General features: G+C 47.7%; 1 protein-coding gene across 1 annotated transcript; it reads left to right on the forward strand.

Annotated features, from left to right (window-relative positions):
* The first annotated feature begins 26,000 nt into the window (after positions 1 to 26,000).
* On the forward strand, positions 26,001 to 90,245 carry drd3 (dopamine receptor D3). Its single transcript, XM_086007382.1, has 7 exons — positions 26,001 to 26,290; positions 43,474 to 43,583; positions 55,748 to 55,884; positions 60,553 to 60,770; positions 75,192 to 75,513; positions 84,754 to 84,757; positions 87,982 to 90,245. Exons 1-7 carry the CDS (start codon positions 26,018 to 26,020, stop codon positions 88,217 to 88,219), a joined length of 1,302 nt encoding a protein of 433 aa, XP_085863508.1. The 5' UTR covers positions 26,001 to 26,017; the 3' UTR covers positions 88,220 to 90,245.
* Positions 90,246 to 144,179: the final 53,934 nt, after the last annotated feature.

Here is a 144,179-nt window from a genome sequence, read left to right on the forward strand (position 1 = left end):
ACGGCAAGGAAACACCAAACATGGACCTATATGTATTGCCAGATGGAGGACCACCACTACTAGGACGTGAATGGATCCGGAAGATACAGCTAGATTGGCATTCCATACAAGCACTGACTGTAGATGCCAAAAAGGATGACGACGTCACACCTGGACGACTGTCAAAAATGCCAACTGATGCACAAGAAGTGTTCCAGGAGGGACTCTGAACACTAAAAGGCATAACAGCGACAATCAAAATAGAGGAAAATGCAAGCCCAAAGTTTTTTAAGGCCAGACCGGTACCTTATGTGATCCGCCCAGCCGTCGAAGCAGAGCTGGAAGGTTTGGAACGTTCAGGAGCACTGTCCAAAGTTGACTGGAGCGAGTGGGCTACACCCATCATTCCTGTAATGAAGAGGTCGTTGAGTAATACGCCTGGGGAACCAAAGAAGGTTCGCATCTGTGGGGACTTTAAGGTGACAGTGAACCCAGTCCTTCACACTGTACAATATCCGCTTCCGCGGATTGAAGATATTTTCGCCTCGCTATCTGGAGGGAAACGCTTCACTAAGATTGATCTGGCCCAGGCGTACCTGCAAATGGAGGTAGAAGAAGCCTCGAAACAGTACCTCACGATCAACGCTCATAAAGGTCTCTACCAATACAATCGGCTGGTGTTCGGGGTAGCATCAGCTCCGGCTATTTGGCAAAGGGCAATGGAACAAGTCCTGCAAGGGATTCCAGGGACCCAGTGTTATTTGGACGACATCCTGGTCACGGGCGAAAATGACAGTGACCACCTCGCCAACCTGGAGAAGGTGCTCACTAGATTGAAGGAATATGGGCTCCGAGCTAATCGCCACAAATGCGAGTTTTTCCAGAAGCAGATCTCGTATTGTGGCCACGTTATTGATGAAGAGGGGTTACATAAGTCCCCTGAAAAGATTGAGGCAGTAGTCAAGGCTCCAGCACCGGAAAATGTGTCACAACTGAGGTCGTTCCTCGGGCTGGTGAACTACTACCATAAGTTCTTGCCGAATTTGTCTACAGTACTACACCCACTGAACACCCTACTGCAAACGGGGGTACCATGGAAGTGGAATGACGAATGTAAATGAGCTTTCCAGAAGTGCAAAGAATTGATCACATCAAAAGAGGTGTTGGCTCATTTCAACCCAGCACTACCAATTCGGTTGGCGTGTGATGCATCACCCTATGGCATTGGAGCGATGCTGTCGCACAAATTCCCGGACGGCTCGGAGAGGCCAGTAGCTTTTGCGTCTCGGTCACTAACCTCAGCCGAGTGTAACTACACCCAGATTGACAGGGAGGCCCTCAGCCTAGTGTGGGGAGTGAAAAAGTTCAACCACTATCTGCACGGGCAGAAGTTCACCTTGCTGACTGACCACCAACCACTTGTCTCCATCTTTAATCCAAAGAAGGGCGTTCCGGTGATGACTGCACAACGGCTGCAAAGATGGTCCCTTTTTCTAGGGGCGAACCAATATGAAATCGAGTATAAGGGCATGAAACAGCCCATCAGCGTTTCCATGCTATCACGTCTGCCACTGCCTACTGCGGAGGAAGCACCAGCAGTGGACCCTGTCGAAATATTTTATTCGACTATAATGGAACGCTGATATAGAGAAGGAGACTCGAAATGACCCGACATTGTCTCGGGTATATGACTTGACTGTGAAGGGATGGCCAACACATGGCGACTCACTGTTGCCAGCATTCTCATCCAGAAGAGAACAGCTATCAGTATGCCAGGGGACCTTGATGTGTGGATCCCGAGTGGTAATTCCACCCAAGTTAAGGGAGAGAGTGCTCAATGAGCTTCATGAAGGCCATCTGGGAGGGGTGAAAATGAAAAGCCTTGCTAGGACTTATGTGTGGTGGCCGGGGATCGATCAGCAAATCGAGGACCTGACAAAGAGCTGCTCAGGATGCCAGAAGGTCCAAAATGCACCACCACATGCCCCTCTACACCCATGGGAGTGGCCCTCATCTCCATGGCAACGGGTGCATATTGATTTTGCTGGTCCATTCATGGACTCAATGTTTTTAATAGCCGTGGATGCGCACTCGAAATGGCCTGAGGTGATCAAAATGTCCTCCACCACCACGGAGAAAACTATTGCAGTCCTACGGACCATATTTGCCAGGAACGGCTTGCCAGAGCATATTTGCTCTGATAACGGACCACAGTTTGTGTCCGAAGAGTTTTGAAGATTTATGAAAAGGAGTGGGGTAAGGCATTATACATCCGCCCCGTATCATCCAGCCACAAATGGATTGGCTGAGAGGTTCGTAGAAACCTTTAAAAAAGCAGTAAGGGCCATGTGTGATGACGACATTCCACTGCAGCATAAGGTGGACAATTTCCTGTTAGCCTACAGAAATGCGACACATGCAGTCACCAACCAGACCCCGGCCATGATGTTCTTTTACAGAAGGTTGAGATCTCGTCTGGATTTGCTCAGACCAAATGTACGAAGAGATGTTGAGAATAAGCAATTCCAGCACATCAAGGAGAAGCCGACAAGGAGCTTCAATGTAGGGCAACCAGTCTTGGCCTGCGACTACCGAACAGAGAAATGGCAACGAGGAACAATATGCACACGGCAGGGGCCACTAATGTACACAGTGGATGTTGGGGAGAACATTGTGAGATGCCATGTTGACCAGATCCTAGAGTCACAGGAACGAGTCAACCCCATGTCTCGCGTACCTGGTGATGAACCCGACATATAGGTAGCATCTACCCCAGAAACAGTAGCATCGGAAGCTGATGAACCAACCGACGACAGGGGGCCAGAATCGCCTCCGCACCAAGAGCAAGACACTCAGGAAAGGCGCTATCCAGAAAGGATCAGGAAGCCTCCCCAAAGACTGAATTTATAAATAGACTATTTTCAGTTAATGTTGCATGTTAAAAGTGTTAATTGTAATTAGTTGATATTTAATTGTTAAATGAATGTTATGGTATTGTTAATCTAAAAGGGGAGGAATTGTAGTGTATGTACCTTTTTAAGGGGAGAACTACTTTTTACAGCTCCTGTATCCTGTAGTACCGGCAGTGGCCACACCTGTATATAAACCCTGAGTAGGGATCTGTACAGTTAGTTTTAGAGTAACCCTCATCCAGTAAACACCTGTTTATTGTTCTCTGCAGTCTCTTGTCTAGTTATTGAAGGACACACAACATCAAGATACACGGATTTAACAGCCATCACTGCCAAGTTCTCCTCCAAGTCACTTACTATCCTGACTTGGACATATAGCGAAGTTCCCTCAAAGTTTCTGGGTCAATATTCTCTACCTTCTCTTCTTAGGCAGTCCCTCGGAACCGAGGATGACTTGCTTCCGCATTAACAATGAGTTCTCAGGTGACTGATGAGTCCAATGCGGGACCTACAGTCTCTGTCACAGGTTGGGGCAGACGGTGGTTGAAGGGGCGGGTGGGTGGGGTGCTTGGGTTGACGTGCGCTCCTTGCGCTGCCTGCGCTTGGCTTCCGCTTGCTCCCGGCGAAGAGACTCGAGGTGTTCGGCACCTTCCCGGATGCTTCTCCTCCACTTTGTGCGGTCTTGGGCCAGGGACTCCCAGGTGTCGGTGGGGATGTTGAACTTTTTCAAGGAGGCTTTGAGGGTGTCCTTGAAGCGTTTCCTCTGCCCACTTGGGGCTCTCTTGCCGTGTCGGAGCTCCGAGTAGAGCGCTTGTTTCGGGAGTCTCGTACCTAATACCATTGTGAGAGCACCATTACCACTAGGACTGTAGTAGTTCAAGTGAAGACCCACCACCTTCTCGGGGCAACTAGGGATGGGTAATAAATGTGGAGTTTCCAGGATTGCCCACAACCTGGAAATGAGCATTTCTGAGGGTACTTTGCACAACAAAATGATTGGCAAACTAAATTTGGAGGCATTCAACCAAGTCTGTGGACAAATGATAGACGGTGTAATACCCAAGCCCTGTTTGATGGCCAGCAAAGTGGAAATTTCCTGTATCAGGTTGCCCTGGAGGGTTGCCCTGTTTTCACTGTGGGCACCGTACCCAGAGGATGGCATTACAACATGCTTAGCAGGAGGTCGTGGCTAGGCTTAATGTTGCATACAGTACCTGCAGAACGCACAACAGATACGGGAGGAAATGTCACAATTTAGCGAATCTGGCAAGATATGACCACCTGATAATTACATGCCACAAAGTGTGACCTGTCAACCTGTTCCATATTGACTACTCATTCATGCTAAGCCATAATGCAACCTCACAGCGGTTTCGTAGCACTGCATGCATACCCGTACTCCAGCAAGGCACACTTTCAAGCTGCAACTTACAGTGAATTCCTTGCCACAGCAACCTCTTACAGGGACTTTAAGATCTGGGGGGGAAAATTATGTTGCTTTGCGCTTCCCGTTAGCGCCCTAATGGGGCGCAAAGCAACTAGCGCCCAGGTGCGGTGATGTTTGCGCCGCTTGTAAAATTGACCAGAGTTTTTGCGGCGGCGCTGAACTCTATCACCACGATCTCCTGCGCCGGCAGATTGTGATGTCAGTCGAGCGTGCAACGCCCCGGACCGGATATTGAGTGGCGCCCCCTTCCTTTCCGCCTGCCACAAGCAACGACAGGGAGAGTGGAACGTATTCCAGTTGGTGAGGGGCTGGGGGGGCGGGGGGCGCTATTTAAAGGCGCCCTCTTCCTGCCTTTTTTGTGGGAGACATTTTTGCACCGCTCATTCTGAGAGAGCGAGAGAGAGAGAGAGAGAGAGAGAGGGAGAGAGAGAGAGAGAGAGAGAGAGAGAGGGAGAGAGAGAGAGACTGCTGCAGAGGGTCAACACTGTGTGAAGTAGTTTTGGCTACTGAGCAGCACTTTGCAGTTTCTTTTCAATTTGACCTTCATTGCTTTGATTGTCAAGAGACTATGGGGGCTGCAATGATTCGGGGTGTCCTTCTACACCTGTAGAATCGTAGGAATCAGAGAGAGAGTGGCAATCATGGCCAGAGGGAGGAGGGCCAACAGGCCTCTGCACAGGAGACCTTACCCTCCCAGGGTATTCTGGGAACAATTCTCCTACATTCATTTGTCTGAGGAGCAGTGTTTGCGCAGGCTGCGCGTCAGCAAGGAGGTGGTCACTGAGCTCTGCCACCTGCTGCAGCCAGACCTGCAGCCTCTACTGAGGACCAGGACGTCTCTGTCGGTGGCCGTGAAGGTCACAGTCGCACTGAATTTTTATGCCACTGGCTTCTTTCAAGCAGCTACTGGGGACATCACCAATATCTCCCAGTTCACGGTCCATTGCTGTATCCGGCAGGTCACAAATGCCCTCTATAAAAGGAGATGCCAGCACATCTCTTTCCCCATAACCTGGGCCAAACAGCATGAACGCGCATTGGGCTTTGCGAGGATAGCCGGCTTCCCCATGGTGCAGGGCGCCATTGACTGCACGCATGTGGCATTGCGGGCACCGCATGAGAATGCAGAGGTTTTCCGAAACCGCAAGGGGTTCCACTCCTTAAATGTGCAGTTGGTCTGATACTCGCTGTCAATGCCTGCTATCCTGGCAGCAGCCACGATGCTTTCATCCTGCACCAGACTGGTGTGCCAGAGCTTTCCCAGGCACCACATTAGCTAAGTGGTTGACTCCTCGGGGACAAGGGTTATCCACTCTGCACCTGGCTGATGACACTGCTCCGTAACCCCAACACCCCTGCTGAGCTGCAGTACAATGAGAGCCATATTGCCACCAGGAACATAATTGAGCAGACGATCGGCGTGCTCAAGCAACGGTTCCGCTGTCTGGACCACTCTGGAGGAGCCCTGCAGTACTCGCCTGAACGATGCTCCCTCTTCATAGTTACTTGCTGCTTTCTTCATAACCTTGCAATCCTCAGGACCCAGCCAATGCCACCAAGCCTTGGAGCACCATCGGAGGAGGAAGAGGAGGAAGATCAGCAGCAGCACCAAGGCGGGAGGGAGGCTCACAATGTTGAAACTGCAAGGGCCGTCTGTCAATGGCTGATAACACTTCTAGGCCCCTATTCAGAAGATGGCTTCTGGCATGGAGAACAACATAATGGAAAGTAACCCGCAACCCCTATAGCCGGCCAAGGCAGCAATGATTCCAAAGGCCAAAAATGTACATTTTGAAAAAAACAAGTTTTTGATTTTACAAACTCTGTGTCATTTATTCATGACAAACTAATAGAAAGAAACACAACAAATCATTAATTAACATAACTGGTTCTCACAACCTGGAGATAATGGTGAAAACACTAAACAAAAGTTATCAGACGAACCTCGGCCTTTAATAAAAACATTCCCAACATTTCGTCACACCTCCTACTTTTTGCCCTTCCGTGGTGATCTCCATGCCTTGCGCACTTCCCCCCTTCCCACCCTACTGCTCCTCCGTAATGGGGCCTCGGTGGCTGCAGCAATGCTGGTGGAAGGCTGTTCAATGTCAGATCCTGAGACTGCAGATGCCCTTGAAGGACACCCTCGACCAGCTCTGGGCCTGGAGGGCCCGGCTGCAGACTGCACCAACTCTGCATGGGCGGCAGCAGTCTGGGCTACAGGCGGTGGCAAGTGCAATGGGGAACAGACAGTGGTGGGAGCAGGAATGCTGTCATCTTGAGAAAGGACAGCAACTCCCTGCTCGACCGACACACTGGCACTCCCACGGGGCAGCACCTCAGCATCTGGAGCAATCTGCTGGAGCAGTTTGCTGGCCTGTTGCGGTACCGTGAGAGCCCCGGGGCAATGTGTCTGAACCAGCGAGGATGGCAGCAGTCAGTGCTTGTGTGGCCTCAATCTGAGACTGCATGAGAGCAGTCTGAGACTGGATTGCAGCAGCCAGTGACTGAATTGCAGCACTAAGCATTTGCATGGTGTGGTAAACCACTTTTATCGTTCACTATCGTTACACTATAGTTATCACTGTTATATTGTTCTCACTGTTCTCACTGTTGTATCACTATACGAGGTCGCCTCTTGTCACACTGTTATACCTGGGCTGACCATCACTGACTCTGCCCATGGCTCCACCTACCTGCCCAGGTATAAAGGTAGTCGACTGGCTGGTATTCCTCCTTGCTGGATCCGATCACCCATGAGGGTGGGCTCTGTTATTTAGTCAATAAAAACCTATAGTTACTTTCCTAACTCGTCGCTTTTCATTGGACGAATTGATAGGTATATCAATTTTATTGACTAAATTTTAAGATGTCTCATCCAGACGCCCCGCCACAACAGCCACAGCAGCCTTCAGACGCCGAGCCGCAACAATCACAACAGCCGGCTTGGCTGCGAGCCCTCAGACCACTGTACCTGGATCTAAATCCATGGGCAGCGAACGCAGCCCTCGACTTCGATCACTGGCTGGGCTGCTTTGAAGCCTACCTGGAAGAGTCCAACGTGCCTCAGAGATCCAAGCTAAAAGTTCTGAACGCCCAACTGAGCCCTAAAGTATTCGCGCTCATCCGGGACCTTAAAACATACGAGGACGCCATCAACCGGCTGAAAAGACAGTACCAAACCCCGGTAAACCCCATGTATACCAGGCACCTCCTAAGGTCCCGCCCGCAACTGCCAGGGGAGCCGGTGGAGGAATTTTTACGGGTGCTACAAGCACTCGGCAGAGACTGTAACTTTAAAGCAGTAACGGCGGCAGAAAATACAGAAGACAACGTCCGCGATGCCTTCGTGAAAGGCCTACGGTCCGACTACTCACGGCAGCGATTACTGGAAGCAAAGGACCTCGACCTGGACAAAGCTGCAGCCCTCGCTCTCTCCCTGGAGGTGGCCCATCGGGACCAGGAGGCGTTCTCCAGGTACTGTTCGCGACCCTGGGACTCGGGCCCGACCCCTACCGCAATACCCTTCACCGCGCCGCCCCCAGGACCTACCTCAGCGTCGGCGTCCCGGACCCAATCGGGACCGCCACCCCCGGTACCGGCTCCGACATCGGACCCCCGCGGCTGCTTTTTCTGCAGCCAGGAGAAACACCCGAGGTCGCGCTGCCCAGCTAGGAACTCCACCTGCTCAACCTGCAGGAAGAAAGGCCACCTTGCTAAGGCCTGCAGAAGTGGATCTTCAGAGGCCAGCAGTGCCTCATGCGAACTGTGGGGGCGGCCATCTTCCTTCAAGGCAACAGAGGCCAGCATCCCCACACGTGAGTCATGGGGCGGCCATCTTTGATCAAGGCAACCGACCCCAATAGTGCCTCATGTGAGTTATGGGGGCAGCCATTTTGTCCAACCTCATGGGAGACGCCATTTTACCCACCACGCTCGACTGCCACCGTGCCTCCAGACCCGACGACCGCCTCACCCGCAGACGACAATGACTCGCTCAGCTACACACTAGCCTCCGTCACTCTGGATCAAGCCCGCCCGCATCACCTGTCCAAGTCGATGATGGACATCAAAGTAAACGGCCACACCACGACCTGCCTGTTCGACAGCGGAAGCACGGAGAGCTTCATCCACCCAGACACGGTGAGCCACTACTCCCTCCCCGTCCTGCCAACGCGCAACCGAATCTCGATGGCATCAAGGTCCCACGCCACGGACATCAGCGGCTACTGTGTTGTGACCCTGTCGGTTAAGGGTACGGAGTATAAAAACTTTAAACTCCTCGTCCTCCCCCAGCTCTGCGCTGCCGTCCTACTAGGGCTGGACTTCCAATCCCACCTCCAAAGTGTCACCCTAGCATACGGTGGACCCCTCCCCCCACTCACAGTCGACAACCAGCGGATGTTAAACCGCCCACTGCGTAACACCTGCAGCCTATCCACCCTCAAGGTCCCGCCACCTTCCCTGTTCGCTAACCTGACCCCCGACTGCAAACCCGTCGCTACCAAGAGCAGGCGGTACAGCGCCGGGGACAGGGCCTTCATTAGCTATGAGGTGCGGCGCCTCCTGAAAGAGGGCATCATCGAGGGGAGCAGCAGCCCCTGGCGTGCCCAGGTCGTGGACGTTAAGACCGGCGATAAAAATCGCTTGGTCATCGACTACAGCCAGACCATAAACAGGTACACCCAGCTGGACGCATACCCCCTTCCCCGCATATCTGACATGGTCAATCAGATTGCACAATACCGAGTATTCTCGACCATCGACCTTAAGTCGGCCTACCACCAACTCCCTATCAGCCCGGAGGACCGCCAGTATACCGCCTTCGAGGCGAACGGGCGCCTCTACCACTTCCTTAGGGTCCCCTTCGGTGTCACCAACGGGGTGTCGGTCTTCCAAAGGGAGATGGACCGGATGGTCGACCAGAACGGACTGCAGGCCACGTTCCCTTATCTAGATAACGTCACCATCTGCGGCCATGACCGGCAGGACCATGATGTGAATCTGGAGAAATTCCTCCGTACGGCCCAACGGCTGAACCTCACCTACAATAAGGAGAAATGTGTGTTTAACACCTCACGCCTTGCTATCCTCAGCTGTGTAGTAGAGAACGGAGTCATCGGCCTCGACCCCGAAAGAATGCGCCCCCTCATGGAGCTACCCCTCCCCCACTGTCCTAAGGCACTTAAGAGAACCCTGGGACTCTTCGCCTACTATGCCCAATGGGTGCCCAATTATGCGGACAAAGCCAGACCCCTCATGAAGTCCACATCCTTCCCCCTCACGGAGGAGGCGTGCGCGGCCTTCTCCCTCATTAAGGGAGACATAGCCAAGGCCACAATGCACGCAGTGGATGAGTCCATCCCCTTCCAAGTGGAGAGCGATGCATCCGACTTCGCCCTAGCCGCTACCCTTAACCAGGAGGGGAGGCCGGTGGCCTTCTTCTCAAGGACCCTACAGGGCCCTGAGATCCGACACTCGTCGGTCGAGAAGGAAGCCCAGGCGATCGTGGAGGCGGTACGACGCTGGAGGCATTACCTGGCAGGCAAACGATTTACCCTCCTCACCGACCAGCGTTCGGTCGCTTTCATGTTTAATAACAAGCTGAGGGGCAAAATCAAGAATGACAAGATCTTGAGGTGGAGAATCGAGCTATCCACCTACGATTATGAGATCTTGTACCGGCCAGGTAAGCTGAACGAACCCCCCGATGCTCTTTCACGAATTACATGCGCCAGCGCGCATATTGATAGACTTCAGACCCTCCACAACGACCTCTGCCACCCCGGGGTCACCAGACTTTACCATTTCATTAAGGCCCGCAACCTGACCTACTCCATCGAGGAGGTCAGGACCATGACCAGGAACTGCCAGACCTGTGCCGAGTGCAAACCGCACTTCTATAGGCCGGACAATGCAAGCCTGATCAAGGCCACCCGCCCCTTCGAGCGCCTGAGCATCGACTTTAAGGGGCCCCTACCGTCATCCGACCGTAATGTGTACTTCCTCAACATCGTTGATGAGTACTCCCGTTTCCCCTTTGCCTTCCCCTGCCCAGACATGACCAGTACCACGGTCATTAAATGCCTGAACGAACTCTTCGCCTTGTTCGGGTTCCCGAACTATATACATAGTGACCGGGGCTCCTCCTTCATGAGCGAGGAACTCCGCCAGTTCCTACTAGCGAGAGGTATTGCAGCAAGCAGGACCACCAGCTACAACCCCCGAGGGAACGGCCAGGTGGAAAGAGAGAACGCGACTGCCTGGAAGGCCGTCATCTTAGCCTTAAAGTCTAAGGGCCTCCCAACCTCCCGCTGGCAGGAAGTCCTCCCGACAGCGCTGCATTCCATCCGGTCACTACTTTGCACTGCCGTTAACGCCACCCCCCATGAACGAATGTTTGTTTTCCCCAGGAAGTCGACTACGGGAACCACTCTACCAACCTGGCTGACCTCTCCGGGGCCCGTCCTGCTGCGAAAGCACGTGAGGGCCCATAAAACGGACCCCCTGGGCGAGATGGTGAACCTCCTGCACGCCAACCCCCAGTACACCTACGTGGCTTACCCAGACGGGCGGGAGGATACTGTCTCCTTACGAGACCTCGCACCCTCGGGCACTCCGGAGACACCACCTTTACCCCCCCCCACCACCCCCCCAATTCCAGCCCAGGTAGACGGCATGCCGGAACCCCACGAGCCTTCGCCGACCACGCAGACACCAGCATTAACACCGGATAATGCAACACCGCCGCTGCGATGATCGGAGAGGCTTACGAGGCCTCCGGACAGACTGACATACCAGAACTGGTAGTACACTTCACCCCGCCGGACTCAAATCTAAAGAAGGGGTGAATGTGGTAAACCACTTTTATCGTTACACTATAGTTATCACTGTTATATTGTTATCACTGTTCTCACTGTTATATCACTATACGAGGTCGCCTCTTGTCACACTGTTATACCTGGGCTGACTCCGCCCATGGCTCCAACTACCTGCCCAGGTATAAAGGTAGTCGACTGGCTGGTATTCCTCCTTGCTGGACCCGATCACCCATGAGGGTGGGCTCTGTTATTTAGTCAATAAAAACCTATAGTTACTTTCCTAACTCGTCGCTTTTCATTGGACGAATTGATAGGTATATCACATGGCATCCACCTGTGCTGCAGCGGAGTGCTCCACACTCCTTGCCAGTGCATCAATGATTTCGGGCACCCTTCCCATTGCACCCATGAGCTGAGTGTGCATGTTCACCACCTGGGTGTTCATTTCAGCGATGAGCCGCTCCCCCTCTGCGTCCAGTGCAGCAGGACTCGCTGGCCTACTCTCCCTCCAGGGAGAAGGCCCCTGAGCTTCCCTACTCCCATCGCATTGCTGCAGCCCGCTGGGTCCCGGAGTTTCACCCTCATCAGACCCTTCCCCCTGCTCCCCTCCAGGGAAGACGTGGTCCCAGTGTGGGCATGGGCTTCCTTGGGAGAGGGTGGCGCTGATGCTCCGGCTTCCTCTTCCTCCTCGCCTGCAGCTTCACTCCCACTGGCAGCTTCAGGGCCCGTCTCCTCAGCTGGTGAATCACCATCTGAAAGCAGGGAGGTACAAGATTGGCTTTAGCGTGAGGACAGGGAGGCAGTATGGGAGGAAGGAGTGCAGCAAGTTGGATTGAAAGTGTCAAAGGCTGGTGGTGTTGTGAGGGACAAGTGGAATGAGAGAGGAGAGAAAGCTGATGACCTTACCATTGCTGTCCCGAACGGGGTCGACCTCTCCAGGGGCGACGGGACCGATCACCTGGCTTGCGACGATCCTGTGGACGCGCGCTTCAAGATCGCTGAGGGTTTACAGCGCTTCAAGATCGCTGAGGGTTTACAGCTGAGGTGGCCCTCCACCCGTCCGTTGCTGTTGTCGCCTGTTATGAGATAGCTTGGCCTGCAAGAAAAAGGACAGCGTCTGAGACTATAGGAAAGAATGAGATAAAATGGGGGTGGGGTGGGGGGCTGTGTGATGAGTCTTGATTTTAACACAGTAAGGATGCAGAGAGAGAATGTAGAACTGAGCTTAGAAGGAATAGTAGAACGTCAGAGCACTGATCTTGGTAGGATCGATAAAATAGAGAAAGAAAAGAAGGCTGAATGTATGTCTCAATAAAACTCCAGGGGGGAGAAATTCAGTATCGCCCTGTTTGGGGCGCAATTATTGTCCTGTACTACGGGCCTTGATCCTCTATCTTACTCAATTATTGGTTTCTTAATAATAAAAATAAATGAGTCGCTGTATACCCAGACTTGACAATATTTCTTTCACAGGTCTTTATTCCTACAGAATGACACAGGAGCTGTGAAGAGCATATCGGTGATTCAAAGGCTGTTCTTTATATAGTTGTAATCTGGTTATTCTTGAGCTTGATGTCATTAATGGCTCTGGTATACTTAATCTTGCATCATATCTGCACAATACTCATTTTCCTGGCACTGCCAGCAAAATTACCACACAAAGGGAAATGACTGTGAAAAGTCATTAGAATTATAGAGCCATGGTCTTGCTTGATGTGCCTCCCATAGTTGAATAGCCCTGAATATATGCAAAGTGTGGAATGTGCGTGTTTTATGAGATGGCCATAGGTCTTGGATGAGTGATGGGCATTTGGTGTTTTTACACCCTTTGGCCATAGAGTGAGGTTGAGATGGAAGGATGGGGAGGTATTGAAAAGCAGCCACTCACCCTGACAACCCAAGTTGAACTTTTTTTGACATTGCGGATGGGTCCTGGGCACCATGCTCCTGGAGGAGACGTGCTGAGCCACCTCCCTCCACACTCTTCTATAGTCGCGGGGCAATGGCCTCCTGCCACTCTCTGGGTAGAGCAGTGCCCGTCGTCGCTCCACAGCGCCAACCAGAGCCACCAAGGCCCGGTCGCTGAAGCGCTGAGCTCGTTCCCTGGCCCACTCCATAGTCCTTTGCTGCAGAATTGATGCACAGGTCTCTCCAGACCGAGATTCAAGGCTGCAATGAGCAGGGTGTGGCTGGAGAGCAAGATCGACCCTCCCCTTTAAGAACTGTCCAGCGCCAGTGTGTCTGTGTTCCATCGTTCACTGACATCACCTGAGCTTCACCCGCGCTCTGAGTTAGCGCCTCGCTCCTCGGCATTAGCGCCTTAAGACAGGTGTGTAGCGCCTGATTTAGCGCTCCAATCACCTCCAGGGGTGATAGAAGCCAAGTTTGCAATCGGAGGCGATAATTAGCGCCAGGCGCTAAACTTTGCGCCCGGCCGATAATTGCGCCCCAAATGGGGCGATACCGAATTTCTCCCCCCTGGAGTTTTATTGAGACATACACTCAGCCTTCTTTTCTTTCTCTATTTTATCGATCCTGCCAAGATCAGTGCTCTGACGTTCTACTATTCCTTCTAAGCTCAGTTCAACATGCTCTCTCTGCATCCTTACTGTGTTAAAATCAAGACTCATCACACAGCCCCCCACCCCGCCCCCGCCCCCATTTTATCTCATTCTTTCCTATAGTCTCAGAGTTCCTTATATCTCTCGGTTGTTCTGTCTTCTTAAAATCTTCATGCTTTTGAAACCCAATCTAAAAATTACTTTCTGATTTACCTCATCTCTTTTCAAACCTGATGTCCTGTACTATGGGCCTTGATCCTCTATCTTACTCAATTATTGGTTTCTTAATAAAAATAAATGAGTCGCTGTATACCCAGACTTGACAATATTTCTTTCACAGGTCTTTATTCCTACAGAATGACACAGGAGCTGTGAAGAGCATATCGGTGATTCAAAGGCTGTTCTTTATATAGTTGTAATCTGATTATTCTTGAGCTTGATGTCATTAATGGTTCTGGTATACTTAATCTTGCATCATATCTGCACAATACTCATTTTCCTGGCACTGCCAGCAAAATTACCACACAAAGGGAAATGACTGTGAAAAGTCATTAGAATCATAGAATCATACAGCACAGAAAGAGGCCATCGTGCCTGTGCCAGCTCTTTTGAAAGAGCCCTCCAATTAGTCCCACTCCCCCCTGCTCTTCCCCATAGCCCTGCAAATTTCATCTTTTCAAGTATTTATCCAATTCCCTATTGAAAGTTATTATTGAATCTGCTTCCACCAGCCCTTTTAGGCAGCGCATTCATAACAGTCATTAAAGTGCCCACAATGAAGATAAACTATGGAATTAATAAATAACACATCTATATATATAAATCGGTCGATCTGTCTGTCTGTCCTTCTGTCTGTCCTTCTGTCTGTCTGTCCTCACGTGTGCGTCTGTCGGGCTATGCGCTCGAAAGTTACAGAGCGTACCTACGCGTGCGTTACGTCGAAAGAAAGCTTACCTTTCCAAAACGGTCTTAAGCGTATTTACGTTTCGGCCGGGCTAAAATCGCGCCCGCGGTATCCGAAAAACCTTCAACATTCCGCTCATTAGCATCTCATTATCCGCCCATTAGCGACAGAGTGACCTCAAGGTCGACCAATCGTACGCCAGGTTGGTGCCGCGTGCGGCCGGGCCCTCCTACGGTCGAGTGACGGGACGATTGACCAATCCTACGCTTTGGTCACCTGACGGTCGACCAATCGGTGCATGTGTGGGCGGGCCTTATCGTTCTGAACCGAGGTGAGTGGCCGCCATCTTTATTCTCACCTGTGTGTTTATTTGTTAGGAGCGATTTTTTTTTTAATGTGTAAAACGTCAAAACACAATGTATAAAATGTTAAAACACAATGAAGATGGTGTCCCATCTTCTTAAAAGCCGTTTAAAAAAAAATAACTTTTGGTGTTTTCAGCAAGAATGCGCGTTCCTTCTCCGTGGCAGCTTTATAAAAACATTAAAAAACTTTCAAGATGGCCTCCCATCTTCTTAACACCCGTTTATTAAAAAAAAAAATTTTTTAATTTCTGTTGCTTTCACAGACTGCGCGTTCCTTCTTCGTGGCAGCTTTTTAAAAAAAAAAAAAAATTCTCTTGGTTTCACAGACTGCGCGGGTTACCCCGGCAACCGGGCCCGCCGGCCGTCTCTCTCAGCCGCAATCGGTGGACTTCAAGCCGGCTCGGCCGGGGGGGCGGGGCTCTCGGGACTGCGGGGCGGGGGAGGCGGGGCTCTCGGGACTGCAGGGCAGGGGGGGCGGGGCTCTCGGGACTGCGGGGCGGGGCGGGGCTCTCGGGAGTGCGGATCTCGGCTGGGGCTTGCTGAGCATGAAGGGTTACCCCGGCAACCGGGCCCGCCGGCTGTCTCTCAGCCTCAAGACGGCTCACGCCTGTTCTCAGCTCGGGAGTGCGGGGCAGGGCGGGGCGGCTGGGGCTTGGAGAGCGGGGCTCTCGGGAGTGCGGGGCGGGGCGGCGCGGCAGGGTTACCCCGGCAACCGGGCGTGGCCGTGGCCGTCTCTCAGCCTCAAGCCGGCTCACGCCTGTTCTCGGGGCTTGGCTCCATTTGTGGCCACGGGCCACTTGCCCTCTCTCTCTCCTTCCCTCTGTCTCTCTCCCCCTCTCCCCCCCTTCTCTCCCACACTCCCCCCTTCTCTCCCCTTCTCACCCCCCTTCTCTCCCCCGCTCACCCTTCTCTCCCTCCCCCCTCCCCCCTCCTCCCCCTCCCTGCCCTCCCTCCCCCTGCCCGCCCTCCCTCCTCCCTTCCCCCCCGCCCTCCCTTCCCTCCCTTCCCCCCCCTTCGCCCCCCCGCCCTCCCTTCCCCCCCCACCCTCCCTTCCCCCGCGCCCCCCCTCCCCGCCCCCCCCTCCTGCCCTCTCCCCCCTCCCCGCCCTCTCTTCCCCCCAGTCGCTTTCTCTCTTCCCCCCAGTCGCTCTCTCTTCCAACAACAACATGCCATCGAAAAAGCCTCGGCACCGCCGGGCACTCCAGCTTCTATATATATAAATCGGCCGATCTGCCTGTCCTTCTGTCTGTCCTTCTGTCTGTTTGTCCTTCTGTCTGTCCTTCTGTCTGTCTGTCTGTCATCACGTGTGCGTCTGTCTGGTATGCGCTCAAAAGTTATAGAGCGTACCTACGCGTGCGTTACGTCGAAAGAAAGCTTACCTTTCCAAAACGGTCTTAAGCGTATTTACGTTTCGGCTGGGCAAAAATCGCGCCCGCGGTATCCGAAAAACCTTCAACATTCCGCTCATTAGCATCTCATTATCCGCTCATTAGCGACAGAGTGACCTCGAGGTCTTATCGTTCTGAACCGAGGTGAGTAGCCGCCATCTTGCTTCCATTCTTTTTCCTGCTTTCTGCATCTTTCTTTTCAAATATACATTTCCAGCAAAATAAAATTGAATTTATTAAATTGTTTTTAAAAAAAAACTTCATTCATTTGTAAATATTTTCTCTAACCTGAAGATTCTTTTTCCTACCTTTCCCCGTTTTTGTTAGGCCTGAAAGCCTGGGTGTTTCTTGCCCAGCCAGGCCCGACCTAGGTAATTCTCCCACGGCTTCTGCTAAGCTCCTCACCCCGTTCCCCCCCCCCGTCTCACATTACCCGGGGCAACGGCGTCAGCCACGAGGGTCAGGGTGCGCGCGCAGCAGGAGCAGCTGAGACGCGGCGTCTCTCTCTGTTCCGCGCTCGGCTCGGGCGGGGGGACGGGGCTCTCGATGGTGCGGATCTCGGCCGGGGCTTGGTGAGCGGGAAGGGTTACCCCGGCAACCGGGCCCGCCGGCTGTCTCTCACAGATGCAATCGGCGGACTTCAAGCCGGCTCGGCCGGGGGGGCGGGGCTCGGAGAGCGGGGCTCTCGGGAGTCCGGGGCGGGGTGGGGCTCAGAGAGCGGGGCTCTCGGGACTGCGGGGCGGGCGGGGCTCGGAGTGCGGGGCTCTCGGGAGTGGAGTGCGGGGCGGCGTGGCCAGTGCTTGGGAGGACGGGGGCTTGGAAGGGGGGGGAAGGGTTACCCTGGCAACCGGGCATGGCCGTCTCTCAGCCTCAAGCCGGCTCACGCCTGTTCTCGGGGCTTGGCTCCATTTGCGGCCGCGGGCCACTCGCCCTCTCTCTCTCCTTCCCTCTGTCTCTCTCCCCCCCTCCTCACACCCCCTCCTCTCCCCCCCTCCTCTCCCCCCTCCTCTCTCCCCCCCTCCTCCCCTCCCCCCTCCTCCCCTCCCCGCCCCCTCCCCTCCCCCCTCCCCTCCCCCCTCCCCTACCCCCTCCCTCCCCCCCTCCCCTGCCCCCCTCCACTCCCCTCCCCGCCCTCCCCTCCCCCGCCCTCCCCCTCCCCCGCCCTCTCCCTCCCCCCCTCCCCGCCCTCTCCCTCCCCCTCCCTCCCTCCCCGCCCTCTCCCTCCCCCTCCCTCCCTCCCCGCCCTCTCTTCCCCCCAGTCGCTCTCTCTCTTCCCCCCAGTCGCTCGCTCTCTTCCCCCCAGTCACTCTTTCTCTTCCCCCCCAGTCGCTCTCTCTCTCTCTTCCAACAACAACATGCCCTCGAAAAAGCCTCGGCACCACCGGGCACTTCAGCTAGTTATATATATATCATACTAGCTGGGGGGGGCCCGGCGTTGCCAGGGCAGTTTAGAAGGCCGCGCGGTTGACGGACGGCCGCTGCCGCTCCCCCGCTCTGTGTCTCGGGCCGAGCAGTTGTGAGGCCCGGCCCAAGTGACCCCAACTCACCTCCCGTTCCGGCGGGCCGACGCAGCTGCCCCGCTCGCTGTTGAGGAAAAGCAGGGGAAAAAATGGCGGCGACCTTTCGGGAGGCTGCAGGATTAGGTCCCGCCTGTGATGCACCGATTGGTCAACCATCAGGTCACTGAACTGTAGGATTGGTCAACCATCACGTCACTCAAAGCTAATGAGCGGTAGGATTGGTCAACCGCTAATGAGCGGATTTTTGAACGTTTTTTGTATACTATCCGAACAATTTTTGTCTGGCCAAAAAGTAAATATGCCTATGACACTCCCCTGATCATCAGCTTTCTTTTGATATAACATATGTGTAGGTACGCTCTATAACTTTTGAGTGTATAGCGGACAGACAGACAGCGGACAGACAGACAGCGGACAGACAGACAGACAGCGGACAGACAGACAGCGGACAGACAGACAGCGGACAGACAGACAGCGGACAGACAGACCAACCGCTTTATATATATAATAATAAAATAATAACGTAATACCAAGCACTGTGAAGTGAGTTCAAGTTAGGTGTTCAGATACTACTTATAAGCTGCTCAAAATTCTTCACTGCCTCATCACCCCTCAATAGAATTACTGCCTTGTAGCTAATTCTTCGGTGTTTATTATTTTGTCTGTAAAAGTTGATACATTCACATTGTCATACCAACCTAATTTCTCAGAGATCACACAGTCTTGTGTCTTGTTGAATATAGAATGCCTATATTTCTGCCAACTTATCAAACTAATTCGTGAGCTGAAATGCAGGCGGAAAAGCACTACTAGCTCAAGCACTCTCTTATACCTGCTCACCCTCCCACACCGTGCTTTCCCAGCCTACTTCACTTTCTGTGTGGGAGCTTCCTGGAGAAATATCAAAGAAAAGTAAAAGGCAAGAATATAAGAACATAAGAAATAGGAGCAGGAGTAGGCCATTCGGCCCTTCGAGCCTGCTCCGTCATTCAATAAGATCATGGCTGATCTTCTGCCTCAACTCCATTCACCGGCCCTATCGCCATATCCCTTGATGCCCTTACTAGTCAGAAATCTATCGACTTCTGTTTTGAATATACCCAATGACTGAGCCTCCACAGCCCTCTGGGGTAGAGAATTCCAAAGATTCACCACCCTCTGTGTGAAGAAATTTCTTCTCATCTCAGTCCTGAATGGCCTACCCTTTATCCTGAGGCTGTGGCCCCTGGTTCTAGACTCCGCAGCCAAGGGAAACATTCTCCCAGCATCCATCCTATCAAGCCCTTTAATAATTTTGTATACTTCAATGAGATCCCCTCTCATTCTTCTGAATTCAAGAGAATACAGGCCTAGTTTACTCAATCTCTTCTCATACGACAGTCCCGCCATCCCAGGAATCAATCTCCTGAACCTTCGTTGCACTCCCTCCATGGCAAGTATATCCTTCCTTAGGTAAGGAGACCAAAACTACACACAGTACTCCAGGTGTGGTCTCACCAAGCAGTAAAATAAGTACTGCTACACAAATATAGGGATATGTATGCATGTGTGCACCCACTGTGCCTGAAAACAAGTAGCTTTTTAAAAAAAAAAATAAGCCATTTTACCTTTCGTTCTTCAATATTTCTACTATGGGTCGAGAGAAGTTGTTAGCAGTCAACCTCTTTCCTCCTATGGTTCCCAACAACACGTTACAGGAAACTCTTTATTATCCGGCACCAACGGGACCGGCGTGGTGCCGGTTTATCAAAAAGTCCGGATTACAGAGAGGCCTAGTTTAAAAGGTACGAGAGCTCCGTACACAGCAACAAATCCAGGCTTCCCTGTTGCTTAGCAACATGTGCAGGAACTCCGGCCACAGACCAAGCATCCCTGTTGCTTAGCAACAAGTGCACCGACCCCAGTTACACAGCCACAGATCAAGGAACGCCCACTAATATGAAGTAAAACTTACCTGAACCTACTCCTGAATTTTGCCGGTTAACAGAGATTTCCGGTTATTTAGGTGCCGGTTAAAAGAGAGTTTCCTGCACTAGACACTTTGTAGTGGAGTATACGGAACAGAATTTATTGATACACCGTACAGGTGATCAGCCTAACTGTATACAGAGAGCGGCTTTTCAGTTTCTGTATCTTTCGAGCCCTCCGAATTACTATTGAAAACCATGTTCCTTTATACACCATAATATATTTTGATTACATCAAAGATACATGTCATAGGTAGGACGTCATGACATATCTATTCCTAAATCCTTTGAAAACAGACTATTCATGTAAAGAGAAACAGAGTTAACGTTTCAGTTCAAAACCCTTCTTCATTTCTTGCTTTTTTCTCAGTTCTGAAGAAGGGTTTCGACCTGAAACATTGACTCTGTTTCTCTCTCCACGGATGTTGCCTGGCCTGCTGAGTTTTTCCAGCGTTTTCTGTTGTGATTTCGGATTTCCAGCATCCGCAGTATTTTGCTATCCTATTCATGTACAAAACTACTTCCTCTAAACAAGACTTCCTGAACTAACTGTTCATAAACCCTTTGAAGAAAAAGCTTTCCCAACTGTTATCTATCTATACTATAGCTAATGGATACCACCTACCCATGATTATTACCCTAGCTATGTTTAATACAGGTAGACTATCCTTTATCCGAAAACCTTGGGACCAGCCGTGTTTCGGTTTTAGGAAAATTTCGGATTTCGGAAGGTGCGCGAAAACACTTCGGTTTTCAGAGTAATTCGGTTTGCGGGAGTGCGGATAAAGGATGCACTATCCCTTATCCGAAAGGGTGGGGGTCGGCGGGGGGTCGGGGTCGGCGGGGGGGTCGGCGGGGGGTCGTGGTCGGGGGGGGTCGGGGGTGGGGGTCGGCAAGGGTGGGGGTCGGCGGGGGGGTCGGGTTCGGCCGGGGGGTCGGGGTCGTGCGCACGACTTACGCTGAGCGACTTCGGTTTTCAGAAGTCATGCTTTGCGCCACTTTCGGCTTTCAGAGGTTTTCTGGTTTCGGATGTGCGGATAAAGGCTGGTACACTTACGCTGAGCGATTTCGGTTTTCAGAAGTGCGGGAAAATGCTACACTATCCCTTATCCGGCTGGGCCTGTAAGTCGTGCGCCACTCTGGTCATGTCGTGCGCACGACTTACGCTGACCGAAAAAACCTTCGGTTTTTAGAGGGTTTCGGTTTTCGGAAGTCCGGATAAAGGGTCGTCTACCTGTAGCTTAAAGCGAAACCTTAACCATTTATGGGTGACGTCATTACAGTCAAGTATTTCCTTACAAAAGCATTTTTAATAACAGAAGACAAGCTATGCTTTCTCCTCATGATACTTCAAAGTCATCCTGTTTATATTGGAAAGCCTGTTGCTCAAAGATACAAAGTAGTTTGACTGTTAACCCTTAGCTCCCCAAGAGGTCCAACATACAACTCTCCAGGCTGTCCAACAGTAGTTAGAACTAGCGGCAGCCATTTTTGAAGTATGCAAGTTCAAGTGTTGAGGCTGCGCATCTATTTCTTCCTCAGGAATCTGAACTGGTAAAGACCTCAAACCTCGGCAGAAATGGATAGGCGCCAACTGAAATTTGGTAGTTCATAGAATCATCGAATAGGATTACAGAATAGTGCGGTGCGGAATGAGGCCATTTGGCCCATTGAGTCTGTGCCGGCTCTTTCAAAGAGCAACCAGTTAGACCCACTCCCCCACTTTTTCCCCCAATATCCCTGAAATTTTTTCCTCCTTCAAGTATTTATCCCATTCCCGTTTGAAAGCTACTATTGAATCTGCTTCCACCGCCCTTTCAGGCAGTGCATTCCAAATCCTAACCACTCGTTGCTTAATTTTTAATAACCTCATGTCGCCTCTGGTTCTTTTGCCAATCACCTTAAATCTGTGCCCTCTGGTTATCGACCCTTCAGCCATTGGAAACGGTTTCTCTTTATTTACTCTACCTAAACCCATCATGATTTTGAACACCTCTATCAAATCTCTTCTTCGCCTTCTCTGCTCTAAGGAGAACAACCCCAGCTTCTCCAGTCTATCCACATAACTGAAGTTCCTCAGCCCTGGAACCATTCTAGTAAATCTCCTCTGCACCCTCTCCAAAGCCTTCACGTCCTTCCTGAAGTGTGGTGCCCAGAATTGGACACAATGCTCCAGCTGGGGCCGAACTAGTGTTTTATTGGTTTAGCACAACATCCTGGCTTCTGTACTCTATGCCTCAATTTATAAAACCCAGGATCCCATATGGTTTATTAACCTCCCTCTGAACTTGCAGCACTCCATTCTCTCAGATCCAACCCCAACATTGTCATTAAACCTGCTGACAAGGGTGGTGCTGTTGTTGTTTGGCGAACCGACCTCTACCTAGCGGAGGCTGAACGCCAACTCTCCGACACCTCCTCCTACCTCCCCCTGCACCATGACCCCACCACCGAACATCAAGCCACCGTTTCCAAGACCGTCACTGACCTCATCTCCTCTGGAGATCTTCCCTCCACGGCCGCCAACCTCATAATTCCCCAACCCCACACAGCCCGCTTCTACGTTCTTCCCAAGATCCACAAACAGGACTGCCCCGGTAGACCCATTGTTTCAGCCTGTTCTTGCCCCATGGAACTTATCTCTTCCTATCTCGACTCTATTTTTTCTCCCCTTGTCCAGTCTCTTCCCACCTACATCCGTGACTCTTCCGACGCCCTCCGCCACTTTAACAGTTTCCAGTTTCCTGGCCCCAAACATCTCCTTTTCACTGGATGTCCAATCCCTCTACACCGCCATTCCCCATCAGGATGGCCTGAGGGCGCTCTGCTTCTTCCTTGAACAGAGGCTCAACCAGTCCCCATCCACCACCACCCTCCTCCGCCTGGCTGAACTTGTTCTCACATTGAACAACTTCTCCTTTGACTCCACTTACTTCCTCCAAATTAAAAGTGTTGCTATGGGAACCCGCATGGGTCCCAGCTATGCCTGCCTTTTCGTGGGATATGTGGAACATTCTTTGTTCCAGTCCTACTCGGGTCCCCTCCCTCACCGCTTTTTCCGATACATTGATGACTGTATCGGTGCTGTTTCCTGCTCTCACCCTGAACTAGACAATTTCATTCACTTTGCCTCCAATTTCCACCCTTCCCTCACCTTCATATGGTCCATCTCTGACTTTTCCCTTCCCTTCCTCAACATCTCTGTCTCCATCTCTGGGGATAGGCTATTGACAAACATTCACTACAAGCCCACTGACTCCCACAGCTACCTGGACTACACTTCCTCCCAACCCGCTTCCTGTAAGGACTCTATTCCATTCTCCCAGTTTCGCCATCTCCGCCGCATCTGCCCCGACGATGCCACCTTCCATACCAGTGCTTCCGACGTGTCTTCCTTTTTCCTCAACCGAGGATTCCCCTCTACTGTGGTTGACACGGCCCTCGACCGTGTCTGTTCTATCTCCCGCACTTCTGCTCTCACCCCTTCCCCTCCCTCCCGGAACCACGATAGGGTTCCCCTTGTCCTCACCTTTCACCCTACCAGCCTCCACATTCAAGGGATCATCTTCTGCCATTTCTGCCACCTCCAGCGTGATCCCACCACCAAACACATCTTCCCCCTCACCTCTCCTTTCAGCATTCCGAAGGGACTGCTCCCTCCGTGACACTCGGGTCCACTCCTCTATCACCCCCAACACACCTTCCCCTTCGCCCGGCACCTTTTGCTTGATAATACTCCTGTTAAAGGTGATACACAGGACATAATGATCCCAAGTGTTTAACTATTCTGACCTATGCATTGTTAGAATGTTCCCCGCAGTATATATTTTGATATTCATACAGCTAGATTCCCATGATACACGGTGACTCCTGGGCATGCACAGTAAAAGCCCCATTTAGACACCTGCCCTGCTTTGTGCACATGGTCTATTGGGATCCCTGTATTTCTGATTGTTTAGTAAGTTCTGCTTAAAATTAAATGAGTTACTCTCTCATCACACATGCTTTGTGCCCAGGTCCTTTGGCAACTTCTCAGCAGCAGATGTGAAATGGCAGACAGCTCCTGTGAGATGTAGTTTCAGTGATAGCTGCCTGTATTAGCTGTCAGAAGAAGGTCACATAAGCGACAGGTACCTAGATCACTCGTGGCCAAAGCAATCAACCACAAAACGCAGGGAATGCAAACTAGCTTGGGTAAAACTGATGACAAAACTCCATCAAAGACATTTCTAGGTTTAGTTATTAAAGCAGAACAAACAAAGGAGGACACAAATAACCTCCCAGAGATTTCGGGGAACATAGGGTCTGAGGATAGAGAGGAACTGAAAGAAATCAGTATTTGTAGGGAAATGGTGTTAGGGAAATTGACGGGATTGAAGGCCGATAAATCCCCAGGGCCTGATAATCTACATCCTAGGGTACTTAAGGAAGTGGCCCTAGAAATAGTAGATGCATTGCTGATCATCTTCCAACATTCGATGGAATCTGGAACAGTACCCATGGATTGGAGGGTAGCTAATGTTACCCCACTATTCAAAAAAGGTGGTAGAGAGAAAACGGGGAATTACAGACCGGTAAGCCTGACATCGGTAGTGGGGAAAATGCTAGAGTCCACTACAAAAGATGTAATAGCAGAGCACTTGGAAAACAGTGACAGGATCGGACAAAGTCAACATGGATTTACAAAAGGTAAATCGTGCTTGACTAATCTACTGGAATTTTTTGAGGATGTAACTGGTAAAATAGGTAAGGGAGGACCAGTGGATGTCATGTATTTGGACTTTCGATAAGGTCCCGCATAAGAGATTAGCGTGTAAAGTTAAGGTACATGGGATTGGGGGCGAGGTATTGACTTGGATAGAGAACTGGTTGGCAGACAGAAAGCAAAGAGTTGGAATAAACGGGTCTTTTTCCGAATGGCAGGCAGTAACTAGTGGGGTACCGCAGGGATCGGTCCTTGGACCCCAGCTATTCACAATATATATTAATGATCTAGACAAGGGAACTAGATGTAATATCTCCAAGTTTGCAGACGACACAAAGCTGTGAGGAGGATGCCGAGAAACTCCAGGATGATTTGGACAGGTTGGGTGATTGGGCAGAAGCATGGCAGATGCAATATAACGTGGATAAACGCAAGGTTATCCACTTTGGTGTCAAACAGGAAGGCAGATTATTATCTGAATGGCAATAGATTGGGAGAAGGGGAAGTGCAACGAGACCTGGGTGTCCTTGTGCGCCAGTCGCTGAAGGTAAGCCTGCAGGTGCAGCAGGCGGTTAAGAAGGCAAATGGTATGTTGGCCTTCGTAGCGAGAGGGTTTGAGTACAGGAACAAGGATGTCTTCCTGCAGTTGTACAGGGCCTTGGTGAGGCCACATCTTGAGTATTTTCTTGCCATGGAAGGAGTTCAGCAAAGATTCACCAGGCTGATACCTGGGATGGCAGGAATGACGTATGAGGAGAGATTGGTTGATTGGGCTTATACTCACTGGAGTTTAGAAGAATGGGAGGGGATCTCATTGAAACTTATAAAATTCTGACAGGACTGGACAGACTAGATGCAGGAAGGATGTTCCCGATGGTCGGGGAGTCCAGAACCAGGGGTCACAGTCTGAGGATAAGGGGTAAGCCATTTAGAACAGAGATGAGGAGGAATTTCTTCACCCAGAGAGTGGTGAACCTGTGGAATTATCTACCACAGAAGGCAGTAGAGGCCAACTCATTAAATATATTCAAGAAGGAGTTGGATATATTTCTTAAGGCTAAAGGGATCAAGGGATATGGGGAGAAGGCAGCGACAGGGTACTGAATTTGGATGATCAGCCATGATCTCATTGAATGGCGGAGCAGGCTCGAGGGGCCGAATGGCCTACTCCTGCTCCTATCTTCTATGTTTCTATGTTTCCTCAAGGTATAATTAAAATTATCTTCAAGAGATATGTTGAATGCATGAAATATTCAATCTGTAACAACGCTAATTTGACTAACATAAAGCAGCCCCAATCTGCTTGGGCTGAGGATTATGAGCTCACATCACTAACTGAACATTATTGATAATCGACTAGCACCTGGGTATATACGTTAAGCCTGAATCTAAGCAAAATTATGATGTTTCTGTTTTTTTACCCAGATTCCTGGAATCTGTGATTCCTGATGGCATCCTTCGGGATAGTAGTTAGATTTGTCAACGTTACGGACCCTTTCCTCGGATGGCCTAATTCAACTGATGGTGATCGTCCACACAACTACTATGCTCTGTTTTCTTCACTGCTGATCTTTGCCATTATTTTTGGGAATGTGCTGGTGTGCCTTGCAGTGCTGAGAGAAAAATCTTTGCAAATGACCACTAACTATCTCGTTGTCAGTTTGGCAGTAGCAGACCTGCTAGTTGCAACCTTGGTGATGCCCTGGGTCGTGTACCTTGAGGTAAGGGCACTTTTTAAAGTTTGCATTCACATATCTATTTATTACTGTACAGTATTTGTGATGTTCCGGCACTCTCCGATGTCAGTATTTTGATTAGTAGGCTGGGAGAGTTTGGCTTTGATAAGACCTCAAGTTGGATATAGTGTCAGCCTGGTGGACCTCAGCTCCCCATTCAGTGCAGTTTAACCTCCAACTTCAAAACAGCATTGTATTCTGAGCCCAATTACAGTTCACATTTTCAGTTGGCTGCACTTGCAATCCATGCCTATCCAACCTGTTACCAACTTACAACCTCTACATTACTTTCTTTTCATTTACAATAAAATATGTTATAAATAACCCCTTTGTGTAAGTTGGCTGCAGATGGCAAACCTCTGCAGCTAACTTCCTGCTGACTGAATGGAGGCAATTGTCATTACCAGGCAGGTGTGCCAAGATCTGCACATATCACAGAAATCACAGAAATCACAGAAACCCCACAGTGCAGATAGAGGCCATTTCGGCCCATCGAGCCTGCACCGACACATATCCCACCCGATCCCCGTAACCCCTACACCAACACATATCCCACCCTATCCCCGTAACCCCACATATTTAATCCCCCTAACACTAAGGGTCAATTTATCATAGCCAATCAACCTAACTCGCACATCTTTGGACTGTGGGAGGAAACCGGAGCACCCGGAGAAAACCCACGCAAACACAGGGAGAATGTGCAAACTCCACACAGACAGTCGCCCGAGGCCAGATTCGAACCTGGGTCCCTGGCGCTGTGAGGCAAGAGTGCTAACCACTATGCCACCATGCCATATGGTTTGTGGCATGATGACCGATGCCGTTAGTGCAGCTCTGTTGCCTGCTGATCCCCCCCAACATACCTTCTTTCATCTTATTTCCTTCAAGCATGAAATACCGTAAATTCTTGCAAAGCCCTTACCCTAATGGTAAGAATCTCTGTTGTTAATAGGAATGATGTACAAACTTAACAAGGATAAAGGCCATAATGATAGTTGTGTGCTTATGATTTTAAAGAGAACCTCCCCTCAGATTGTAAACTGAAGGAGAAATGCTGAAGCTATTTAATGTTAATGCCAGATTACAGGAAACTTTGTTATATCCGGCACCGACGGGACCGAGCTGTTGCCGATCTATCAAAACTGCCGGACATACAAAGTTAATGTTGAAGCATACGGAGGTTTTCATCTCCGTATCTGACAACAAACACTGTTGCTTAGCAACAGCTTGTAAACAGTCGGCCCGTACCTTGGAAGCGTCTCTGTAGCTTAGCAACAGCTTCAGAGAGACTTTCCAGAGCCCCACTGTTGAAAACAAAGCCGCGAGAAGAAAAAAAACCTAACAAAACGGCTCCTGATTTCTGCCGGTAGATCGAGGTTTCCGGACATACAACCTCCGGATAAACCGAAGTTTCCTGTACATCATACTATGGAAGATCATGAACTCATACACGCAGTATAAGGGTTAAAAACAAGAACCACTCCCATTTTATTCCATTCAATATTAGAGAATTTAGTTGTCCAGGAATCATTGACAAATAATTATTCTAAAAACTAAAGCAGGATAGACAAAGTGACAATCGTCCCAGCACAATACTTTATAGGAACTTTAGCTAAGGCTTTGGAATTGTATTGTGTGAAAATTCGTATTGTGATATCTTGAGACACAGCATATATATACACAACAGCACAACATGGCTTCCGGTAAGAACTGTACTGCATATGGCTTTATTATTATATACACCAGTAGTCCACCGGGTGGTGCTATTATACATATATGAATGCTTAATATGTTCATACGCAGTTCCATTATCTGCTCTTATAACTGAGACATTACTAGCTTGAAAACAAATGGGCTAATGTCTCTGTTAAAAGGAATTTCATTTGACTGCTTTAAGGACACAGATTTAAGGTAATTGGCAAAAGAACCAGAGGGGAGATGAGGAGAATTTGTTTTACACAGCGAGTTGTTGTGATCAGGAATGCACTGCCTGAAAGGGTGGTGGAAGCAGATTCAATAGCAACTTTCAAAAGGGAATTGTATATATACTTGAAGGGAAAAAAATTGCAGGGCTATGGGGAAAGAGCAGGGGAGTAGAACTAATTAGATAGTTCTTTCAAAGAGCCAGCACAGGCACGATGGGCCAATGGCCTCCTCCTGTGATGTAACTGTGTTGTACAGTGTAATTTCAAGGCCTAAATATTTAAATTGCTCAAACAGAATGTTGGCCAAAAAGGATTACTAAGTGGTTAATTTTGTTTTTCCATATATGAGATGGTGCCATCAACAAACTGGAAGTGGCACAGAGCAAGTAAGTTTCATTATCTTAGCAAAGTGAATCATTCTCAAACCTTGAAAAGAGAAAGTTGTAACTAGGAACAAACAGCCTGCTATCTCAGGCTTGTTCTTTTTATCAAATGTACAACAGTATATATTCAGAGCGGTAGTTTCTCGTGGCATGTAGAACCGCCTTCTGAAGACAGCACTTGACATTGACCTGTAGTGAAACTTTGTGAGACAATCAGCTCGCATAATCTGATGATTGCAGTCACACCTGAAACTGCTTTAGGACATTGTCTTCCGAAAAATGGAACGGACCTTAAACCAAGAAGAGCCACAATTGAACAAGAAGCTACCTCTCTTCTCAACACCTTGGAGGAATAGACGAAAGCAGGCCAGCGAAATTAACCGAGACTCTTCAAAAGCAACAGCAGGGTTAGCCAGCTACACAGCGTGGCCTGTGTCACAGACTGAAAAAGGGCTTTGGAATCAACGTCAAATCAGACAGTATAGCGACGGTTTTCATCTTCAGCACTTCCAGCGGTCCTGCTTTTAAAGAATATGGTAGCAAAGCATACAACTATCAACTCAACAAGTTAAAACAAATAGCATGGAACACAATAGGGGCTTTTGACCTTCATTGACATTTTAATTCAATTCCCTTGCTTTCCTGCCGTATTTTTGAATATATTTCCTCAAGTGTTTATCTAACTCACTCTTAAATGCTGTGGTTGATGAAGCTTCAATGGCCATTTGAAATAATGCATTCCGTACTCTAATAATTTGTTGCATGAAAAATCGCTTCCAACCTCCCCCTTTATACTTCTCATACTAACTTTAAATTTATGCTGCCTTATTACTGATTAGAAAGTTTTACGCAAAGAAGGTTAAGGGAGGATTTAATAGAGGGGCTTAAAGTGCGAAAGGGTTTAAAAAGTTAAATAAGGAAAGCTTATTTCCCATTGGTTGGTGAATCAGTAATAAGGCGATATAAACCTGGGATTAGCCTTGGAAGCATGAAGAGGAAGCTAAAAGAGATTTTTGCATGGAGCGAGTTATCAGTCGACGGACTGCATTACCACAAGTGCCTATTGAAGCTGAGTCAACCCAGGGAATTAGATCAACACTGTAGTGTCCGTGTGTAGATAAAGACACTGAAGACAGGAGTTGGTTCATAGGTATTTACTAAGCAAGTCTGGGGGGGGGGGTCTAAAGGATATACACAATACACAGGCTTATATAGCCCAAGTGGCAATCACTAGCATTACGCACACCTGGGGCTCTTAAAGGCACATACACCACAATTCCTCCCCTTCTAGCTAACTAGTACATCATATTTTAAGTAATTATTAATTAAATGTTATATGCAAAATAAGATACATTGCTGTATTAATTAATTATAAGTTAGTCTCTCAGGAGGCTTCCTGACTCGGTCCGGATAACGCCTCGGGGGTGTAGTGGTTTCTGGTGGTGTAGTAGGTTCTTCTGGCAAGGCTGATTCGGCTTGAATGCCAGTGTCGGGTTCATCGGGTTCCAGTCTCACCGGATCGGAGGTAGATATGGGTATATCTACTTCATCGTTAGATGTATAGAGTGGTGGTGTAGGTTGTCCCTTTTCGGATGACTTGATGATTTGGTCAGCATGGCGTCTTATTATGCTTTCTCCGATGTCCACGGTATACATCAGTGGTCCTAGTCGTGTGCAGATAGTTCCAGGCTGCCATTTCTCGGTACGGTAGTCCCGGGCCAAAACCGGTTGGCCTATCTGGAAGGTCCTAGTTGGCTTTTCATTCATGCCCTGAAACTGCCGGTTCTCCACGTCCCTTCGGATGTTGGGCTTGACCAAATCCAGCCGGCATCTTAGGTTTCTATTGTAGAACATCATGGCGGGAGTTTGGTTAGTAACCATATGTGTTGCATTCCTATATGCAAATAAGAAGTTATCCACCTTGTGCTGAAGTTTTATGTCTTCATTACTCATGGCCTTTATGGCCTTCTTGAAGGTCTGGACAAACCTTTCAGCCAATCCATTGGTGGCGGGATGGTATGGGGCAGACGTGTAGTGCTTTACCCCATTGTTCTTTAAGAACTTTCTGAATTCTTCGGACACAAATTGCGGTCCATTATCAGAACATATCTGTTCCGGCAGCCCATTCCTGGCAAATATGGTCCTTAATACTGTGATGGTTTTTTCCGTGGTGGTGGAGGACATCTTTATTACCTCCGGCCACTTGGAGTGTGCATCAACTGCGATTAGAAACATTGAGTCCATAAATGGACCAGCAAAGTCGATGTGCACCCTTTGCCAGGGAGATGAGGGCCACTCCCATGGATGTAGAGGGGCTTGTGGTGGAGCGTTTTGGACCTTCTGGCATCCTAGGCAGCTCTTGGTCATTTCTTCGATGTCTCCATCGATACCTGGCCACCATACAAACGCCCTAGCTAGGTTCTTCATTTTCACTCCACCCAGATGCCCCTCGTGAAGCTCCTTTAGCACTTTATCCTGGAGTTTGGGTGGAATCACCACTCTGGATCCACACATCAAGGTTCCTCGGCACACTGACAGCTGTTCTCTTCTTTGTGAGAATGCTGGCAACAGTGGCTCGCCATGTGCTGGCCATCCCTTCACTGTTAAATCGTAGACCCGTGAGAGAGTAGGGTCATTTCTTGTCTCCCTTTCAATGGCAGAATTTGTCACCGGTAGACATTCCACTATGGTAGAGTGGAATATCTCTACTGGGTCTACTGTAGGTGCCTCTTCTATCGTTGGCAACGGTAGGCGCGATAAACCGTCAGCATTCCCATGCTGTTTTGACCCTTTGTATTCAATGTTGTATTGGTGTGCCCCTAGAAAAAGGGACCACCTCTGTAGTCTTTGTGCCGTCATAATGGGGACACCTTTTTTAGGGTTGAATATGGAGATGAGGGGTTGATGGTCAGTCAGCAAGGTAAATTTTTGTCCGTGTAGGTAATGGTTGAATTTCTTCACTCCCCATACCAGGCTGAGTGCTTCCCTGTCTATTTGGGCATAGTTACGCTCAGCTGAGTTTAATGAGCGTGACGCAAAAGCTATCGGCCGTTCTGAGCCATCAGGGAATCTATGGGATAATACCGCTCCTATGCCGTAAGGGGATGCATCGCACGCCAGTCTGATTGGTAGTGATGGGTTGTAATGAGCCAAAACTTTCTCGGATGTGATTAAGTCTTTACATTTATGGAAGGCACGTTTACAGTCTTCGTTCCATTTCCAAATCACTCCTGTCTGTAGAAGATCATTAAGAGGGTGTAGAATAGTTGATAAGTTCGGTAAAAATTTATGATAGTAATTTATTAATCCCAGGAATGACCTTAATTGTGAAACATTTTCAGGTGCTGGGGCTTTTATAACTGCTTCAATTTTTTCAGGTGACTTATGCAACCCTTCCTTATTAATTATGTGGCCACAATATGATATCTGATTTTGGAAAAATTCGCACTTGGGGCGATTTGCTCGTAGGCCCCGTTCTTTCAGCCTAGTGAGCACCTGCTCCAAATTGGCAAGGCGCTCGTTGTCGTTTTCTCCTGTTATAAGGATGTCGTCTAGGTAGCATTGAGTCCCCGGAATCCCTTGCAGGACTTGCTCCATAGCTCTTTGCCAGATAGCTGGAGCTGATGCTACTCCAAAAACCAGTCGATTGTACTGGTACAGGCCTTTGTGTGTGTTTATTGTGAGATACTTTTTAGAGGTCTCCTCAACCTCCATCTGTAGATATGCCTGTGCCAAGTCAATTTTTGTGAAACGTTTTCCTCCGGATAGTGAGGCGAAAATATCTTCTATCCTCGGAAGAGGATACTGTACCGTGTGAAGGACCGGGTTTACAGTCACCTTAAAGTCCCCACAGATGCGAATTTTTCTCTGTTCCTCAGAGTTATTTTTCAATGCTTTTTTCATGACTGGAACGATGGGTGTTGCCCATTCACTCCAATCTACTTTGGATAATACGCCTGCCTTTTCCAAATTCTCCAGCTCTGCCTCGACTGACGGACGTATTGCGTATGGCACCGGTCTTGCCTTAAAAAATTTTGGAATTGCTGTATCTTCCACTTTTATTGAGGCGGTGATGCCTTTCAAGGTTCCTAGTTTCTCTTGAAACACTTCTTTGGCATTGGCCAAGATGTCTTTTAATCGTTCAGGTATGATGTCATCATTGTTTTTTTCCTTACTGGTCACCGTCAGTGCCTGAATGGAGTGCCAGTCTAAACGTATCTTCCTTATCCATTCACGTCCCAACAACGGTGGACCACCATCTTGTACAATGTATAAATACAGCTTTTGTATTTCTTTGCCGTTGTATACCACAGGCACCCTTATTTTTCCTTTGGGGTAGACTTTCTGCCCCGTATATGTTTTTAAGATAATAGATGTGTCTTTTAGAGGTATATGCGAAAATAGCCTCTCGTAATCTCGTCGATTTATCACGGTTAGAGCTGATCCTGTATCTAGCTCCATTTTAACTGGGGACCCTGCTATTGTGAGGGTAACCCAAATGGTTTGGTAATCTTCATTGGCAATTACATTGTGTAATTTGAGAGAGCTTAGTCTCTTGTTCCCAGAGTCGCTATCGCTCTTCTGGTCTTTGGAGCTACTGTCCGTCATCATTTGTACCTTTCTGTGCTTTTCCTTATTGATTCTTTTCCCGTTAGTGGATTTTTTATTTTCAGATCGGCATACACGTGGAATGTGTCCTATCTTTCCGCATCGCTTGCATGCTTTTTCTTTGAACCAGCAATCCCTCTGGTCATGGTTGGATCTGCCGCATCGATAACATCTCTCGAAACCCCGTGTCATTTCATGGGTGCCGAAGTCCTGTGGCCTTTGCTTTATCTTTGCCACTCCTATTGCACTGAAAGCCTTGTCCAGTGTTAAATCTTTTCTAGAAGATACCTTCTTTTGTGTTTCTACACTTAGGGGATCGCAGATGAATTTGTCTTGCAGAGAATCTGCCAGTCCTGCCTCGAATTGGCAGTGTAGGGTATCAACAATCTCTTCAAAATTCTTGTCCATCGGTTCGGCTGGAGTGATTAAGTTGCGTAACAGCTTGTATGTTTCTGCGCCCATTAGATCCAGAAGAACTGAAGCTTTTTGTTCATCTTCTATTCCATTTGCGGTGCAAAACACCTCCACTCTTTCTACACATGTGGTCCAATCCTCTATCTTGTTATCAAAAACATCAATATTGCCAAAGTTAGGCTCCGTTTAGTTATCAAAAGCATCAATATTGCCAGACTTAGGCATTTCAAAAAAAAGATATGGCGCTTCCCGCGCTTTTTTTTTCTCTGTAGCAACGATATGGCGCTTCCCGCGCTTCCCCGCCGCTGCTACCGATAACAATGCTGTTTTACTGTGGTTTCCGTTTATACACTGTTGGAGACTCGTTCCCGACGGAGGTCTAACTGCTGACCTGTTTGCCGCACCGGCCGTCTCCCGAGTGCACCCTCCCAGTCCGCTATTGCTTGCCTCCGATTTCGCTGCTTGTCTCAGCTGTAGAGCCCGCCGCTGGAGCCCCAGCCTGACGCCCAGGAAGGATTAGCGCAGTACCTGCCACCAGCTTGGCCAGCTGGTGAAACCACAGTTTCTCTTACTTCCTTGAGTCTTCTGGACGCTGGAGGAATCGATGTCCTTGAGGTGCTGCCGAATTGCAGGTAAGTCCGTTTCCACTTCGTCGCCACTGTAGTGTCCGTGTGTAGATAAAGACACTGAAGACAGGAGTTGGTTCATAGGTATTTACTAAGCAAGTCTGGGGGGGGGGTCTAAAGGATATACACAATACACAGGCTTATATAGCCCAAGTGGCAATCACTGGCATTACGCACACCTGGGGCTCTTAAAGGCACATACACCACCATTGCTCTTAAAGGCACATACACCACAAACACTTCAACAGGAAAAATGTTCAAGAATACAGTGTGAGAACAGGGAAATGGGATTAAAATAGTGTTGATTTGGAGCCAACACTGGTATGAAGAAATGGCCGAATGCTGACATTTCCATGATTCTATATTACAGGAGATAGATTCTGTCATGTTAAGCTGATTACAACTGAACCTGTGTCACTGTAGTTCTGAAAGTTGAATGTTACGATGAATATAAGTTGGCAATTCTGTTGTCATAACACGATGCAGGTATACTTAAATAAACTACAGGAAACGCTCTTTTAACCGGCACCTAAATAACCGGAAATCACTGTTAACCGGCAAAATTCAGGAGTAGGTTCAGGTAAGTTTTACTTCATATTAGTGGCCGTTCCTGGATCTGTGGCTGTGTAACTGTGGTTCGTGCACTTGTTGCTAAGCAACAGGGACGCTTGGTCTGTGGCCGGAGTTCCTGCACATGTTGCTAAGCAACAGGGAAGCCTGGATTTGTTGCTGTGTACGGACCTCTCGTACCTTTTAAACTAGACCTCTCTGTAATCCGGACTTGTTGATAAACCGGCACCACGCCAGTCCCGTTGGTGCCGGATAATAAAGCGTTTCCTGTAGCTTGTTAGTACAGTGTGTTTTCTGAAGTCCTTATGTGAATAAAGCAAGCTTAAGGTTAATTGATAATTCTCTGTGCTGCAGTGTAATTTAAGAACCACTCCTGTAATCTCTTTTGGGGTATTTGAGTTGCTTTTGTTGAATGATTTAAGAGTCAAGGTTACAATTTCACCAAATATAACTCAGTCGAGACACAATTTCTGTATCGGCGTTTCCTATACAATCTATCACAGTCTTCAATTTTTGTATTATTTAGCAAATCAAGACCCAACTGGTGCCACACAGTCTCAAACATCACAAGATTACAAGAAAATATATATGTATGGGCAGTCCATTCAGCCAGAGAAATAAATTTACAGTCCTCCCGTACCCATCTAACGGTATCTTAAATGAGTCTAAGGTTCTCGCCTCCGCCACCCTACCCAAAGACCATTCCAGTATTGATCACTCTTGTGTGAAGAGGTTCTTCCAATCATCTGCCCTACATTGTCCTTTTAACCACTTTAACCTATACTGTCTTGTTCTAGTGTCTTGGTTTACCTTGAAATCATGCACCAGATTTACCTTACCTGCAAAGTTTCAAATCTATTCCTACTCAGACCTTTCAAGACTAAAGAACTCCACTTTCTCCAATCTTTCCTCACAATTTGTACTTGGGGATCCTTGTACATGAATCGCAGAACATTAACATGTAGGTACAGCAAGCAATTAGGAGGCAAATGATATGTTAGCCTTTATTGCAAGGGTTCCGGCGTATAAGAGTAAGTGGGGGGGGGGAGAAATTCACCTGGTTTGCACCTCATGTTAGCGCCTGCGGGGGGCAGTAACGGGGCGCTAAGGGGTTACTGACCAGGCGCGGCGAATTCACCGACGCCCGCGAACTTCCCTGGCGGATTTGTGCTGGCGCTAAAACTTACTGCCTCGCTCTCTTGCGCCCCGAAGATCGTGATGTCATCCGGTGCGCAGCGCCCCGTTATCACCCCAGAAGTGATATTCGTTCCCGCCCCCTGCTGCATCGCCGGGCGTCAACAATGGCAGCTGCAGGAGGCATTCTCCCCTCGACCGGCCGCTTGGGGAGCGCTAATTAAAGGCAGTGGTGGTCAGGTAAGGCAACATTTATTTATGTCCCCATTCTGGTGCCTCCTGCTTTATATTGTCCCCGCGGTTGCTCAGCCCTGTGCTCTGAGTGCTCGGGGCTGCTATGCGCGTTGAGCAGGTGCCGTCGCCCAACAGACACGGCCTGGGGATTCATTCAATGCAGCGTTGGCCCTTGCCTTTAAGGGAGGTAAGGAGCCTGTAAAACCGGCAGCGCTGCCTCGAACATTGCTCAGCGCTCTGCCGCTCCCGCCCCGCTCGCTCCCTTTAGCGCTCGAAGGGAAGTGGTCGTGCTTGATTTAGCTCCACTTCCCTCTTGGAGCGCTGAAGCGGAAGTTCCCGGCAGCAGCAAATCTTATTCGCCCGGCGATACTTTTCCGCTCCCTGAAAAGTTATCGCCCCAAACGGGGCGCTCCGCAATTTCTAGCCCTTGAAGTCTTGCTGCAATTATACAGGGCTTTGGTGCGACCACACCTGGAGTATTGTGTACAGTTTTGGTCTCCTTACCTAAGGAAGGATAAACCTGCCTTAGAGAGGGTGCAACGAAGGTTCACTAGATTGATTCCTGGGATGAGAGGGTTGTCCTATGAGGAGAGATTGTGTAGAATGGGCCGATACTCTCTGGAATTCAGAAAAATGAGAGGTGATCTCATTGAAACATATAACATTCTTAGAGGGCTCGACAGGGTAGATGCTGAGAGGCTGTTTCCCCTGGCTGGGGAGTCGAGAACTAGGGGTCATAGGGGGAGAAATTCATTATAGCCCAGGAATGGGCGCTAACTTCTGAAAAGTTTGAGATTTAGCACCAGACACGAATGAATCTTGCTGCACTCTACATTAAGTGTTAGCGCTCAAAGAAAGGACTGGAGTGCTAAATCAAGCGCTAATGACATACCTCAGTGGCGTTAGACTCAAAGCGCTAAGCGATATCAGGTCAAAATCTCATCGCAAGTCATCATTGCCACGGGCTCTTTCCAGTTTTTAAAGGGGAGGTTCAATCATGCTGCAGAACCTCATTCTCAGCAGTGCTGGCTGTGAACCTGTCTCAGCAAGCAGCAGAAGGCCAAGGAGAAGGAACCGGACCACTGAAGGAGGTGTCATTAGGGCAGATCAACGGCCCACGGAGAGAGCTCGCAGATTCTGCGACCAGGCGTTGGTGTCGGCTGTGGAGAGACGGAGGGCGGTGCTCTAACCAGCAAGTGGCAGGAGGCCTTCGTCGCAAGTCTTCCGAACCATGTGGAGGGAGGTAGCGCAGCAGGTCTCGGGCAGCACTGTGGTCCCCAGGACCCACACACAGTGCAGAAAGAAATTTAACGACCTCACTCGGGTGGTCAGCCTCAACAAATGCTACATACCATCGTCTGAACCTCAATCTGCACACACTGCCCAAAGCACCACACCCCCAGCACTCACCCACCAACAATCTCTACCTACCAACACTCACACCCACATCTCACACCTTGCACACAATGACAGCTATTCAACTATGACAGACACATCACCCAGACACATTGCTCCACACTCACTCACACACTTTCCTTTCTCTTGCAGGCCAAGGTGGCTCACAACAGGAGGGAGCAGGAGCGCACAGGCGGGGGACAGGCCGACACCCAACCACTGTCTGCGATGGAGAATCGAGTGATGCAGATCATTGGGCACCAGGTGGTGGGCGCCGTGGCCACCGGCGACATTGACCCCCTTGGGGACAACAACGGTATGTTCATCCCTACTCCTCCTTCTCACATCCCACTTCCCCTTCACCCCATAAGCATTTCGCACTTTCCACTAATCATGCTGTATGCATGCATTTCTCCCTTCCTGCCCCCTCCCATCACCTTTACCTGACTCTTGTGCCTTTATGCTTTCAGATAATCAGCAAGCACCTGAGCAGCCTGTCCCTGAGGGCACCGTGGAGAGTGAGGCGGGAGAAGAGGAGGAGGAAGAGCACACCGCGTCACTGCATGTCTCACCCGCAGGCACCAGCTCAGATACTGGCACTACGCGTTCTTTAGAGGCGAGTATAGTAGTGGGATCTGCACAGGGTGAGGCACCGGGAATGAGTGGGCTGCAGCAAGGCCAGGGGGAAAGGGTAGATCGGGGGCCAGCAAAGGCACTGTAACGAGGGGCACTAAGGGATTGCACAAGCGTGAATAGCTAATATTGTTGTTGTAAATATGTGTTCACTGATTATGGCTAAATTTATTAATTGACTTTGGTTGATTTTTGTGGTGTCTCTCATTTCAGCTTTGCGCTGTGATATGGCCTGCGACAGGGATGGAATGATGGGGATGTGGTGAGCAACGGGGATCTGGGGTTTAATTTATTGGAACCACAGTCTGATGAGGCGGTCATGGACCGCCCTTACAGAAGGCCGATTGAATGGCTGCCTCCTCATTCGCTCCTGTTCCTCGTCCTCCTCGCGCTCGTCCTCGCCCTCGCCCTCGTCTTCGTCCTCGCCCTTGTCCTCATCCTCCTCGCCCTCGTCCTCGTCCTCGTCCTCCTCGCCCTCGCCCTCGCTCTCGCCCTCGCCCTCGTTCTCGTTCTCGCCCTCGTTCTCGCCCTCGTTCTCGCCCTCGCCCTCGTTCGCGTCCTCGCCCTCGTCCTCGTCCTCGTCCTCGCCCTCGCCCTCGTCCTCGCCCTCGCCCTCGTCCTCGCCCTCGCCCTCGCCCTCGCCCTCGTCCTCGCCCTCGCCCTCGCCCTCGCCCTCGTCCTCGTCCTCGCCCTCGCCCTCGTCCTCGTCCTCGTCCTCGTCCTCGTCCTCGTCCTCGTCCTCTCCCTCTTCCTCCTGAGGTGGTCCCACAATCCCTAGTGGCAAGGGCTGGGCCCTCATGATGGCCAAGTTGTGGAACATGCAGCAGACCTCCACGAAATGGGACACCCACTCTGGCGAGTACTGGAGGGCTCCTCCCGAGCAGTCAATGCCGCGGAACCATTGCTTCAGCACCCCGATGATCTGCTCAATGATGTTCCTGGTGGCGGCATGGCTGTCATTATATGAGTGCTGGGCAGGAGTGTAGGGGTTGTGGAGGGGAGTCATGAGCCAGGTGGAGAGCGGATAGCCCTTGTCTCCGACCAGCCAGCCGCGAGCTTGATGTGGTGGCTCGAAGAGTGCTGGCACACCGGTCTGGCGCAGGATGAAGGCATCGTGGCTGCTGCCAGGATAGTGGGCATTTACAATGAGGATTCGCTGGCTGTGGTCTCACACCAACTGCACATTAAGTGAGTGGTAGCCTTTGCGGTTACGGAAGATCTCAGGATTGTTATGCGGTGCCCGCAAACCCACGTGGGGGCAGTCATTGACACCCTGCACCATGGGGAAGCCCGCTATCCTGGCAAAGCCACATGCACGCTCGTCCTGCTTCTCACTGGTGATGGGGAAGGAAATGTAGTCCCTTCTGTGACCTCTCGGATGCAGCGATAGACGGCGAACTGCGAGATGTTAGATATATCTCCTGTTGCAGACTGGAAGGAAACGCTGGTGAAGAAATTGAGGGCGACGGTGACCTTGACTGCCTCTGAGAGAGCCGTGGTCGCCCTGATCTGAGGCTGGAGGCCTGGTTGCAGGAGGTGGCAGAGTTCTGTGACCACCTCCTTGCTGAAGCGAAGCCTTTTCATACCCTGCTCCTGGCTTAATTGGAGGTCGGAGACGTGCTCTCGGAATCCCCTCAGAGGGTAAGGGCTCCTGTTGAGAGCCCTGATTCCCCTCCTCCTCCCTCTGGCCACATCTTGAAATCTTTCTCGTTGCCTCTGCTCTCTCCGCAGTAGATCCTGGAGGGTGAGGTTGACTGCCAGTACAGCCCCCATTAATATAACATTGTGTAGCACTTTGAAATTTTGTCAGAATAAATGTAACAAATTTTTAGTAACCACAACACTTCTGACACTAACGAACCTTTAAATGACTGTGCAACAGTTGAATTCATTATCAAACTGACAAGGAAGCAGTGAAACAGCACTAACCTGAGAGCTGCAACTGATCCCTTTAAATATCACCCCTGGAGCCGCCGTCCGCCTGCTTCACGCCTCCTCTTCCTGTCATTGTCAGGGCGAGGCGCTTAGGCAGGGGGGCGATAATCAATTTGGCAGATCGGACGCTCAGTGAGTGTTGCATGCTCACTGACGTCACGATCTGCCTGGTGCTAAAGCCCCAGGCGCTAACTGTTAGCAGCGGCGCTAAGGGGCAACTGGATTTGGCATACGGCGCGGGATTCGCCTCGCTCCGGCACTACTTCATTAGCGCCTCATTAGCGCCCCTGCCAGGCACTAATGGGAGGTGCTAACCAACTGTATTTCTCCCCCATAGTCTCAGGATAAGGGGTCGGCCATTTAGGACTGAGATGAGGAGGAAGTTCTTCACTCTGAGGGTGGTGAATCTTTGGAATTCTCTACCCCAGAGGGCTGTGGATGCTCAGTCGATGAGTATATTCAAGGCTGAGATCGATAGACTTTTGGGCACTCCGGGAATCAAGGGATATGGGGATCGGGTGGGAAAGTGGAGTTGAGGTAGAAGATTAGCCATGATCTTATTGAATGGCGGAGCAGGCTCGAGGGGCCGAATGGCCGACTCCTGCTCCTATTTCTTATGTTCTTATAACTCTATCCTTTGATGCTAATAATCAGTCTCCTGACTCCTCTCCACCACCTCCATGGCTTAAATATCAGCCTATGCTTTGGTGGCCAAAGCTAAACACAAGACCCAAGGTGCAATCTGAACAGAGCATTAACCTGTTCTAACATATGAGATAAAGATAAATTCCAATTCAGAAGTTAAGACGTCTGAAAATCAGGTTCTTTAGGCATTTGTATGTTGAAAGAGTGCCATCAATATCAGGCATATAATAATTCTGCCATCAATGCACTTGATGATACCTGGGATGGCAGGAATGATGTATGAGGAGAGATTGGGTCATTTAGGCTTATACTCGCTAGAGTTTAGAAGAATGAGAGGGGATCTCATTGAAACTTATAAAATTCTAACAGGACTAGACAGACTAGATGCAGGAAGGATGTTCCCGATGGCGGGGGAGTCCAGAACCAGGGGTCACAGTCTAAGGATAAGGGGTAAGCCATTTAGGACTGAGATGAGGAGGAATTTCTTCACCCAGAGAGTGGTGAGCCTGTGGAATTCTCTACCACAGAAGGCAGTTGAGGCCAATTCATTAAATATATTCAAGAAGGAGTAAGATATATTTCTTGAGGCTAAAGGGATCAAGGGATATGGGGAGAAAGCAGGGACAGGGTACTGAATTTGGTGATCAGCCATGATCTCATTAAATGGCGGAGCGGGCTCGAGGGGCCGAATGGCCTACTCCTGCTCCTATCTTCTATGTTTTTAATATAAGGGAAGGGACCTTCCAACTCCTAATGGCATCAGCTAGCCCCATGTTTGTGAGTGCCATGAGCTGCTATCAGATTCTGCACCTCCTGCAGCTACAAGCTAAACGCACAGAGCCAGTTCTGTGTGCCCAGCAGCCTCGGGACTTACTGATTCCCAGACCCGATCTAAGCGTGGATCAGCGTGAGACACAACATCATTCCGCCATGATGGTCTACAGTCTGCATGTGCACATTCAAGAAAATCACCTCACATGAAAAGCGTGGATATCGATTTAGAAGCCAGCCTATGTCTGGCAGCAGATTCCAAGGTAACTTTGGTGGACTGGGGTACAGAGCTCCTTCAAGTAGTACCATGGGATCAAACAAGCAGAGGCTCCTGAGTTTATCTGGACTCAATATCGAGTTCAACAATTTCAGATCATAACCTCGGCCCCATTACATTTTTACTTATATTTTTTATCCACACCTTTGTTTTGGCCCTTTTCCACCGCCCCCCCTTTTTTTCTCTCTCCCACATGGCAGCGGTCTCCCATTCTGCCAGCACATTTCACACCTAATCTCGAGCCGTCTTTTGTCTCCACTAGTCCTATCACCATCTCGTCTCGTTTTGAATACCTCTTAATGTCTCTTCACTTCTCTTTTGTTCTCCCCCAGCCTGGCCTTTCAATCTATTTCATTTCCTGTGCCTTTCCAGTCTTGACAAACGGGTTTTCACCCGAAACGTTGACTCTATTTTCTCTCCACGGATGTTGCCTGGCCTGCTGAGTTTTTCCAGCATTTTCTGTTGTTACTCCTGAGTTTAAACTCTCATCCAAAAGGCAGCACCTCTGACACTGCAGCACTCCCTCAGGACTACACTAAAACGTTAACTTGGAGTCTAGGCTTCAAGTCCTGGAGTGGGCCATGAACCAACTTGAACCCATATTTGTTTCATATTATGACAATGTCGATGCGGTGAGCCTTGGCTCAGTGGGAGCATTTCTGTCTGTGAGCCAGCAGGTTATGGGCTCAAATGCCACTGCAGAAATTTCTTGAATGTGCACATGCAGACTGTAGACCATCATGGCGGAATGATGTTGTGTCTCACGCTGATCCACACTTAGATCGGGTCTGGGAATCAATAAGTCCCGAGGCTGTTGGGCACACAGAACTGGCTCTGTGCGTTTAGCTTGTAGCTGCAGGAGGCGCAGGATCTGATAGCAGCTCATGGCACTCACAAACATGGGGCTAGCTGATGCCATTAGGAGTTGGAAGGTCCCTTCCCTTATATTAAAAAGTGCATTCCGGCCTCTGAATACTGGATAGACATCCAGCGGGATACTTGCGTCCAATGGGAGTGGAGTGCCTCTCCCCTTCCCCCCCCGTGCCCCCCCCTCCCCCTCCCCCAGTCCAGCGAGCATGAGCCCAGAGTGCCTTGGCCTCTGAATAATGGGTTGACATCCAGCGGGATACTTGCGTCCAATAGGAGTGAAGTGACGACACCCCCACTCCCCCATCACAGCTAGCCAGTTCTCCTGGTAGGGAGTTATGAGTCAGGGCAATGAGTTGTCCACGTAAAAAGGGGCTTTGTTATAGAAACAACCCAGAGCACAATCTGCTGGATGTAAAAGCAGTGAAAGATATGGGTTGCCTCATGTTTCTAGGCACGGAAGAGAAGATGAAGAAGATGACTGTGTCGATGTCCTTCAATTATGCGGCCCAGTCTTTTGAAGACCATGCTTTTACATATTATTCACATATGACCAACTCCATTCGGGAAAGTCAGTACAGGAAATCTCTGTCACAGCAATTGAGTGTGGAAATATAAGCATGCCACGTGCTTATACCATTTTATTCACGTTTGTCATGCTTCCATTTCTCTTTAGATGCTTCTTTCCCAACTTTGTTATCTCACCAAAACTTATGTAAAGAAATTACGAAATGAACCTTGTTTCCCACAGGTGGTTGGGGATTGGAGGTTCAGTCGAACAAGCTGCAACGTTTTTGTGACACTGGATGTTATGATGTGCACAGCAAGTATTTTAAACCTTTGTGCTATCAGCATCGACAGGTAAGTCTGGACCTAATACATTTTAATGTATTTTAAATGTCGGGAATAGTACTAAGGATATTTTTCAACGTTAAAAATGATAATCCATTGTGGTGGATAACTTTTTCTTCAGTCCTGACGTAAAGTGCAAAGCTTGAGGTCCTGGACCGGAGAGTTCTGAACATCGTACGTAGATAACCATTGCTGAATATCTAAGAAGTGATCGTGACTAAACTTATTGGGGGCCTTAGGCAACGAGCAACCTCCAGAGTTGGCCTGCTTGACCTGAACCAATCGGGTTATTACAATATTTGTAATAATAATAATGAGCAATGCATCTGAATCATATAAGAAATGTTGAGAAATCGATCCAAAGCTGGTAATTTTAAGCACGCCAGTGAGCCACTGGAAACAGTGCCCCTAATCCAGAGCAAATTCCAGTGTTCAAACAATAATTAAGCTATCATTAGCAACACGGCGAGAGAGCCCCAGGTGGGCAGAGGAAACGCTTCAAGGACACCTGTAGTGTATGTACCCGTCTACCTTTAAGGAAACTATTGTATGTAACCGTTCACCTTTAAGAGAACTACTTTAGGGGTGGCACTACTTGTTGGCTTCTGTATACTGTAATACCGACAGTGACCACACCAGTATATAAGTGTTTTGGCAGGATTGCTGGGGCAGATTCGCCCTGACCTTCGAATAGTAAAGACCTGTTTGTTTGTTACTTCTGAAGTCTGTGTATTTATTAACTGCACAACCCACAGACTTTACAGTGGCGACGAGTCCGATCGTACCCTGCGGCAAGACTACCAAAGCAACGAAGAGCGTCGAAGAGAGGCAACCGCCCTCGTCGTGCTGCTGAAAGAAAACACGAGGCTGCAGCAGGAGGAAGGAGGAAGACTTTAGCAACAAAAGCTTCCATCAGCAACAGGCACTGACTACCCTTCTACCACGGTGCGGAGTGAGCCGATCAGCTGGAAACAAGGCGGCTGCGGAGACTGTGAGTAGGGGAAAGTGTAAGGAGTATCCGGAGGATAAGGGCAGAGCACTCAACCTCGGTCGAGGGGGAGCTGAGCCGGTCAGAAGTCGGGTCCAACGGCGTCGGGTGACAGCCGGACCGCGATCGGCGGGAAAAATCCGGGCAGCGGCCGAAGCCACGAAGCGCTGAAACCGAGCGTGTGGGAGAGGCAGAGCCGAGCAAAGGAGGCTGCGCGAGAGCCAGCCCAGCGGCTGAACTGTTCTCCGCCAATGGGGTACCCAGCGCCGGTAGAGCCGAGCGTGCGGGAGAGAGAGAGAGACAGAGCCGAACAAGGGGAGAGAGACTGCACGAGAACCAGCCCAGCGGCTGAACTGTCTCCATCAACGGGGTGTACCCAGCGCCGGTAGAGCCGTGCGGGCGGGAGGAAAATACAGAGCCGAGTAAGGGGAGCTGTGCGAGAGCCAGCCAGCGGCTGAACCTGTCCGCTGTGGGGAAAGCGTACCCCTTCCACCAGGAAGAAACGCGGGAAGCCGCCATTAGGCGGTGAAGACAGCAGAAGCGGGAAACCGCCATTGAAGTGGGCGGAGAGAGCGGGAAACCGCCATTTTCGCGGGAAAAGCCGCCATCTTAGAGGAAAAAAAAATACATAATAATTTAAAGAATTACTGGTGTTGTACCCAAAGAAAGGAAGATGCCTAAGTGTGGGGACATCAACAATTTTAATTCTGAGATAGAAGACTGGGCCACGTACGTGGAACGTATAGTGATACATTGTAAGGCGAACAAAATAGCTGAGGATGAAAAAGCTGTAACCTTACTTAACATGATGGGTGCGAAAACATTCGGGTTGTTGAAGCATCTTCTCTCACCAGCTAAACCGGCGGATCAGACTTTCGAAGAGATTGTGGTGGTGCTGAAGGACCACTTGAACCCCACACCGTTAATGCTGGCTGAACGATTCAAATTCCATACAAGAACACAGAAGAAAGACGAAAGCAACGCAGAATACTTGGTCGAACTGCGGCGGCTAGCGAAAGACTGCCAGTTCGGAGGGAACCTGACAGAGGCACTGCGGGACAAGTTCGTATGCGGATTGGCCAAAGAAGGGACGCAGAAGCGACTGCTGGAAGAGAACGACCTCACACTGGACAGGGCTGTCCTTATAGCTGCATCGCACGAAGCCGCAGCGAAGGGAACGGCGGAAATGCAGCTAAAGGCGGCGGCACTTGGGGTGGACCAAATTACCTCGAGCACAACAAAATGCTATCGTTGTGGGAAGACAACACACGACCAGAATCAATGCTGGTTTAAAAACCAAAATTGCAGGAAATGTGGAAAGATCGGGCACATAGCTAAGAGATGCCGGTCAAGAACGACGTACAACAATAATGAGTCACCACAAGAATGGTACAGAAAGGTACAAGAGGTGACTAGGAAGAGTCTGAAGGAACAGAAGTCGGACTCACACTCCAACTGCAAAGAACTGGACAGTCTGAGAATTCACAGTGTGAGTAATGAAGCTGACCGACAAACTATCTGGCTAACGCTACAGATTGAAAAGGTCCGAGTAAAAATGGAAGTAGACACCGGATCGGCGTTGACGGTCATGAATAAGCATAACTATAAAACGTTTTTCAAGCATATTCCACTACGGGATACGGAACTCGTACTGCAGACATACACGGGGCACAAAGTATTCCCCATCGGAAAGATAGAAGTCAAGGTGAGATACAAGGATAAAGATCACCACCGGTTGGATCTGTATGTGTTGCCTGAGGGAGGTCCACCACTTCTGGGACGGGAGTGGATCCGAAAAATAAAGATGGACTGGCATTCACTAAACACCATGACGGTGGATGCCGAAAAAGAGGATGTCAAACCGGAACGGTTGTCCAGAATATTGGACAAAGCTAAAGAGGTATTCCAGCCAGGACTGGGAAAGCTGCGAGGAATTAAAGCAAAGGTTAAGATTGCAGAACATGCAAGCCCAAAGTTTTTTAAGGCCAGATCGGTACCCTACGCAATACGACCAGCTGTGGAGGCAGAACTGGAAGAACTTGAACGATCAGGGGTTCTGTCAAAGGTGGACTGGAGTGAGTGGGCCACGCCCATTGTTCCCGTCATGAAGTCCTCACCAAGTAATAAGCCAGGGGGACCAGGGAAGGTCCGTATCTGCGGAGATTTCAAGATCACAGTGAATCCGGTGCTTCACACGGTTCAATACCCGCTTCCGCGGATTGAAGATATTTTTGCTTCGTTGGCTGGAGGGAAGCATTTCACGAAAATAGACCTGGCTCAGGCATATTTACAGATGGAGGTTGAGGAAGAGTCACGCCAGTACTTCACCATCAACACTCACAGAGGCTTGTACCGCTATAATAGATTGGTCTTTGGGGTAGCTTCGGCGCCAGCAATTTGGCAGAGGGCCATGGAGCAGGTGTTACAAGGAATTCCAGGCACGCAGTGCTACTTAGATGATATCTTAATCACGGGAAAAGATGAGGAAGAACACCTCACGAATTTGAAACTGGTACTCACCAGGTTGAAGGAGTATGGCCTTCGAATTAATCGCAAGAAGTGTGAGTTCTTCCAAAAACGGATCTCATACTGCGGTCATGTCATTGACCGAGAAGGACTGCATAAGTCACCTGAAAAGATAGAAGCGGTCGTGAAGGCCCCCGCCCCAGGGAACGTATCACAGTTAAGATCATTCTTGGGGTTGATTAATTACTATCACAAGTTTCTGCCAAATTTATCCACGGTGCTGCATCCGCTGAATGAGCTGTTGCGGAAAGAAACACCATGGAAGTGGAGTGATGAATGCAAAAAGGCTTTTCGCAGAAGCAAGGAGTTGATTACCTCGGAAGAAGTGTTGGCCCATTTCAACCCAGCACTACCTCTTCGTCTAGCTTGTGATGCTTCCCCGTACGGTATTGGGGCGGTACTTTCGCACAGGCTACCAAATGGTTCTGAAAGGCCAGTGGCATTCGCGTCCCGATCATTGACACCCGCGGAGCGAAATGATGCTCAAATAGATAGGGAGGCCCTCAGTCTTGTGTGGGGCGTGAAGAAATTCAACCACTACCTACAATGTAAAAAGTTCACATTGCTGACAGACCACCAGCCGTTGGTGTCCATATTCAACCCAAACAAGGCCGTCTCCACCATGACAGCACAAAGGTTACAAAGATGGTCCGTTTTACTGGGGGCACATCAATATGACATCGAATACAAAAAGTCTAAACAACACGGAAATGCTGATGGGTTATCACGCTTGCCATTGCCGGTGGTAGAAGAAGCGAGTAAAGTGGACCCAGTAGAGTTGTTCCACTCATCCATAGTGGAGTGTCTACCGATTACAAACTCAATGATTGAGAATGAGACAAGGAATGACCCGACTCTTTCACGAGTCTATGATTTAACGGTGGAGGGATGGCCAGCACAGAGCGAACCAACACTGCAAGCATTTGCACAGAGGAAAGAACAACTGTCAGTGTGTCGAGGAACCCTGATGTGTGGGTCGAGAGTGGTGATTCCACCCAAACTCCAAAAGAAAGTGCTAAAGGAGCTGCACGAAGGACATCTGGGTGGAGTAAAGATGAAGAATCTAGCAAGGGCGTTTGTGTGGTGGCCAGGCATTGACGGAGACATAGAGGAGATCACGAAGAACTGCCTAGGATGTCAGAGGGTTCAGAACGCGCCACCACAGGCCCCTCTGCATCCATGGGAGTGGCCCTCATCTCCTTGGCAAAGAGTACACATCGACTTTGCTGGTCCATTTATGGACTCGATGTTCCTAATAGCGGTGGATGCCCACTCCAAGTGGCCGGAAGTAATTAAGATGACCACCACAACGACGGAAAAAACCATCACAGTGTTACGGACTATGTTTGCTCGGAATGGCTTGCCGGAACAGATCTGTTCTGATAATGGACCGCAATTTGTGTCCGAAGAATTCAAGAAATTCTTAAAGAGCAATGGGGTTAAGCATTACACGTCAGCCCCATACCATCCCGCCTCCAATGGATTGGCTGAGAGGTTTGTCCAGACCTTCAAGAAGGCCGTAAAGGCCATGGGTAATGAAGACATAAGTCTACAACATAAGGTGGATAGCTTTTTGTTGGCATATCGGAATGCAACACATGCGGTCACGAATCAAACTCCCGCAATGATGTTTTGTAATAGACGCCTAAGATGCCGGCTGGATTTACTCAAACCAAACGTCAGAAGGGACGTAGAGAACCGGCAATTCCAGGGCATGAATGAAAGGCCCACTAGATCTTTCCAGATCGGTCAACGAGTTTTGGCCCGGGACTACCGTACAGAGAAATGGCAGCCTGGAACTATTGGAAAAAGGCTAGGGCCGTTGATGTACACCGTGGACATTGGGGACAATATCATAAGGCGCCATGTTGACCAGATCATAGGGTCCACCACAAATGGGCAACCGACTTCACCACCTTGCCCGGGTAATGTTGAGGCTGAGATACCCCGAACACCTACGTCCGATCTGGTAATACTGGAATCAGCTGAACCTGACGCTGGCTCTCAAGCCGAATCGACTTTGCCAGAAACACCGACTAACCCGCCTGGAATGACGACACCACTGCGGCGTTATCCGGACAGAATCCGGAAACCTCCGGAAAGACTGAATCTATGAACTGTCTGACATAAAGCTGTATATATGTTATAATGTTTGTTCACTATGGACTCCGTATGTTGAAACCTAAAAAGGGAGGATTGTAGTGTATGTACCCGTCTACCTTTAAGGAAACTATTGTATGTAACCGTTCACCTTTAAGAGAACTACTTTAGGTGTGGCACTACTTGTTTGGCTTCTGTATACTGTGATACCGACAGTGACCACACCAGTATATAAGTGTTGTGGCAGGATTGCTGGGGCAGATTCGCCCTGACCTTCGAATAGTAAAGACCTGTTTGTTTGTTACTTCTGAAGTCTGTGTATTTATTAACTGCACAACCCACAGACTTTACAACACCCTCAAAGCCTCCTTGAAAAAGTGCAACATCCCCACCGGCACCTGGGAATCCCTGGCCTAAGACCGCACAAAGTGGAGGAGAAGCATCCGGGAAGACGCCAAACACCTCGAGTCTCTTCGCCGGGAGCAAGTGGAAGCCAAGCGCAAACAGCGCAAGGAGCGCACGTCAACCCAAGCACTCCACATAATCATAATATCATAATCAACTTTATTGTCATTGTTAGTGCACAAGTGCAGTACAACGAAATGTAGGCTTGCGGCTCCCGAGAGTGTACATTTAGATTAAGACATTTAAACATTCAACATACATTTGGCTTGTAATACATTAACATAAACATAACCATAATAAAGTGCATTGGCAGATGTGCAGGCTTTAGAGTTTATTTGTGGAGTTCAGTAGGATGACAGCCCTGGGAAAGAAGCTGTTCCTAAATCTGGTCGTGCGGGTGCGAATGCATCTGTAGCGTCTCCCAGATGGCAGGAGGGCTAACAGACTGTGGCTGGGGTGGGTAGGGTCTTTGATGATGCACCGTGACCTCCGTAGACAGCGTTTCTGGTATATGTGCTCTATGGTCGGTAGCCGGGTGCCGGTAATGCGTTGGGCAGTTTTGACTACCCGCTGCAGGGCTTTCCACCCACCCGCCCCTTCAACCACCGTCTGCCCCACCTGTGACAGAGACTGTAGGTCCCACATTGGACTCATCAGTCACCCGAGAACTCATTTTTAGTGTGGAAGCAATTCATCCTCAGTTCCGAGGGCCTGCCTAAGAAGAAGAAGAAGCTATCATTTATTTTTGAGTTTCATATTCGATAGGAACACAAGAGTCGGCCATTCAGCCCCTCAAGCTGGTTCCGCCATTCAATTAGATCATGACTGATCTGCATCTTAACTCCATCTACTCACCTTGATTCCGTAACCCTTAATATCCTTGGCTAGCAAAAAATCTATCAGTCTCGGTTTTAAAATTAGCAATTGATCGAGCCTCAACAGCTTTTTGGGGGAGAGTGTTCCAGATCTCCACTGCACTTTCTGTGAAGAAGGGCTTCCTGACATCACACCTGAACGGCCTGGCTCTAAATTTAGATTCAAACACTTTAAGTGAATGTTATGTTTGGATGGGCTTAGTCACTGTGAGACAGCTTTGCAAATCTTATCATTCATAGTGTGAGCAACTCAACAATCTGCAGTATTACTCTGGGCGTATAGTCCTGAATTTTGCACTGCACTGCCAAACAATGCACTTTGAGGGGGTGGGGGTGGGGGAGTGGGGCAGGGGTTCCTAAATGGTATCAGTGGGTAAAAGAGTTTTCTGCTGAGTTACTGTTGAAAGGGTAAAGTCGGGTAATTGGAAGAGAGTCAGCGGAGTTACAAAAGAGAAAAGTCTGACTCCTCACCGATATGACGGGAGCCCTATCCCCAGCAGCACAGGATTCTATGGCCTGGATACTCTTCTGATTTACCAGCTGTTTTTGGGACAGTAAACAGATTAAAATGCATCGTAATAGCTGCTGCCTCAAATCCCCAAAAAACTGCACGGGCATTCTCCTCCCCAAAAAAACCTACCAGTTCCCTTTAAGGCCCGCCAGATGTTGCCTCCGCCAAATTTAAATAGGGTCAAGAGGGTGTGGCTAACTTCTCCACACCATTCCCCTCCATTTCTGCCCCAAATCGGCCCCAAGTAATTATTGTATCGCCACTATATCGATGGCATTAAGAGCTGAGGTAAATACCACACTGAGGAGGCCATTTTGTGTGCTGCTAACTTGTGGTAAACCACTGTATTGTATATTGCCACCTCTGGGTGGCGCTGTGTATGGAGGCATGCCTCAGCTGACTCCACCCACCACTGTGTGGGTTTCGTTCAGACTTGTTCAGTCACTCACGAAGAAGCATGGTCTCTTCTTAGCTAATAAAAGCCTTATTCATCTCTTCTTTCGACTCATCATCTCTTCTTCGACTCATCACCTTTTATGAAGTAATTGATAAGCGTATCAATTTTATTAGCTAAAAGTTAAATGGCGACACCTGAGGAGCAACAACAGCAACGGATACAGCAGACATTGCTGAGAGCCCTCAGACCACCACGCCTGGACCTCGACCCTCAAGATGTGGGTGCATCAGCCAAGTTTGAACACTGGCTGAGCTGCTTTGAATCCTTCCTCGCAATCTCACAGGTTACAGAGGAGGATCACAAACTGAAAATTTTGACCGCCCAGGTGAGCCATCAAGTATATATGCTAATCCGGGACTCTAATACGTACGTGGCGGCCCTCGAGCTACTAAAAGGGCAATATACGCGCCCAGTGAACACAATTTACGCCCGACACCTCTTGGGATCCCGCAGGCAGCAACCGGGAGAATCGGTAGGGGCATTTGCACGGGCGCTACTGGCACTCTGCAGAGACTGCGATTGTAAAGCGGTAACGGCTGTGGAGCACGCGCAGGGACTCGCCTGTGATGCCTTCGTCAGGGGCCTCCAGTCAGACCACACCCGGCAGAGACTGCTAGAAAGCAAGGAACCCGACCTGAAGACGGCCATTGCCCTTGCGCTCTCGTTAGAGGAGGCCCACCGAAACCTCGAGGCATACCCCCGTAACGGCGCCGAGACATGGCAATCGAAACCGTGGGACACGGGACCGCCGCCCCCGGCACCAACCGCTGCAGCGACCCAACCGAGACAGCAGCCTCCGGTAAGAACTGCTTCGATGCCCAGTAACCAGGCCCAAAAATGCTATTTCTGTGGCCAGTTAAAACATCCCAGAGCGCACTGCCCAGCTAAGACAGCTACCTGCTCGGGCTGCGGGAAGAAAGGCCATTACGCTAACGCCTGCAAGGGGAAGCCAGCCAGCAGCGCAGCGTGCGGGCCGTGGGAGCAGCCATCTTATCCGCCATTTTGTGTACCCCCGGCCGCATGGCATCCGCCGCCATCGTATCCAACGCACTCAACCGCCATTTCGTCACCGGAACCGACCACCGTCTCGGCGGATGACTATAGTGACTCACTAAGCCACATACTGGCCTCCGTGACGCTGGATCAAGGCCACCCTCACCATCTATCCAGCTCCATGATGGATATCGCGGTAAACGGCCGCGCCACCAGTTGCCTGATCGACAGCGGGAGCACAGAGAGTTTCGTCCACCCCGACACGGTACGTAGCCACTCCCTCACGATTCTGCCAACGCACCATCGCATTTCTATGGCGTCCAAGTCCCAGTCAATGGACATCAGCGGCTACTGTGTGGTGACCCTGTCAGTAGGGGGCACTGAATATCAAAAATTTAAACTGCTAGTCCTGCCCCGTCTTTGCGCTGCCGTCCTGCTAGGGTTGGATTTTCAGTGCCACCTTAAGAGTGTCACACTAGCATACGGTGGACCCCTCCCCCCACTCACAGTCTGCAACCAACAACTTTTAAATCGCCCGCTGCAAACCACCTGCAGCCTTTCCACATTAAAAGTCCCCCCCCCTCCCCTGTTCGCTAACCTCACCCGCGACTGTAAACCCATCGCTACCAAAAGCAGGCGGTACAGTGCCGGGGACAGAGCTTTTATCAGCTCTGAGGTGGAGCGGCTCTTGAAGGAGGGCATTATCGAAGGTAGCACTAGCCCCTGGCGAGCCCAGGTTGTAGTCGTTAAAACCACTGCAAAACGCCACATGGTAATCGACTACAGCCAAACCATAAACCGGTACACCCAGCTGGACGCGTACCCCCTCCCTCGCATATCTGATATGGTCAATCAGATTGCGCAATACAAAGTATTCTCCACCATCGACCTTAAGTCAGCGTACCACCAGCTGCCCATCCGCCATGAGGACCGCCAGTATACTGCCTTCGAGGCAAACGGCCGCCTCTACCACTTCCTTAGGGTCCCCTTCGGCGTCACCAACGGGGTTTCGGTCTTCCAAAGGGAGATGGACTGAATGGTTGACCAGAACGCGCTGCGGGCAACCTTCCCCTATTTGGATAACGTCACCATCTGCGGCCACGACCAGCAGGACCACGACGTTAATCTAGCAAATTTCCTCCGTACGGCCCAACGGCTGAACCTAACGTACAATAAGGAAAAATGTATGTTTCACACCAAGCGCCTGGCCATCCTCGGCTGCGTGGTGGAGAACGGAGTCATCGGGCCCGACCCCGACAGAATGCGCCCCCTAATGGAGCTACCCCTTCCCCACTGCCAAAAAGCACTGAAGAGATGCCTGGGGTTTTTCTCCTACTACGCCCAGTGGGTGCCCCTCTATGCAGACAAAGCCAGGCCCCTCATCAAAGCCACCTCCTTCCCCCTGACACCAGAGGCGTGTGCAGCCTTCACTCTTATCAAGAACGATATCGCGAAGGCCGCAATGCACGCGGTGGATGAGTCCATCCCCTTCCAAGTGGAGAGCGATGCCTCCGACTTCGCCCTAGCCGCGACCCTTAACCAGGCGGGCAGACCCGTGGCCTTTTTCTCAAGGACCCTCCAGGGCCCCGAGACGAGACACTCCTCCGTCGAAAAGGAGGCCCAGGCTATTGTAGAAGCGGTGCGTCACTGGAGGCATTACCTGGCCGGGAAACGATTTACCCTGCTCACTGACCAGCGTTCAGTAGCTTTTATGTTTAATAATAAGCAGAGGGGTAAAATCAAGAACGACAAGATCTTGAGGTGGAGAATCGAACTCTCCACCTACAATTATGATATCTTGTATCGGCCAGGGAAACTCAATGAGCCCCCAGATGCCCTATCACGTGGTACATGCGCCAACGCGCAGAGTGATAGGCTGCAGTCCCTCCACAATGACCTCTGCCACCCGGGGGTCACCAGGTTTTTCCATTTTATCAAATTCCGTAACCTGCCCTACTCCATCGAGGAGGTCAGGACCATGACCAAGAGCTGCCAAATCTGCGCCGAGTGCAAACCGCACTTCTATAGGCCGGACAGAGCAAGCCTGATCAAGGCCACCCGCCCCTTCGAACGCCTGAGCGTCGATTTTAAAGGGCCCCTCCCCTCCGCTGACCGCAATGTGTACTTCCTCAACATAGTTGATGAGTACTCCCGTTTCCCCTTTGCCATCCCTTGCCCAGACATGACCAGTACCACGGTCATCAAGTGTCTGAATGACATCTTCGCTCTGTTCGGGTTCCCCAGCTATATACATAGCGACAGGGGCTCATCGTTCATGAGCGACGAACTTCGGCAGTACCTGCTAACAAGAGGTATCGCCACGAGCAGGACCACCAGTTACAACCCCCGGGGGAACGGCCAGGTGGAAAGGGAGAACGCGACGGTTTGGAAGGCAGTCCTCTTAGCACTAAAATCTAAGGGCCTTCCGACCTCCCGCTGGCAGGAGGTCCTCCCTGCAGCGCTTCACTCCATTCGGTCACTGCTTTGTACTGCCACTAATGCGACCCCTCATGAGAAAATGTTCGTTTTCCCCCGGAAGTCTACATCGGGAACCTCGCTACCGGCATGGTTGACTTCTCCTGGGCCCGTCCTACTGCGGAGGCACGTGAGGACGCATAAAACGGACCCCCTGGTCGAGCGGGTGCACCTCCTACACGCCAACCCCCAGTATGCCTGGGTGACATACCCAGACGGGCGGGAGGACACGGTCTCCATACGAGATCTCGCACCCTCGGGTACCCCTGAATTACCACCGTTATCCCCCTTACCACCGTTATCCCCCTTACCACTGTTATCCCCCACCACCCCTCCCAACCCAACCCCTGCAGACGGCATGCCAAAGCCCCAGGAATCTTCGCCAACCACCCAGACACCAGACCCGACGTCGGATGCTGCAACACCACCGCCGCCACCACGACGATCAGGACGTCAGACAAGGCCTCCTGATAGACTTAACTTGTAGTACCCTTCACCCCGCCGGACTTCACATTAAACAAGGGGTGAATGTGGTAAACCACTGTATTGTATATTGCCACCTCTGGGTGGCGCTGTGTATGGAGGCATGCCTCAGCTGACTCCACCCACCACTGTGTGGGTTTCGTTCAGACTTGTTCAGTCACTCACGAAGAAGCATGGTCTCTTCTTAGCTAATAAAAGCCTTATTCATCTCTTCTTTCGACTCATCATCTCTTCTTCGACTCATCACCTTTTATGAAGTAATTGATAAGCGTATCATAACTGAAGGTTTGTGTGTCTTTGCCTGGCATAGCAATCATTTTAGTATTTTGGCAGTAAAATCTTGTTTTCTCTTGGTTTAAGGTACACGGCTGTAGTGATGCCAATCCAATATAACACAAATTACAGCTCCAGGAGACGGGTGACTGTAATGATCACTGCTGTGTGGATATTGTCGTTTGCAGTGTCTTGTCCTCTCTTGTTTGGTTTCAATACAACAGGTAACAAAAAAAAATCTTACAAAATAATCTTTTCACATTTAGCAAACAATAATGATTAAAGGGTCCTCAGTTCAGATATTCGATTCAGTTTGATCAATACTACTCGTAACTCAAGACACAAACCAAGCCACAGGCTAACATTTAGCAAGGCCTAGATCATAATAATGAAGTGCCCACTGGTGAAGTGATTAGATTGTACACATTAGGCACGGGACTGTCCACATACCAGTACTGAAGCAAAAGACTATCATGCCTCTTTATTTAATCAATGGAAACACTTAAGCCTGGAAATTAGTCTCGTCGATGGTAACTGATGAATACTTAATGAACATTCCTTTATCTGCTATTTCAGTGGAGGTGAGGTGTTAGCCAATTTTAAATAAACATGTTCAATCCTGTATTATAATAGCAGACAAAAGGATTTCATAGGAACATCGGCAAGTTATTTTTAGGGTTTGTTTTCTTTCAGCTTAACAGATACAAAACTTCTGTAGTTTAATGTGAAAAGTAAAATTTGGCATAATGTTCACATTGCAAAAACAAATCTTTCAACCTCCTGTGTTCTCTGCAGTAGGAAGGGCAGACTAAGCCAGATAAATAGTTCTACTGTTTGCAGGTATGCAGGATGAGTCCTTTGTAGGATTTTCTTTAATGGAAATTTTTTTTAAAAAGTTTACTAGTTGATTTATAATTCTCAGTAAATAAGATCGTGGTGATGGGGGTTTGGGGGGGGAGTAGTAGAACCAGCAATAGAGGTAGCAGCAGCCATCCTATGCCAATTGGCGCGTGGCTCAGGTAACAATCCAGAGATTACATAGAAGATAGGAGCAGGAGTAGGCCATTCGGCCCCTCGAGCCCGCTCTGCCATTTAATGAGATCATGGCTGATCATCCAAATTCAGTACCCTGTCCCTGCTTTCTCCCCATATCCCTTGATCCCTTTAGCTTCAAGAAATATATCCAACTCCTTCTTGAATATATTTTATGAATTGGCCTCAACTGCCCTGTGTGGTAGAGAATTCCACAGGTTCACCACTCTTTGGGTGAAGAAATTCCTCCTCATCTCAGTCCTAAATGGCTTACCTCTTATCCTTAGACTGTGACCCCTGCTTCTGGACTCTCCCGCCATCGGGAACATTCTCCCTGCATCTAGTCTGTCTAGCCCTGTTAGAATTTTATAAGTTTCAATGAGATCCCCTCTCATTCTTCTAAACTCCAGCGAATATAAGCCCAATCGACCCAATCTCTCCTCGTATGTCATTCCTGCCATCCCAGGTATCAGTCTGGTGAATCTTCTTGCACTCTATCCACACCCTGCTCATTGCAGCCTTGAATCTCGGCCTGGAGAGACCTGTACATCAAATCTGCTGGAAAGAACAATGGAGAGACCCAGGGAAAGAGCTCAGAGTGCAGCCCCCCATAGTCTCTTCTAAATCGATGCAAGGAAGATCAAATCAAAATCAACCTGCAAAGTGCTGCTCAGTACCCAAAACTCCTTCACACAGCGTTGAATCTCTCCAGAAGTCTCTCTCTCTCAGAATGCGTGGTGCAAAAATGTCACCGACAAAAAAAGGCAGGAAGCGGTCGCCTTTAAATAGCGCTTCCCCAGTCCCTTTCTGACAGCATAACGCTCCCCTCAACCTGTCGTTGCAGGCGGTAAGGCAGGGGGCGCCACTCAATATCCGGTCCGGGGCGCTAATGGGGCGTTGCACACTCGAATGATGTCAAGATCTGCGAGCGCAGGAGATCGGGCGGTATTGTTTAGCGCCGCCGCAAAATGTCCGGTCAATTTCGCGAGAGGCGCAGATTTCGCCACGCCCGGGCGCTAGTTGCTTTGCGCCCCACTTGGCGCCCTCTTAAAGTGCTAATGGAAGGCGCAACCAACCGAATTTTTCCCCTAAATGTTTTATAGAACCTTTTTTTTTGGATATGGTAAGGTTAAACTGAGGTCCCATCTGCCCATTCTGGTTTCTCAGGTGGCTGCTAGAGATCCCAGGCACTGTTTGAAGAGCAGGGAGTCCTCTGGTGCCCAAGCCAATATTCATCCCTTGACCAGTATCACCAAAAGGACAGGTTAACTGGTCACTTATCTCATGGCTCTTTGTGAGTCATGGCCGGTGCAAAATGGCTGCTGTATGTGGCTATGTGACCCCAGTCATTGTTCTTTAAAAGGAATTAATTGTATAAAGGGCTTGAGACATGTTGACATAAGATGCTATATGGATACAAGTATTATTATTTATCTATATTTGATCGGGTTGCTAAATTCCTATTTCTTCACCCAGAGAGTGGTGAACCTGTGGAATTCTCTACCAAACAAGGCAGTAGAGGCCAATTCATTAAATATATTCAAGAAGGAGTTAGATATATTTCTTAAGGCTAAAGGGATCAAGGGATATGGGGAGAAGGCAGGGACAGGGGACTGAATTTGGATGATCAGCCATGATCTCATTGAATGGCGGAGCAGGCTCGAGGGGCCGAATGGCCTACTCCTGCTCCTATCACCTATGTTTCTATGTGCATAGGTCTGCTTAAAAACATGCAATAACAAACACTTTCATGTACTTTCTGGCTGTGACACTTGGATTAACATATCTATAATGTGGTCAGATCAATCTTAGCATAGATTGTAACAGAATTTTACAGCATAGGAGCAGACCATTCGGGCCAACAGGTATATGCCGGATTCATGCTCCACACGACTCAATGCTTACATTCCTGGCTTTTAGCATTTACTGTGGTTACAGCATGGGTTGGCACTTTGATTCTGTGCCAGGAAATATCTGCACCACATAAAATATAACTAGCAACATAAAGAATAGTTTGCCTGGCTTTGAATACCAAATAAAACATTTAGGAAAGCAAATGGTATGTTGGCCTTTATTACAAGAGGATTTGAGTATAAGAGTAAAGGGAGGGAAATTTCAGTTGTTTGCACCTCCTGTTAGCGCCTTAAGAGGGTGCTAATGGGCCGCAAAGCAACTAGCGCCCGGGCGCGGCGATGTTTGCGCCGCTCGCGAAATTAACTAGACATTTTGCAGCGGCACTAAACACTACCGCCACGATCTCCTGCGCCGGCAGATTGTGACGTCAGTCGAGTGCGCAACGCCCCATTAGTGCCCCGGATCAGATATTGAGTGGCGCCCCCTGCCTTACCGCCTGCCACTAGCAACGACAGGTTGAGGGGAGCGTTTTGCTGTCAGGAAGGGAGTGGGGGAGCGCTATTTAAAGGCGACCGCTTCCTGCCTTTTTTTGTCGGTGACATTTTTGCACCACGCATTCAGAGAGAGAGAGAGACTTCTGGAGAGATTCAACGCTGTGTGAAGGAGTTTTGGGTACTGAGCAGCACTTTGCAGGTTTATTTTGATTTGCCCTTCCTAGTATCGATTTAGAAGAGACTATAGGGGCTGCACTCTGAGCTCTTTCCCTGAGTCTCTCCATTGTTCTTTCCAGCAGATTTGATGTACAGGTCTCTCCAGGCCAAGATACAAGGCTGCAATGAGCAGGTTGTGGATGGAGTGCAAAATCAACCCTCCCCTTTAAGATAAAAACAGAAAAATGCTGGAGAAACTCAGCAGGTCAAGCAGCATCTGAGAAGAGAGAAACAGAGTTAGCGTTTCAGGTCGATGACCTTTCGTCAGAACTCCCCTTTAAGAATTGGCTGGCACCAGTGTGTCAGTGTTCCATTGCTGACTGACATCACAAGTGCTTCGCTCTGAGGCAGCGCCTCACTCCTCGGTCTTTGCGCCTTAAGACAGTTGTGAAGCGTCTGATTTAGCGCTCCAATCACCTCCAGGGACGATAAAAGCCAAGTTTGCCGTCGGAGGCGATAATTAGCGCCAGGCGCTAAACTTTGCGCATGGCCGATAATGGCGTCCCAAACGGGGCAATACTGAATTTTTCCCCCAAGACGTCTTACTGCAATTATATCGGGCCCTGGTGAGACCACACCTGGAGTATTGTGTACAGTTTTGGTCTCCTTGCCTAAGGAAGGATATACTTGCCACAGAGAGAGTGCAACGAAGGTTCACCAGACTGGTTCCTGGGATGGGGGGATTGTCCTATGAGGAGAGATTGAGTAGACTAGACCTATATTATCTAGAGTTTAGAAGAATGAGAGGTGATCTCATTGAAACTTACAAAATTCTTACAGGACTTGACAGGGTAGATGCAGGGAGGTAGTTTCCCCCGGCTGGGAAGTCTTGAACCAGGGGTCACAGTCTCAGAATAAGGGGTCGGCCATTTAGGACTGAGATGAGGAGAAATTTCTTCACTCAGATGGTGAATCTTTGGAATTCTCTACCCCAGAGGGCTGTGGAGACTCAGTCATTGAGTATATTCAAGACAGGGATCGATAGATTTTTGAATATTAAGGGAATCAAGGGATATGCGGATAGTGCGGGAAAGTGGAGATGAGGAAGAAGATCAGCCATGATCTTATTGAATGGCGGAGCAGGCTCGAAGGGCCGAATGGCCGACTCCTGCTCCTATTTCTTATGTTCTTATGATCCTATAAAGCAAAAATTGTCCAGTTTTGGGTAATAACTTTATTATTGCATTGTCATTCATTGTATTTCACTAACTTCAGTAGATAGGTCCGTGCTACATTAGAAAATAACATTTAATGACTGAATGAAACTTCTGACCTTCTGCCATTATTATTTTGCAGATGACCCTGGGTTATGTTCCATATCCAATCCAGATTTTGTTGTGTATTCGTCCATCGTATCCTTCTACTTGCCATTTTTTATTACACTGCTGGTTTATATACGTATTTACATTGTACTCAAAAAGAGAAGGAAACGCATCGCCTCAAGACAAAACAGCATTATTGCGACGACAGAGAGTGTCATACAGACCCAGGTAGTTCAGGTGAAAGGAGCTTTGAATTAAATTGTGGATACTGTTCTTTGCGTTCTTTAGCATCTGAGGCTAGACATGGGCACTCAGCATTTTCTCAATGATTATGGAGTTGGCGCAGATGATCACTGGAATTGTTCTTCATTCCCAGCTGAAGAAGCTGCATAGTGAGGAGTGTCAAATTGGAGGACAAAGTTGCAACTACCTGGCAACAGCTATGGGTAACTGTCTTCCCAGGATCTGGATCAGCAGAGCTGTACCATCCACTGTAAGGACCCTGTGACGTAATAAAACTCACTACGCACTTGGTTCGAGTATAAAGCATGGAGGTCTAGTTATCTTTCACTAGTTCCTGTTTACACAATGTCCTGGGCAAGCTGGGCCCACGCCCGAGTATTTAACTCCTTGGACGGCACCGCCAGCTGGCCGTCCAGTGTTATTTCATGAGTCTTTCTTCATGGATCATAAGATTCATAACAGCCTGCTGCTACCATGCACCATAGGGCTGGGACAGCCAGTGACAGTAGCGGTCAGCTGTGGCCTCAAGCCTCCTCCGCCTCCATGTAGGCAGTTCTGGTCACTGTGGTGTATGTAACCTGTTCCACCTTAAGAGAACTACCTTAAGAGATGTACTACTTTCTCTTGGCTGCTGTATACTGTAATGCCAGTGGTGACCACACCGGTATATAAACGTTGTGTAGGGATATGCTGGGCAGTTCAGCCCTGACCTCCGAATAGTAAAGACCTGTTAAAGTTATTCTTGTGGTCTGTGTCCAGTGATTTATAATAAGCATAACTGGGACACACAGACTTAACAGTCACCACATTACAGGAAAGATGTGATTGCACTAGAGAGGGTACAGAGGAGATTTACAAGGATGTTGCCGGGATTAGAGAATCTTAGCTATGAGGAAAGACTGGCTAGGCTGGGTTTGTTTTCCTTGGAACAGAGGAGGCTGAGGGGAGACCTTATTGAGGTGTATAAAATTATGAGGGGCCTAGATAAAGTGGATAGAAAGGACCAATTTCCATTAGCAGAGGGGTCAAAAACCAGGGGCACAGATTTAAAGTAACTGGTGGAAGGTTTAGAGGGGATTTGAGTGGAAATTTCTTCACCCAGAGGGTTGTGGGGGTCTGGAACTCACTGCCTGAAAGGGTGGTAGAGGCAGGAACCCTAACCACATTTAAAAAGTACTTGGATGTGCACTTGGGATGCTGTAACCTGCAGGGCTACGGACCAAGAGCTGGGAAGTGGGATTAGGCTGGATAGCTGTTTGTTGGCCGGCGCGGACACGATGGGCCGAAATGGCCTCCTTCCGTGCTGTAACTTTCTATGATTCCATGATTACGGGGATGCTGCAATGAAGCGGCAAACAGCAGCACCTCATGTGAGTACCACCTCGACATCAGCAGCCATCAGACGGGGGAGTCGGGTCTGGGTTGGACCATCACTTACACATAGGGCTTCCTTTACTTTCATGTTTGTCTGTCACTTCTTAAACTCCTGCTCCTTCATCCTTGGCAATGGCTGCTAATGGGTTGAGCTGCCTTTTGAACCTTTCTGATGAATTTTAGAATTGCTTGTCAACCTATTGCGACAGTCCCCTTGATTGTCGCCATCCCTTTATATTTCGCTTACACACATATTTATGCTCCCATAACTAGTATGCTTCCTACACCTGCCCAAACTGGACCTGGATCTGTAAATAATTATGCAAATGTACTGACCCAGGGTCACAGAACGCAAAAGAAAGTTTTTGGGGTTGCTGCTGTCTAAAGAAGTTGATGTTGAGAAAGGAATACATCCATTGGTATAGTGACTTATTACACTTCAGAAATGACTCAAAGTGGATCATACGCAATTCATCACAAACAACAATGAGATGAATGACCAGTTAATCAGCTTTTGGTGAAGGTTGAGGGAGGAATGTTTCCCAGAACACCAAGAGAACTCCCCAATCTTCTTTGAATAGTGTCACGGAATCGCAATGTCGACCGGATGCATCAGAAGATGTAGATGGGACCTTGATTTAACATCTGACCTGAAGAACTTTGCCTCCAACAATGCAGCGCTGCCACATACTGCACTGAAGTATCAGCCTAGTTTCTGTGCTCAAGTCCTGAAGTAGAATTTAAACCCATGGGGGGAAAAGTTGGGTTGCTTTGCACCTCCCATTAGAACGGGACGCAAAGCAACTAGCGCCCAGGCGCGGCGCTGCCCACGCCTCCCGCGAAATTCAGCGGGAGGTTAGCGGCGGCACCAGCGCCACGATATGGACTCGCAGCGCCTCAAGAGGGATGTGGGGTGTTTCCAGTAGCGCCCCGCTTCCCTCTTGGGGCACGACCACTCAATTTCCAGCGCTGGGGCGCTAATTTTTCCTGGGCGCTCGAAGTTAGCACCCCAAATGGGGAGCTACTCAAATTTTAGACCATAACCTTTCGACTCAAAGATGAGAGTGCTACTAATTGAGTCAAACTGACACAATAGTAGAGACAGGCAAAGAAGAACATGGGTCAATGATATGATTGAATGGGCAGGTGTAAGTTTAGGAACTGATAAAAAAAAATCCATTTGCGCAGGGATAGAAAAGTATGGAGTGCATAAAATGTCAACCCCCAAAGTGGGAGAATGGTAAAGAGAGAAGGCGAGGGAGAGAGGCAGACAGGGAGAAAGAGGAGAGAATCAGCAACTTGGAATTAACAGGATAAACCAGACAAATATACAAAGGGCAAATAAGTTGATTGAGGAGGGCTATAATCTACTTGGACTTTCAGAAGATCCCACGTGTGAGGTTTACAACAAAGATTAAGGTTCACAGAATTCATGGCAAATAGAACCCGTCACAAGACAATTAATTAAATTGAATTGCCCCGGAAATTAGCCTCTTCTAAACTTAGTTCCATAACAATGGTTAATTCTAAGTATTAAGGGCATTGTAAAGCAGGAGTTAGTAAAGTTCATGTGAAAACTGAAAACTAAAGATTTGAGTTGTTCTGTAAAGGCCAGGGAACGTTATACGCGCCCTTTCAATATATCTTCTGAATCAACAATTTCACGCACAGTGCACACTTTGTTTATCCAAGGTTACAAAATGCTATGTTGGACCGAATGCTCAGAGAGGAAGTGCCACCTCTGTAACTGGTCTTGTTAGACATGTTGCAGTGCTTAAGCACAGAGAAGTATACAAAATCTCCATCAGGAACAATAATGTGATTGTATTTGATTCTACAAACTTATTATTTTTAAGGTCAGCTTCTTTAAGGAAGAGATTTCTTCTTAACATAGAAACATAGAAGATAGGAGCAGGAGTAGGCCATTCGGCCCCTCGAACCTGCTCCGCCATTCAACGAGATCATGGCTGGTCATCCAAATTCAGTACTGCAGGAATGTCTAGTTCCTATCCAAAGACTGAGGTCCACTCAGGCGATCAAACAAAACAAAGTTTAATGGAAACTAACAGGTTTAAACAAGTAACTACAGGAGAACATCGAGTGTAGGTCTGCTCAGTTCGGAGGCTCCACGAGGACTGCTAGGGCGGTCCCGTGGTTGACGTCATCACGTTCTTCCCGACAGTGGGGGATCACGTGATGAACGGCGTGACGTCATCGCGTTTACCCGCGCTGTTAAAGTAATCACGCTCTGTACAAGTAAACAGTGTAAATAAAGGTACAGACTCAGGCTGTAGCTAACATGTTGTTAAAGGGAATTATATACAAACGATCTGAGTCCCTTAGTGGCTCCGCCACAGTACCCTGTCCCTGCTTTCTCTCCATATCCCTTGATCCCTTTAGCCTTAAGAAATATATCTAACTCCTTCTTGAATATATTTAATGAAATGGCCTCAACTGCCTTCTGTGGTAGAGAATTCCACAGGTTCACCACTCTCTGGGTGAAGAAATTCCTCCTCATCTCAGTCCTAAATGGCTTATCCCTTATCCTTACACTGTGACCCCTGGTTCTGGACTCCCTGACCATCGGGAACATCCTTCCTGCATCTAGTCTGTCCAGTCCTGTTAGAATTTTATAAGTTTCAATGAGATCCCCTCTCATTCTTCTAAACTCCAGTGAATAAAAGCCTAATCGACCCAATCACTCCTCATATGTCATTCCTGCCATCCCAGGTATCAGTCTGGTGAATCTTCGCTGCACTCTCTCCATGACAAGAACATCCTTCCTCAGATAAGGCAAACAAAACTGCACACAATACTCAAGGTGTGGTCTCACCAAGGCCCTGTACAACTGCAGCAAGACATCCTTGCTCCTGTACTCGAATCCTCTCGCTATGAAGGCCAACATACCATTTGCCTTCTTAACCGCCTGCTGCACCTGCATGCTTACCTTCAGCGACTGGTGCACAAGGACACCTAGGTCTCATTGCAGTTCCCCTTCTCCCAATCTATTGCTGTTCAGATAATAATCTGCCTTCCTGTTTTTGCCACCAAAGTGGATAACCTCGCATTTATCCACATTATACTGCATCTGCCATGCATCTGCCCAATCACCCAACCTGTCCAAATCATATTGGAGTTTCTCGGCATCCTCCTCACAGCACACACGCCCACCCAGCTTTGTGTCGTCTGCAAACTTGGCGATATTACATCTAGTTCCCTCGTCTAGATCATTAATATATATTGTGAATAGTTGGGGTCCTAGCACCGATCCCTGCGGTACCCCACTAGTCACTGCCTGCCACTCGGAAAAAGACTTGTTTATTCCAACTCTTTGCTTCCTGTCTGCCAACCAGTTCTCTATCCAAGACAGTACCTTCTCCCCAATCCCGTGTGCTTTAACTTTGCATGCTAATCTCTTATGCGGGACCTTATCGAAAGCCTTCTGAAAGTCCAAATACACCACATCCACTGGTTCTCCCTTATCTATTCTACCAGTTACATCCTCAAAAAATTTCAGTAGATTAGTCAAGCACGATTTACCTTTTGTAAATCCATGTTGACTTTGTCCGATCCTGTCACTGTTTTCCAAGTGCTCTGCTATTACATCTTTTATAATGGACTCTAGCATTTCCCCCACTACAGATGTCAGGCTTACCGGTCTATAATTCCCCATTTTCTCTCTACCACCTTTTTTAAATAGTGGGGTTACATTTGCTACCCTCCAATCCATGGGAACTGTGCCAGAATCTATAGAATTTTGGAAGATGACCAGCAATGCATCTACTATTTCTAGGGCCACTTCCTTAAGTACCCTAGGATGTAGATCATCAGGCCCTGGGGATTTATCGGCCTTCAATCCCATCAATTTCCCTAACACCATTTCCCTACAAATACTGATTTCATTCAGTTTCTCCCTCTCTTTAGACCCTATGGGCTGGATTTTGTCAATGGGGACGTGATGGAGGCGAGACTCCCACTTTTTGGGGTGTAGTCCCACCTCCATCGATTTGTAGCCAACCACGTGCTTTTCCCTTGATTGACCTTGTTAAGCCCGCCCAGTGGGCTCAGCAGGCCAATTAAGGGACACCCGGTTACAGGTGACGTCAGGGATTGACATTTCATCTGTCAAGAGCTTTTGACAGATGAAATATCCGTGTTTGACAGCTCTGTGAAGCTGTCAAACACTGACAATCTGACTTCTAACTTGAGTCCTTCTCCACAGACTCAGTTAGAAATCTCTCCAGAACAGAAAGCAGAATGCTGCAACTTTTGACAGCTCGCAGCCATTCTGCTTTCTGTGCCGGTGAGATAAGGGACTCCCGAGACCTGAAGGAAGGAAGCCTGCATTAGTAAGTAAAGGTAAGTAGAACTTATTTAAACACTTTACACACACCAAACACACTTACCTCTGCACTCATGCACCCATCATTCACCTGAACACCGGACATCTCGACCCCTCCAAGCCCTTCAGCCCGACGGTCCGCCTCGCTAACTTGGCGTGGTTTGGAGCCGTCGGATAGCCCACACTTCAGGGCTAAAAATAGGGATGAGGCCAAAAACTGCCTGTTAACTACCTGTTAACAGGCAGTTAATTGGCACTAATCCCCTTCCCGCCTCAGGGAGGTGGCTCCCAGCACAGGTCGGGTACCCGCCTCCTGGGAAACGGGCATGGAGGTGGGGCGGGAAGGGTTCGTGCCCCCTGATTCTGCAATTTTCCCCCCACTCCCGCCTCCAAACCCGCCTCCACGGGGCTTGGAAATTCGAGCCCTATGTTCCCCGACATCTCTGGGAGGTTATTTGTGTCCTCCTTTGTGAAGACAGAACCAAAGTATGTATTTAATTGGTCAGCCATTTCTTTGTTCCCCATTATAAATTCCCCTGATTCTGACTGCAAAGGACCTACGCTTGACTTCACTAATCTTTTTCTCTTTACATATCTATAGAAGCTTTTACAGTCAGTTTTTATGTTCCCTGAAAGCTTACTCTCATACTCTATTTTCCCCCTCTTAATTAATCCTTTTGTCCTCCTTTGCTGAATCCTAAACTACTCCCAATCCTCAGGTTTGCTGCTTTTTCTGGCCAATTTATATGTCCTCTCCTTGGATCTTATGCTATCCCTAATTTCCCTTGGTAGCCATGGTTGTGCCACATTTTTTGTTTTATTTTTTATGCCAGACAGGGATGAACAAATTCTGTAGTTCATCCATGCGATCTTTAAATGTTTGCCATTTCCTATCCACCATCAACCCTTTAAGTATCGTTCCCCAATCCATCCTAGCCAACTTGCGCCTCATACCAACGTAGTTTCCTTTATTTAAATTCAGGACCATAGTCTCTGAGTCAACTACTTCACTCTCCATCTTAATGAAGAATTCTATCATATTATGATCGCTCATCCCCAAGGGGCCTCGCACATCAAGATTGCTAATCAATCCTTTCTCATTACAAAGTACCCAGTCTAAGATGGCCTGATCTCTAGTTGGTTCCTCAACATATTGGTCCAGGAAACCATCCTGTATACACTCTAGGAATTCCTCCTCCACAGTATTCTTACTAATTTGGTTAGCCCAATCTATATGTAGATTAAAGTCACCCATGATAACTGCTGTGCTCTTATTGCACGCATCTCTAATTTCCCGTTTAATGCCATCCCAACCTCAGCATTACTGTTTGGGGGTCTGTATACAACTCCCACTAACGTTTTCTGCCCCTTGGTATTTCTCAGCTCTACCCATACAGATTCCACATCATCAGAGCTAATATCCTTCCTTACTATTGTGTTAATCTCCTCTTTAACCAGCAATGCTACCCCACCTCCTTTTCCAGTTTTGAAGAATGGTTTCAACCCGAAACGTCAACTCAAATTTCTCTCCACGGATGTTGCCTGACCTGCTGAGTTTTTCCAGCATTCTCTGTTGTTATTTTGGATTTCCAGCATCTGCAGTATTTTGCTATCCTTTTCCTTTTTGCCTGTCCTTCCTGAATATTGAATACCCCTGGATGTTGAATTCCCAGACTTGGTCATCTTGGAGCCATATCGCCGTAATCACAATTATATCATACCTGTTTACATCTATTTGCGCAGCTAATTCATCCACCTTATTACAAATGCTTCTTGCATTAAGACATAAAGCCTTCATGCTAGTTTTTTTAACACTCTTAGTCCTTTTAGAATTATTTGCTGTGGCCTTGTTTGATTTACACCCTTGATTTCTCTGCCTTCCACTTTTGCTTTTCTCCTTCCTGTCTTTTGCTTCTATCCGTGCTTCCCTATCCTCTGTCTCCCTGCACAGGTTCCCAACCACCTTCCATTTTAGTTTAAACCCTCCCCCAGAGCACTAGGACATCGGTCCCGGCCCTGCCCAGGTGCAAACCGTCCAGTTTGTACTGGTCCCACCTCCCCCAGAACCGGTTCCAATGTCCCAGGAATTTGAATCCCTCCCCCTTGCTCCATTCCTCTAGCCACATATTCATCTGAAATATCCTTCTATTTCTACTCTGACTAGCACGTGGCACTGGTAGCAATCCTGAGATTACTACCTTTGAGGTCCTATTTTTTAATTTCCCTCCTAACTCCCTATATTCTGCTTTTAGGACCTCATCCCGTTTTTTACCTATATGCACCACGACAGCTGGCTGCTCACCCTCCCCCTCCAGAATGCCCTGCAGCCGCTCCAAGACATCCTTGACCCTTGCACCAGGGAGGCAACATACCATCTTGGAGACTTGTTTGCGGCCACAGAAGCACCTATCTATTCCCCTTACAATAAAATCCCCTATCACTATAGCTCTCCCATTCTTTTTCCTCCCGTCCTGTGCAGCAGAACCACCCATGGTGTCAGGAAGCTACTACTGCCTTCCCCCGATAAGCCATCTCCCCCAACAATATCCAAAGCGGTATACCTGTTTGAGAGGGGGGTGGCCACAGGGGACACCTGCGCTACCTGCCTGTGCCTACTACTCTGCCTGGCGGTCACCTATTCTCTTTCTGCCTGTACAGCCTTTACCTGTGGTGTGACTAACTCCTTAAATGTGCTATCCACAATGTCCTCAGCATCGCAAATGCTCCAGTATGTATCCATTCGCAGCTCCAGCACCACAATGGGGTCTGCCAGTAGCTGCAGCTGGATATACTTCCCGCACACATGGTCATCAAGGACACAGGAGGTGTCCCTGATTTCCCACATAGTGCAGGAGGAGCATGCCACGGAGCCGAGCTGTGCTGCCATTACTTACCCTTTAATTAATTCAAATTAAATTAAATCAAATCAATACCACCAATTGCACTACAATTAAATGGTATACTCAAGGGCCCTTGTTTACTAGCACTCCCCGCTACACAACAGAGACCTTGGAAACTATAAACCACAAAAATTAAGTTTGGAAAAAAGCGAGAAAGAGAGAAATACTCACCAACCAATCACTTACCTGCTTTCTGGTGATGTCACACTTCGATTACTTTTTACTTCTTTGCACTCACCGGCCCGACTCACCTTTGAAATCTCCCGAGGTTTGGCGCTCTCCAGCCGCTCTCGCTCACCTTTGAAATCTCCCGAGGTTTGGCGCTCTCCAGCCGCTCTCGCTCAGCTTTGAAATCTCCCGAGGTTTGGCGCTCTCCAGCCGCTCTCACTCACCTTTGAAGTCTCCCGAGGTTTGGCGCTCTCCAAACACTCTCGCTCACCTTTGAAATCTACCGAGGTTTGGCGCTCTCCAGCCGCTCTCGCTCACCTTGTAATCTCCCGAGGTTTGGCGCTCTCCAGCCGCTCTCGCTCACCTGTGAAATCTCCCGAGGTTTGGCGCTCTCTAGCCGCTCTCGCTCACCTTTGAAATCTCCCGAGGTTTGGCACTCTCCAGCCGCTCTCGCTCACCTGTGAAATCTCCCGAGGTTTGGTGCTCTCCAGCCGCTCTCGCTCACCTGTGAAGTCTCCCGAGGTTTGGCGCTCTCCAACCGCTCTCGCTCACCTGTGAAATCTCCCGAGGTTTGGCGCTCTCCAGACACTCTCACTCACCTTTGAAATCTCCCGAGGTTTGGCACTCTCCAGCCACTCTCGCTCACCTTTGAAATCTCCTGAGGTTTGGCGCTCTCCAGACTCTCTCGCTCACCTTTAAAAATCTCCCGAGGTTTGGCGCTCTCCAGACTCTCTCGCTCACCTTGTAATCTCCTGAGGTTTGGCGCTCTCCAGCCGCTCTCGCTCACCTGTGAAATCTCCCGAGGTTTGGCGCTCTCCAGCCGTTCTCGCTCACCTGTGAAATCTCCCGAGGTTTGGCGCTCTCCAGACACTCTCGCTCACCTTTGAAATCTCCCGAGGTTTGGCGCTCTCCAGACTCTCTCGCTCACCTTTGAAATCTCCCGAGGTTTGGCGCTCTCCAGACTCTCTCGCTCACCTTGTAATCTCCCGAGGTTTGGCGCTCTCCAGCTGCTCTCGCTCACCTGTGAAATCTCCCGAGGTTTGGCGCTCTCCAGCCGCTCTCGCTCACCTGTGAAATCTCCCGAGGTTTGGCGCTCTCCAGCCGCTCTCGCTCACCTTTGAAATCTCCCGAGGTTTGGCGCTCTCCAGCCGCTCTCGCTCACCTGTGAAATCTCCCGAGGTTTGGCGCTCTCCAGCCGCTCTCACTCACCTTTGAAGTCTCCCGAGGTTTGGCGCTCTCCAAACACTCTCGCTCACCTTTGAAATCTACCGAGGTTTGGCGCTCTCCAGCCGCTCTCACTCACCTTTGAAATCTCCCGAGGTTTGGCGCTCTCCAGCCGCTCTCGCTCACCTTGTAATCTCCCGAGGTTTGGCGCTCTCCAGCCGCTCTCGCTCACCTTTGAAATCTCCCAAGGTTTGGCGCTCTCCAGCCGCACTCGCTCACCTGTGAAATCTCCCGAGGTTTGGCGCTCTCCAGCCGCTCTCGCTCACCTTTGAAATCTCCCGAGGTTTGGTGCTCTCCAGCCGCTCTCGCTCACCTGTGAAATCTCCCGAGGTTTGGCGCTCTCCAACCGCTCTCGCTCACCTGTGAAATCTCCCGAGGTTTGGCGCTCTCCAGACACTCTCACTCACCTTTGAAATCTCCCGAGGTTTGGCGCTCTCCAGCCACTCTCGCTCACCTTTGAAATCTCCCGAGGTTTGGCGCTCTCCAGACTCTCTCGCTCACCTTTGAAATCTCCCGAGGTTTGGCGCTCTCCAGACTCACTCGCTCACCTTGTAATCTCCCGAGGTTTGGCGCTCTCCAGCCGCTCTCGCTCACCTGTGAAATCTCCCGAGGTTTGGCGCTCTCCAGCCGCTCTCGCTCACCTGTGAAATCTCCCGAGGTTTGGCGCTCTCCAGCCGCTCTCGCTCACCTTGAAATCTCCCGAGGTTTGGCGCTCTCCAGACACTCTCGCTCACCTGTGAAATCTCCCGAGGTTTGGCGCTCTCCAGACTCTCTCGCTCACCTTTGAAATCTCCCGAGGTTTGGCGCTCTCCAGACACTCTCGCTCACCTGTGAAATCTCCCGAGGTTTGGCGCTCTCCAGACTCTCTCGCTCACCTGTGAAATCTCCCGAGGTTTGGCGCTCTCCAGACTCTCTCGCTCACCTTTGAAATCTCCCAAGGTTATAGGCTCAGCAATGTATCAATACCGCCCCCTTTAAGCACAATATGATACTTTTATTTTTACTGTACAGTGTTCGGAGGGGAAGTATTGTCAAGCCTGAGCTGCTGTTGCACTTGTAATTAGTTTTTTAAAATTCGTTCATGAGATGTGGGCACCACTGTCAAGGCCCGCATTTATTGCCCATCCCTCATTGCCCTTGAGAAGGTAGTGATGAGCCACCTTCTTGCACCACTGCAGTCCGTGTGGTGAATGTGCTCCTACAGTGCTGTTAGGGAGGGAGTTCCAGGATTTTGACCCAGCGACGATGAAGGATCGGCGATATACTTCCAAGTCAGGATGGTGTGTGACGTGGAGGGGAACTTGGAGGTTTTGCTGTTCCCATGCACCTGCTGCCCTTGTCCTTCCAGGTGGTAGAGGTCGCGGGTTTGGGAGGCGCTGCCGAAGAAGCCTTGGCGAGTTGCTGCAACTTGTAGATGGTACACACTGCAGCCACATTACGCCGATGGTGGAGGGAGTGAATGTTTAAGGTGGTGGATGGGGTGCCAATCAAGCCGGCTGCTTTGTCTTGGATGGTGTCGAGCTTCTTGAGTGTTGTTGTAGCTGCACTCATCCAAGCAAGTGGAGAGTATTCCATCACACTCCTGACTTGTGCCTTGTAGATGGTGGAAAGGCTTTGGGAAGTCAGGAGGTGAGACATTTTTGGACCAAGGCTGTAATGAGGTCTGGAGCCGAGTCCTGACAGAACCCAAACTGGGCATCAGTGAGCAGGTTATTGGTGAGTAAGTGCTGCTTGATAGCACTGTCGACGACACCTTCCATCACTTCGCTGATGATTGAGAGTAGACTGATGGGGCGGTAATTGGCCAGATTGCATTTGTCCTGTTTTTTTTGGACAGAACAGACCTGGACAGTTTTCCACATTGTCGGGTAGATGCCAGTGTTATAGCTGTACTGGAACAGCTTGGCTAGAGACGCGGCTAGTTCTGGAGCACAAGTCTTTAGCACGATAGCCGGGATATTGTCGGGGCCCACAGCCTTTGCTGTATCCAGTGCACTCAGCCATTTCTTGATATCATGTGGAGTGAATCGAATTGGCTGAAGACTGGCTTCTGCGATGGTGGGGACCTCAGAATCGTCCAGTCAGCACTTCTGGCTGAAGAGGGTTGCAAACGCTTCAGCTTTGTCTTTTGCACTCACATGCTGGACTCCACCATTATTGAGGATGGGGATATTCATGAAGCCTCCTCCTCCCCCCGTTAGTTGTTTAATGATCCACCACCATTCACGACTGGGTGTGGCAGGACAGCAGAGCTTTGATCTGATCCATTGATTGTGGGATCGCTTAGCTCTGTCTATAGCATGCTGCTTCCGCTGTTTAGCATGCATGTAGTCCTGTGTTGCAGCTTCCCCAAGTTGGCACCTCATTTTTAGGTACGCCTGGTGCTGATCCTTGCATGCTCTTCTACACTCCTTATTGAACCAGGGTTGGTCCCCTGGCTTGATGGTAATGGTAGAGTGAGGGATAGGCCAGGCCATGAGGTTACAGATTGTGGCGGAATACAATTCTGCTGCTGCTGATGGCCTACAGCGCCTCATGGATGCTCAGTTTTGAGCTGCTAGATCTGTTCTGAATCTATCCCATTTAGCACGGTGGTAGTGCCACACAACACGATGGAGGGTGTCCTCAGTGTGAAGACGGGACTTCGTCTCCACAATGACTGTGCGGTGGTCACTGCTACCAATACTGTCATGGACAGATGCGCCTGCGACAGGTAGATTGGTGAGGACGAGGTCAAGTAGGTTTTTCCCTCATGTTGGTTCTCTCACCACCTGTCGCAGGCCCAGACTTGCAGCTATATCCTTCAGAACTCAGCCAGCTTGGTCAGTAGTGGTGCTACCGAGCCATTCCTGGTGATGGACATTGAAGTCCCCCACCCAGAGTACATTCTGTGCCCTTGCTACTCTCAGTGCTTCTTCCAAGTGGTGTTCAACATGGAGGAGCACTGATTCATCAGCTGAGGGGGGGCGGTAGGTGGTAATCAGCAGGAGGTTTCCTTGCCCATGTGCACATACATCAAGGGGAAGAAGAACTGAATGAGTCAACTAAAGCTACTTTAAACCAAAAACAGAAAACGCTGGAAACACTCAGCAGTTCAGGCAGCATCTGTGGAGAGAACAGATGATTTAACGTTTCAACTGTAAAATATTGAAGAAGGTCTTCACCCGAAACACTAACCCGTCTGCCCTCTCAGGTGGACACAAAAGATCCCATGGCACTATTTCGAAGAAGAGCAGGGGGTAGTTCTCCCCAGTGTCCTGGGGCCAATGTTTATCCCTCAACCAACATCACTAAAACAAATTATCCGGTCATTATCACGTTGCTGTTTGTGGGACCTTGCTGTGCGGAAACTGGCTGCTGTGTTTCCACTTCAAAAGGTAATGGCCCAGAAATTTGGGTCGGGGGCTTCCCGCGGGTGCAAGCCCCCGACCTGCACTTACCTACCGCGCCGGCCGTTGAGCTGTGAGCCCCCGTGGAATTCCGATCCTGGGCTTGCTCCAGCTGCCGGCGCGCAGTGCTTGCGTATCCCAGGGGCGCAGTTAGTTCGATGCATCCCCTGGGATCACGTGGGCCATGGAGAGCCAATGGTAGCAGGGAATGCTTCATTCATAAGTCTGACAGGAAGAGCTGTCAAACCTATAAATACTACAGCCCCAAAACATCACTAAATCTTCAAATAAATTTTTTTTAAATCACATTTTTTAAATAAACTATAAATCACATGAAATAACTATTTTAAACATTAATTTAAATTTTTGAAAAAAATTATTTTATTTTCTAACGGACCTAAAAATAAACTTACCTTGCTTTAAAGTATTTAAAAATAATAAACCTGTGGAAAAAATGTTTTAATTTTAATTAATTCACCATTTACCTTGTAAAGAGCAGGCCTTATGCCTGCTTTTTATATGTGTAACTTCTGGAGACTTACCCTCCCGGGAAAACCTGCAAAAAAACGTAAGTTCGATGTGCACGCGCAGCCTCTCCTGCGCACGCGTTCAAACTCTGAACCCCTTCTTTCAGGGGAACGGAAGTGCCGGTTTCCCGCGCATGCGCAGTGTACGCAGGAAACCGTCACTTCCATTGGGCTTACGGGTGAGTACCCCGTGCGTACTCACCCGTGGAGACCCGAATTTCTAATGAATTGGCTGCAAAGCACTTTGGTACGTCCTGAGGTCGTGAAAGGTGCTATATAAATGCAAGTCTTTTTATTACAAATGTTCTGAAGAGAGGTTTTGACCCGAAACATTAACTGGTCTTTTCTCTCCGCAGATTCTGCCTGACCTTCTGATTGTTTCCAGCAATTTCACGCTTTTTCAGTTTCCAGCCACTGCAGTTTCTTTTTGCTTTTAGTTGACAATTATTTTGAATTATTGTCGCGCTACTTTTTTTTAATAGAAATACATTTTTTTTTATTACTAGGAGAAAAGAGAAAACTTTCCCAGAAGTTTACACTCGTTCACTTGTTTGAAATTTAACGAGCAGGAGAGTCTTTCTCCAAACAACAAGCTGCTTGCCCCCGTTGGAATAGCAACTTACTGCAGCATGAGCCAGGCTTCATTCGCAAAAACCGAGAACGAGATCGAGGAATCGGGGAAAAGGAGCACTGGTACAACAAAGCACGCTTCTGAAGTGAAAAAACTGTCCAGCGGCAAAACCACAACTTCCCTGAGACCCATATTGAAACACAGGAACCTGCAAATGAGAGAAAGGAAAGCAACCCGGATGTTGGTCGTTGTCCTGGGTAAGTATCAAGTCATTTACTTAGAAACTTAAATAAGTCTGATCAATGTGAAGGCATGATGGTCTGAAGGACCTTTGGAGGGAGCAATGCCTCTGATTTTCTATCCTAGATCTGAAGCTCAGACTGGACCTCACTTTTCTCCCTTCCTCCTCTCCTGAACAGGGTTGCCAACCCGCGACGATTATCCTGCAGTCTCCAGGAATTAACGATTAATCTCCTGGACGCTACCGCAACAACCCAGGAGAAAAATCTAAGAAGTATTAAAAGAAAATGTTTTTTTTTGACACATTTTATTAGAACACATTTGTTTATTAGTTATTGAAATGTTGGAGATGGGGAAAAGGTTGCTTGACTGGGCGGGGTGGTTGGAGGTGGGAGGTTCATGTGACGGAATCTCCAGGAATATGTCTTACCAGACTCCTGAAGGCATTGACTACAGTTGGTGTATGGTTCCACAGATGTTTCACTTCATCTTTCATGTTTCAACTTAGACAATAATCGCTAGCAAGCTATTCTTCATGGCCCGCTCCGGGGACAATGGCTGGTGGGGCGTTTTGCTGGGGCGGTACACCTGTCACACTGTGATGCAGGTGTCCTAAGTCGAGCTCAGGGAGGACAGAAACCTCCCGTGGAGCACAAGGCATCACAGCCTGGCCTATTCCTGTCCTCCCGTGGAGCACAAGGCATCACAGCCTGGCCTATTCCTGTCCTCCCGTGGAGCACAAGGCATCACAGCCTGGCCTATTCCTGTCCTCCCGTGGAGCACAAGGCATCACAGCCTGGCCTATCCCTGTTCTCGCCCAGGATTTCATATGTTTTCCTGCAGGGTGCACTGGATGGCAATCAAGACTGGGAACCGTAGCCACTGCAGCCCACAAATACTGAGGCCAATTGTAGTGCCCCCTGCAGAGATCCGCTAATGCAGCACAGATTGAGCATCAAACCTGGGGCCTACTCATGTGTTTAGCTCAATTACATGTTGCCTTGACCAAATGAGGCATCAGGATTCAGACTGAAACCTGAGATCTCACTGGAAACTGAGAACAGAGAATCTGAATTAGATTGTTCTTCTATTCGTTCATGGGATGTGGGCATCGCTGGCAAGACCAGCATTTATTGCCCATCCCTAGTTGCCCTTGAGAAGGTGGTGGTGAGCCGCCGCCTTGAACCGTTGCAGTCCGTGTGGTGAAGGTGCTCCCACAGTGCTGTTAGGGAGGGAGTTCCAGGATTTTGACCCGGTGACGATGAAGGAACGGTGATATACTTCCAAGTCAGGATGGTGTGTGACTTGGAGGGGAACTTGGAGGTGGTGGTGTTCCTATGTGCCTGCTGCCCTTGTCCTTCTAGGTGGTAAAGATCGCGGATTGGGGAGGTGCTGCCGAAGAAGCCTTGGCGAGTTGCTGCAGTGCATCTTGTAGATGGTACACACTGCAGCCACGGTGCGCCGGTGGTGGAGGGAGTGTATGTTTAAGGTGGTGGATGGGGTGCCAATCAAGTGGGCTGCTTTGTCCTGGATGGTGTCGAGCTTCTTGAGTGTTGTTGCAGCTGCACTCATCCAGGCAAGTGGAGAGTATTCCATCACACTCCTGACTTGTGCTTTGTAGATGGTGGAAATGTTTTGGGGAGTCAGGAGGTGAGTCACTCGCTGCAGGATCCCTAAGGAGAGAAATTCCCTACCTTAACGCCACCTGTTAGCACGCCGTTATGTCAAGAAAGACTTAACGTCACCACTGCAAACTTCAACCCTACTGCTGAACCTAGCATGCAAGCAGACTGACAGAGGCGCTGTCAGCACCTCTTAAAGGGACACACACATCTTTCAGGTAATTTTGCATTTAAACTTTTGGACTTTTTTTTATTTTATTGAAGTAGTGGCTTGCTACAATAGATGTTTAAAAACTTTGAAGTGTGTAGGGAGTGCTGTTGGATGCTTGCAAGGCCTCGAATGGTAAATGAAGTCCTCTGAGAAGGCAGAAAATGCTGCAAATATTCAGCAGGTCAGGCAACATCCGTGGAGAGTAAAACAGAGTTCAACATCTCAGGTCGAGGTGCTGTCTGACCAGCTGAGTATTTCCAGCATTTTCTGCTTTTATTTAAGATTTACAACATCCATTCGCTGAGGGAAGAGGAAGACACAGAAGAGGAGGAAGCAGAAGGAAGGAAGCAACCCCGACAGCCCCTTTCTGGCCAGGATATCCGGGATCGAATCATCCACCTGCGGTACCAGTGACCACAACCCCAATTCCCCTTTCAACATTGGTCCCACACCTTACCTTCCCTCTGTTACTGACCATCACAGTGTCCTCTTGGCCACAATGCTGAACTAAAAGCCATCACAAAGTAAACTTTCCAATCCAACTTTATATATCTATCCATCTAATATGACATCACAAAATCAACTCATCACCCTTATACATTCCCTTAGTGACTGTCTTGTGTGTGCTATTGTCTAACCTACTGATGTCACACAGTGCTACCCCAGTGGCTGGTGGAAGGGTGCTGACTTTCAGTGGGGGAGACTGCAAATGGCCTTGTTGGTGGCTGGGAGTGTCAAATCAATCTTCTTCTTCTTCACTCTCCTCTCCCTCTTCTTGGCCAACCACTGGCTGAGCAGGCTGCATTTCTTGGGTGTGTGAAATGAGGAAGGCACAAGGGTGGTGTTGTGGTGAGGGGAGGATGGGAAAGCAAGAGGAGCATGCGAGAAGGAGGATAACATATGAGGATACCGGCATCTTGTATCCTTTCAGGCCCGCCACTGGCCAAGGGCTCAGCCATGCCCCTGCCAAGAATGGCCAGCACCGTCTCCTCCAAGAGGGTGAGGTGAGGCTAGGAATGGGAGGTGTGCCTCGTGATTGATACAGATTGTTGGTAGGTGAGTGATTGGGGGGGGGTGGCGGGGGGGAGGTCGTGCATTGAGCAGTGTGTGAGGCTGGTGGTGCAGTTGGTAGGAGACGGCTTTTGAAGATGCATTCACTGACCTTGCCCAGTGGTCTGAGGTCATGAAGCTTCTTTGGGCACTGGAGCCAAGCCGTGGGGATGACACTGCTGGCAGTGATGGCCTGGGTGACCTGGTCCCACAATATTCTTTTTGGAGGGCCTCCTGGCCCCTGTGGGTAGAGGATCTCTCTTGCAGTGTTGACCCCCTGCACAAAGCTAGAGTGCTGCGTGCGAGACCCTGGGTGCCCCTTCCCTGGCTTGTTGAGCCATTTGTGTTAGTGCTGAAGCACTTTTACAATTTTTTTAGGTGTGGCAGACAATTCAGCTTTAAGAGCTGAAGACTCCCATTTGGGACTTCCTTTTAATTTTTTTTTTGAAAGGCAGTAAGAGCTGAAAAATGCATTTTTTCACTTGATTTTAATTTTTATTAGTTTTGAACGCATTGCCCCTTTAATTCATAGCCCTTTTAATGGCCCACAATGCCTTGTGAACTCCGCAGCCTCGCTCCCACAGGCTGTAAGAAGTTGCAACGCCAACTGTGGACGGGAACTTCGAGTCGGAGGCCTCCACTAACGCCACTAGAAGGTTGTTACCCTGTAAGTTAGTGCTGCGCTACAATTCTACAGCCCCCAGCGTGAATTTTTGCCCGGTAGCACTGCGGTCATTTTCCAGCGGCAGGTTTCTGTCGATGTCCAATTTCCACCCCCACCCCAGCCTCTGAACTGCTCTTGTAGCCACAGTATTTATGTGGCTGGTCCAGTTAAGCTTCTGGTCAATGGTGACCCCCGGGATGTTGATGGTGGGGGATTCGGCGATGGTAATGCCGTTAAATGTCAAGGGGAGGTGGCTGGACTCTTTCTTGTTGGAGATGGTAAGATTGAACAATAGGATGCAGTTACACTGTCACTGTTATATCAATATGTAGTTAGTTTAGAGTGTGCATCAAAAGGAAAGTGCCAATGTTCTTTGAAGTAAGACTGGTGATCTGACTCCCGAGAGCACTAAAGTGAGAGATGTGAGACCACATCAAATTGGTAGTAGTATTTCTATTTATCTGACATATAGGCCCAGAAATTCGGGTCTCCACGGGTGAGTACGCGCTGGGTACTCACCCGTAGGCCCAACGAAAGTGCCGGTTTCGTGCATGCACTGCGCATGCGCGGGAAACCAGAACTTCCGTTCCCTTAAAGGAAGGGGTTCACAGGTCGAACGCGTGCGCCGGAGAGGCAGCGCGTACGCCTGGAACTTCCATTTTTTTTGCAGGTTTCTCCGGGAGGGTAAGTCTCCAGCAACTACGCTTTTAAAAAGCAGTCGCAAGGTCTGCTTTTAACAAGGTAAGTGGGGAATTAAGTAAAATTAAAACATTTTTTCCACAGGTTTATTATTTTTAAATACTTTAAAGAAAGGTAAGTTTATTTTTAGTCCCGTTAGAAACTGTAATTAATTTTTTCAAAAATTTAAATTATTGTTTAAAATAGTTATTTTATGTAATTTATAGTTATTTTTTAAATGTGATTTTTTTTTAATGTATTTGAAGTTTTAGTTATGTTTTGGGGCTGATTTGTATTTATAGTTTTGACAGGTCTTCCTGTCAAATTTATGAATGGGCATTCCCTGCTACCATTGGCTCTCCATGGCCCACGTGATCCCAGGGGACGCTTCGAACTAACTGCACCCCTGGGATACGCAAGCACTGCGCGCCGGCAGTTGGAGGAGGCCCAGAATTGGAATCCCACACGGGCCCACAGCACAACGGCCGGCGCGCTAGGTAAGTGCAGGTCAGGGGCTTGCACCCGCGGGAAGCCTCCGACCTGAATTTCTGGGCCATAGTTCTAATAGTTGCACATAATCCTATGTTTCGCCGTCGGTATGACGGCGTACTCTCAGAGTACGGCCTGAGAAATTGACCACAAGTTTGGGATTTCTGTATACACTTGCGCAAGTGTTAAATTCCGATGTGTCAAGTTTCTGACTCCGCCTGGGCTTTGCTGCACCTTTCACCTACCCATTCATATCAACGTGTTGCCAAAAGGTTGGGCTACGTGCCCACCTACTGCACATTAGTTACACTGAAAATGTTTACATCTGCCGCAAACAGGTGCAGGAGCCTGTTGCACAGCGTAAGGGGAGGGGAGATGAGAAAGGTGTATTAGTTGGTGGCTGCTGACTGATCTGTTGAGTGTTTTCAGCATTTTCTGATTAAAAATGTACTGGCCAGACACAAAGCTCTTTTCATGTAATCTTTCCCGATGAGCTTTTGAACCCAGAAAGTAAACACAGTAAACACCAGCAATCACCAGCAATAGGCACTCGATAGATTGGATATATTGGTTTAAGGGCAAAGTTTTTGTGTGCTGATTATTTCTCAAAATATTACAATAAAAAAACCTTCTGATTTATAGAAACATTTTTTGTACTGGGGTTTGCTACTTTACAATTCAAACAATGGAGCCTCTAATTTAATATTGAGTAGGCATGAATCGTATATTACACGTAGTTATGAAAGATGTTTGACCAAATGTATATCTGGCAGAACTAAAATATATATACCTACCTATTTTAAATCTCTTCAAACAACATTTCCAATAAAAGAGTTGCGTATTAAACCCTCTGTAGATTGTAAATATATGCCAGTAGAAGATTTCTGTCTTCTATTGACGTGTTTACGATAGCAATCTCCTCTGTTTCCTGATTGGCTAAGAGTCAGGAGGTGAAAGGAGCACCGCCCCACATGAGCCCAGGTTCACATACGCACAAGAGCGCATCCCTGGGATCCGTGGGCCACTGCGCTGCACACAACTCCACAGCGTCTGAAAGCAACTTCTCGAAGGGGGGGGTTCGCAGCAGGTACATCGGAACAGGAGGCGGCCCCTCGAGCCTGTTCCGCCATTCAATGAGACCATGGCTGATCTGCGACCTAACTCCATATATCCCGCCTTTGGCCCATATCCCTTAATAGCTTTGGTTAACAAAAAGCTATCAATCTCCGATTTAAAATTAACAATTGATCTCGTATCAATTGCTGTTTGTGGGAGAGAGTTCCAAACTTCTACCACCCTTTGTGTGTAGGAGTGTTTCCTAATTTCATTCCTGAAAGGTCTGGCTCCAATTTTTAGGCTATGCCCCCTAGTCCTAGAATCCCCAACCAGTTTCTCTCTATCAACCCTATCTGTTCCCCTTAATATCTTGAAAACTTCAATCAGACCACCCCTTAACCTTCTAAATTCTAGGGAATACAACCCTAATTTGTGTAATTTCTCCTCGTAACTTAACCCTTGAAGTCCGGGTATCATTCCGGTAAACCTACGCTGCACTCCCTCCAAGGCCAATATATCCTTCCTAAGGTGTGGTGCCCAGAACTGCTCCCAGTGCTCCAGGTGTGGTCTAACCAGGGTTTTGTACAGCTGCAGCATAACTTCTACCCCCTTGTACTCCAGTCCTCTAGATATAAAGGCCAGCACCCCATTAGCCTTTTAAAGTATTTTCTGTACCTGTTTGGAGGTCGGCAGCATACTCCTCAGCTACACCACCGACCGCAAATTCAGGGCCTATATATTTTGGATGTTTCTATTTCTAATTTTAATATATAACAAATGGCAGGAATGGTCTGTGACAGATTTATTTGTAACCGGTGTGGGTGAATGACAAAGATTTATTTGTGTAGGTAGTACGGCTTGGGGGCACAGATGCGTTTATTTATGTATGCATTTCATTATTCCTTTATAAAATGTGTTCATGAACAACACCATGAGAAATGTACTCGTAATTATAGAAACATTTCGAATACATTAGAGTGGGCTCAGTTCAGCTTTGCTCACACAGTGTGTGAGTTCATCCAAACCACTCGGTGAAGCTGCTGTCAGGAAATCCCCCACAGGAATCTTTTATTCTCGATGTAACCAGAAATACCACAAGACGAGAGAGGTTATTCTGGCCATGTTAGCTAGTCCTTCCAAAAATGATCCTACAGTCCCCCATTACAAGATTGGTTTCTTAATTAATTCCAGAGTGTTTGCCTCCACTGCTCTCTGCAGAAGTCCATTCCATGCCTTTGATCTGTATGGTTGTTGCATATTGTTAACGGAACACCAGATGACTCTTTGATGGGAGTAAGCACATTGCAACAATTACACTTCTCTTGTATTGCTTTTGTTATTCTTTAAAGGGAATGTTCCGGAGGGTCTCGAAATAAAAGTAAGTTAGTTATTACCACACCAATACAAGTGGTTATTGGAGCATAACAGAATGAATCATCTTTGTGTGAAAAACTACCAGATATTGGTCCAAAATATACTTTTAATTAATTTGACTCCGTCATGATCTAGTTTGAAGTACTGCTCTGGATCTTTGCCGATATCATTTATGCCTTATATTTCTATAAGATCAGTACGCAGTTATTTCCATTCAATGATGAAAAGCCCAAGTTTCCATTTCACTCTTCCCTCATAATTCAGCCCTCTGATGTTAAGGGCAGGATTTTCATTGGGCCATGGAGGCGGGATTGGAGGCGTGTGGGGGGTTAAAATCCCGAAATCGGGGGGGCACGAACCCATCCCGCCCCCAAACGCCTCCATGCCAGTTTCAAAGGAGGCGGATACCCGACCTGTGCTGGGACCTGCCTCCCCAAGGCGGGAAGGGGATTAGTGCCAATTAACTGCCTGTTAACAGGTAGTTAACAGGCAGTTTTTAGCCTCATCCCTATTTTCATTCTTGAAGTGTGGGATTCCCAACGGCTCCAAACCACGCCAAGTTAGAGGAGGCGGACCGTCGGGCTGAAGGGCTTGGAGGGGTCGAGATGTCCGGTGTTCAGGTGAGTGATGGGTGCATGAATCACAGAATCACAGAATCTACAGTGCAGATAGAGGCCATTTCGGCCCATCGAGCCTGCACCGACACATATCCCACCCTATCCCCGTAACCCCACGTATTTAATCCCCTAACACTAAGGGTCAATTTATCATAGCCAAATCAACCTAACCTGCACATCTTTGGACTGTGGGAGGAAACCGGAGCACCCGGAGGAAACCCACGCAAACACGGGGAGAATGTGCAAACTCCACACAGACAGTCGCCCGAGGCCAGATTTGAACCCGGGTCCCTGGCGCTGTGAGGCAACAGTGCTAACCACTATGCCACCGTGCAGAGGTAAGTGTGTTTGGTGTGTGTAAAGTGTTTACAGAAGTTTAATTACCTTTACTTACCTTTACAGCCTTCCTTCCTTCAGGTCTCGGGAGTCCCTCGTCTCACCGGCACAGAAAGCAGAATGGCCGTGAGCTGTCAAAATCTGCAGCATTCAGCTTTCTGTTCTGGAGAGATCTCTAAATCAGCCTGAGAGGAAGGAATTAACTTGGAGTACAGATTGTCAGTGTTTGACAGCTTCAAAGAGCTGTCAAACGCTGATATTTCATCTGTCAAAAGCTCTTGACAGATGAAATGTCAATCTATGACGTCACCTGTTGCCGGGTGGCCCTTAATTGGCCTGCTGAGCCTGCTGGGCGGGCTCAACAAGGTCAATCAAGTGAAATCGCGTGGGTTGGCCACAACTCGATGGAGGCGGGACTACAACCCCGAAAGTTGTAGTCCCGCCTCCTACACGCCTTCAGTATCAAAATCCAGCCCTAAGGATCAGTCTTGTGAGATTCTCTGAACTGTCTCTAGCCTTTGAATGTCTGCTTTGCGTCTTGGTGACCAGAACTGGACACAGTACTCAAGGTGTGATCTGACCAGAGCACGGTACAGCTGGAGTATGACTTCCCTGACTTGTACTGCACTGTTTTGGCCACACAATGTCAGCCGTGGCTCAGTGGGCAGCACCCTCGCCTCTGAGTCAGAAGGTCGTGGGTTCATAGTCCCACTCCAGAGACTTGAGCACAAAAATCTAGGTTGACATTTCAGTGCAGTACCGAGGGAATGTCAGAGGTGCCGTCTTTCAGATGAGACGTTAGACCAAGGCCTCGTCTGCTCTCTCAAGTGGACGTAAAAGATCCAATGGCACTATTTCGAAGAACTGGCCAATATTTACCCTCAATCAACATCACTACAGCAGATTATCTGGTCATTATCACATTGGTGTTTGTGGGAGCTTGCAGAGCGTAAATTGGCTGCTGCATTTCCTACATTACAACAGTGGCTACACTTAAAAAAAAAAAGCACTTTGGGATGTCCAGTGGTCGTGAAAGGCACTATATAAATGCAAGTCTTTCTTTTTACATAGTGTAGTATTCTATTTGCTGCTCCATGGTGACTGGACATGTTGAGCCCCCAATAGTAATGGTAATTCTTTCTAATTGCTTTTTTTTTTAGACAGGTTGCTAACGGTGACACTTTAAACATTTACAGATTTGTAAATGCGATGGTTTTGTGTGTGTGTGCCAGGAGACGTATAATAACTTTACATAGAAGAACCTTTTAATAAATGTATTTTCACTGCATTGAAGGTGTTATTGATAATTCTGTAGTTGGATCAACCCTATAATCATCTTTGGGCTGATTTTAACTTGACCTGCCCTGTGTAATTGGGGCAATGGTGGGGTTTCCCGTTCCCCCTTCCACTGCCATATTTACTGAGGTTTTCTACCGGGAGCCCAGGCAACCACGCCGAACCTACCTACCGATCTGCCGGCCGGGTATTGCACCCAGCCCGGAGCCGGCGAGGTGCTGCCGATGCCCGTTCGGGGCACGCAGCTCACCAGCGACATACAATGAGGCGCGCGGCCTTTAATAAGGGACCAGGCCTCCCGGCGGCAGGGCGGGGCAGCCAGCCATCCGTGAGTTAAAACCCATCCTCTTGTATCTATCATCTTACCACTGGAGCTCCAGGTTGCCACGGTGGCAATCTCACTCGGATAGACCGTAAGGATGGCTGATGGTGGCAACTGGAAAAGTTCATGGGGGCTAAATTCGGTTGATTTGCACCTCCTGTCATTGCTGTGCGCAGCGACCCACTCGCGCCCCGGCTGTAATATTGGGTGGCGCCGCCCGACTTACCGCCGGACGCTATGCCTGCCGGGGTCAGGGGGGCCTACCTGCGGCCGTGTCACCGCTAGTTAAAGGCGAGGTGCCAGGCGGCCATTTTTGTTGCTGGCCGCCTGCCAGCACCTGCCCCCGTTGTTGTCCGCGGCCCCCATGAAGCCCACCTCCCGCGGGGTGTCGCCTGCGCACCGTGAGCCCGGCACTCCTCTCCAGGAAGGCCTGCAGTACCGCGGCGCAATGTGCCGCAATATTGGCTCGTAGCGCCCCAATAGGGACGCGGGGCGCTTCCAGTAGCGCGCCTCCTCCCTCTCGGGGTGCTACCTGGGAAAGTCGGTCACGGGGGTGCTAACTTTTTCGGGGCGCTACCCAATTTTTAACCCCATGTGTTTGAGGTTGAAGGTAACAGCACATTAATGGGATAGCAAAATACTGCGGATGCTGGAAATCTGAAACAACAACAGAAAATGCTGGAAACACTCAGCAGGTCAGGCAGCATCCGTGGAGAGAGAAACAGAGTTAACGTTTCAGGTCGATGACCCTTTTTCCTTGAACAGAGGCCCAACCAGTCCCCATCCACCACCACCCTCCTCCGCCTGGCTGAACTTGTTCTCACATTGAACAACTTCTCCTTTGACTCCACTCACTTCCTCCAAATTAAAGGTGTTGCTATGGGAACCCACATGGGCCCTAGCTATGCCTGCCTTTTCGTGGGATATGTGAAGCAGTCTTTGTTCCAGTCCTGCTCAAGTCCCCTCCCCCATCTCTTTTTCCGGTACATTGATGACAGTATCAGTGCCGTTTCCTGCTCTCGCCCTGAACTAGAAAATTTAATTCACCTTGCTTCCAATTTCCACCCTTCCCTCACCTTCACATGGTCCATCTCCGACTCTTCCCTTCCCTTCCTCAACTTCTCTGTCTCCATCTCTGGAGATAGGCTATCGACCAACATCAACTGACTCCCACAGCTACCTGGACTACACTTCCTCCCACCCCGCTTCCTGTAAGGACTCTATTCTATTCTCCCAGTTTCTCCATCTCTGCTGCATCTGTTCTGACGATGCCACCTTCCATACCAGTGCTTCCGGCATGTCTTCCTTTTTCCTCAACTGAGGATTCCCTTCTACTGTGGTTGACACGGCCCTTGACCATGTCCGTTCTATTTCCCGCACTTCTGCCCTCACCCCTTCCCCTCCCTCCCGGAACCACGATAGAGTTCCCCTTGTCCACACCTTTCACCCCACCAGCCTCCACATTCAACGGACCATCCTCCGCCATTTCCGCCACCTCCAGCGTGATCCCACCACCAAACGCATCTTCCCCTCACCTCCCCTTTCAGCATTCCAAAGGGACCGCTCCCTCCGTGACACCCTGGTCCACTCCTCAATCACCCCAACACCCCTTCCCACGGCACCTTCCCGTGCAAATGCAGGAGATGCAACAGCTGCCCTTTTACCTCCTCCCTTCCCACTGTCCAGAGCCCCAAATACTCCTTCCAGGTGAAACCGTGATTTACTTGTACTTCTTGCAATTTAGTATAGTGTGTTCGCTGCTCACGATGCGGTCTCCTCTACATTGGGGAGACCAAATGCAGATTGGGCGACCGCTTTGCGGAACACCTCCGTTCAGTCCATAAGGGTGATCCTGAGCTTCCGGTCGCCTGTCACTTTAATTCTCCGCTCTGACCTCTCTGTCCTCGGCCTCCTACACTGTTCCAATGAAGCTCAACGTAAGCTCGAGGAACAGCACCTCATCTTTCGATTAGGCACTTTACAGCCTTCTGGACTCAACATCGAGTTCAACAATTTCAGATCATAACCTCGGCCCCTATGTTTTTTTTTCTCTCACGTGGCAGCTGTTGATGATTCTACCATCGCCATTTACACCTCATCTAGAGTCATCTCTTGTTTCTTAACTTGTCCCATTACCATCTCCTTTTGTCTTTTAATCTCTCCTGCCTTCCAGCCTATCACAGACCTTCCCTTTTGTTCTTTCCTCCCCTCCCCACCTTTCCCTGCCCCTACACTTGCTTAAAAATCTGTTACATCTCTAACTTTTTCCAGTTCTGACGAAGGGTTTGACCTGAAACATTGACTCTGTTTCTCTCTCCATGCTGCCTGACCCGCTGAGTGTTTCCAGCATTTTCTGTTGTTGTAGCACATTAATGGGGCATTCTTTACAGTTACAGAGTAAGTGTGGAATGCATCATACATTATTGATGTGCATGACCTACAGAACAGCTGCCATACATTTGGGAGTAGCCCTCAAATGGAGTAAAGGGAGTTTTATTGTGCAAAATAACAACAGAAAATGCTGGAAAAACTCAGCAGGTCAGGCAACATCCGTGGACAGAAATTTGAGTTGACGTTTCGGGTCAAACCCTTCTTCAAACGTCAACTCAAATTTCTGTCCACGGATGTTGCCTGACCTGCTGAGTTTTTCCAGCATTTTCTGTTGTTATTTCGGATTTCCAACATCCGCAGTATTTTGCTATCGTACTAGAGTTTTATTGTGCACCAGGCCATGTTGAATTGATGAAGATGGCTGAGAGAGGTTTTGTAGGATGTTTGTTATATTACTGTGTTATTGTCTTTCCCCCTCAGGTGTATTCCTGATATGCTGGCTGCCGTTTTTTATCACACACATACTGAATACCCACTGCAAGCAGTGCCATGTGTCACCAGAACTCTACAGTGCTACTACCTGGCTTGGCTATGTCAACAGTGCAGTAAATCCCATCATATACACTACTTTCAACACTGAGTTCAGGAGAGCGTTCCTCAGGATTTTAACTTGCTAAATGAAGTCTTAAAGATGTTACTATTTGGGATTTTAATGTTTATTCCCCCTTACTGCCAACCACCAGAATGAAACTGTTGCTTTCAAGGAAGTCCATTCCCACAGTCCACTGCGAATGGTTCCATTAACATTTTAGATATACTTTGTTAGTATAAATAAAGTTGTTACATTAATTGATATTTTTCCATAAATGTCCTGTTTATGTGCAGTTGTAATGTTTTCCATGAACTCTACACCAACCAATGACTTTTAATGAAATAGTGAATAATGAAATTGCTCTCGTACGATCTTCAGAGTTGTCGTTCGTGGTTTTTATGTTGTTGAGAAACCAGGGGTGAGGGGTCAAGGCCCAGAGTTCAGCACACTAACCAGTACAAGGTAAATCAGGAAGCAATGATTAGGTGATGTCAAACTTACATATTAAATATAAGGACATTAACGTGGGACATTCAGTCACTGACAAAACCAGGAGTTAAGCATTTCAAAGATCTAATCGGCTGTCGTAAAAAGTTCATCCTGACACAATCCACCCATCTTCATCATGAGAGGCGGGAGGGATACTCCAGAAATCCAGGATCTTGGAAAGGACAAACAAAAGAAGAGGCTGGGTAGGACGCACGAGCAGGTAAAGGGAATCTTTATGTTCTGAGCCAGAATATCATTTAGAGACTTGTGACCATTTTATCTCAGTTTCTGTGTTAAAAGAGCTGCAATAAAATGTTCATCTTGGACACGGAGAGGGTGATTATCAGGAGAGAAAAATAATTGCTAGATTGCTGCCTACTCATCATTGACCTCCGCTGGGATGAAAATTTCTGTGAATGTTGGATGAAGACAGCACATGAATGCTTAGTGTGCATGGAGAACGCTCACTTGGGGGAGTACGGTTCAGACACTGGAACCATATCCCAACCTTAGTTGCCATTTCAAGAGAAGGGGGCAAATTAAAGAAAAATACTTGGGTTTGCTATTCCAGTCATACGGGGGGTTCAGTTTGTGATGTGCACCACCGCATAACTGGGAGATTTTACCCTCTATGCTTGCCTGAGTGATGAACAGGGGCGGACTGGCTCCCCCGAAAGACCGTGGGACTGTCACTGAAAAAGGGGGGGGCGCTGAAAATGCTGTGGTATGGAACCAGTTACCGGGGCACTCGGGACATCTGCCGATTTGTCACACGGCCAGTCAGTTCCCCGGTGATGAAAAACAATACCGGCAACGGACATTTCTATAATGCACCTCACATAACAAAAATATTTTGCAACTGCTGTCAAAGTGGGGAAAAAGTGAAGAAAAGAAAAGGAGGGGGAAATGTTTAACCGAGAGATTGACGGTGTGGCGCAAGATAGGGGCTTCTGAAGGCACGGGGTAAAATACCGAACAAAAGAGATTTTGGAAAAGAATTCCCGAGGGCAGGGTCATGAATGGGTACCAATGGTAGAGCAGGGATCCACTAGCAGAGGCGCGGTCTGCAGAAGGGACATGAGGCTGGATAGAATCACTCAGAGGGGGTGAAGGGAAGTGGCCGAGGGATTTGAAAATGAGGACCATGATGTCGATTCACTAGGGCTCAGGCAACCAACTTGGCAAGGATGGGGATGGTGGTCGTGAGGGATAATGGCGGAGAGGCTGCAGGGTTGTGAATATGTTGGAATTTATGGATGGTTGAAACAAAGTGATTAGCATGGGGAGCTTTGCAGAAGTTGAAGCTTGACTTGTAAACCTGATATCCATTTAATATTGGGAAATACAAACTTTATTTCCCAATTTACTGAGTGTGTTCATCGGTGTGAAGTACAGTCCGATATTTTTCATCCATACTGTGTAAAGCAATTTTTGGTTTTGTATTCGTCAAATATACGCAAAGCTTTTCCTTCTCAGCCTGAATGAATGTGTTAGTCTTGTTGCAAGAGCTATGATATTTTTTTCCCGTGTGTTCCTTGAATGTTTTGATGTTTAAAATGTTCCATTTAAAAATATAAATGCACAAATATTTAATTTTAAAAAAAGTTAAGGAAGCTGTATTGATGAATAAATACTGTATGGCCTCAAAACTAGTTACCGCAGTCATTTGCCCAAGAGATCTTGTTTCACTGAAGCTACCATTTCAAAAAGAACTGTTTCAATCACATCGTTTCAAATTCCCAGCTATTCACCACAAAAGGGGATGATTTTAACCACAAAACAAGGGGGGCAGAAACTGGGTGGACAGGCAGTCAAAATTGCCTGGGTTACTTAACTGCTGGAAGCCTGCCCAGATACCGCTGACCATGATTTTCACTCGGGCATTTGGATGGATGCCTAAGCCCCCTGTCCAAAACCAGCAGGGTCCTTCTCAATGTTCCCTCATGTTTTTTTTGGGTGCGCTGTCCCTTTAAGGGGCTGTGCAGCCATTCAGCTTCACGCATGTGCAAAACTTAACATTGAAAAAGCCGGTCCCAGGCTGTGGAGGGACAGTCAGAGGGTTTTTCCTTCTTTAAATTTGCAGATTGGGATCTGAGTGAAGTTTTAACTTGGCGGCCTGATCAGGGAGCCGCAGTGAGATACCCGCCGGGCCAGGCCCAGTGGTGAAGCGGATTGGGGCCAGAGGGAGTGCATCTTAGGCCTTCCTCATAGAATCATAGAATGATTACAGCACGGAAGAAGGCCATTCGGCCCATCGAGCCTGTGCCGGCTCTCTGCAAGAGCACTTCAGCTAGTCCCACTCCCCCGCCCTTTCCCCGGAGCCCTGGAAATGTTTTTCTTTCAGGTACTTTTCCAACTCCCTTTTGAAAGCTGTGATTGAATCTGCCTCCACCACCCTTTCAGGCAGTGCATTCCAGATCCTGACCACTCGCTGCGTAAAAAAGTTTTTTCTTAGTCGCCTTTGGTTCTTTTGCCAATCACCTTAAATCTGTGTCCTCTGGTTCTCGACCCTTCTGCCAATGGGAACAGTTTCTCTCTATCTACTCTGTCCAGACCCCTCATGACTTTGAACACCTCTATCAAATCTCCTCTCAATCTTCTCTGCTCTAAGGAGAACAACCCCAGCTTCTCCAGTCTATCCACGTAACTGAAGTCCCTCATCCCTGGAATCATTCTCGTAAACTTTTCAGCCTACACATCCTTCCTAAAGTGCGGTGCCCAGAATTGGACACAATACTCCAGTTGAGGTTGAACCAGTATTTTATACAGGTTCATCATAATTTCCATGCTTTTATACTCTATACCTCTATTCATGAAGCCCAGGATCCCGTAAGCCTCTTTAACCGCTTTCTCAACCTGCCCTGCCACCTTCAACGATTTGTGCACATATACCCCCAGGTCTCTCTGTTCATGCACCCCCTTTAGGATTGTACCCTTTAGTTTATATTTCCTCGCCTCATTCTTTCTACCAAAATGTATCACTTCGCACTTTTCTGTGTTAAATTTCATCTGCCACATGTCCGCCCATTCCACCAGCCTGTCTATGTCCTCTTGAAGTCTATCACTATCCTCCTCACTATTCACTATACTTCCAAGTTTTTTGTCATCTGCACATTTTGAAATTGTGCCCTGTACACCCACATCCAAGTCATTAATATATATCAAGAAAAGCAGTGGTCCTAGTACCGACCCCTGGGGAACACCACTGTGTACCTTCCTCCAGTCCGAAAAACAACCGTTCACCACTCTGTTTCCTGTCACTTAGCCAATTCTGTATCCATGCTGCCACTGACCCTTTTATTCCATGGGCTTCAACTTTGCTGGCAAGCCTATTATGTGGCACTTTATTAAATGCCTTTTGGAAACCCATGTTCACCACGTCAACCGCATTGCCCTCATCAACCCTCTCTGTTACCTCATCAAAAAACTCAATCAAGATGGTTAAACACGATTTGCTTAACAAATCCGTGCTGGCTTTACTTAATTAATCCACACTTGTCCAAGTGACTGTTAATTTTGTCCCAGATTATTGTTTCTAAAAGCTTCCCCACTACCAAGGTTAAACTAACCGGCCTGTAGTTGCTGGGTTTATCGTTACACCCTTTTTTGAACAAGGGTGTAACATTCCTTGCCATGGACTTGTGGCACTGCCCGACACCCCTGTAGGATGGCCTCTGCAGCCGATCCCGTCACTTACCTGGCCCCAACGGGCAGCCTCGCGGTTTGAAAACACTTTGTCGTGTATTTTAGATTGTCTTTTTAATTGATATATCACTGTTTCACCCAAAAGGAATGGAGGGAGTTGGATGGTGCAATGGGTCAGTACATTACATTTCACCTCTAGAAAATACCGCTGACTGTGAGGGTTCTAAATTAAAGGAGTTTGAACCGTCTCAATCCAATTTTTAGTGAATATGAATTCACCGCACAAAACTGACCATAAGTTGGCATTATCACTCAGAAAGGACTAAAGGATGGTTGATACGGGTAACAGAAACTGTCACACTGATGTGGTAAGTTGGGGTTTTGGGAACTTGAACCCCATTAGAAGGAGCTTTACTCCGCATTGAACTGCACTATACCTGAACTGAGAGAACTAAGTGCTGCTCACTGATTGACGAATTTACCAGACTACTGAATCAAAGCAACATTCGACATGTAAAACTTGTCCTATTCTCCAAAGCATTCATTACTTTAACATGCAAACAAAAAAAGAGAAATTTAAATTAATGTAATGAGATCTATTTGTAACCAATTCAAAACAACGCAACTAAATTAACCAACATCTTCTGTGGTTAACATTCTTTCCAGTTTTTTAACAAACATTTCATTCTCTATTAAAACCTCTCAATAAAAATTATTTAATTGCAGTCTTATAAAATGTTTCCTGAACTGATTTAAAAGTGGTATAATAATAATAATAATCAACTTTATTGTCATTGTTAGTGCACAAGTGCAGTACAACGAAATGTAGGCTTGCGGCTCCCGAGAGTGTACATTTAGATTAAGACATTTAAACATTCAACATACATTTGGCTTGTAATACATTAACATAAACATAACCATAATAAAGTGCATTGGCAGATGTGCAGGCTTTAGAGTTTATTTGTGGAGTTCAGTAGGATGACAGCCCTGGGAAAGAAGCTGTTCCTAAATCTGGTCGTTCGGGTGCGAATGCATCTGTAGCGTCTCCCAGATGGCAGGAGGGCTAACAGGCTGTGGCTGGGGTGGGTAGGGTCTTTGATGATGGTCCGTGACCTCCGTAAACAGTGTTTCTGGTATATGTGCTCTATGGTCGGTAGCCGGGTGCCGGTAATGCGTTGGGCAGTTTTGACTACCCGCTGCAGGGCTTTCCGGTCATAGTAGCTACAGCTGCCATACCATACTGTGATACAGTTCGTCAGGATGCTCTCTATTGTGCAGCGGTAAAAGTTAGAGAGGATCAGGGGTGACAGGTTACATCCCTTCAGCCTCCTTAGGAAATATAGGCACTGCTGGGCCTTCTTCACCAGAGAGGAGGTATTGAGGGACCAGGAGAGGTCTTCCGTGATGTGGACTCCAAGGAACTTAAAGCTGTCCACCCTTTCCACCACAGCCCCATGGATGTGGATGGGGGTGTGACTTCCGCCTTTAGACTTCCTGAAGTCTACAATGATTTCTTTGGTTTTCTTGATGTTAAGGGCTAGGTTGTTATCGGCGCACCACTTCACGAGATGCTGGACCTCCTCCCTGTAGGCTGATTCATCATTGTTGGTGATCTGGCCTACTACCGTGGTATCATCCGCAAACTTGATGATGGTGTTGGAACCATGAACAGCCACACAGTCGTGGGTGAAGAGGGAGTAGAGGAGGGGTATAAAAGTGGTATAACAAGCAATGTAAAGAAAGAACCTGAATTTCTATAGTGCCTTTCATGACCTCAGGACGTCCCAAAGCACTTCACAGCCAATTAAATGCTTTTGAAGTGTCGTCGCTGTTGTAATGCAAGAAAGGTAGGCCGCGATTTTACTTATCTCGGTGGGTCCAGGGCGGGTGATGTCGGAGGCGGGTCCCAACCCTGCTGCTGGCTCCATCCCGCTGTCTGAAATGATTTTCCCTTGATTGGGCTTGTTAAGCCCACCCAGCACATTTCCCAGCCAATTAGAGGAAGCGGGTCTGGTGACGTCATTTGATGACACGTCATCAGCCGGTTTCCTTAAAGGGACCATGGCCAACTTTATTTTGACAATTATGCTGTCAGTGTTCTACAGCATTGAGTTGCTGCAAACACTGACAATCACTGCACAGAGGCACAGGGCTGCACCGAGGCTCTCCCATGACTCCCTTCATATGCTTATGGAGGGAGTCAGTACGCAGGGAGGTCCTCTTCCCTTCCAATGGGCGGAAGAGACCCCCCCAGGAGGTCAACGCAGCCTGGTTGCACATTGCAGAGGAGGGCACAAGCAGGGATGTGGTCAGGAGGACCTGGGTGCAGTGCCACAAATGTTTCAATGGTCTCGGTAGATCACAAAACGTTAGTACAAAGCCACTCTCAACTTCATCCTGCTGTGCCTCTCATCACATCCCCATCACTCTGCCTTCCCTACCCTTCTCCTGCACATCCTTACACCAACTTACCTTGCACCTCCACCCATCCCTCTCTCTACATTATATTACATCTACATTATCACATCCCCATCTCACAAGCCACCTCTCACACGCACCCTCATCCAAGTGCAATCATACCAATTAACAACACACAAGGGTAGGCACTTGGGTGTTTTACGCAATGTCCATGTAAAGTTTCTGTTAATGTGTCAAACATTGAAACCTTTATTTTCAACATTTTTCGTTCTTGGACAGATTTGTGTGCAACTTTGGAAGTGTCTTAGTGAGTTACAGTGAATGGTGAGACATAACGTTACCCCCCTGCAATGGTCATGAGTATGAAAGGAATGGCTTCGGCATTGTAGAGATGTTTTATGGTGCTGGTGTGGGGTGGTGCCAACCTGGTGCATCCTGTGGCAGCCAGGGTGTACAGCATCAAGTGAAGTAAATCTGGCCATGGTGAGGCCATCCCTGGCCTCCCGGGCAGCAATGTGGTCAGGTGCTGATGCCCTGTGTCCTGTGCAGTATCAGTTGATTGCGGAGAAGGTTGGTGTTGTTGTTGGTGCTACTGGTATGCCTGGTGATGTTGGTGTTGGGGCTGATCGTGGTGGAATTCTGAGGACCAAGGTGAGATAGTATAAATGGCACCCCTGCTGATGGAATAGATGGCAGGTGAGGTAGAGATGACAGAAATGATCTGTCAATGGTGAGAGAGGTAATGAGGTCATATTGGATGGAGACTTGTGCAAAGACTTGCAGCATGGTGAATCTGTTGTGAAAATGCAGCGAGGAAGAGTTTGAGGCTGAGGGAAGATATCTCTGTAAGGTGGGAGCTTTTTCTTGACATTTGAAGCTGTCAACTGATCAGCTGATTCAATGGCCACTGACCTCCCGCCTCAGCTTCACATACGTGGTCTAGTAACAGCCTGAAACCCGTGGTCGAACAGTCAAATTCAAAAGGTCAATTTTAAACCATTGTTAAGTGGCTGTAAACAAGCCACTAATCATTTAAATTGGCTCCCCCGCCGCTGCGGGGCAGGTCTGCTCAGCGCTGACAGACCCGTCATTTGTTAAAGGCGCGTGGCGGCGGGTTCACAGCGGGGTCCTGACCCACTGGGGAAAAAAACCCACTTTCCCATTGACCCGCCACCGATCGTGCCCGCTGTCCCACCCCGACCCCCTGGAAAATCTTGGCCGTAGTAGCCGATTTATGCACAGCAAGTTCCCACAAACAGCAATGGAATAAATGACTAGATCATCTGATTTATGGATGGATAACAGCGCTATAGGCCTGTGCCTGTGTTATTCCACAGAGTGATTTCTCATTTCTGTCCATCTTTACTTCTTTCCTCCACTGCACTTTTACTCATTTCCCTCCCTGAATCCCTGCTGCCCAACACAGAGATAATTAAAATTTAGTTGGCTTTTATTCGTAATGTCTACCTCCAGTCCCACTCCTTCCTTGCACCCCTCTGATAGAGGACAACCCAGATTTTTTCAATGCCCCATGTCACTTCCTTGTTCTTTTTTTAAATCTCCCTCCTGCCCTTCTCCGGACTAGTTTATCTCCATAAATAATTGGTTTCCTTCCGTTTCCCTCACTGTGATAGTGAAGGGATATTATAAGGGAGAGTGGACACCTCTGTCTTAACAGAATTAAGCAGGTCTATTCTCATTTTAGGAATAATATTGGTTTCACATCGCAGGGTGGCCCATCCTCCTAGAAACATTCCCCGTAAGACCACCAGGAAGGAACAGGCATTTACAGTATTGTAACGGACCAGGCAGGAGAGGGACAAGAATGCACTCTGGGCTAAGATCCCTTATTTTTACTTTCATTCCATTTATCTTCATCCATCACATATTCAGGGCCAAGACCCTATAAGATACAGGAAGGGTCCAAAAGTTGATTTTTAGCTGTGGCCAGGGGGTTGGGAGCCACTCCATCCTAAAAGTCAGGAATGGAGTGAGGGGGGGGGGGGGGGGGGAGTCGCTAAAACGCCCTTGTGGGCCTACCCCACTCGTCAAGCGACCACATCCCCGCAATTACTGCAATGGCAGGCCCGGGGGGGTGGGCTCCGCTCCGTCACGCTTTCTCCAGCAAAGCGGCCCCCACGGATTTACTGAAGCAAGTTACTGACGGGCTGCCACCAGCTGCGAATGTGGTGCCAATCTGAAGAGAACCTCAGGGGGGAGAAGGTGAGGAACACGGAAAGGCGCTTTCAACAGCGAAACAGTTCTAACCCTGCACAGTCTAACCGTGACTCACAGATACATGATCTTCAGCACCTGGCTTCTCCCGACAGCCTTGAATTCCAAAATTAAACACTTGGCGGGATGATGCTGTTGCTCAGCTGCGTTCGGCAGCAATGACACCCTTCAAACACAGGATGTGCCGGTGTCGGGGGCAGGTGGTGACACTGTTTATATCACTTTCCAAATGTGCTGAGGAGAAAACGTTATGACACAGACCTGGAATGAGTAACATGAAGGTAATCGGCCTGTTTATAATGTTAACATGTTCAATACCAAAACCTGACAACTTACTTGAACCAATTCCTGATTCTCCCAGGTCTAACATTACAATTATCTGGCACAGATGGATCCTTTTGTTTTATAAGAAAATAATATATATTCAAACACTTTGAAATCTTTGAAACACCGATGGTTTATCATTTTGATTTTACGCAGTCCAGTTACATTCTTATGTTAACAGAAAATGCTGGAAAAACTCAGCAGGCCAGACAACATCCGTGGAGAGAGAAATAGAGTCGACGTTTCAGGTCGAAACCCTTCGTCAAGACTGAAAAAACACAGGAAATGAAATGTGTGTTTTTCAATTCTGACGAAGAGTTTCGACCTGAAACGTTGACTCTATTTCTCTCTCCACAGATGTTGTCTGGCCTGCTGAGTTTTTCCAGCATTTTCTGTTGTTATTTTGGATTTCCAGCATCCACAGTATTTTGCTATCGTACATTCTTATGTTATTCGATAAAGAAAATATGTGACAGATTTATTACAATTTCTTAAGTAGATCAATATAATATAACAATGTTACAAAAGATACAGTTGCCCTGAAGCACCTGGGTTCCTTAAGTTGTAGCCCTCCAGATTTAACACAATAAGTTGTCTGAAGTTACCCACCTCCAGGTACGCAGCTTGTGAGCAGTAATTTAATCCCATTTAAATGATGGCTTGGACACAAAGGATTGAGCTTGGGAAGCAGTTGTCCAATCAATAAAATTGGGGTTTTGGTTACAGAATGTTGCCAAAAAACAGCAATGTTTCTGGAATGAATATTAGGATTTTCGATTAGAATGCAAACAGGAAACCATTAGTGCTAAGCTCATGTACCTATTAACCACATGTTATAGTAAAGCTTCCCACTTATCTCGAGAGCCATTTTTTTTTCTCAGACCCATTTCACACAATTTGCTCTGTCTGTTAGTGAGTTATTAGCTATTAATGAGTTTTACCTATGCAACAAACTATAGACTGTAAACTAATAAGACAAATGGCACAGGCTAGAAATTTGGTGCATTTGCACCTCTCGTTAGCGCCCGGGCGCGGCCCCACTAACGACTCCCGCTAAATTCAGCAGGAGTTTAGCGGCGGCGGTAACCAGTACCGCCCCGCTCCGCTGCACAGGCGATGACGACGTCATCACCGTGCGCAGCGCCCCATTTTTGCTCCGTCTGCAACATTGGCCCCGCGCGCCCCCTGAATCTGCGCCGGACGATGACAGTGACCGATTCAGGGGGCGGGAAATGGAGCAGCAGGAAGTTCACAGGGCGCTAACTAAAGGGGAGGTGGCGGGCGGAGAAAAAAAAATCGTCCGACTTACTTGTTGCGGCCCGTTGCGTCTTTGAACGTGGGGTCCATGTCGCGGTCTGGCAACCCGGCACTCCTCTTCATTGCCGGGCTGCTGGTACAGCACCCCGCTCCCCGATGGTCCAGGTAGGGTCCTGCAGAGTTGTGGGCTTGGGAACTCCCCTTTAATGCGGGGAAGAGCCCTTCCATGCGGCAACGCTACATGGCCCACAGTGCGTAGCGTTGCAGAATGCACCCCCCTCCTAACATAGAAGATAGGAGCAGGAGTAGGCCATTCGGCCCTTCGAGCCTGCTCCGCCATTCAATGAGATCATGGCTGATCATCCAAATTCAGTACCCTGTCCCTGCCTTCTCCCCATATCCCTTGATCCCTTTAGCCTTAAGAAATATATCCAACTCCTTTTTGAATATATTTAATGAACTGGCCTCCACCGCCCTCTGTGGCAGAGAATTCCACAGGTTCACTACTCTCTGGGTGAAGAAATTCCTCCTCATTTCAGTCCTAAATGGCTTACCCCTTATCCTTAGACTATGACCCCTGGTTCTGGACTCCCCGGCCATCATAAACATCCTTCCTGCATCTAGTCTGTCCAGGCCTGACAGAATTTTATAGGTTTCGATGAGATCCCCTCTCAATCTTCTAAACTCCAGTGAGCTCCGATATTCGGGGTTAGCGCTCTAAGAATGAAGTGGAGCACTTGAATTAACGCTCCACCTCCCTCTTGGGGTGCTAAAACTGAAGTTCGCGATCGATCGCCAGGGCTATTTTTCACCGGGAGCTAAATTTAGCGCCCAGGTGATGTTAGCGACCCCTAAATGACCACCAACAAATTTATCCCCCATAATGCTTTGACCCACCACACCCCTTGACTCTTGGAGCTAACCATCTTTGCAAGTGTAGGGCAGGGGGGAATAATGGTGCGTGTAGAGAGTGACTTTTGCACCAAACGAGTTGCCACCGCCGAATAACAAGTCTATACCTCGTGGGCACAAGGGGGAAGGGGAACAGGACCCACAATGCCTTGTGTTTTTCAATGGAAGCTGTTGAAAACTGGATTTCTGTTGTCCAGTTGTTATTGCTCAAAATACCACCCACCACCAAGTACCAAGTAACCACCCTGAAACTGGACTGCGTATTTCAAAACCTAGTTATTGTTCTGTTGTCACCATTGCTATGCAATCCACCCCACAATGGAAACAGAGGGATTCTATATAGCCCCAGCAGCCAAAACTATTACAAGACTACACAAACACAAAAGTAAAACACTGCAGATGCTGGAAATCTGAAATAATAACAGAAACTGCTGGAAATACTCAGCAGGTCGGGCAGCATCTGTGGAGAGAGAAACAGAGTTAACGTTTCAGGTCGATGACCCTTCGTCAGAACTGGAAAAAAGTTGGAGATGGAACTGGTTTTTAAGCAAGTGTGGGGGCTGGGAAAGGGAGGAGGGGAGGAAAGAACAAAAGGGGCGGTCTGTGATAGGGTGGAAGGCAGGAGAGATTAAGAGACAAAAGGGATGATGGTGCGAGGCAAAAGGAGATGGTAATGGGACAAGTTAAGAAACAAAAGATGGCTCTAGATGAAGTGTAAATGGCGATGGCCGAATGATCGACAGCTGCCATGTGAGAGAGAGAGAAAAAATGGTAAAAAAAAAGATAGGGGCCGAGGTTATGGTCTGAAATTGTTGAACTCGATGTTGAGTCCAGAGGGCTGTAAAGTGCCTAATCAAAAGTTGAGGTGCTGTTCCTCGAGCTTACGTTGAGCTAGTTGGTATGGAAGCAGTTCTGCTATGCATGTAACACGAGAGATCATTAAATTCATAATAAAAGCATAATAAAATTTCCAGGGACTTTTAAAAATTATATTTTGGTTTAATGCAGCTGCAGCCACTTTGGGGGAACAACTCCTCTGTCTAACTTGTCTAATGAAATTGTAAAGCAATTAGTTACAGACAGGTTTAAGGTTCTGTTGCATATAGTACATAGTCTTGCCCGCCATAAGCGGCTCAGTGCTCCCAGAGGTACAGCTGTTGCCTTGGTTTGAGAGTGACTGGAGGCTGGCACTGTAGGCCAATAAATAGGGGAAGAGGACTGACAGAGGCACCACCTCACCAACAGAATTTAACAGCAAGAAGGAAATCAAAGACAGAGAGTAAGGGAGGAGTGTACTCCCATTTTCTTTATGTAATATGATGAAATCTATCATCAAAATTGGGAAAAAAGACTTACTTATTCTGACATCTAGGTCATCTTACAGTAAAAGGTGCTCTCAGATGAGGTGCGATGCACCATTTGAAATCTTCTCCCTGAAGCTGCCCAGGCTGGAATGAACTTACAGTTTGGACCTAGGGTTCAAAAGCAGAAAGTCTACCTGACTTTATTGAAGCACTCAACATTTGGTATTTATTGCTTTCACTACAGCATGTAGGGACTCAGAGTGATTTTCACTGAATACTTTAGGCATTAAAAAGATAAAGAGGTGGCCAAGATGGGGGTCAAGCTGAAATGCTGGTTTAGCCCATGTTTAGCGCAAGACGCCATCTTGGTAAAGGAGTTGAAGCCAGCGCTAGGAACTGCTGCCTGGAGGCTTGTTAAACAGCCGAGTGCCAGTTAAAATACTTTAAATGCCTGCTAGCACTCATTAGAGAGGCTGCACGCCATGTTTGTTGGCTACATAGATACATAGAAGATAGGAGCAGGAGTAGGCCATTCGGCCCCTCGAGCCTGCTCCGCCATTCAATGAGATCATGGCTGATCATCCAAATTCAGGACCCTGTTCCTGCCTTCTCCCCATATCCCTTGATCCCTTTAGCCTTAAGAAATATATCTAACTCCTTCTTGAATATATTTAATGAATTGGCCTCAACTGCCTTTTGCGGTAGAGAATTCCACAGGTTCACCACTCTCTGGGTGAAGAAATTCCTCCTCATCTCAGTCCTAAATGGCTTACCCCTTTAGCTTCAACCAACACCCTCTCCTAACAGTGACCAGCTGTTTGGGAGAAAACACACCGTTGATGTCGATTTCAGGTGTTACTTAAAGGGATACTCACTACTTAAAGGGATACTCACTACTTAAAGGGATACTCACCATTTCATGGTCATTGCTGCTGGAGCTGTGAAGAGGATCTCTGAAACACATCAAGTGACTTTCTGGGACACTTTGTCAAGTTTTCACCAACACTGGAGCAACATTTATTCTCTGAGGACTTCACCTAAAAGGAGTGCGTGCTGTGCTACTCTACCTTATTGGACACTTTATAGGAGTCACCAGGAGAAAGGGAGTGCTTGGCCATGGGCATTTTGCTAGGGCCCCCCTTGGTCTGGACAACGAATGGAAGGAGGACATGAGGCCAGGCAGGCAGGACAGGAGGGTTCCCCTCTCCTGCAGCAGCTGGTGCTGCTCTGCCTGGGATGGGGGCAGGGTCCTTCCCCCCTGCGGGTAACAGGACATCCCTCCTCCTCTGGACCTCCTCCACCTGGACCTCCAGTGCCGTGTCCGAGAACCTGTGCACCATCTCCCTCAGTCCCTGAGCCATCCTACAACGTACCGCTGTGTGCTAGCCAGAGCACTCCACACTTTCAGTGGAAGTGGGTGCGTGAGACCACATATACAGCACAACGAAAATTGCGCCTAATCAGCACTTGAGTGTTAATCCTGCAGGTGTCTGTTTAATACCTCCGGGCAAGTTCGAATTATGGTAATCATAATAGTGTGCTAAATCAAGACTTTCAAATAGGCTAGTCTAATTAGCACTGTAGCATTTAGTGCCTGTTTTCACCCTTTGGCCAAAATAATCCACTTAGCCTTTTCCTTTTAAAGCTTGATGCTTATTTACCCTTCTCTTTTTCTTATTATTTTACTAACTGTGACTTCCTTTTGTTGTGTATGTAACCGTTTACCTTTAAGGGAACTATAGAATGTAACCGTTCGCCTTTAAGAGCACTACTTTCGGTGTGGCACTATTTGTTGGCTCATGTATACTGTAATACCGATAGTGACCACACCAGTATATAAGGGTTGTGATACGTTAACTAGGGCAGAATCGCCCGAGCCTCTGAATAGTAAAGACGTGTTTTATTTTGTTAACAGTGGAGTCTGTGATTATTTATAATACAACCCACAGACTTAACATTGGCGACGAGTCAGGATTCGAACCCTGCGGCAGTTGTTCCACGGCGGCTTCGTCCGAAGACAGGACGTTGAAGAGAGGTTTCAATCCTCACCAGTCTGGAACCGACAGGCTGGAAGCGACAGGCATTAGGACCCTGAAGCCTCCATAACCTCGTGGGTAAGCCGCAGCGTTGGCTGCAAAGACAGGGCCACCGATCGGGAGATAAGGGCGATCGCAATCCCTGATAAGAGCCGCGGTGAAACGCGCGAGCGGGTAAGCCAGAGCCCGGGAGGGAGCGAGCAAGAGCCGCGCGAGCGGGTGAGCCAGAGGCCGGGGGCCGCTTTCAAGTGCGAGGCGCAGCCGGGCCATCGATCGCATCCGCTGATAAGGGCCGCACTCGGGCTGAAAGACAGCGTCGGGGGACGGGTGAAGACCGTCAAGCGCGGGAAAACCGCCATTGAAGTGGGCGGGGAGAGCGAGAAGCGCGGGAAAGCCGCCATTTTTCGCGGGAAAACCGCTGGGGAAGAAGGCAGAAGCGGGAAACCGCCATCTTAGAAAATTAATTAGAATTTTCAGAAACAAGAAATAAGTAAAGCAATACTTGTGGTGTTCTCAAGAAGAGAAGAAAATTAATAATAAGTAAAGAAATACTTGTGCTGTTCTCGGAAAGAGAAGAAGATGCCTAAGCGAGGAAATATTAATGATTTTAATGCTGAAATAGAAGACAGGGCCACGTATGGGGAACGCATAGGAATATATTGCGTAGCCATATACGACAAGGCAATAACTTTGTTAAATTCGATGGGAGCAAAAACATACGGGCTCTTGAAACATCTAATAGCACCAGTTAAACCAGTGGACCAGACCTTCGAAGAGATCGTAGCAGTGCTGAAGGATCAAATTACTGCAAGCACTTCCAAATGCTACCGTTGTGGAAAGACAACGCACGACCAGAATCAGTGCTGGTTTAAGAACCAAGAATGTAGGAAATGTGGCAGGATCGGGCACATAGCAAAAGTATGCCGGTCAAGAATGACGGACAACAAGAGGGAGTCCGCAAAAAAAGGGTACAAGGAGAGTCCAAGGGAACAAAAGTCCGACTCACACTTCAAATACAAGGGACTGGACAGTCTAAAAATTCACAACGTGAACAACGAAGCTGACAGACAAACCATTTGGATGACGCTGCGGATTGAAAAGGCCAAAGTCAAAATGGAAGTAGACACGGGATCGGCATTGACGGTCATGAATAAGCATGACTATAAAAAGTTTTTCAAACATATTCCACTACGGAATACAGAATTAGTACTACAGACATACACGGGACACAAAGTATTCCCTATTGGGAAGGCAGGAGTTAATGTGCGATACAAAGACAAAAATTACCGCCGTCTGGATCTGTATGTACTGCCTGAGGGAGGTCCACCACTTCTAGGACGGGAGTGGATCCGAAAAATAAAGATGGATTGGCATGAGCTAAACGCCATGTCGGTGGAGCACGAGAAAGAGGACGTCAAATCTGAACGGTTGTCCCGAATATTAGATGAAGCGAAAGAAGTATTCCAACAAGGGCTGGGTAAGCTGCGAGGTATTAAAGCAAGGGTTAAGATTGCAGAACATGCAAGCCCAAAGTTTTGTAAGGCCAGGTCGGTACCGTATGCAATACGACCAGCAGTGGAGGCAGAACTAGAAGAACTTGAACGATCAGGAGTTCTGTCAAAAGTAGACTACAGTGAGTGGGCCACGCCCATTGTACCCGTCATGAAATCCTCACCAAGTAGTAAGCCAGGGGGACCGGGGAAGGTCCGTATCTGCGGGGATTTCAAGATCACAGTGAACCCAGTGCTTCATTCGGTGCAATACCCGCTGCCAAGGATTGAAGATATTTTCGCTTCGTTGGCTGGAGGAAAACACTTCACGAAGATAGACCTAGCTCAGGCATATTTGCAGATGGAGGTTGAGGAAGAGTCACGCCAATACCTAACTATCAATACCCACAGAGGTTTGTACCGTTATAACAGACTGGTCTTTGGAGTGGCTTCGGCACCAGCAATTTGGCAGAGGGCCATGGAACAGGTGTTACAAGGAATTCCAAGCACGCAGTGCTATTTGGATGATATCCTAATCACGGGAATGGATGAAGAGGAACACCTCACGAATTTGAAACTGGTACTCACCAGGTTAAAGGAGTATGGCCTTAGGGTTAACCGCAATAAGTGTGAGTTTTTCCAAAAACGAATCTCATACTGCGGTCATATCATTGACCGCGAGGGACTACATAAATCACCGGAGAAGATAGAAGCGGTCGTGAAGGCTCCCGCTCCAGGGAACGTGTCACAGTTAAGATCATTCTTGGGGTTGATCAATTACTACCACAAGTTCCTACCAAATTTGTCCACGGTGCTGCATCCACTGAATAAGCTGTTGCGAAAGGAGACACCATGGAAGTGGAGTGAGGAGTGCAAAAAGGCTTTTCACAGAAGCAAGGAGTTGATTACCTCCGAGGAAGTGTTGGCTCATTTCAACCCAGCATTACCCCTTCGGCTGGCGTGTGATGCTTCACCGTACGGAATTGGAGCAGTACTTTCGCACAGGCTTCCAAATGGCTCGGAAAGGCCAGTGGCTTTCGCGTCCCGATCTTTGACAACCGCGGAGCGAAATTACGCCCAGATAGACAGGGAGGCCCTCAGTCTTGTGTGGGGCGTGAAGAAATTCAACCATTACTTGCAATGTAAGAGGTTCACATTGCTGACAGACCACCAGCCGTTGGTGTCCATATTTAACCCGAACAAGGCCGTGTCCAACATGACAGCACAAAGGCTACAAAGATGGTCAGTCTTACTTGGGGCACACCAGTATGACATTGAGTACAAAAGGTCAACAAAACACGGAAATGCCGATGGGTTATCACGCTTACCATTGCCGACAGTAGAAGAAGCGAGTACAGGGGACCCAGTGGAGTTGTTCCACTCGTCCATTGTGGAATGTCTGCCGATAACAAACTCAATGATTGAGAAGGAGACAAGGAATGACCCGACTCTTTCACGAGTCTATGACTTAACGGTGAAGGGATGGCCAGCACAGAGCGAACCAACACTGCAGGCATTCTCACAGAGGAAAGAACAACTGTCGGTGTGCCGGGGAACCCTAATGTGTGGGTCGAGAGTGGTGATTCCGCCCAAACTCCAAAAGAAAGTACTCAAGGAGCTGCACGAAGGACATCTGGGTGGAGTAAAGATGAAGAATTTAGCGAGAGCATTTGTGTGGTGGCCAGGCATCGATGGGAACATAGAGGAGATCACCAAGAATTGCCTAGGATGTCAGAGGGTTCAGAACGCACCACCACCGGCTCCTCTGCACCCATGGGAGTGGCCCTCATCTCCTTGGCAAAGAGTACACATCGACTTTGCTGGTCCATTTATGGACTCGATGTTTCACAGATTTCACAGAATCTACAGTGCAGATAGAGGCCATTTCGGCCCATCGAGCCTGCACCGACACATATCCCACCCTATCCCCATAACCCATGTATTTAATCCCCTAACACTAAGGGTCAATTTATCATAGCCAAATCAACCTAACCTGCACATCTTTGGACTGTGGGAGGAAACCGGAGCACCCGGAGGAAACCCACGCAGACACAGAGAGAATGTGCAAACTCCACACAGACAGTCGCCCGAGGCCAGATTTGAACCCGGGTCCCTGGCGCTGTGAGGCAACAGTGCTAACCACTATGCCACCGTGCCCCCCTGTTCCTGATAGCGGTAGATGCCCACTCCAAGTGGCCGGAAGTAATTAAAATGACCACCACCACGACGGAGAAAACCATCACGGTGTTAAGAACCATGTTTGCTCGGAATGGCCTGCCGGAACAGATCTGTTCCGATAACGGACCACAATTTGTGTCCGAGGAATTCAAGAAATTCCTAAAGAGCAATGGGGTTAAACATTACACATCAGCCCCATACCATCCCGCCTCCAATGGGTTGGCTGAAAGGTTCGTCCAGACCTTCAAGAAGGCCGTAAAGGCCATGAGTAATGAAGACATAAGTCTACAACATAAGGTAGACAGTTTTTTGTTGGCATACCGAAATGCAACACATGCGGTCACAAATCAAACTCCCGCAATGATGTTTTTTAACAGACGCTTAAGATGCCGGCTGGATCTACTTAAACCCAATGTCAGAAGGGACGTGGAGAACCGGCAATTCCAGAACATCAATGACAGGGCAACTAGGTCTTTCAAGATGGGGCAACAAGTTTTGGCCCGGGACTATCGTACAGAAAAATGGCAGCCTGGAACTATTAAAAAAAGGCTAGGCCCGTTGATGTACACGGTGAACATTGGGGACAATGTAATAAGGCGCCATGTTGACCAGCTCATAGAGTCCGCCACAAATGAGCACTCGACTTCACCACCTGACCCGAGTAATGTTGAAACTGAAATACCTAGAACACCTACTGCTGATCTAGTAACATTGGATTCAGATGAACCTGACACTGTTGTTCCAGCTGAATCGATTTTGCCAGGCACCCCTACTGGGCCGCTAGGAATGACGGCACCACTTCGGCGTTATCCAGAGAGGATCCGGAAACCTCCACAGAGACTAAACATGTAAACTGTTATATGACGTTGACTCCATCGAGAGTATATCTGTAAACTGTTATATGAAGTTGAAGATTGTATGTTTAAAGGGGATTCTGTAAGTAATAAGCTAAAAAGGGAGGAGTGTTGTGTATGTAACCGTTTACCTTTAAGGGAACTATAGAATGTAACCGTTCGCCTTTAAGAGCACTACTTTCGGTGTGGCACTATTTGTTGGCTCATGTATACTGTAATACCGATAGTGACCACACCAGTATATAAGGGTTGTGATACGTTAACTAGGGCAGAATCGCCCGAGCCTCTGAATAGTAAAGACGTGTTTTATTTTGTTAACAGTGGAGTCTGTGATTATTTATAATACAACCCACAGACTTAACACCTTTTTTCTCTCAGTCTTAAAGTCACTCACCTCTTGAGTTTTCTTGCAAACTCTTCCTTCTATCTGCTTTTCTCAGCTGCCTATATCTCTGTCTCTTTCGCTCTCTTTGGATAAATGCTCTACCTTTGCCTCTCTTCGGATAACTGCTCTACCTTTGCCTCTTCTCATCCCAATCTATTTGTAATGGATATTTCTGGGCCAGTTAATATGCGGCATAAAATTAATATTTCAATTTGTACTGGTGCAAGCACTTTGTGTTATTGTGTGCTTTAGGGAAATCTTCTGTGCAATCTTTATAAAGTTGTAGTTCAATAATTTTCAATTTAGTTTAATTGAAATTTATCCCAAGGTCAAGTGCACCAAGAATTTGGAAGAATATTGCCAGTGGATTGGCATAGAATTAACTTTCTAAATATAATGCCATGAAACTATCACACCATCAAAATGTTAAGATCTGTAATGTTGTGTTACAAGAAAATCTACAAGAGCTTGGAATTCCTTTCTCCATAGTGTAAATGGACTGGCCTCAGAGCAGATGAAGAGCCGGGACTTAAACTTACCTATGAGTAGTAGCTACACTGTCACAACAAAAGCAAGAGGAAGCAGACAAATGAAATCAGTTCAGGCATCAAGGAGGGGAACTAGGATTCAGAGACAATGGCATATCAGCTCCTGGATATCAAGATATTGGGGGTAATTCTGACTTTGGGTGATAGTGTAAAACAGGCAGGGGGGCGAACTTGCGCTCGGTAGTGAAAATTCCAAAATGGCATCTACGGTGCACGTGCACACTTCTGACATGAAGTGCGCTGGACGCCATCTTGGTAAAGTGGTCAGCGCGCCGCCCTTAACGTCCGCTGGAAGTATGCAGAGCAGGCAGATCGTGACGTCAATCAGCGTGCAATGCAGATTTGACACCAGCACTGCCATTTTGGAGCTCCACACTCCACCCAACGCCCTCTCTTAACCTCGTACAGCGTTAAGCAGCATGAAGGGTCCCCCCCCCCCACCAGCACTATTTAAAGGGATCATCAACTACTCACAGGTTAGTTGCTGGTTCATTTCTTCTGGCTGTTGCTACACTTCTACATATTTTGGTGCTTTCCATAGTTTTTTCAAGTTTCAAAAGTCTACAGGAAGTGGTGCGGCAGGTGCTGAAATAATTTTGCTGACTTCAAGGCTACTGCACATACTAGTTGTTCCCAGACATGGGTGCACTAGTAAACCTTCCTCTTAGAATTAAGCATGACTGGGAGAATGAGCAGAGGCCATGCAGAGCAGGACAAGCTGCTAGAAGAGGGAGGAGGAGGAGGGGGAGAAAGGCTCTTGGCAGGAGGCCATATCCGTCCAGGCTGTTCAGGGAGCAATTCTCCTACCTGAACCTCAGTGACGACCAATGTTTGAGACGTCTGCTTCAATAAGGAGGTCATCACTGAAATCAGCCTACTGTTGCAGCCACAACTCCAACCTCAGAGCAGGGTAAGGACTGCAATGCCAGTGGCTGTGAAGGTGACCATGGCTATAAACTTTTGTGTGCCTGGCTTCTTCCAGACTGGTGCTGGAGATATTTGCAACATCTCGCAGTTTCATAGAATGGTTACAGCACAGAAGGATGCCATTCGGCCCATTGAGTCCATGCCGGCTCTCTGCAAGAGCCCTTCAGCTAGTCCCACTCCCCCGCCCTTTCCCTGTAGCACTGCAAAAAAAATTCCTACAGGTACTTATCCAATTCCCTATTGAAAGCCATGATTGAATCTGCCTCCAGCACCCTTTCAGGCAATGCATTCCAGATCCTAACCACTCGCTGCATAAAAAAGTTTTTACTCATGTCGCCTTTGGTTCGTCTGCCAATCACCTGAAATCTGTGTCCTCTGGTTCTTGACCCTTCCGCCAATGGGAACAGTTTCTCTCTATCTACTCTGCCTAGACCCCTCATGATTTTGAACACCTCCATCAAATCTCCTCTCAAGCTTCTCTGCTCTAAGGAGAACAAACCCAGCTTTTTCAGTCTATCCACGTAACTGAAGTCCCTCATCTCTGGAACCATTCTTGTAAATCTTTTCTGCACCCTGTCTAAGACTTTCACATCCTTCCTAAAGTGCGGTGCTCAGAATTGGACACAATACTCCAGTTGAGGCCGAACCAGTGTTTTATACAGGTTCATCATAACGTCCTTGCTTCTGTACTCTATGCCTCTATTTATGAAGCACGGCGCGCTGCAGTACTGCAGGCCTTCCTCCCCTTCTTAAAGGGGAGGGGCCTGCTGCAGCGCGATCTAAGATCGCGAGTGCCGGCAAAAGAGCCCGGCACCGAGGAGAAGTGCCGGGCTCTTGGGAGACAGCCGGCACAACGCTGGGGGGGGGGGGCTCAGGAGGCCGGGGACGGCTGTGCGAAGAGGTGCTGGCAGGCGGCCAGCAAAAAAATGACCGCCCCGCACCTCAGCGCCTCTACCGCCACAGGTAGGCCCCCCTGAACCGGTCGCAAATTGCGACCGGCGTTATAGCAGGGGGCGCTACCAAATTTCGTGATCGGGGCGGTAGCGGGGCACCGCGCACACCGATAACGTCATCGGTGGCGGCACAGCGCTAACGGCTAGCGCCGCCATTAGCACCCCGCTAAATTTCGCGGGAGGCGTGGCCAGTGGCGCTAAACCCACTAAGTGCCCTCTTTGGGCGCTAACTGGTGGCGCAGCCCACCGAATTTCTAGGCCATTGTGTTTAATCAGAGTTTAAGATGGAATATAACATGCTAGTTATACAGCAAAAACATACGACCGTGACAAGCAGCTGGTACCAATCCCGATCGGACAGACAGCTGGCGTGCGTGAACAGTTCTCTGACTTGCGGCCTCTCTTCCTTTTGTCTAGAACTGGTGAGCATGGGATCACTCTCAAAAGAGCGCTCGACCAGCCCAACCTTTGCTTGACTCTCCCCTCCACTGTCTGTGTGGGCGAGCCCTCAGGGTGTTACTTTTATTCTCTATTTAGGGGTGGGCCTGAGGCCAAATTATTGACAAGACCATTTAACCTATAGAGATTCCCCTGAAACCTCATCACCCAATGGGGTATCGAGTTCTTTGTCTCGATTCTTGGAAGAAAGCCCTCCCCAAAAGGGGGTCCCATGACCTCATCCAATTTGTCTTATTGTTTAATCTTTCTGAAGGTTCTTCCTTTGGAATTCTTGTCTTATCTCTCTTGTCTCTATCCTCCCTGGCACCGCAAGTACAAGGCCTGCCCTCGTACCCTTTTAATCAGGAGGCCCAAGCCAGAGCTGTCCCACTCCAGCCAGTCGTTATCTCACTTCCATCTAGCAAACGGCCCATTCTAAGATGGATACCTTAACCTCCCCAAATTCCTTTCATTCTGTCTTTTATCCTAATTAACTTTTAATTATCCTTACAAGCAGTTTTGTTAAACTAACATCAATTCCTACCTTAGCATTATATCATGGTTATTTGTAATAATAGAAGAAATGTAGGCATTGGGTCTTACTTGGTCAAATTAGAGATACATAAACAATGTTGAAATCCTAACTTGGAAACAAGATTATTTATGACCGTCACACTACAGAACGCTGTAACATCCGCAGGGAACCAAAACACAGGCAGATTCTAAGCATCTATCTAATTATTCTAAGACTAGTCTGAAGAGACTTTTTGTCTCTAGTTCTAATACAATCATGTAAATACAGCATTACTCGCGTCACAGTTTTATCCGCATAACCATATGCATTTTAAACACCCCTGATTTCTAACACACTCCCCACCTTGAGAGGGAGAAAACTCTATTTCGACCTCTTATTTTTGATTTTGCATACATCGTGCCAGCTCTAAATTGTTAGTTTGACGGTTCAATTGGAGGGTCAGACGTTTCAAATAGCAAATCATAATAAGGACTATTAAGACCAGACACTGAGCAATTACTATGGCTGTTGATATCATTCGTGCCCAGGAGTGCTGGCTGGCATTATAAGTTACTTCCCACCACACGTGGTCCCCTAATTTACTTATCGCTTTCTCAACTTGGGCATTAATTAGTAGGGAGACTCAGAAATGAAGATTTCCCCCTCTCTTACAGGGAAGACTTCCCCCTCCCTTTGAGGGGGAGGAGCAGACTCCGACCCCTTACCCAAATTCAATTTACTGTTCCGGTGTTCCAATTCTGCCCCGCCTGGAGTCTCCTCTGTTTCTTCTATCTTTCCTGATCTTACCCCGCCTGGGGTCTCCTCTGCGTTGCTTTGTATCTTCTCTTTCGGTGTGCTCATTTAATTTGTTAGTGCTGGTTAGTCATAGGCATGAGTACACAATTGGCTTATGCAAATAAGTCTTACTACACAGGGTACATATATCAAATACACTATCATTACAAGTTGGAGAACTACCAGAGCGTGTGAAATAATACGAACCTAAGGGTGTGCTGATGTATTAAGCCCAATATCCCACCAGTGTGAATCGTACCTTATGTTGTCAATTTCAATATCTATTCTTGAGTTGTCTTGCTCCAAAACATAAAAATGCTTTAGGGAGGAGTTCAGTCGCATCACGAGCTCACTGAAACCCTCAGACAACACGGGAATGTCGTGCTCGAATTGTGCCACATAATTGTGCAGCTCATACTTAAGTGTCTCATTTACTGTCAATTTCACTTGAGCATAGGTTTTGATATTGAGTAAAACGTGTTGGTTGATGGGACAGGTCCTGTTAGACCTGTAAAGCATGGTAGTTGTAGTAGTAGTGACACAGGAGGCACCACCAAAGCCACCTCATTACTGAATTCGTGCTGGCTTTTACCATGCTCTGTTACCTACAAAACACAATTATTACAGTCACAGTTAAATTCAGTCTTACAATCATTTTAAGCGACATTACAGTTTAACATCTAATCATGGACTTAAAAGATTCTCCAGATCTCTCTATTACTCATATCCATCTTGTGGATAATTCTTACTAAACATGATTCCTCCTTAGCCCTCAGTTGTCCCAATCCAAATTCTATGTAACTCTCCGCTTCAACTACGATTTCATTTCCTCTAACAGGTACCAGTGTGTTTAACACTATTCTGATTGTTTCATTAATTAGATAGTTTCTCGATGAAGTATGTGTCAATGCTTTAAAGGTTGTCTCATTCTCCTGAGCCACATTAACCATTTCATGTCTTGCTGTTTTCCAGTAACTGAGCATGTCTGAGACCCGTTCTTCAGTGCAGATTCACCAAGCATTTCCGGATGGTAATTGCTTCACACATAACAAATCACACTTGCACACTCACAATATCTCAATATCATGCCACACGTGCCGTCCGATACAAGCCATTCTCGGACTTTCCGGTGATCCTATCAAAAGATTGTCTGGAGACCTTTGCTCATCTTCTACTGCATGGTCCCAATGTCTCAGGTAGTGGCCAGGCTATCAAATTCAGTTTTCTTAAAAAGTTCATAGGCAAGGTCACAAATGTCTCCAAGAGAAAGCTATCAATTTACTATTCGTAACTACACTTTCCTGACTTTCACTGGAAAGCTAGGAAAATTCCCATTTGGTGGTGTAATTTTCCTGTTTATATCTTACACCCTCAATCACTTCCTCTATCCATTTTACACATCCCATTAATTACCATTCATATCTCATTCATGAGCCCTGGAGGAACTTTACTGTCCAGTACAATATTAAAGATAGAAAACATAGATCAAACGTTCCCACTTGGTCCAAGTTCCATTTTGTAATTTCAAACTTATCCCAAAATCCAAACAGCAATAATGTTGGACTGACAGGTTTTGTCAATGTTCAATTTTATTTCTATCAATTTATCTTATCAATTCTAATTTCAGAAACAGGCTTGATGGTTTTACATGGTGTTTTAACATTAGAGACTGAAGTGCTGCAATTAGTTTACAAGGTAACTTCCATATAACAAAAGAAAGCAGAGAATCCATTGTGGCTCTGCTTAATCCCAAGGGGTTAATATGTCAAATCATAATTTTCCTTCTGTCACCGTGGGGAAATATTCACTTAAATTTAAACTTAAATTTAATAATGTCCAATATCTTCAAATTTAATTCAGCAATACCAAATTTGTTGCTTGGTGAACTTAAACTGCTATCAGTGGAAAGGGTTAACTCCTTTGCAGGTTTTTAAGAAGGCAGAGCAAAACATTGTCAGGCGCACGCAATTGCATCACTTCATGTAAATTTATTTAAAAACTTCCCCGATCGAAAAAGACAATTTAGTAAGTTAGTTAACCTTAATAATTCCAATTTTGAACAAGGGTGTAACATTGCAGTCCACTGTTGCATAAGGGAGGTCATTGAGGCTCTCTATTCAAAGAGAGATAACTTAATTTCATTCCCGCTTGTCATAGAGAAGCGGGCGGAGTGGGCACGAGGGTTTGCAGGCTTCACCATGGTGCCATTGACTGCATGCACATTGCTTTGCAGGTGCCGCATGTCAACTCCACCATGTACCGGAACCAAAAGGGATTCCACTCCCTCAACGTCCAGCTGGTGTGTAACCATAGGCAGTGCATCATGCAGGTCAATGCCCAGTATCCTGGCAGCAGTCATGATGCTTTCATTTTACAGGGTGCTACAGGGCGACAAGGACTATCCGCTGACGACATGGTTCATGACTTCGGTTCACGACTCACGCACACGTGCGCAGCATGCATACAATGAGAGCCATGCGGCCGCAAGAAATGTGTTAGAGCAGACCATTGGCATGCTGAAGCAATGATTCCGCTGCCTGGACTGCTCGGGAGGAGCCCTGCAGTACTCAGTTGAGCGGCTCTCATGATTTGTGGCGGTATGCTGCATGCTGCACAATCCTGCCATCATGAGGGAACAGCCCTTGCTACCACCTATCAGGTGAGAAGCTGAGGAGCAGGAGCACGAGGAGAAGGAGGAGAAGAAGGAGGAGGAGGAGGCAGAAGAGGCGGAGAGAAAGGGAGGCTGCAACCTAGACAGCCTCTTTCTGCCACAGCCTGTACGTGAAGAATTAATTCAAGTGCGATAGCAGTAACCTCAAACCTAATTCCCCATTCACCAACAGTCCCACACTCCTTACCTTCCCTCTGTTACTGACCACCACAGCATCCGCTTGGCCACAATGCAAAAATAAAAGCTAACACAAAATACACATTTCAAACCAAATTTATAAATTAAATCATGCCATATTGCATACAAACTTAAACTAATCACCCTTGTGCATTCCCTTAGTGCCTATCTTCTGTGTGCCTTTGCCTGTCCTAGTGCTCCTACGCAGTGCTACCCCAGTGGCTGTAGCATGGCTGGTGGAAGGCTGCTGACTTTCAGTAGAGGAGACTGCAGATGGTCTTGGAGGATGACTTCGAGCTGCTCTGGGCCCAGAAGGCCCGGCTTCAGACTGCACCATCTCGGCATGGGTAACAGCAGTCTGGGCTGGCTGGCTGACAGGCAACAGCAAGGGCACTGGCAGAGTGGCAGTGGTGGGAGCACGAATACTGTCATCCTGAGAGAGGACAGCGGGTTCATGCTCCATGGAGCCACTGCCACTCCCCCAGGGCGGCGCCTCAGCAATCTTAGTAATCTGCTGGAGGACAGACTGCTGGACTGCTGTGATACCCTGCAAGACCCTTTGAAAACTGGTATCCAGAGCCATGATGGCAGCAGTCTGAGCTTGCATGACATCAGTCTGAGCTTCCACTGCAGCACTCAGACTTTTAGTGGAAGCTGCTTGTGCTGCAACGGGCCATCAGACGCTGCATCATGGTTGGGTCCACAAGTGTGCTAATGGAGTTGGCCACCACTTCCATGCTGGAAAGGATGGGCTCCAAGCTCTGCACAAAGCCCTGTGCCAAGTTAGTGCCAGACTCCTCCATGTTCCTTGACATTGAACGTAGGCTTTCTGGCAGACTTTCTAATGCATCAAACAGTTTTTGTGTACACCCATCAGCCTTCTTATGTAGCCTGGCCCATCGAAGTCCTCATCTGAGTCCTCTGCAGCAGATCCCATGTGTGACCTCGCCCTCCACCAAGCTGGCACCTGCGCTATCCTTGCCCCCTGTCCTGGCTGCAGCGCACTTGTGCCCAGTGTCTCGCCACGTGTGCTACCTGCATCGTATTGAACGGGCACAACGTAATCGTGCATCACGATCTCCGCATTCGTTTTCGGGGCTAACCAATTTAGCCCCTGCAATGTCGGGTCAGCGGTGTGTTCTACACCTCTCCCGATCATCGAGAGAGATGTGTAATGGGCGGCTGATCCAATATCACCCGTTTTACACTGTCACCCAAAAGTCAAAATTACCCCCATGGAGAGACGGAAGCAATACTTCTTCTTAGGCAGTCCCTCGGAACCGAGGATGGCTTGCTTCCACATTAAAAATGAGTTTGCAGGTGACCGATGAGTCCAATGCGGGACCTACAGTCTCTGTCACAGGTGGGGCAGACGGTGGTTGAAGGGGGCGGGTGGGTGGGGTGCTTGGGTTGACGTGCGCTCCTTGCGTTGCCTGCGCTTGGCTTCCGCTTGCTCCCTGCGAAGAGACTCGAGGTGTTCGGCGCCTTCCCGGATGCTTCTCCTCCACTTTGTGTGGTCTTGGGCCAGGGATTCCCAGGTGTCGGTGGGGATGTTACACTTTTTCAAGGAGGCTTTGAGGGTGACCTTGAAGCGTTTCCTCTACCCACCTGGGGCTCTCTTGCCGTGCCGGAGCTCCGAGTAGAGCGCAGATCAGAGGCAGATATGAAAAAAATGTACCAGTGTGATATTTTCAAATGTTCACTTTTCACATCAGTCCTCCTTCTTCCCTCTCTGAACAGTTTGTTAATAAATACCAATTAGTGTTGAATAAAGGGCAATTTTGTGCCATGAACTAGTTTCCAGTTGGGTTGAAGCTACCCAAACTCATTTCACTCAGAACACCTTACCACAGCAAAGAGAAGCGATTCATTATTATTCGTAGCTATAACTATCTGCGGTATGTTTCATTTCTTTCAGCGAGAATGAGCCAATGAAAGTGAGACTGAAGGCCAGCGTAGTGTATTACTGAACATTGTGAATCTCATTGACACATTTCTAGTAAGAGCATTAAATCTGAGCACTACCAAAAGTGTATTTACAGACAGCGAACAATATCAAATGTGATCCTCCTAACAGCAGCAAGTCTGAACTGATTTCTGAAAGATATTACAAAGGCTGACAGCCGCGTCTGGTCTGTGTAAAATAATACATTACTGACATGTGAGGAGACTATACCGAGGAGATTTCCCCATACTAAATTAAATTGTGTGCCTCAGCACCTGTCCGATGGCTGCACGTATTTGATAATTGAAATATTTTTCTGATTTCTATGTCAGAATTTCATTGAAGAGCGAGAGCTGTGACAGGAATATGAAACTGAGTCAAAGATTCAATTTCACTACATGCAGTACCTCAGGCAAACTGGCAGATTGCTAAACTGTGTTTCCATCAATGTCATTCTAGACACACTCGTTTCTAAAGTGAAAAATTAGAGGTTTATATAATCGAAAGCAATTAATCTACATACAGGCATATCTGCAATCAATAAAAACAGCTTACTGATATGAGTAATATATTTACAAGCCCCACTTTTTACTCCGATTAGGCACTTTACAGCCTTCCGGACTCAATATCGAGTTCAACAATTTCAGATCATAACCTCGGCCCCTATTACATTTATATATATATTTTTTATCCACATCTTTGTTTTGTGCCCTTCCCCCGTTTTTTCTCTCCCACATGGCAGCTGTCTCCCATTCTGCCAGCGCATTTCACACCTAATCTAGAGCCGTCTTTTGTCTCTTTACTAGTCCCATCACCATCTCGTCTGGTTTTGAATACCTCTTAATGTCTCTTCACTTCTCTTTTGTTCTTTCATCCCCATTTCCCAGCCCCCAAACTGGCCTTTTAATCTGTTTCATTTCCTGTGTTTTTTCAGTCCTGACGAAGGGTTTTGACCTGAAACATTAACTCTGTTTCTCTCTCCACGGATGTTGCCTGGCCTGCTGAGTTTTTCCAGCATTTTCTGTTGTTATTTCAGATTTCCAGCATCCGCAGTATTTTGCTATCATCCCACTTTTTACTGATTGAGGAAGTACTAATGGAATTGATGCTGTTGGTTCCTCTAATATCTCAGTGAGTAAGGCCCCAGGTTCAATTCAAGATCTGTTCTGAATTCACCGATCGCTCCTTAGGCAATAATAAGGTTGCTACGATTGGCCTCAGTGTCCCTGGGTTAACAAGAGGACAAGTACTGTCATTAACCAGTGCTCCCTGCTAGAAAACGGAGACTGGGCAAGGGCAGGATTAGCTTGGCTCTGAAGAACCATCCTCAGTCTGTTAATGCTCACTGTTTTGGGTCAGTCTTGAAGAATGGCCACTTGGATAGGTATCAGTGGACTGTTGGCGCCCATTAATCTGTACCCCAACAGAATTCACCACCTTGTAGAGTCTTCTTCTTCTTCTCTTCCATATCTAGTGGCACATAAGGCAACCCATTTCTTCCACTGCTTTTACATCTGACACTGGGTTGTTTCTGTAATGAAGACCCTACCACATAATAGGCTTGTTACAACAACAACAACTTGTATTTATATAGCGCCTTTAACGTAGCAAAACGTCCCAAGGCACTTCACAGGAGTATTGTAAGACAAAAAAAATGACACATAAGGAGAAATTAGGGCAGGTGACCAAAAGCTTGGTCAAGGAGGTAGGTTTTAAGGAGCGTCTTAAAGGAGGAAAGAGAGGTAGAGAGGTTTAGGCAGGGAATTCCAGAGCTTAGGGCCCAGGCAACAGAAGGCACGGCCACCAATGGTGGAGCGATTATAATCAGGGATCCTCAAGAGGGCAGAATTAGAGGAGATGTGTGAAGTGATACATTTTGGTAGGAAGAATGAGGAGATGTGAAGGAATGAGCCATGCCTATTCAGAAAAATACACCATCCTATGAACAGAATTCTGACTTTATTAAAACATGACAAACTGGGTTTAAAAATCTAAAAGCCCCAATGACACAAAGCTGTAAACAAAATACAGACTTTTGAGATAAGATAAGTTGTTAACACAAAGCTGTAAACACCATACAGGCTTTTGAGATAAGAATCAGTTGTTGACACTGAAACAATAGCCCTATTGAAGCAGAGGGTTAGAGCTTCCAGAAAGTCTGAGCTTTGGAAAGAACACAATAAGGTATACCCAGTTAAATTGTTTTGAACCAACACTTTGTAAACAGGCACATGAAAGAGCACAATGGTATAATGTTAAGGTGTCACAAACCAACACTTAGGGAAACAGAAACACAGAACATTAAAGAAACATATGCCTTCATAAATATGACATCAAATTAAACAAGGAGACACGAAGTCTGTAATACAACCAACTGAGGTAGCTAGGAAGACAATCATGTACTCGGTTGAAGTGTTTTTAATTTATATGTTGTAAAAGATACAAACAGAAGACTTTGTAAATATGACATCAATAGATGCCCCAAGCAATCACATTGTTTTTGTGTTGAACTTGGAACACATAGGAGACACGAAGTCTGCTTACAACCAGCTAAGGTGACTTAAGAATTGAAGAGAAGATCTTCGTAAAAATGGCATCAAATAGAACCACTGCCATCACATTGTTTTTATGATAAGTTTTGGACACCTACACAGCAGACAGAATTCTGCAAGCTACCAGCCGAACTGACTGTAAGAATAGCAGGGGTCAACAGAAAGATGACTAGAGATAATTAGCTTACATCAGCAGAAAACTTCAAAGGATATACCACTGAAAAAAGGGTATATAATAAAGAACTTTCAAATAGGAAGACAGAATTCGCTGCAAGGGGTAAGCCATTTAGGACAGAGATGAGGAGGAATTTCTTCACCCAGAGAGTGGTGAACCTGTGAAATTCTCTACCACAGAAGACAGTTGAGGCCAATTCATTAAATATATTCAAGAAGGAGTTAGATATATTTCTTAAGGCTAAAGGAATCAAGGGTTATGGGGAGAAAGCAGGGACTGAGTTTGGATGATCAGCCATGATCTCATTAAATGGCGGAACAGGCTCGAGGGGCCAAATGGCCTACTCCTGCTCCTATCTTCTATGTTTCTTATCTACCTGTCCTGCTACCTTCAGGGATCTGTGGATATGCACTCCAAGGTCCCTCTGATCTTCTGCACTTCTCAATGTCCTACCATTTATTGTGTATTCCCTTGCCTTGTTAGTCCTCCCCAAATACATTACCTCACACTTTTCCAGATTGAATTCTATTTGCCACTGTTCTGCCCACCTGACCAGTCCATTGATATCTTCCTGCAGTCTGCAGCTTTCTTCTTCATCATCAACCACACAGCCGATTTTTGTAAACTTCTTATTCATACTTCCTACATTCAAGGCCAAATCATTGATATATACCACAAAAAGCAAAGGATCCAGTACTGAACCCTGAGGAACCCCACTAGAAACAGCCTTCCAGTTACAAAAACACCCTTCGACCATTACCCTCTGCTTCCTGCCTCTGAGCCAATTTTGGATCCAACTTGCCACTTTGCCTTGGATCCCATGGGCTTTTACTTTCGTGAAAAGTCTGCCATGCAGGACCTTATCAAAAGCCTTGCTAAAATCCATGTAGACTACATCAAACACACTACCCTCATCAACCTTCCTTGTTACCTCCTCAAAAAACTCAATCAAGTTAGTCAGACTCGACCTTCCCTTAACAAATTCATGCTGACTGTCCCTGATTAATCCATGTCTTTCTAAATGAAGATTTATCCTGTCCCTCAGAATTTTTTCCAATAATTTTCCCACCACCGAGGTTAGGCTGACTGGCCTGTAATTACTCGGTCTATTCCTTTCTCCCTTTTTAAACAAGGGTACCACGTTACCAGTCCTCCAGTGCTCTGGCACCACACCTGTAGCCAGAGAGGATTGGAAAGTGATGGTCAGAGCCTCTGCTATTTCCTCTCTTACTTCTCTTAACAGCCTGGGATACATTTCATCCGGGCCGGGGGATTTATCCACTTTCAAAGATGCTAAACCCCTTAATACTTCCTCTTTCACTATGTTTATTTCATTTAATATTTCACACCCCTCCTCCCTGATTGCAATGTCTGCATCGCCCCTCTCTTTTGTGAAAACAGATGCAAAGTATTCATTAAGAACCACACCCATGTCTTCCACTTCCACACACAGGTTAACTTTATGGTCCCTAATAGGCCCTACTTTTACTTTAGTTATCCTCTTGCTCTTAATGTATTTATAAAACATCTTTGGGTTTTCCTTGATTTTACTTGCCAATATTTTTCATGCCCTCTCTTTGCATTCCTAATTTCCATTTAATTTTCACCCCTGCACTTTCTATACTCCTCTCGGCTTTCTGCAGTATTGAGTCCTCGGTATCTGTCATAAGCTTCCCTTTTTTTCTTTATCCTACCCTGTATGCCCCTTGACATCCAGGGGGCTCTAGATTTGTTAGTCCCACCCTTTTTCTTTAAGGGAACATACTTGCTCTGAACCCTCACTATCTCCTCCTTGAATGTCTTCTGATCTTACATTAAGTAAGTAAAACAAAAAATAATAAATCTATGGCCTAGAAATTGAGTGCCCTTAGCGCCGATTTTGCGGCGCTAGAGGGCCTAGCGCTGCATTTGGCGCCGGCGCCGAAATTGCCTGGGGCCCTTACGCCGCGGTAGACCGGTAGCGCTGCGCCGGCACTGATGACGTCATCGGTGTGCGCAGCGTCCCGGTTGCCATGCCGACGGGCCCCAGCGCCGAAATTCAGTTGCGGCCGCCTCGCCCGTGACAGCCGCAACTAAGACTCTGGCAACAGAGTCTTACGAGTCTTTGCGCCGGCGCATTAAAGGCCCCGCGGCGGCCGGCCGCTTTCCCGCCGGCCGCCTGGCCGCAGCTCCCTCCCCGGACTTCCCCCCCCGCCCCCCCGGAACAGAAGCAAGCCCGGCACTTGTCCGAGGTGCCGGGCTCATTTTTTAAAAGATTTTCGCGGGCCGCGATCGGGTGCAGGCAGCTCCTCCTTAAGGGAAGGAGGAGGCCTGCACTTCCCGAGCCTGCCGCACCACATCGGGTGCCGCAGCGCCGGAATTGCGGCGCGAAACGGCAGTTAGCGCCGATTTACCGCCGCAAAGACCCTTCAGTAGCGCCGGCAGCCGTTTGGGCGCGGCCCTGCTGAATTTTTGGCACGCGCAGGGGGACTTAGCGCCGGCACTAACTTCCGGCGCTAAAGCCCTGGCTAAGCCAAAACTCAATTTCTAGGCCTATATGTTTAATTGTATAACTAATTTATATTAGTCATCGTAACCTTAAACTGAGATGCTTGGCAGCGTGGTGATAATGGCTAGGATGTTTTAAAAGTTTTTTGTAAAGCATTTTCAGATGCAGTAATATAGTTTTTGTAAAGCGCTGTGGCCTGTTAGAGATTAAATAAAGCCGCTAATGAGGTTTATAAGCCAACTGTCAATCTATATTGGTTTATGTTTGGGAAAAAATAGCAACTCAGGAGTTCTTACCAAATCTCATGATTTTTAAGAGTTTGTCTCATGATTTCTGAGATGGTGGGGTTGGCATTATTGTCGGCCTCTGGGATTTTTTCAAGGAAGTGGCATCCCACTGAAAAGTCCTATAATTAGATCTCCAGAAAATGCCTGTGATAATGTTCTGCAAGAAAGGCTGCCACACAAGCTGAAGGCAGTTTGTCTATCTGTCCTGTGTTCTGCCCCTAGGGCAGGTACTAACTCAAGTCTCACACATGAGATTCTTGAGCCACTTACGAGGGAAGAATAGCTGAGGCGATTTCCCGTTGCCTTCCTCACAGTTTTTATCTTCAAAGTGCCTTCTCCTAGGTGGGCTGTACCCTAGGCTAAAGAGCCCCACCTACCCTTACGATGGGGGTGGGGGGAGAGCACCTACACCCATTGGACGCAAGTACCCTTACTGGGCATTAATCCAGTATTCCGAGCCGGCACTCTGACCGCCATTCGCTGGGGCTATCTGGAGTAGGGCCCGAACCCAACCCTTCTGACTTAGAAGAGGGAAAACTACCACTGAGCCAGTGGTTAGCCCATTCAGAGTGCTACAGGGATCAGTAAGGGATTGTGTGAAGAAATGCTTTCTGACATAAGTCCTGAACATGCCTTTCACTAGTTTGTACCTATATCCCCTTGTCCTGAGTGGTTTAATTTGAAACAGTGGTTCCATCTGCATCTTTTCAAGAATGTATTTTTCTAAACTTTCCTCACAACTCAGTCCTCTGCTACTAGAAATAAACCCTACTATTTCTAAATTGCATATGTAACCTGCATTTAGAATTACAAATGTACAGTAATCAAATTCACTGATTGTACTAAACCTAAAAACATCAGCTGAGCTTGATGGAGCAGCCAAGAAACTACAGAAGGATCTAGCCAAAATTTGCAAGGTGGACAGAACTATGGCAAATGAAATTCAGTACAGACAGATAGGTGTGAGCTTTACACGTGGGAGAAATAATGGGGACATTTACTTAATGAATGGTAACAAGCTAGCTGGGGTAGAGGCTGAAAGAGATCTAAGAGTGAGAGTAGACTCAACATTTATCATGTCTAGCCATTGTAGTGCAGCGTCAATAAAGCCAACAGAATGCTGAAGTTTTTTGCCAAATCAGTAGGGTCAAAGTCTGAGGCGGTTACACTGAAGCTCTATAGTGCTCTGGTCAGGACACACCTTGAGTACTGCATTCTGTGCTGTTAACAGTAGCACATGTGTAATCTTCAAGCGCTGGAAGTGGTATGGAATAGAGCTATGAGACTGATTCCTAATACAGAGAACTGAGTTATGAGACAAGTTTAGAAAAACACATAATTTTCCACCTTGAAAAGATGTGAATCGGACGAAACTTTATAGAAATATATAAATTAATGCGTTGGATAGTTTAATCCTAAGCACTATTTTAAATTAAACCACAACTGCAGGACAAGATGATACAGGTATGAACTGGTCAAAGGAATGTTCAGGATTGATTTCAGGAGGCACTTCTTCACACAGTGATTGATCTAGGTAAAGTAGTGGCGTCAAGAACTCTGGAATTATTTAAGAGGCAGTTGTATGCTTTTTGTGGCCATTGTGATTCGTACAGATCTCTATAAGAACTGGCTGAAGATGCTGTCTCCACTTATTACATAGAAACATAGAAGATAGGAGCAGGAGTAGGCCATTCGGCCCCTCGAGCCTGCTCTGCCATTCAATGAGATCATGGCTGATCATCCAAATTCAGTACCCTGTCCCTGCTTTCTCCCCATACCCCTTGATCCCTTTAGCCTTAAGAAATATATCTAACTCCTTCTTGAATATATTTAATGAATTGACCTCAACTGCCTTCTGTGGTAGAGAATTCCACAGGTTCACCACTCTCTGGGTGAAGAAATTCCTCCTCATCTCCTAAATGGCTTACCCCTTATCCTTAGACTGTGCCCCCTGGTTCTGGACTCCCCCGCCATCGGGAACATCCTTCCTGCATCTAGTCTGTCTAGTCCTGTTAGAATTTTATAAGTTTCAATGAGATCCCCTCTCATTCTTCTAAACTCCAGCGAGTATAAGCCCAATCGACCCAATCCTTCCTCATACGTCATTCCTGCCATCCCAGGTATCAGCCTGGTGAATCTTCGCTGCACTCCTTCCATGGCAAGTATATCCTTCCTCAGATAAGGCGACATTTTCCCCATCGTTAATCCTGACAGGTTTCTGTAAGATAGCTTTAAAATAAGCAGCACAAAAATAGTGAAAGATTTCTGTATTTTAAAGAGAATTACTATTTAATCTATTTTTCAATATTAATGTCATATAAAAGTCCCATAGCTGGTTCTTAAATCATATTTATTTACAGGTAACTACCATCTCTTGAAATCTGCAATTGGTTCCTAATAACAAAGATAAAGCTTCATTTCAAGGATTCAGAAGCATTTCGGAAACATCTGGTCCAGGAACTGCCAAGACATCAATATTGTTTGAATTAACTGGAATAATATTAAATTGGAGTTCTGAATTCTAATTAAAGAGGAGCTTGCAGAAATCTGAGCAGCAACTGGGATTTCATTAGAATAATTAGCTACAATTACAAAGGCATTTGAATAATCTCTTGCATTTTAAAGTTGTTTCCCTCAGTGTCAGCCGTGGCTCATGTCGGTAGCACTCTTGTTGCTGAGTCACAAGGGCGTGAGTTCAGGTCCCACTCCAGAGACTTGAGCACCTATCTAGGTCCACCACTCTAGTGCGCTACTGAGGGAGTGCTTCACTGTTGGAGGTGCTGCTTTTCGGATGAGATGTCAAGCCGAGGCCCTGTCTGCCCTCTCAGGTGCACTATTTCGCAGGGGAGTTCTCTCCAGTGTCCTGGGCCAATATTTATTCCTCAACCAACATCACTAAAACAGATTATCTGGTTATTATCACATTGCAGTTTATGGGACCTTGTGTGAAAATCGGCTGCCAACGTTTCCTACATTACAACAGTGACTAACTTTAAAAGCTACTGCATTGGAATCTCCAAGTTCAGAATCTTTTCAACCAAATTACTAGATGCAGGAAGGATGTTCCCAATGGCGGGGGAGTCCAGAACCAGGGGTCACAGTCTAAGGATAAGGGGTAAGCCATTTAGGACTGAGATGAGGAGGAATTTCTTCACCCAGAGAGTGGTGAACCTGTGGAATTCTCTACCACAGAAGGCAGTTGAGGACAATTCATTAAATATATTCAAGAAGGAGTAAGATATATTAAGGCTAAAGGGATCAAGGGATATGGGGAGAAAGCAGGGACAGGGTACTGAATTTGGATGATCAGCTATGATCTCATTAAATGGTGGAACAGGCTCGAGGGGCTGAATGGCCTACTCCTGCTCCTATCTTCTATGTCTATGTTTCTATGTTTAAAGCGTGTTGTGAAAGATACGATATAAATAGGGTTACCAAATCTGGTTGGAGGCAGAGTTTTGATCGTGTGACATTCTGATCACATGACATCTGATTACGTGACATTCGATCCAATCGGCATTTGTTAACATGACTTCTACAAAAGTTATTGCATTGGAATCTCCAAGTTCAGAATCTTTTCAACCAAATTACACTCATTGGGGCAGTAATTCCTCCCCAAACGCGTGAGTACGGAAGGGGTACTCACGCGTCTGGCCGGAGGAAATGCCAGTTTTCAGCATGCACAGTGCATGCGCTGAAAACCGGCATTTAGAGTCATAGAGTCATAGAGTAATACAGCACGGATAGAGGCCCTTCGGCCCATCGTGTCTGCGCCGGCCATCAAGCCCTGCCTAATCTAATCCCATATTCCAGCATTTGGCCCGTAGCCTTGTATGCTATGGCATTTCAAGTGCATATCCAAATGCTTCTTAAATGTTGTGAGGGTTTTTGCCTCCACAACCCTTTCAGGCAGTGAGTTCCAGACTCCAACCACCCTCTGGGTGAAAAAGTTCTTTCTCAAATCCCCTCTAAACCTCCCGCCCTTTACCTTGAATCTATGCCCCCTAGTTATTGACCCCTCTACTAAGGGAAAAAGCTCCTCAGCATCCATCCTATCTATGCCCCTCATAATTTTGTACACCTCAATCATGTCCCCCCTCAGCCTCCTCTGCTCCAAGGAAAACAAACCCAATCTGCCCAGTCTCTCTTCATAGCTGAAGCGCTCCAGCCCTGGTAACATTCTGGTGAACCTCCTCTGTACCCTCTCTAACGCGATCACATCCTTCCTGTAGTGTGGCGACCAGAACTGCACACAGTATTCCAGCTGTGGCCTAACCAGTGTTTTATACAGCTCCATCATAACCTCCTTGCTCTTATATTCAATGCCTCGGCTAATGAAGGCAAGTATCCCATATGCCTTTTTTACCACCTTATCCACCTGTTCCGCCGCCTTCAGGGATCTGTGTACTTGCACACCCAGATCCCTCTGACCCTTCGTCTTGCCTAGGGTCTTTCCATTTCCTCTCCTCTAACCCAAGAGTTGAAGAGGCTAGCGCGTGCACTGTAGGGGGCAGCGCGTGCGTCTTGGATTTCCTCTGTTTTGGGGGATTTGTGCATGTGTAAAGGCCTCCGGTCTTTACGCTTGTAAAAAGCACACGTAAGTATTTATTTTTACAGGTAAGTGGTGTTTTAGTGCAATTTAGAATTTTTTTTCCCACAGGTTTATTATTTTAAAGAATCTACAATAAGGTAAGTTTAGTTTTAGACCCTTTTTATTAAAAATTTATTTTTTTCAAAAAAAAAATTGTTTAAATTATTTTTTTAAACTTATTTATACTTAATTTAATGATTGGGATGTTTTTTAAATTTTTATTTAAAGTTTAAATAGTGTTTTGGGCCCCCGTAGTTTTCATGAGTTTGACAGTTCTTACTCTCAAACGCATGAATGAACCTTCCCCTCCCCTGATTGGTTGTACAGTGCTCACCTGATCCCAGCCGGCACATCGCACTAACTACGCCGCTGGATCAGGTAAGCACTGCGCGCTGACATCTGAACCGGGCCTGTGACAGGAAATGCGAGCAGGCCCGGGCTTCAGATGTCAGCGCGCAGGGTGAGTGCAGATCGGGGGCTTGCACGCGCGGCAAGCTCCCGACACCAAGTTCTGGGCCATTGTAACAAATCTAGGTCTTACTGAATTTCACTAGCAAGATGGTCAAATTTGCTCTCCCAGCAGAAACCTACTTTCACCAGGCAGAAAGTACTTCCGTTGAAAATCTCAGGACATCTGGATAGAAAATTGTTAAGATTAGGTTTAAAAGGTGTTCAGGATAAAGAATTAATAACTGACAAACATTTTGCACTGTTTCCTCCATGTGCTGTTCTGCATTGGTAAAATATGATTATGAAGCCTTTCAATCATGAAATTACTTCTACAGATTCCAACCGGAGTTGATTCCTGAATATGATAGTTAAATTTGCAATATTACTTCAAATGTTCTGACACGCAGTGATTCACTGTGTTCCTGCAAGCTTGGTTTCGGTAAATTTGGAGGAAATTGAATAAAACCTAAATTTAGCGCTCCCTTGATAGCTCAATGCATAAACACGCCATAAGGCATGGTACTGAGCCATAAAGACCAGGAAGATCCCAGTTTAGCTTTGTGCTAAATTAATAAATAAATGTTATGATTGGCTGGAGCACTATGGAAGTAGAAAGAAACAATCAACTAAGGATCCCACTCCTGAGTGCAATCCAGTAACCCCCCCCCCACCCCCCACCCCCGCTGGACAGTGGGGCAATGGCAATATCGTGACCAGCTGTGATGTCCCCACGACTGAATAGCCCATCAACATTCACAGTCCAGACTCATGCACGAGAAAATGGCCGACACTCAACGGGGTGGATTTTGACATTTGTGCGACAGTGTAAAACAGGTGATAGCGAGCCAGAAGCCTGTTTTACATCGCTCCCACATTTTTATTTCCACTGAAGCCAAATAAAAATTGGGAAAGATGTAAAAACAGCTGCCGACTAGCGCACAAAGTCAAAATCTACCCCGCAGCCTAGGCTCACACAACGATAAATACTTCAACAAAGTACCAGAGGGCTGGCTGGTGCCTGTAGAAGCGAACGGCAGCACAAATCACTGCCTTCAGGAAAGAAGGGAATAAGTGGCGGGGGGAAGCGGGAGGGGGGATATATTTGCCAAACAAAAGCAAAATACTGTGGATGCTGGAAATCTGAAATAAAAACAAAAAATGTTGGAAACACTCAGCAGGTCAGGCAGCATCTGTGGAGAGAGAAACAGAGTTCACGTTCTGATGAAAGGTCATCGACCTGAAACGTTAACCATATTTGTCAAGCACTGTGAAAGCTGTGAGAATGTCCAGTCTATAAACTCTGAATGTCGTCAACAGGAATGAATCCACCACACCAGCTCCAAATACTGTAAGTGGCTTCAGGATTTTCTACACCTACCCCCAGGACAAGTAGTTCATGATGTAAACGTCCGTTCAATATATTTACCCCCAACTCCTAAATTAATTAGGGAAAATATGTTGGATGATGCGCATCAGAAATTCTGCACACAATTGCCCCCTGGTTTTAATATCCTGGAGCCTGGATAGAACAGATGTGTCGTTATATTTCAGAAATTGGATTTTCTACTCCAGTTAACAATTCAAAAGCTTTTTATAGCAACTCAAATTGATTTTGATGGGTAGAATGACAGTTTAGACATCCTGCCAAACTACCCTCTTAAATACATTTCCTCAGCAAATTAAAACTATCACAGAAAATAGTTAAGTATTTTATATTAAATTTCAGTTCTGCTCAAGGCTGCTGCCTTCCTTTCATGTAATGACTTTAAGATAAAAAGGTTAAAAAGCGCAAGTAGAAGAACAATTTATCAAAAAAAATCACAGCCTCCTCACCAAGTTCCAGATGCTGCTGATTTTATAGAATATTTTAGATACAGGTGATATAGTTTTGTTTTCTAATAGATGCAAGACCAAACTCCAGTATATACTTTAGCTTTAAAATAAGTCTAACTTAAAAATAAATGGTAAAGCTGCAAAGATGCTTCGCATTTTGCAACAGTATTGTAGTGCGTCCATTTCAACCCAATTCGCAGCAACAGGAGCACGGTGTAGAGTTCAGTCAAGCTTTGACAAAGGGTTTGACCCGAAACGCTGACTCTATTTCTCTCTCCACGGATATTGCCTGGCCTGCTGAGTTTTTCCAGCATTTTCTGTTGTTATTTCAGTCAAGCTTTGTTAGGTTTCCTTGAGGTGCACATGAAGCTCATTGTCTATATTAAGTTCACCACCTACTTGCAGCAGCTGAATGATCCTATCCATCAACAGCAATCTTTGTTTAAAATGTAACGTGTTACTACACTGAAAAACCTCTGTTCAAGATTTTTTAAAATGCAAGTAAACTGGATTTAACAAGAAAGAAAATCACAGCTGATTGATGCAATGAAGTTCCTGAAAACATTTCCCCAGACCTAAAGTGTTGTCCAGTTATATGCCACTAATTTCACAATAACTTCTTAAATCTCAAATATTTTCAAATTGATCAGTGTACATTAATATTTAAAATAACAACAGAAAACGCTGGAAAAACTCAGCAGGCCAGGCAGCATCCGTGGAGAGAGAAACAGAGTTAACGTTTCAGGTCGAAGACCTCATGAAAGGTCTTTGTTAACTCTGTTTCTCTCCCCAAGGATGCTGCCTGGCCTGCTCAGTTTTTCCAGCGTTTTCTGCTGTTATTTCGGATTTTCAGCATCCGCAGTATTTTGCTATTACATTAATATTTAGCTTGTTTCAAGGAATTTACCACCCCTGGTCAAACCGTCCAAATACAAGTGGCCAATAAGCTGAATGTCACTTCCCAGACCAGGCGGGGGGCGGGTACCACAGCACCACCCAGTGGCCAGAGGCCTTGCAACCAGAGGGTGAGAAATGTTGACATGTGTTTTTTTCATTATAAATGGAGGTTTCTGTGTGGTTTTTCCATTATAAATGCTGACACAAAAGATTGACAAAATCAAGGCAGCATAAAGTAGATTTGGACAGAAAGTGCATATCACATGCAACACTTTTAATAACATGAAGATATATTAATCTTTCAGTAATAGAAATATGTAAAATTATGCAAAAGCCATTCTCCCAAGTTACTATTAGTGTGACAACCCTACAGCCTTGGATTCAGAGAATAATTCACACATTTTATAGTTAGGTACTTGAATGTAATTGCTTTTTATTGCAATGCAATAAATATGAACAGAAAATGCTGGAAATACTCAGCAGGTCAGGCAACCGCTGTGGAGAGAGAAACAGAGTTAATGTTTCAGAGCGATGACCTTTTGTCAGAACTCGAAAATGTTGCAGCTGTAACAGGTTTTAAGCAAGTTCAGGGGCAGGGAAAGGGGGGAGGGGAGGAAAGAACAAAAGGGAAGCTCTGTGTTAGGGTGGAAGGCAGGAGAGATTAAATGACAAAAGGGATGATGGTGCGAGGCAAAAGGGGCGGTAATGGGACAAATAAAGGAACAAAAGACGGGTCTGGAGGAGGAGTAAATGGCAAAACTATTACCTGCACCTACTGTCCAAAAAAATGGGAGCAGTGTTGACATGAATCAGTCATTTATGAAAGAAAGACTTATGAAATAATACTGAGCGGCCTACGGGTGGCGCTGTCCAGGGAGAGTATACATACTCGGGCACGGGCCCAGCTTGCGCAGGACATTCTTAGCAGGAACTAGTGAAGGACACAACTAGACCTCCATGTTGTAAAACAGTTGATTAAAGCTTTGTTTAACGCTTAGACCAAGTGCCTAGTAGTTTTGAAATAACAACAGAAAATGCTGGAAAAACTCAGCAGGTCAGGCAACATCCGTGGAGAGAAATTTGAGTTGACGTTTCGGGTCGAACCCTTCTTCAAAACTGGAAAGAAAAGAAAATAGATCGAAGGCAGGGCTGCGATCGGACAAAAGAAGTGAAAGAAACAAAAGAAGTAAAAGAGCTAGACGAGATGGTAATAGGCTGAGATTAGGTGTAAAGTGTACTGGCAGGGCAGGAGATAGCTGCCAGGTGTGAGAGAGAAACAAAAGGAAAGGGGGGGGGGAAAGGAGTGGAAAAATTACATGCCGAGGTTATGATCTGAAATTGTTGAACTCGATATTGAGTCTGGAAGGCTGCAGAGTGCCTAATCGGAAGATGAGGTGCTGTTCCTCGAGTTTACGTTGAGCTTCCGTGGAATAATACAAGAGGCCAAGGACAGTGAGGTCCGAGTGGGAATGGAGCGGTGAATTAAAATGACAGGCGACCGGAAGCTCGGGGTCACCCTTACGGACTGAACGGAGGTGTTCCGCAAAGCGGTCACCCAATCTGCGTTTGGTCTCCCCAATGTAGAGGAGACCGCATCGTGAGCAGCGAATACAGTGTACTAGATTGCGAGAAGTACAAGTAAATCGCTGTTTCACCTGGAAGGGGTGTTTGGGGCCCTGGACAGTGGGAAGGGGGGAGGTATAGGGGCAGGTGTTACATCTCCTCCGCTTGCACGGGAAGGTGCCAGGCGAAGGGGAAGGGCTGTTTGGGGTGATAGAGCAGTGGACTAGGGTGTCTCGGAGGGAGTGGTCCCTACGGAATGCTGAAAGGGGAGGGGAGGGAAGATACGTTTGGTGGTGGGATCACTTTGGAGGTAGCGGAAATGCCGGAGGATGATCCGTTGAATGTGGAGGCTGGTGGGGTGAAAGGTGAGGACAAGGGGAACCCTATCGTGGTTCCGGGAGGGAGGGGCAGGGGTGAGGGCAGAAGTGCGGGAGATAGAACTGACACGGTCGAGGGCCGTGTCAACCACGGTAGAGGGGAATCCTCGGTTGCGGAAAAAGGAAGACATGTCTGAAGCACTGGTGTGGAAGGTGGCATCGTCGGAGCAGATACGGCGGAGATGGAGAAACTGGGAGAATGGAATAGAGTCCTTACAGGAAGCGGGGTGGGAGGAAGTGTAGTCCAGGTAGCTGTGAGAGTCAGTGGGCTTGTAGTGAATATCGGTCGATAACCTATCCCCAGAGATGGAGACGGAGAAGTCGAGGAAGGGAAGGGAAGAGTCAGAGATGGACCATGTGAAGGTGAGGGAAGGGTGGAAATTGGAGGCAAAGTGAATGAAATTGTCAAGTTCGGGGTGAGAGCTGGAAACGGCACCGATACATTCATCAATGTATCGGAAAAAGAGGTGAGGGAGGGGACCCGAGTAGGACTGGAACAAAGATTGTTCCACATAGCCCACGAAAAGGCAGGCATAGCTAGGACCCATGCGGGTACCCATGGCAACACCTTTGATTTGGAGGAAATGAGTGGAGTTAAAGGAGAAGTTGTTCAATGTGAGAACAAGTTCAGCCAGGCGGAGGAGGGTGGTGGTGGATGGGGACTGGTCGGGCCTCTGTTCAAGGAAGAAGCGGAGCGCCCTCAGGCCATCCAGGTGGGAGGTGGAGGTGTAGAGTGATTGTACGTCCATGGTGAAAAGGAAGCGGCTGGGGCCAGGAAACTGGAAACTGTTAAAGTGGCGGAGGGCGTCCGAAGAGTCGCGGATGTAGGTGGGAAGAGACTGGACAAGAGGAGAAAAGATAGAGTCAAGATAGGAAGAGATAAGTTCCGTGGGGCAAGAACAGGCTGAAACGATGGGTCTGCCAGGGCAGTCCTGTTTGTGGATCTTGAGAAGGAGGTAGAAGCGGGCTGTGCGGGGTTGGGGATCTATGAGGTTGGTGGCAGCAGGGGGAAGATCTCCAGAGGTGCCTAGTAGTTTTCTTACGTCAGCGGTTATGGTCTGAAATTGTTGAACTCGATGTTGAGTCCAGAAGGCTGTAAAGTGCCTAATCGAAGATGAGGTGCTGATCCTCGAGCTTACGTTGAGCTTCATTGCAATGGTATAGGAGGCTAAGGACAGAGGGGTCATAAGAACATAAGAAATAGGAGCAGGAGTAGGCCAATCGGCCCCTCGAGCCTGCTCCGCCATTCAATAAGATCATGGCTGATCTGATCCTAACCGCCAATCCACTATCACAGAACCATCTATAAGAACATAAGAAATAGGAGCAGGAGTAGGAGTCAGAGTGGGAGTCGGACGGAGAATTAAAATGGCAAGTGACTTGAAGCTCAGGGTCATGCTTGCGGACTGAACGGAGGTGTTCAGCAAAGTGATCACCCAATCTGCAATTGGTATCCCCAATGTAGAGGAGACTGCATCGTGAGCAACGAATACTGTATAATAAATTGCAAGAAGTACAAATAACAGATGGTGGGTGGAGAAAGCACAGGAGATCCAGCAGCTAGCCAACAACCACGACATGCGTGGATTCTTTAGCGCAGTCAAGACCACCTACGGCCCAAGCACCCAAGGACCTACCCCACTGCGGGCCAAGAATGGAGAGGTACTCATCAAGGACAGAGAGGCAGTCAGTGCCCGCTGGGATGAGCACTTCGAAGATCTCCTTAACTAAGGTTCTGTCTTCGACGTGAGTGCCCTCAACTCCATCCTGCAGCATGCTACCCGCCACCACCTCAGCACAACCCCAGCCCGGCATGAAGTTCAAAGGCCATCCGACAACTGAAGAACAACAAGGCCTCAGGAGCAGATGGAATTCCCGCCGAGACACTAAAACATGGTGGAGAAGCACTATTGGCACGAATACATGAACTCATTTCTCTTATTAGGAAGGAGGAGAGCATGCCAGGGGATCTCAGAGATGCCGTAATCATGACCATCTTCAAGAAAGGTGACAAGTCCGATTGCGGTAATTACAGAGGAGTCTCCCTGCAGTCTGCCACAGGGAAAGTCATTGCAAGAATCCTCCTCAATCGCCTTTTCCCAGTGGCTGAAGAGCTCCTCCCAGAGTCGCAATGTGGATTCTGCCCACTAAGGGGCACAAGGGACATGATCTTCACCGCGCATCACCTACAAGAGAAATGCAGGGAACAGCACCAACCGCTGTACATGGCCTTCTTTGAGCTCACATAGGCCTTCAATACCGTCAACCATGAGGGATTATGGAGTGTCCTCCTCAAATTCAGCTGCCCTCAAAAGTTTGTCACCATCCTCCGCTCCGCCTGCTTCATGACAACATGCAAGCCGTGATCCTGACCAACGGATCCACCACAGACCCAATTCACGTATGGACCATGGTCAAGCAAGGCTGTGTCATCGCACCAACGCTCTTCTCGATCTTCCTGGCTGAGATATTCCATCTCACCCTCAGTATGCGCCCCGCTGGAGTGGAGCTAATCTACAGAACAAACTGGAAACTGTTCAACCTCCGTCGCCTCCAGTCCAGATCCAAGATCATCCCATCCTCTGTCATCGAATTACAGTATGCAGACAATGTTTGCATCTGCGCACACTCTGAGGCCGAACTCCAAACCATCGTCAACACCTTCACCGAAGCATACGAGAGCATGGGCCTTACACTAAATATCCGTAAGACAAAGGTCCTCTGCCAACCTGCCCCCACCACACAATACTGCTCCCCGATTATCAAAATCCACGACGAGGCCTTGGACAACGTGGACCACTTTCCATACCTCGGGAGCCTACTGTCAACAAGGGCAGATGTCGATGACGAAGTCCAACACCGCCTTCAGTGTGCCAGTGCAGCCTTCGGTCACCTGAGGAAGAGAGTGTTTGAAGACCAGGACCTCAAACCCAGCACCAAGCTCATGGTCTACAGAGCAGTAGTGATTCCCGCCCTCCTGTATGCTTTAGAGACATGGACCATGTACAGCAGGCACCTCAAAGCACTGGAGAGGTACCACCAATGCTGCCTCCGCAAGATCCTGCAAATGCATTGGCAGGATAGGTGCACCAACGTCAGTGTTCTCGCTCAGGCCAACATCCCCAGCATCGAAGCTTTGACCACGCTCGATCAGCTCCGATGGATGGGCCACATCCTCTTCATGCCTGATATGAGACTCCCAAAACAAGCGCTCTACTCGGAGCTCCGATATGGCAAGAGAGCCCCAGGTGGGCGAGAGGAAACGCTTCAAGGACACCCTCAAAGCCTCCTTGAAAAACTGCAACATCCCCTCCAACACCTGGGCATCCCTGGCCCAAGACCGCACAAAGTGGAGGAGAAGCATCCGGGAAGGTGCCGAACACCTCGAGTCTCTTCGCCAGGATCAAGCGGAAGCCAAGCGCAGGCAGCGCAAGGAGCGCACGTCAATCCAAGCACCCCACCCACCCGCCCCTTTAACCACCATCTGCCCCACCTGTGACAGAGACTGTAGGTCCCACAATGGACTCATCAGTCACCTGAGAACTCATTTTTAGTGTGGAAGCAAGTCATCCTCGGTTCCGAGGGACCGCCTAAGAAGAAGAAGGGGCAGAGAATTAAAATGGCAACCGACCGGAAGCTCAGGGTCACGCTTGCGGACTGAACGGAGGTGTTCAGCAAAGTGATCACCCAATCTGCAATTGGTTTCCCCAATCTAGATGAGACCGCATTGTAAGCCATGAATACTGTATAATAAATTGCAAGAGGTATAGGTAAATCGCTGTTTCACCTGGAAGAAGTGTTTGGGCCCTGGACAGTGGGAAGGGAGGAGGTAAAAGGGCAGGTGTTGCATCTCCTGCACCTGCACAGGAAGGTTCCGTGGGAAGGGGAGCAGTTGTTGGGGGTGATTGAGGAGTGAACCTGAGTGTCGCGGAGGGAAAGGTCCCTTTGGAATGGTGAAAGGGGAGGGGGAGGCGAAGATGTGTTTGGTGGTGGCATTGCACTGGAGGTGGCAGAAATGGTGGAAGATGATCCATTGAATGTGGAGGCTGGTGGGGTGAAAGGTGAGGACAAAGGGAACCCTATCGTGGTTCTGGGAGGGAGGGGAATGGGTGAGAGCAGAAGTGCAGGAAATGGAACGGACATGGTCAAGGGCCGTGTCAACCATGGTGGAGCGGAATCCTACGTTGAAGAAACAGGAAGATCTATAGAAAGCAGCGCTGGTATGGAAGGTGGCATCGTCAGAACAGATGCGGCGGAGATGGAGAAACTGGGAGAATGGAATAGAGTCCTTACAGGAAGCGAGGTGGGAGGAAGTGTAGTCCAGGTAACTGTTGGAGTCAGTGGGCTTATACTGGATGTTGGTCGATAGCCTATCCTCAAAAATGTAGATAGAGAAGTTCAGGAAGGGAAGGGACGTGTTGGAGATGGACCATGTGAAGGCAAGGGAGGGCTGGAAATTGAGGTAAAGTTGATGGAATTTTCCAGTTTAGAGCGAGAGCAGGAAGTGGCACTGATACAGTCAGCAATGTACTGGAAAAGGAGGCGAGAGAGGGGACCCAAGTAGGACTGAAACAAAGAATATTCCACGTATACTATAAAAAGGCAGGCATAGCTAGGACCCATACGGATTCCCACAATACCTTTAATTTGGAGGAAGTGAGTGGAGTCGCAGGAGAAATTGTTCAATGTGAGAACAAGTTCAGCCAGGCAGAGGAGTGTGGCGGTGGATGGGGACTGGTTGGGCCTCTGTTCAAGGAAGAAGTGGAGTGCCCTCAGGCCATCCTGGTGGGGGATGGAGGTGTAGAGGGATTGGACGTCCATCGTGAAAAAGAGATGGTTTGGGCCAGAAAACTGGAAACTATTAAAGTGGCGGAGGGCATCGGAAGAGTCATGGATATAGGTCGGAAGAGACTGGACAAGGGGAGAAAAAAGAGTCGAACACTATATACATTCCCGGAAGCTAATTGGATTATACTTAATAAACTGCAGTAGTTATGTGCTTAGACAACAACTACACAACGCTTACTGAACTATAAGGTGATTGGCCAAAGAACCAAAGGCAACAGGAGGAAAAACCTTTTTACGCAGCGAGTGGTGAGGATCTGGAATGCACTGCCTGAAAGGGTGGTGGAGGCAGACTCAATCGTGGCTTTCAAAAGGGAGTTGGATAAGTATCTGAAGGAAAAAAATTTGCAGGGCTACGGGGAAAGGGCAGGGGAGTGGGGCTAGCTGAAGTGCTCTTGCAGAGAGCCGGCACAGGCTCGACGGGCCGAATGGCCTCCTTCTGTGATGTAACCATTCTATGATTCTATGGTCAAGTGTAAGTGTAATGAATGGCTGGCGCTGTTCATGCCAGGCTGACCGCAGAATTCGGGCCACTAAGTTGAATTATCAACGTGTGCGGACGCTGGAAGTTGCTGTCCGATAGCCTCACCGTTATTTTTACTGAAAAATCCGGGCCCATGTGTATCTTTAATGGAAAAGTTTGATTTTGGCCCAGCCTCTTTGAGCTGCCCATCCCGCCCATCCCCTCCACCCCTCCTTCCCCCCACCACCGTCCCAACCCTTGCCTGAGTTTGTTTAGATTTTGTGCACAGTTCTGTACTCGCTCCAGCAACAGTATCATGTCATGGTCCGACTGTTATATGTATCCTGGCTACTGTAGGTGCAAGAACCTGATTGGTTTCACCCGATATAGTTTGATTTTCATGTCATCATTCCCTATAAGTACAATATCATAATACTTAACATTTTGCTCAGTACAGGATTAAAGTGAACTAGTTTTTATTGTGATATTTATTATAAGGATAAAAACACAGTATATGGGACAAAATGCAGGATGGACATTATCAAAAGTATTCACTATTCACTCTTCTTCCTGACACAATCATGGTCCATCTTCTGTGGTTCACGTTTCTACCCCTTCCTGTAGAGGGTGAGGCACATTTTAAATTAAATTTTGAATACAGGTAACAATATCTCAACCAGTAGGCAAGGTCCTCATTAATATAATTTTGCCTGCCTATTTCTCTGTGTGCTTCAGATTGCTATCATGGGTTTGAGAAACACTTTATACTGATGATGGCTGATTGTAAAAGGCAGTTGACTGATTGTTCCAATTGAATCCCAGTCAGCCATAATAATTTCAAGTGTCTCTTCCAAATGATAAAGTCGTGTATGATTGCTGTTGGCTGGTATATATTTATCTGGCCACAGTAGAATATGAAATAATCTAGAGATGACTATATCAATATAATACTGTTTTATGGTCAGCAGAGTTTCAGCATTATCTTCTTGCTTCGTTTACTGTATGAAGCGCATCTATTTCTGAGTTCTCTAATCATCTAAACAGGAATATGACTGTTTCAATAGTGGTTGCATCCTGTACTTGAGTAAAACTAAACATTGAATCAGACACAGAAATCAGAAAATAATTAATACTGACTAAATGTATTCATGTTAAATTGAGCTTAACATGAATTATGAATGATTAAACTGTTTCCCTGAAACACAGTGATGAATTGTATTTTTTTTAAACTCTTTTAGTTTATTAGCTTCTGATAGAACAGTTTGCCCAACGTGATGTTAATGTTCATGTTTAGAACTCTGCTGTTTTCGACACTCAGTGTTAGAATCAAGCAGTCCTGTGTCAGGTATGGCACAGCCATCTATGTGGTAAAGCTTACTCGTCATTGTCAGAACAATGCGTCCTAACCTTAATCTAAAAAAAAAGTGGTGAAAGGCACGATATAAATGCAAGTCTTTCTTTTTCTACTTGGCAAGTATAAGATGGTGCACAAACTCATAAACATGGGGAGCAGGCTAGTCTTCTCTGGTATGTGCAGTCTCTTTTTTTGGGAGGTATGATTTTCAGATATGTAAGAAATCGTGAATTGGAACAAATTGTGAATTATAAAAGAAATAATGGTGTTATAAAAGAAATAGGATTGGCTCGCTCAGCAGCCAGGATAAGCTGATGACACAGAAGAAACCAATCATGTCAGATAAAGAGTTGCACAAAGAGCTGAAGTCATTTACAAGGGCATAATGCAGAAACAGGCCTTCATGTATGCCTAGTTGGGCCTGATAAGAGGTCGAGTAAGGAGCCTTATGATAAACAAACCATCTGGGAGAAAGTGCAAGATGTCCAAACAGGAGATAAGCAGAGGAATGACCTCATGAGTCTGGGAGGGGTCTGCTGTAGGTACCTATTCCCCTGTAATTGGACAATTGAATAGGTAACAAATGACTGACGCGAGGTATCCACCGGCCACCACCCCCCACCGAAATAAGGTATATAAACGGGCAGCCGAAAGGGAAAAATAGGCAGAGAGGGGAAGGGCTTCCCCGGGGTGGATTCATGCTAGCTTCAGCTTAACACCTCCACCAGCCTTGGGAGACAACCAAAGAGGAAGAGACCGCTGCCACTACACTCTCACTGATGTTGCCAGTTGTTATTCCAATTGCTGTATACTACATTCCCTGTCCAGGAGTGTCAGGTGCAAAGTTTAATATCCATAAAAGGTGCTGCTGGTAGATCACATGACAGATCATTTAACTGGAACTGCATGAATAAGACAACTCTTCCAGGAGGTTGCCACTTAATTTGGATGGTGCAGTGGCAGTTCGCCCATGATTTTCAAGTACTAAACATAATGGCCCAGAACTTCGGGTCCCCACGGGTGAGTACGCACGGGGTACTCACGCGTAGGCCCAACGGAAGTGCCGGTTTCATGCATGCACTGCGCATGCGCGGGAAACCGGAACTTCCGTTCCCTTAAAGGAATGGTTCAGAGGTCGAACGCGTGCGCCGGAGAGGCAGCGCGTGTGCATTGAACTTACCCTCCCGGAAAAACCTACAAAAAAAATGTAAGTCTCCAGGAGTTACACATGTAAAAAGCAGGCGCAAGGCCTGCTTTTTACAAGGTAAGTGGCGAATTAAGTAAAATTAAAACATTTTTTCCACAGGTTTACTATTTTTAAATACGTTAAAGAAAGCTAAGTTTATTTTTAGCCCCGTTAGAAAATGTAATTAATTTTTTCAAAAATTTAAATTATTGTTTAAAATAGTTATTTTATGTAATTTATAGTTATTTTAAAAATGTGATTAAAAAAAAAATTATTTGAAATTTTAGTGATGTTTTGGGCCTTATAGTATTTATAGTTTTGACAGCTCTTCCTGTCAATTTTATGAATGAAGCATTTCCCTGCTACCATTGGCTCTCCATGGCCCACGTGATCCCAGGGGACGCATCGAAATAACTGCGCCCTGGGATACGCAAGCACTGCGCGCCGGCAGTTGGAGCAGGCCCAGGATCGGAATCCCACGCGGGCCCACAGCTCAACGGCCGGCGCGCAAGGTAAGTGCAGGTCGGAGGCTTGCACCCGCGGGAAGCCCCCGACCCGAATTTCTGGGCCAATATTCAAACATTTGAGAGGTTTTTTTTTAGTACCCACAGCTGATTAAATTTAGTTTTGTCTTTGTAATCGCACAGTGCCATCAGCCACTTGGCTCAACATATTATTAGCAATTGAAATCGAGCAAACTTGACCTCTGTGTACAGGGACCAGCCAATTAGAGCATTCAGGAGAAGGAGGTATTATGTGGGCTCTACCATGGAGCTGGGGAAGTGCACGACATTAACCACACAGAAGCCCATTCAAGGAAGAAGTTAATCTGACAAATCTGAAAGGAAGGAAGAAAAAGTGCATTCACAATGTAGAGTTAAGCAAAGTGAAACACTAAAATGGACAAACTCCGTCTTGCAGCTGACCAGACAACCACCATCTGTTCCCCAACAACCCCATTCACATTCTTCAGCAGTACATGAGCTTAAATCAAGAGTGCCAGAACCGTCTAACTATCTACAACACAACTCCCCAGTGTTCTATTAAATCTCTAATATCTCCCAGATCATGGGGACAAGGCTCTAAATTGACAAATCTTCCAGATTCAGGTGAACAACATCACCTGGGCAAATAAGGTGACGGTAGATCCAAACCTGACACTAAATGAAACTGGCCCAAAACAGGGTCCCGCGCACTTCACGCCTTCAAAATTATTGTTTTTAATTTGTGCTGTTTAAGTTGAAGCTATGAGACTAGAAATTATGAATTTTAATTATAAAGTTTGAGTACACAGTAAAGTAACATAATTAAAAAGATCAACCTGTCTGAACAAAGCATTTCTGTATGGAGCTAAGGGGAGGCAACTGATTGAATGAGATCAGTGAGTGAGGTGAAGGATGATAAAGACTTCTGTATTCCATGTGAATTCCTATGTTTAATTGGAAAATCTATGAAAATGACAAACCCTGCTGATTTCTGATTTTATCCTTTGTCATATTTCCTGTTCACCTGAAGATTCTTGAAGAAAGTATGCGATCCTACAATCACAAAATAATTATTGTAGGTCACAAATTCTGTCTGCAAGAATCTCAGTAAAATTGTAGGTGCATGACTCAAAATTAGGGTAGAGAAATTAAGGGCAGCACGGTGGCATAGTGGTTAGCACTGTTGCCTCACAGCGCCAGGGACCCGGGTTCGAATCCGGCCTCGGGTGACTGTCTGTGTGGAGTTTGCACATTCTCCCCGTGTTTGCGTGGGTTTCCTCCGGGTGTTCCGGTTTCCTCCCACAGTCCAAAGATGTGCGGGTTAGGTTGATTGGCTATGATAAATTGACCCTTAGTGTTAGGGGGATTAAATACGTGGGGTTACGGGGATAGGGTGGGATATGTGTTGGTGCAGGCTCGATGGGCCGAAATGGCCTCTATCTGCATTGTGGGGTTTCTGTGATTTCTGTGATCTGAGAAATAAAAACAAGGCAAAAAACAAAAACACAGAGAGAGAAACAGCACTAGAGAGGGTACAGAGGAGATTTACGAGGATGTTGCCAGGACTAGAGAATTCTAGCTATGAGGAAAGATTGGATAGGCTGGGGTTGTTTTCTTTGGAACAGAGGAGGCTGAGCGGAGATTTAATTGAGGTGTATAAAATTATGAGGGGCCTAGATAGAGTGGATAGGAAGGACCTATTTCCCTGAGCAGAGAGGTCAATAAGCGGGGGGCATAGATTTAAAGTAATTGGTAGAAGGATTAGAGGGGAGTTGAGGAGAATTTTTTTCACCCAGCGGGTGGTGGGGGTCTGGAACTCACTGCGTGGTAGAGGCAGAAACCCTCTATTTAAAAAGTGCTTGGATGTGCATTTGAAGTACGTGACCTGCAAGGCTAAGGACCAAGAGCTGGATGGCTATTTTTTGGCCTGCACATACAGTACATGGTGGGCCGAATGGCCTCCTTCTGTGCTGTAAACTTCTATGATTCTGTATGAAAAACACAGTATTTGCCGACTGTAGTCAGTTTCAAAGCATTTGTTAGCAGTTAGCGTTGCCAGCTCAAGAATTACCCTGATACTAATTCAAACAGGCTGATAGAAAGTAGCTACACAGGAACAACCAGGATACTGCCAGCTTGAAGTTCCCCTTCATAAAATACAGTAGAATACCTGATTCTCCTTAACTGATAAATCCGTAATGAAATTGCAGAAACAGACAGTTTCTAAGAATGCACTTTCTTTAGTAGATCATTAATACTTTCATTGTGAACAAATAACAATGTCATGCAGTGATAAAAAAAACTATATATTTAAATATCTTGTATCTAGTGCACGTCCATTTAGTCACATTTTTCAACGGCATCATATGTTGAAAGTGTGGCCTCAGAGATATATGGATAGTATGGATAACTATACAGTAAAATGAGTGGATCTCACCACTTACGGCAAAATTGAAAAGGCTAGGGAACTGGTGATAGAAATAGATGACATTAACATTGTGATTGGAGGGTGAAAATACAACAATATTTTTTTTAATGTGTCATTCAATGTTGAGAGATTGTTTCTTGCCAGTTGCTCCAGACGATTTAGGAGTATGGTCACTAGACCAGGTGCTCAAGACTGTAAGCCAAGCAAGTTGATGATTTTGTGACATCTGAAGGTTTGGGGGGATTGGCAAGTGGGTGTGAAGGCAGATGCGCCACACTGACCAGCCAGCAGGTGACTCACCGAGTTAGGTGATCAGTTTATGGGCCTGTGTCAGTGCAGCCAAGCAGATCAGAGAGGCATTGTGAGGGGCATTGTGTTAGAGGTGCAATATGGTGGCATACAAAGTCGTCAGTTGCTAATCTGAAAGAGGGGCTCGGGGTTATTATCAGAGAGGCTGCCATGTGACATGATACTACTGAATGTGTTGAATTTGGGCCACACTTATGTCCAATCATGGTGAATGAGTGGCCAACAATAAGCTAATGCTGGTATAACTAAGCCTGGTGCAGAGCAATTAGTCTATGAAAAGCAGAAGTGTCTGAATTCATGAGATTTTGGGTGAGTTATATGAACCCTGGGCAAATTACGGCTAGAATATTCATCTGGGATGAGCGTAAAAGAAAAGGTTTCAGCATCCATGCCATTAAATGTTCTGTTAGAAAATGATTTAACCTCAGGAGCCTACTGTCAACAAGGGCAGACGTCGATGACGAAGTCCAACACTGCCTTCAGTGTGCCAGGGCAGCCTTCGGTCGCCTGAGGAAAAGAGTGTTTGAAGACCAGGACCTCAAACCCGGCACTACAGAGCAGCAGTGATACCCGCCCTGCTGTATGCCTCAGAGACATGAACCATGTACAGCAGGCACCTCAAAGCACTGGAGAGGTACCACCAATGCTGCCTCTGCAAGATCCTGCAAATCCATTGGCAGGATAGGCGCACCAACGTCAGTGTTCTTGCTGAGGCCAACATCCCCAGCATTGAAGCTTTGACCATGCTCAATCAGCTCCGATGGACGGATCACATTGTCCGCATGCCCGATACGAGACTCCCAAAACAAACGCTCTACTCAGAGCTCCGGCACGGCAAGAGAGCCCCAGGTGGGCAGAGGAAACGCTTCAAGGACACCCTCAAAGCCTCCTTGAAAAAGTGCAACATCCCCACCGACACCTGGGAATCTCTGGCCCAAGACCGCACAAAGTGGAGGAGAAGCATCCGGGAAGGCGCCGAACACCTCGAGTCTCTTCGCCGGGAGCAAGCGGAAGCCAAGCACAGGCAGCGCAAGGAGCGCACGTCAACCCAAGCACCTCACCCACCCGCCCCCTTCAACCACCGTCTGCCCCACCTGTGACAGAGACTGTAGGTCCCGCATTGTGCTCATCAGTCACCTGAGAACTAATTTTTAATGTGGAAGCAAGTCATCCTCGGTTCCGAGGGACTGCCTAAGAAAAAGATAATGATTTAACAATGAGGACTTTGTAGCTAGGGCTGCAAACAGGAGACAATCTATGCAAAACC

Source organism: Somniosus microcephalus, chromosome 14 (genome assembly GCF_052327205.1).
Source record: "Somniosus microcephalus isolate GS21.2 chromosome 14, FLI_Smic_1.0, whole genome shotgun sequence".
Taxonomy (NCBI): domain Eukaryota; kingdom Metazoa; phylum Chordata; class Chondrichthyes; order Squaliformes; family Somniosidae; genus Somniosus; species Somniosus microcephalus.

Coding starts and splice junctions, on each gene's coding strand:
- drd3 (XM_086007382.1), top strand. CDS start 26,018: ATGGCATCCTTCGGGATAGTAGTTAGATTTGTCAACGTTACGGACCCT. Junction 26,291..43,473: donor CCTGGGTCGTGTACCTTGAG/GTAAGGGCACTT, acceptor TGTTTCCCACAG/GTGGTTGGGGATTGGAGGTT. Junction 55,885..60,552: donor GTTTGGTTTCAATACAACAG/GTAACAAAAAAA, acceptor ATTATTTTGCAG/ATGACCCTGGGTTATGTTCC.